This window comes from Parus major, chromosome 5, assembly GCF_001522545.3.
Source record: "Parus major isolate Abel chromosome 5, Parus_major1.1, whole genome shotgun sequence".
Lineage (NCBI taxonomy): Eukaryota > Metazoa > Chordata > Aves > Passeriformes > Paridae > Parus > Parus major.
The window spans coordinates 46,989,645-47,108,025 of NC_031774.1; the positions used below are offsets into that span (position 1 = coordinate 46,989,645).

The following is a 118,381-nucleotide window of genomic DNA, read 5'->3' on the forward strand; positions in this document are numbered from 1 at the left end:
GCGCAGTGCCCGCTCGGCCGCGCTGCCGTGTCCCACAGGGCAGCCCCTGCTGAGGTGAGGACAGGCTGGAGTAGGCTGGCTCTCTGCTAATGAGTTTAGCTGGGTGAAGATGTATCTGAGACAGAAGCAGCTCTATTGCATCCACAGACACACAACCATCGTGGCATTAAACACCAGGGATGAATACTGGCCAGTTACTTCATAGACTAATGGAACAGTTTGGGTCAGAAGAGACCTTAAAGATCATCTTATTTCTTCCCACCCACCATGGGCAAGTACTCATCCCATTAGACCAGGTTGCTCAAAGCCGTGTCCAGTCTTGTCTTGGACCCTTCCAGGGATGCACCATTCCACAACTTCTCTGGGCAACCTGCACCTGTGCCTCACCACATAGGAAAGAATTTCTTCCTAATAGCTAACCTAAAATTTCTTGTAGGGCCCTTTAGGTACTGGTCTAGTAGAAGGTACAGTCCTCCATGTCAGGAGGGTAGGAACTAGATGATCTTTAAGGTCCCTTCCAACCCGAACAATTTTATGATCCTACATTTTCACCTAAAGGCAATCATACTTCACAACACAGAAAAGAAACAAACCAAAAAACCCTCCCTGAATAATTCATCCCCCCAATCCATCAATTTCATTTAGCCTGAATTATACTTTTAACTGTTTAAACAAGGCATCAGAGTTTTTAATGCTTTTTCCAATCCAATAGAATAGAGCATTTTATCAGATATCACATCTGTATGGCTTCAGAAGACACAAAAAAGCTTAAGGCTTACAGAACAGTCCTTTGAGGCTTCCAGAGGATCAGTACACTGAAATATGGAGCCTGCTGCCTCCTGGAGGAGAAAGCAAGTCTCTGTGACGTGGCCAGAGAAGCCATCAGTGAACACTGCCTGACACAGGCAGAAACAGAGTCACCTTCCAAGTAAAACTGCAAACAGTGCTGATGTTTTGATCTGAACCTAAAGAGCATGCCAAAGCTAATTCTTCAAGAAATCAGTAAGACTTCAGGAGACTCTCCTACTTGTGCTACTGCTGGTGGACCCATGTTGTAGATCTGAAACAAACTCATCTGTCCTGTGAAAACCTCTTCTTTCTCTTTTTCTGTCAATGCTTTGATCTGTCCCAAGTCCTGCTCCATTTTGGTTCTCTTTGCTGTGGGAGGCACAGGTGGGTGCTGGCCTAGGGCAGCAGCCACCAGCACAAACACAGCCATTGCCAGTGGGAGGATGATGAGAACAGCAGTCAGTGTTTCAAGGTATGACAGATGTCCAGGAGATAAAATGCGGGAGGTTCCAGTGATATAGATAGCTATTGCATTAGTGCTGGATTAACAGGAGAAAGGCCAAGCTTAATCCCTCTCTTAGTGTGCTCCTCCACACTTGGAAATAGCTAGGGAAGAGATTCTTTTCAGAGATGGGCTAGCAGACAGGTACAGAGCATTTTGCTTGAAAGGGAGACACTGAAGGAAAATACATCACCTGGAGTAGGAATTCCTTAGCTGCAGTCGCTTAAATTTAAACAACACTGTCCTATTACAATTTTTGTTTTAAATCATATTAACAAGAGATAACAGATGTTTTTGCTATGAGTACTAATCATCTTTCAGGACCTCTCCTTATATTCTCCATCAATACGGAGAATATTACATTGATATTGTTGCACTTGGCAACATTTGGGTTTAGTGCAATAACTGAACAAATAAATAATTATAAGGAAGGCTAAGAATATAAAAAGAGAAGGATTTCTATAGTGATAATTCCCAGGGAAGCAAGGCAGAAAGGTGTATGGTAACTACAGCAGTGGTGAGGGACTTTGACTTGCAAGATGCTGAAGCAAGAACTTAGAGGAGAGTAAGGCTCTTCTTCTCCTATTTGATTGCATTTCCCTCTTGCAAGGAGGAGGCAGGATTCCACAATGAGGATAATCATTGCTTGTTAAGTCTGGTTATCTTATCACTCTGGTTATCTGGTTAAGTTTTGTACATGGGACAAAAAACAGTATGTCCACAGAACACCTCTGTGTGAAACTAGCACAAGAGTTAATCACCGTACCAGCTTTACCTCTCACTGTATCCACTGCTGCAATGTGCTATGCACTTTATAATTCAACACCAAAGGGGATTTGTTTACTTTATTCCATGCTGGGTATGGAAAAATGTACTGTCAGATTTGCCAGGATGGATAAAACCAGTGGATAAAGCAGAGAGACCTGTTCACTACTCATAGCAGCAGCCTGTTGAATTTGATGGTTTCCTTCAAAACTTGAGAAAAGATTTGAAGAATCGTGGAATTTTTCTGCAAAGGACACACAGACACAATGCCTGATATTCACCTGTCACCAGATATTAACAGAGGAAGATACTCTCTATCTCCTAGACACCATGTAGACTGCTGAACAAATAGGGGTTTAAAGTGACAAATGGTTTGGCACCTGAACAGCTTCTGAATTAAGGGGTGTGAACAACCTTTTGATCAATGCTTGTTAAGCACACAGGAACCTGGTCTGCAGCTGGTGTGTCTGGCTGTATTAATAGTACTGGATCAGTAACTAATGAGAGCTGTCAGGAATTAGCAAGCACCACTTAAAAAGCTGTCACTCAAATCTAGTTCCCTCCACACACTAAGGTATTTAATAAATTTTTCTAAATAAGTCTTTACTTTTCTCATTAACTCATCCGAAAAGTTATGCTAATAGCTTAAAAATAAAGCAGAGAAGAACATGAAGTTCTAGTAATTGCAAGGTCACAGGAATTTTTTTCTCAAACTGCTTCCTCCTAAGTCCTCTGCTTTGGCTGTTGTGTAGGGCAAGGCACATTCACCAGCCCTGTGTGTACCTGTGCCCTGTCCATTGGTCCTCTGCTGGGGAAATAGTGCCGTGTATACAAGTGCCTGACTTGCTTTTCAGAGCATATGAAATAGTCATAAATATAAGTACACCAAGGAGTAGAAATGTTAATTTATTGCATTGATTGCCCAGCAGTGAAATCAATGTCTGGATGTTTGCTCTTGCACCCTAACTCAGCTCTCGGAGGCCATAATTCATCATGAACTGAATTCTGGTTTCACCATCTGTGTAAGGAACGGTTTAATTAAAATACAGGAATAACAAAAACAGCTTCCAGTTATATACAATAGATAAACCTTTCCCTGTCTAGGCTTTCAGTTTGTTATTTGGTTTGGTTGTTTTGTTTTTAGACAACAAGGCATTGCAGTAAAATGTGAATGTCATATAATGGAAACTGCAAAGATTTTCTTTATTCAGAGGAGGAAGTTTTCCCTGGTTATGGGTTCTGTGTACAGAGAAGGGCTTTTGTGTACAGAAATGGTGGTACCTTTTTTTAACTAAACAGTTCCTATCAATTTACTCCGTTTATTTTTGTGCTCACAATGATAATATTTTAAAAAGAGGAAAACAACATTAAATTTCAACTTCATAGACCTTTCCTAGGGTTTTTATACCCCAAATATCAAGTCTTCATTCATGTTTTTTTGTTGTTTGGTTTGGGTTTTTTTTGGCCAATAAATCAATGTAATTTTTCTTGTCTTTGTATGGAAAATAGGAAGAAAAAAAGGTAAGACAATATCAGGAATCCTGTTTCAAGGCTTAAAGAAAGCTGCATTTCTTTTGGCTCAGATTTAGTTGAGATAGAACATTGACATTTTCTTGTTACTTTTTAAATCTGTGATGGCAACACTTTTTTCAGTTCACTTTCATTTACCATTTGGTAAACATATACTTAATTTTTTTTTAATGAATGAAACAAACAACTCCTGGGGGAATGAAGATAGTCATAATACTTTTTCTTATATAAAAATATGTAGTTTAATTAGCTAAAAAGTCACACTGTGTGCATGTATATACACATATATAGTTGAATGATGTACTAGAAAATAGACTTTTGAAAACTTCTATTATGAAAGGGATGTTATTTCCAATCATGTTCATACATGCATATATGTGCAATAATAAACCTTTTTCCCAGCTGGAACTTAGGAGATTTTGAGAACCTAGGAAAAGAAAGAAAACTAGCAAGAATTCTCCCAATATTTTTAACTTGCCAACAAAACCACACTGACATTATCTCAGAACTTAGACAGTGGAAATGGCCTCACTTGGGCCAGCTTAGAAGTTACTTGACAAGAAAGAGCAGTGACTGCACTTTATACCTTATTCATGTGTTACAGAAGACATTTAACTGTTCTTTCTGAATAGATTCATTTAGCATTAATTGCTTAGCACTAGTAACTAAAGCACTTGTAGCTCTAGGCTGCAAGGGCTGACCAAGAGCAAATTTTTTGGGAAAACAAGTGCTGCTAACACAGAACTAGCAGAATCCAGCAGGTGTGAGTGAAATTAAGGACAGGAGGAAGGATACAATTCCAAGAGAACAATTCCAAGGTCAGAGGAAGGCCAGCCCAGCAAGAGTGAAAAATAATAAGAAATCAAGAGACCACTGACCAGAATTGACTGGATTGAGTGGTGGGTGGTACAGGTACCCTCCTGCCCCAGGAGTTCACTGGCTCTCGTACTATATTCTTCAGTTTGTTTTGAGATGGTTTGAAAGATATTGTTTGACGTTTTAGGCACAGTAGCCTACTGCAGACCCTGGATATTGGGGGAGAAGCTACAAAGGCAGAGAGAGGGGGGCCTATACAAGGGGGTCCAGAGAGAGAAAAGGATTTCCACGGTATATAAAGGGCTTCTGCTCCTGCGCTGGAATCGCTGAATTATTATTCCGAATCCTTAGAACTGTGTGAGGGCTCCTCCAGAGCGTGGCCACACCGCCGCCCCGTGGCGCAGCGCCGAGCGGAGCCGGGAGAGGGGCGGGGGGAAAGGTGGAAACGCAGCCTCGGGAGCGGCGGCTGGCACGGACAGCAGCAGAGCATCACCCCCGGCTCAGCCCTCAACCCTGAATGGCCCGCATGAAGTAAAGCTGGCGTCCAAGCAACATGCTACGCAAGCATTGTCCCCACAAACGGCACAGCACTATGATTTAAAAGAATTTAATTCTCTTAAATGAGAATAATATTATTTTCAAGAGATGCAGTTTTGAATCCAGCAACTTTCCTGCCTGCTCCATATGATGATGAGCCCAGTCATGATTGTGCTAAGGCTGTGTTTCACTCCAACTGCACACGGGAAGATCTGCTGGATCAACCTCTAGAGAACTCAAATCTAACCCTTATCACTGACAGATCTTTATGCTACATGAATGAAAAATTATAAGTAGCCTATGCAGTGGTGAAAAAGCCAGAGGTACTTGAAGCAGAACTTCTACAAGCCTTGATGAATTAACTGTGTTGGCAAGAGCAGCCTGGTGGGGAGATCAGCAGTGTTTATGCTTATTCTAAGTAAATTTTTGGAATGTGACATGCAATGGGTATGCTATGGGAAGAGTGAAGGGTCTTTACCTCAGCAATAAAGTATATTTCGAATGGAACTGAAATCTGAAGGCTGTTCAGCCTCCAAGAGAAATTACTGTAGTGTGTTGTCCAGCCCAAATCAAAGGGTCCAGCACAAGCAGTACCAATAATGATCTGGCAGATAGAGCAACTAAAACTGCTGTCCAACAACCTGTAAGGAGTGTGCCACCATAGTAACTCCCTCTGCTGACGGTTGACTAGAGATCAGTAATCCAGCCCAAATATATGCAGAGGTTACTCAGGAAGAATGGGGTCAATGGGAAAGTTGGGAGACTGTGAAAGATGAAACTGGAATTTGGACTATCAGGAGATAACCTGCTCTACCAAGGAAGTATTTAAGTATTTCATGAGCTTGGTTAAGTAAGTGGTTTCATGATAAAATACATGGAGAGTAGCAATTGTTAACCAGATTGAATATATGTGGGCAGTCCCCAGAATATATATATATATATATATATATATATAATAAAAGTATTGTGATTTCTTGTCCCACATGTTGAAAGTTTTTCAACATAAAACACAAACAAGAGGTTGAAGTATGATCATATTAGTTTTTCCCCATTTTCAAAGGCATGCTGACATGCCTCTTATGAGCACTGGTAATCATGGATCAGCTCTCAGAATGGATAGAAGCTTTTCCCACCAGGAAAATTATTACTGTTGGAGTGATTAAAACATCCTTACCAGATATGGAATGCCTGAAAATATAGAACCTGCTAGAAGATTTCACTTTCCAGCAGGAATACTAAACAACATCTGTAAAATTTTAGGAACACTGTGACAACTACACATTATCATTCACTGTCCTCAGAAGAGGGAAAAGAATATTCGAGTAAGACTCTCAAAAACGAATTTGTAGTCCGGTAGCTTTGAAAAGGCCTTTAGGGATTGGCTATTAGAAATACTTCATGCCACCAGCAGAAATAGTGTTTGGCAGGCATTTAGCTGTATCTGCCACCTCTGTCCCTGCTATGACCAGCCTCTTAGATGGAGAAGAATGAATTACCAAATCTATACCAGAGACACAAAAACATCTACAAGAAAAAAAGGCACAAGACAGAGGGTTTCAACCACTTTTATTATTGAGATATTATTGCATATTGCCCATATGTATTTTGTAGTTCTCCTTTTCCAAACCAGGTTTTGTGTTTATGTTCTGTAAGTGCAGCTCTCACCTACAGAAATTTGGCAATTTATACCATCTAAAGGTGGTTGCTTTGGAAACTGGCTACAATTTCTTCCAGTTCCACAGCAAGAGCTGCTGAACTCCAAGGCAAAGAAGCACAGCAGCTATTACTCACTTGCTTCCCCAGGCCAATAAACTTGCCACAGGAGTGACAGATAATTTTCCTCTTTCTTACTCACTCTGGGAGGCCAACCCCAGGAGGAGCTTACGACTGAGTTGAGAAAACACTGAAGCCTTGTGATACCTTTCACAAAAAGAAGCTGAAATAGAAAATCTCTCAGAGGCCAGAGCAGTATCTAGACAACATCTTCCTGAGTGTCAGAAGGGGGCTATAGAGGGGATCTATAGAGGGTTACAGAACCAGGAAAATTTTCCTAAAGAGAGCCCTTGTGTCTTGTATCTCCCTTCTACTTCCCTAACCTACGACCACTGACAATATCCTGCTTTTCTGCGATGACTGCTGGATATTACAGATTGTGGCTTGTTATATTATCAGTCATTCATTTCATGGTCTTTGAGCTCCTTTCTTCACCAAGCCATTCATCAAAAAGTCTGGAATAGCTCAGGCACCCAAAAAACTCATCCTGCTAGCACAGGACAAAGCAGTAGGCGTTTCAACACACAGGAAAGTACAGTGTTTCTTACCATATTTTCCTGCTTATATCAGGCTGTGTGAGGTGAGGCTGTCAAAAAGTGTCCGTTTCCTATCTCCTCTCCCCTCAGGAACCTGATGCAGACTAATTGCAGTAAGTGTGTGGTACCCAGCCCTCTCTCAGGAAGGTGTGAATTACCTCCCCTGTGCCACATGGCCAGCCCTTTGCCTGGGCTGCTGGCATATGGCAAGGCACCACTCCAGCTTCTGCACTGCTAATTTGCTGTTTTATTAACATACAGGGGATGAAAGAAAAGGCATGGGGAATGTCAGGAAACTCTCTTGTCTAATACGTGAGATCCTGTCCAAACTATCTCCTCAGCATATGCCTTAAACTGCAGGGACTCTTCCTTTTCTTTATAGAGATGACAGAGCAGGAACTCTGTGGCAGGGATGAGGTCAACTGGCCTCATGCATTCAGAAAATAAAAATGAAGGTTCAGAAGCTATAGTTCCACTTTTCTGTTAGGTACTGGTTAGTACTGGTTGCTCTGTATCAGCTTGTACCCTACCACCACTCTGCTGAAGTCATGCTTTTATTAAACTACTTGGAAGTTGCTTTGACAGCTTAAATAGACTTAATAAGTCCTTTAATTATGGGTATTTTAGCAGACATAAGCTGCCAGATTACTGGTTTGAGGCCTCAGTATAACTGCTGTGCCAGCAGAGCATTAGAGAAAACATTAGATTTGATACTACGTATTTGATAAACACTAAGATTACAATGCCCATATGGATTTGAAGTAAAATTCTTCGTGTCTAATTTGCACTAGTAATACACATGCAAATCAGAGACAGAGAAAACATTCTGCTTTACTGTCCTCTTTCTGCAGTAACTTCATTCACATAGGAGTGAGGCAGCTAAATGCTAATCTTTCTTTGTTATCGGTTTAATAATTTTTTTAAATTACCTGAAGAAAATATAAGGTTTTTCCTCTAGCTAGAAAACTCAGGGTATCCTGGTAAGATAATGATGAGGCAGAACAGGCAGTCACAAGAGAGCTTTCAGAGCTCTAGACAAGTATTCTTTTTAAGACATTGAGATATTTTTAGGGTCCAAGCTCTGCTTTAGTTCCTGTGGGGGTGCAGCATCAGTAGATTTAAGCATTGAGAGTTCATGCAGAGCACATGTGACTGCAGAAGAAAACCAGCCCCAGAGCATGTCCCACAGACAAACATGAACTATTAAGCATGAGAACAGGCTCTCCAGGGAGTGATGGAGTCACCATCCCTGGAGTGTTCAGAAAACAAGAGGATGTGGCTGTTTGCTATATGGGCACAGTGATGTTAGGTTTTGTGATTCTGTGAAGACAGCAAGGAGGGCACAAGTGCCATACTCCATCCTGGGGAGACTTGGCAAGACAGTAGGCTGGGAATGTGTTCTGGAGTGTAAGAGCTGGGTTCTTAAACACAGGGAAACAAAAGCAGCTGAAAAGCTTCATAGCAATGATAGAAATGAAATAACAATACTCTCACTGTCCCCCAGTTCAGTTCTCCTCATGGTCTCATGGAATTAGAAACTGCCAAAACTCACGCAGATTCAGACAGGGAGATGTTGAATTCTGTTGTCAGGATCCTGCCTTGATTTTGTTAATGAAATGGAAACAGAAATGCATCATAAAATGCAGAAAAGGCCTACCTGGTCTTCAAACCCTTCAGGATGCAATACCAATATATGTTTCCTTTTTGTAATGTAAGAGTCTGATTAAATTGGCACAGGAGAGAAATGAGGGCATGCTTACCTTTGTTCAGTTCCTTTTTTCAGCTTTCTTTACAAGGAACTGTCATAAAATTGTTTTTATTTTTCTGATGTCACATTAACTCCAAAAATGTGTCTCCTCACATGAGAGAGGAAGACAACCTTACCATCTCTTCTCTCCAAAACTTTCCCCTCTGCTCCCAAGGGCATGAGACAAACAGTGCATTGCAAGGAAAGTCTCATACATAATTGACAAGCTCTGTATGCTTATGATTACATTGTCACAGCTCTCCTTCAGTAATGCATGAAAACAAGAGAAAAGAGATAGAAGGCTTCAATTATTTACACAGATGAAAGAATAAGGAGTTTGTTATTCTCACATAACTAGCAAGTGGTTAGAGGGGGCACTCAACTCCAGACAAATTTCCCTGAGTAGCTGAGTAAATTGGTGCTTCTTGTCATGGCAGTGACACAGTTCATTCCATACTGTTTGAGACACAGAAATGAGACCTCATCCAGAGCCAGCAGGTGAAGGTTACATATCCTCCCACCAACACAGATTCCCGTCTTATCTTTTGGGTGCTTTTCCCCTCTCCTTGTCTGCTAAGTGTAAACAGCATCAGCTGTAAGGGATTAAGAAATCTCAAGTAATTGAAAACAGACACAGGCTTTTGAGTTTATGGCAGATATAATTTAACAAAAATTCAAAATATATTTTTCTGACATATTTTTAAAAACAGTTTTAAAAAATATTTTCCCAGATCGGGTTAAAGTTATTTAAAAGCATAATCATCAAGGAGCAATCTTCAAAAGTGACATTTCAAAACACGACCTCTTCCATTACAGCAAAGATCATGGTTCTAACATGTTTTTCAAATACCAGCTTAACTTCAAAAATTAATCAAGAAAACACTGAGTAGAAACACTTATTCCTCAGAAATCTACATTTGACTGACATACAAGGTCAGTCCTGGCCCATTGCCACCTTAACTTTTTTTTGCACATTCAAAAGGTATTAACACAGGACTAGAATTAAACTTGGTGGAGAACAGAGCAGAGAACTATTATCAGAGGAGAATGAAAACTGGGACATTTCCATAACCAGAACTGTGGACTTACTGGTAACATTATCTGTATTTTCTGCCTTTCACACTGAGCTGGAGGCAGTAAAAGCCAAACCTCCCACTACCACCAGCTCAGACTGTACTCGCACTGTATATAGCTGACCTTCCCCTGTCCTTCAAAGACATTAAAATTCAAATCAAGTTTTATCAGTAGAGTATGCCCACAGTGAATTCCTCCCAGTAACTCTTACCCATCTCACAAAATGGAGTAATTACCAGAACTATGTGAAAACTAATTAACTTCTATTAATATAGAGATTTAAGAAAAAAAATAAGAAGATTAAAACCAAGATCCAAGACAAGATTCAATTGTAACTAACCAGATGTTAATTGTGCCCTTTAAATCACCATTTTGTTTTGTGTCTGCACAACCAATATACAGGCAACATCTTTGTACAGTCTGTCTTCTAGCTGGGCTCCTCCATAAGCACTGAGAGCCTTGATGAGGATAGTCCTTGCTTTTGTCACACTCAATGATCTGGCTGTTATCTGATTTATTTTATTGATTTCTTCTTCTTGGCTTGCTTCTTTTTGGACATGGCACCTAGAGCTGAAATACCCACTGATGTCTGAGGCAAGAGTAGTTTTCCGGACTGTGTTGGGTACTTGGTTTTCATAAGGACTTTAAACAGTGGCTGGGACAACATATGTTTCAGTTGTTTTTTCATCCCCTTTAGCATCTTTTGCTTCTGGCTTTCTTCTTGCTCACTAGCTTTTCTTCCTTGGGGCAGAATCAAAGAAACAGAATGTTACAACCTGAAAAAAACTTGCATTGCGAGCCTTTCTAGTGATAGGGGCAGATATTGACCCAAGCTTTCTCTCTCCAACAAGGTCACTCAACTAACTGCCAGTCACCTGTGACATTTTCAAATCACCCAGGCTGTTCACAAGGTAATGAGATTGAGAAGAGTCCTGACTACTGAGTAACCATAGTTAAGGCCTGAACTGAGGAGAAAAATGAACTGAAGGTTGCTGTAAGGTAAAATTGAAAGCACATTACTAAATCTTTTGTAACTGTGTAAGAGGCACTTCACTTACAGCAGGAATGATTGGGAGTTTAATTGGACTCCAAGAAGCTACACAAGAATTAAATAATAAGTACACTTTAAAGCATAAACCTGGCAAGTTTCTGAGTTGCAATTACAAAATGTTTCACTTGAGAGTCACAACTTACTTGGATTGGATGTGCTGTTTGGAAACTCATTCCAAAGCACAGCATACTCAGATTATGTCAAAACAAGACAGCAGAGTGCTAATTATCTGAAAGCACTCCTGAACAATTTAGACAGAGATGGTTAGTGTTTGCTTGCAAAGTGGTTGAGAACCAGCTAGTCCAGGCTGAATAAAGATATTACTCTAAACATCTTTGAAAATTAAGGCATTGACATATTTAGCAGCTAACAGGTTAGAGCCAGACTAATCTGAACTGACCTCTGCAGCTATTCAGCCTGCCTTCAAAGAACTTCAGCTCCCAAAATATGAACACAATGGGGCATTTTACAGTGCACCTAAGCTTTGCAAAACTTCATGGCATTGAACTAATAGCCATTTGCAGTTGTACAGTCCTAGACATTCTCTCAGCTACAGCTTGCAAAATATTTAATTTTAAAAATGTAATAAATTATTTACTTCTAACAAGCCACCAAAAATCTCATCAACTTCAATATATGTATTGGCCATTTAGCCCACACAGCTCAACCTACTTAAGGCTCACATAATATCTGGTGTTCCCTAGCACTTCCTGGGTGTTCCCACACAGAGCTGTCAGGCTCCTGTCCTGATGCCTGACTACAAGAGAGTGGGAGAGAGAAGCAGAAGTGTGGAAACAGCCTTCTCTGTGACAAGAGGGGACAAGGCTCAATCAGGACATACTGGGCTGCTTAGACTACTCTGAAATGCTTGCCAGAAGCTCAACAGTTCTTGTCCTACATGTAGACTTGTCTGTGACTTGCCAGAACTGTCACACTCACTCCCTCAGCTCCAGCACTCTCTGCTGCACGATCATCCTGAAAACACCACTAACACCACGCATCAGCAGCACTCCTTTCCTTCCCCTCCACCCCTGCCCTGCAGCTGTTGAAGCTTCTCTGCCACAGTGAAGAGTCTTCTGGCCACCAGCACTATGGGCCCTACTGAGCACACCCATGAAAATACATTTTCTACTTGCCCATCAACATGTCATCATCAAGATCAATCTCAAGAGCCTCTGCAGCTTGCTGGAGCCAGGAGTTGTGTTGCTTTTCCCGACTGTTGAAAAATTCTGCCTTCTCAATCTGCCTTGCCAAATTCATCCGTTCCTGCAGTGAAAGTACATTCAGACATTATGATCAGGTTTAAATGTGGGGTACTTTAGCAGGGTGTTTGAAAGCATGCACTACAATGCAACTGGGGTGCAGAGACTTCTGTTCCCTACCCATGTCCCAGGAGATGCCCCACCTAATAAACACATCATCATTCACTAGCAGTCTCCTTCCTTAGATCCATGATAGAATCTGGCTATTAAACATATCTGAACGTTAACATTCTATGAATGAATCACTATAAACACTTGAGAGACATCATACCAATCATTTCCAAGTTACATACTTATATAGTACAGCTTGATCTCAGTTATTAATCTCAGCAGTAAGGAGCAGCCACTACTTTCATTTTACTCTGAAGAAAGTAAACTCCTGCAGGCCATATGGAAGGAACTGATAATATTTTCAGGAATGCACCTGGTTCTTGTTTAGGCACAGGACAGAATGTCCTGTCCTTCTGCCCAGCAGCACACAGGTGGAACAAACATGTCCAGCAAACAACCTGACCTGCAGGCTTCCAGCTGGGACAAACAAATAACTAATTCACTGTGGAAAGGAAATCTGCATTTACAGTAAATGCGAACCAACCAGAAGCAAATTCTGCTCTTTGGAATATGCCTGCGGTTGCATAAAACAAAGCCGTGCAGGAATCTGAATAGTCAGGTGCTACACAGTAACAGCAGCAGCCAGACTGCCAGGGCAATTACTAGAGAGAGATACAAGTAGTAACACTTGCAGTGGACTACTAAATCAGTCACTTCTTAGATCATTGCCAGAAATTTAAAGTAAGCTTTTCCATCTCTGTAAAATTTAAGTCCTATTTAAGTCTATCCTGGTTCAACAGTTCTATTCCTCTCAAGTGTGAAAGCCCTTCAGACTTTTCCTGAACTTGAATGAAGGCATGCAAAAGGAGGGAAGAAGTGTGCCAATGGGACAGACATAAAGAACCAGCAGTACTATTAGTTCCAACTACAATGACTTTGTGATTAAACCCAGGCCAAACTGTAAATAAGACCTGACTGTTGCAAGGGCTTATGAGGCTCGAGTCCTGCAACAACAATTACAAAGATCTCTTCTGGGGAGAGGAGCACTATTACAGATAGGTGAGATCATAGTGACAAGAAAAATAAAGTGTAAAAACGGTATTTATTTGCCCATTAATTGATGGAGAATGATAAAAGCCATGAACAACTCCTCAAGAAAAGGAAGCTCTGAAGCAACACCGTTCAAAACAAGAGTTTTCTTTCAGTTAACTAGAAACATTCAGTGAGTGGAAGGGGTCAGTGGGGGAGATAGGGATGGAAGTCAGATTCTCTTCATTACCAAGAAAAAAATCAATCAGTGAAAGCATTTATTTGATTTTCTTTCCTCTTTCAGAAAGCTTCATCTCCTGAAAGAAATACCCTATTTGCAGCAAGCCTGGGTTTTGAAACTTGCTGTCATTATTCCCAAGGTGAGGATACTGCTGTTGCCACTGGGATAGACCCTCATTGGGCTCAGTCCAATGCAATTAGGTAACCCAGAATCAGAATACCGTGAGGAAGACACCTGCTGCATTATCTAACTGCTTGCACTCTTCCTTGTTCTCAGTGACTGTGCAATATTCATACATTTCTACCCCATCTGGAGTCCTTCAAAATCTAGTATTTAAATATTCCCATTTGTATATGAATGACCATCCAAACTGTTAAGAGAATGCTGAGACATGAAATAGTCTCTTATTCAAGCAATCTGCAGTGTCTAGACACTTTGTGGTGTCTACAGTGTTTTGTAAATTCTAACCATTGTCTATCTTGTGAGTCAGTGAATGGCTGAATCCTCTTTAAAAAGGGTAATAACCTAGAAAAGGGAAACACACTCAGTTTGATAGGGTTCAGTGGCAGCTGTGGCCTCACAGAACAGGAACTTTTAGAAAAGTGGACAACTCACAACTTCAGATGTGAAGAGGCAGGTGAAGACCACTGAATATCCCTGGACCTGCTACTGTTCTCTAGTCTGTAAGAGACTTTAGATGGAAGAGGCTTTAAACAATGTACTTAGCAGAGCCATTCCAGCTCCACAGCCACAAAACATATTCACCTCTCTATACTGTTTATGGAAAAACATAAGTGATGTTTATGTTTGAACACCTTTCTTGGGTCAGTTATTGAGGAGATATCAAAGATATTGCTTAAAAAAATATAAAGTGTAATTAACTTAATTTTCAAATCCAGATCCTCAAGTGTAAATTTCATCTGAAACCTGGAAAGAACATAACAGGCCGTATCATATCAGTAATATAAATAAACAAGCAACTACCCAGGCTGCAAAAAACCTGTTATTTCTTTACCTTAATAGAAGTCATGCACTTGGCATCAACTGGGAAAAATGGCAGCTCTTCACTCTTCTCCAATGTTTTATAGATTTTCCGAAAATTGATCAAGTCTTCAGGACCAATCAGCAACAGGCTGAGGCCTTCATTGGCCGCTCGGGCTGTTCGGCCACTTCTGTGCACGTAGAGCTCAGAAGTACGAGGGACCTGCAAGAATTCAGAGAAGCATGCAGCTGGCCATGGACAGCTGCCAGCAGCCTGGCATGCTGTGGATAAGATGCTGCAGAAGAACATTGAGTTTTACACAGACAGCACATTGCATGAAAATGGATGAAAGTATGTAAAAGATGATGTCCTGACACCCTTTGTGTTCTCTGATCCAGAATTTTTACTTGCATCTTCTTTTGTGAACCTATCCTAACTTCTGACCCTCTGTCACTTCATTTGCAAAGCAGGAAAATATTTTATGTGTCCTCAGAGAAGAGTTATAAGGCCGAGTAACTGGATATCAATGGTAAGCAAAATGCAAGGAGGATCATAACTATATTATATCATTTCTTATACATAATCACACATTCAAAAAGTGCTACCTATTGCAGTTAGTCACTGCAGAAATGAGATCTTTAAGTATAAAGCACTAAGGACAGTTAAATTATTTAATCTCAATACTTGGGACCATGCAATATATGGGACAAAGAATTACAGTTTTACAGCGTTCAGGATCAGTAAAAACTTACATCAAACCAAAATAGTAAAAGGAAAAACATTAAAAATGCTTAACCTGGTAGTGGATGACATGCTGGACATTAGGAATATCAAGACCACGAGCTGCAACATCTGTTGTCAGGAGGACACAGCTGAGAAATTGACAAAATTTAACGATCATGAAATTGATGAAGAAATAATTTGCCAAGTAACATAAAATACAGCAACCTAGAATTCTACCATAGCAGTTTAACAAACAAATTTATACTGTATTATCTGTAGGACATATGCAGTTTGTTTGCCCTTACAGTTACCCAATTTACTTCAAGAACAGTCTTGAAATAATAATTCTTAAAGTAAAATTTAAAAATGCAAATGTTGCCTTCAGCAAGTCTATTCTGTTTTTAATAAATAAATGCACTACCTTGCTGGATCCTGTTTTCCTATGTTTTTCTTCTCTCAATTCACAAGAATTCTAGAAAAAAATGCTATTCAGTGAGGAAGGGGGGTTAAGTGTCCCTGCATTACACTTTTAAGTGCACTGTCCAGGTTTTAAATAATTTCTTTACTTTGCTATGACCACACCATTAACAACACAGTTGGTCCTCTGGCAGTACAGACATGTTATTAAAAGCTTTACCAGTTGAGAAAAATCACGTTATTAACATTAACATGTTATTTAAATAACATTTTTTGGAGATGAAGTATCTTCTACCAACTTGCATTCAAACTCTCAGTAAATTAAACCCTAGAAATAAAGGGGGAAGTTCTGTTCTAACAATTACTATTTCTCCTTATCCCTAGACAAGATCAACTACTCACAAAAGTCGTTCTTTTATATAAACAGTCTCTACAGAAACAAAAGTCTCCCTAGGATATGGAACAGTTTGTTTTAAAAACATCTTCCAGCACCTGAAATGACTTTGGAATGACAAATGGAAATTTATTACGATTTTATGGCATCTGACTGCATACTCTATTGCTACAAGGTTCAAAGCAGAAATAACAACAGAAAATTCTGCAGTTTCCAATCTGCAGAAGGCCATGAGAGATGGTCTCATAGATTTCTTTCCTGCCTTGAAAATCTGCAGTCTCTGAAAACACCTCACCTGACCTATGCAAATGCTATCAATACATTTGCCAAGGGATGCTGCAGCTCCATCACAGCAATTCAACCTCTGTTCTCCATGCCTGAATCTATTAAAGTTACAAACTCTCAGACAGCACTCAGCAGTTCACAGCAGGACTAAACTGTGAGGCTTCTGGACTATGGAAGTAATGACACTAAAAATCTCCTCCCAAAGGCCATGCCAAAGACAACCCAAAACAATGTTTCCTAAAATGGCAGGACAGGTCTCCCAGGGTAAGACCTGGATGCCCACTACTGCTGAAAGGCACAACTGCCCTTTCTTTTGCATTGCTCAAAGATACTTTGACCCCTGGGATACTGATCTATGTAACTAAACCTCCAAATGACTAATAAGTGGTTAGTTTTCTGATGGTTTTGGGAGATTGAATAACTTACAGAGGATCAAATGAGCTGCAGAGCCAGGACACGGACAGAGCTGTGCAGAACAGTCTAAAAACATGTCTGAAAACAGGCCAAGTGACAGCTCCTTCAGCTGCAACAAGCTCCAGGACCACAGGCTAGTTCAAGCTCCAGCGTACCTCAGGAGGTCCCTAAGCAGGATGAGCTGCAAGACTGGACTGGGTTGCTCAGGGCTTTTATCCAACTGAGCCTCAGAAAACTTGAGGACAAGCAGCCTGCTCACATGCTTGACTGTCCTCACAGAGAAAAAGCCCTTTCTCATATCCAGCCTGAACCTATTATTTCAACTTGTACCCATTATCCCTCATCCTCCCATCAAGCACCACTCTGAAAAGCCTGGCTCCATCTTCTGAATAACTCTCTTTTATGGTGTCAGAGGGTTGCCTTTAGCTCCCCACAAAATACTTTTCCCAGGTAATACAAACACCCAGCCCCTTCAGACTCTTCTCTTGCAGAGCCAGTGCTTTTTGAATATCTTGATAGCCTTCCACTGAACTTGCTCCAGTTCACCACTTTAACTGTGAAACCTCATCCTGAATCGTTAATATCTTGGGCTTATGAACAGGGGACTCACATGCTCAGCTAACTTCCCTGACCTGCTCCTACTCTAACAGATTTGTTTCCTCTCCCCATGACCCTTTGTGGAATTCCTTTTTTTCTCTGCTAGGAAGTTGAAAATAAACTCACCTCTCTCGCTCAGCAAACCTTTCCAGGTTTTTCAGCCTTTGCTTTTGGTGCATATTGGCGTGCAAAGGAAGAGGATCACAATTTAAGATTGTGAGGAGAGAACTGAGGCGTTTTACACAGTCTATGCTGTTTGCAAAGACCATGGTTCTTCCTGGATACTGGAGAAGAAAGTAATAGAGGTAATAGTCCTTCTCATTTGTGTTACAGTGGATTTTGGTTTCTGTCAGAGTCTCAACAGTAGCCTCTTTCCTTGTTAAGTCTATTACTTTGGGTTTGCCCTTTATTCCCACTTTTTCCATTAACAATTCCAGTTTGGTCTTCTTGTCCATCTTTTTAGCATTCTTTTTTTGTAAAACTCTTGTGGGAATCTGATGGACTAAAGTCAAAGTGGCAGAAAAAACAAAAGTCTGTCGTCGAGGGTTATACTGTGAATCATTTAAGATTTCCAGCAACTGAGACAGCTCTAAGAAGTGACCTTTCTCAACCATTCGGTCTGCTTCATCAATCACAAGGCACCTGTCAAGTAGAAAACACACAGTGAAAATACACTTGTGCAGCTAAATACCAACCTGATACACTTAAGAACAACTTTTCTTGCAAAACACATAAAGGATGTTATGCATACAAAGCCAAAAGGAACACCAGGTATGCTGGGGCAGCTACAGTAGCCTTCTGCATTTCTTTTTGAAAAATCAGGTTTTTACTACTGCCTTTAACTGACATTTCCCTCCATCAAAATAACCAATGTGCATTTCAATGAAACACTGAAACAGAAATAGGTGATCTTGTGTAGTCTAAATTATTTAATCTGATAGTAAACCTAATCAGTATGCAGGACTGCCCAGTTCAGTATCCAGCAGTTATCTGAAAAGGCACCTTTACCTGAGCTGACGAAGATTTGAAAGATGTGGGTGTCTCTCTTTAACTAACTCCCACAGACGGCCTGGGGTTGCAATTACAATTTCTGGCTTTCGATTCAGTACACGTTCTTGCTTCTGTGCAGCCATGCCTCCTACTAGTATTGCAGTCTTAATGCCTAGAACGTAAAAATAACAGATTTTATTTCACTAATTTACCAGTGAATGTTTTTATATATATCTACATTTTGAAGCGTTTTCAAGAGTCTACATTGCAACTTTCAACAAACATTTTGGCCAGGAAACTTCAGGGGTTTTATGTAACACTGAGCATAAAGAAATGCACTCAATTTTAGAGAAAAATCCTCATTACAGTTAGATGCTAAGAATTAGTGGACCTGTCTTTCAACAGCATGAAGAATCACATCCATAGCTGTTAGTTTTGTTTACACATATTTCAGAGTCTTGTGTTTTCTCAATTATATTTGCATGAACAAACACATTCCTGTTGAGAATAACCAGAAGATCCTTTCAAGAATAAGACTGAGAAATACTTGTCTTGCTAAATAACTGCTCATTTTCTATAGAATAATCCTACCAAGTATGCTCCCATTCGATTAATGATTCTGGCACAGTAGCACAGACCTTAGCTACTAAGCTACACAGCTCTAAGTAGGCTGCAGAGGTACTAAAAGGAGTTTATCTTTGGAAGCAGACTCCACACATGGCTTATTTCACCCTACTTCTTCAAAGAATACACTGGTCCATGATAAACTCAATGCTACTGTGCAAGACCCTGCCAGTATCCAAGCTTCCTCTGACCTCTCTTCTGGACTACTTGGGAAACACCACTGCAGTGTTTTTTCCCAAAGCGAGTTCAAGGCAATAAAGTCCACATCAGATTATCTCCTCTCCTGTTGCAGCAACTGTATTATCACTTGGGCAGCGGATTTTTATATATAAATAGCACTGCTTCTATCAGAACTGTATGACATAAATTGATTATTTCAGCCTAGAAGTTAAAATAAGCCTTGTAATCAGACGCAGACTGATGAGCACAGCAGGACATACAAACACCAAAGAAAGATGGACTTAAAAGTAGTGTGTTGCACTACATATCCTCTTTAATATAAAACAATTTTATTGTTTTTGAATAAAAAGTGGAGAGAACTGGGAAAAATTTGCCGTCTTCAACAGCTTCATGTCCTCACTCATTCACTTAACAGATGTACTGATTTCTGGTTTGGAGGAGAGGAAGAGGAGGGGGAATTGCTTTTGTCAGGCATGTTACTCAGTAACACTTCTGTGGCTTGACTGCTGCAGGAGGTAAGTCAGACAATACAGCAATGCCATCTACCCTAACTATTTATGGCCAGAACTTCTTTTTTTATTATTAGATAGAGCAAAGTTATACATATACATTATATACAAAGTTGATATAATTGTTAAAAATGAAACTATTATACATAATCAAAATGTTGTATATAATGAAATTATTAATTAGATATAGCCTGTATTATCCAAAACTAGAACAAAGTTAGCTGTCACCAGGTATCTAGTACTGACTCTGTGTTGTGAGAACATGAATCAATACCTATTTGAAGGAAGACACATTTTAAAGCAAAACAGCTCACATTAACTACTTACTTCCACATGCATCTCACTGAAGAATTGACATGCATTTCTTACACATCAGTGGCTATAAGCTCTAACCCCTCAAAAGCTACACCAATTTCATGATTTTATGGAAGAAAGTGCGGCACACATTCTGACTCAACATGAATGCCAAGATCCAAAACCAGTCTAATCTGGCTGAGGAAAATGGCCTGTGGGATTTACATACCTGTAAACTTTGCAACTGCATCAATGTGGTGCTTTACTTGTACAGCTAATTCTCTTGTAGGAGTAAGCACCAGTCCTAAAAGAGGTCTGTTTTTGTGAGAGTCAACAGAATGTGTCTTGTTATCGGAATCAAATTCAATGTTTTCCAGCACCTCCACACAGCCTGTTGTGAAAGATTCATCATCTTCATCTCTGCTATCTTCAGCCTGCTGATGGGTTACTTTTTCTACTTCATCCTCATTTTCCCATCTTGTTTCATCATGATGCTGATGGGACTCTTTAGAAACACTGTCATTTCTAGTTGTCGAGTTATTTGATTTTTGCCACTGCAGCACAGAGTGAATCATTGGAATTGCAAATGCAAGCGTTTTGCCACTTCCTAAAAAAACAAACAAGAATAATAACACAGACTGACAACTCATTTATCTGAAAAGATGAGAAAAGCAACAGCCAATCACACACTCTTCTTAAAACACAGCATTGTAACAGATGCAAACTCATTATCTTTAGAAGACCAGAAACTTGCAGCAGTAGCATCTTTTCTCCTGCTCCCTTTATGCATCTCCTGTTCTCTGTTCCTGGGGAACAGGTATTTTTCCAATCTCTAGCAGGTCAGACATATTTATTTGTTCTAAAACTGTTTTTTAAAAGCTGCAGTTGCAGTCAAGATATTTTTTAATAACTGTATGCCCATAAGGAGAATACCATGCCCTAATTGAAAGTTCTAATCAACATTCTCCAAATAAAGGAATAGCAAATGAGGCCAAGGACAAACTGGAAAGCACTTGAAGGATTAGCTTCTATCTTCAGTTTATAGTCCTGTATTTACAACTTTCTAAGATACTGTATTTTTAAATACTCCACTGTCTAATTTCCTGATCTGGAAATCACTGGGTCACATTTTTATAATCAGAACACAGACACCTAATTTAAAAGAGAGAGTCCACTTTGGAGACACAGGGCTTGTCAAAAGCAAGTTCAATTGCAAAGGTTTACTGTACAAACTGCAAGTTGCATCTCTGCCACATATTCCCTTCTGAACTATCTGTCAGTAATAAAGACATTAGGAAAAGCCTGGTAGCACATCCACCCCAGTTAAGCTTTTCAGATGTAGCAGTTTGCTAATCATGAAAGCAGCATCCAGAGTACAAGACACTATTACACAATTCCTGTAATAGGCCACTGCTGGAAAGCAGTCCTCTGGAAATCTCAATTCCTGTCCATATCAAAAAGCTGTAAAGGTTTCCCAATTCAGCAACACAGAATTTTGGCTATTTAAGGGGAGAACCTTAATATGAGTTAATACAGATAAGCCCAGCGTCATCATCCTGACCAGTGCTGCTGCAAAGTCTCATATCCACTTATCCACCTTCCAGCATGGCTAGGAGGTATTTTATGATTTCAGTCTGCACTTGAAACAGGAAATGTTTATAACCTGTATTTAGAGCACTTATACAATAATGTTCTGGTAATACAGAATATCTGTTTTTAAGGTGAAGAACACTGCTGATCTTGAATTAAACATAATGCAGTTTGCTGGTGCAAATGTCAGTAATGCACCCAGACAGATTATGGCTCTGATAATCAGGACTATTCTGCAGGCACTAGATTCACCCACAAATTAAACCAATTATCACCTCACAGGACGTTATTTTTATAACATACAAACCATGTACCATAGACAGGCATGCAAAACCAGGAGGAAAGAATGTCTTGGTACTACAGCTCACACCAATTCATGCTTTTTTGAAAAGTTTCATATTGTATAATTTCACATAGATTTGGATCCTTAACCAGAAACTTCACTAGTTGTACAAAGTAATAAACAGGAAGGGTTAGACACAGAGCAAAAACAACAAGCCTTGACATTCCCTTAGTCTGATCTGCACAAGGATCTACTGCCATATCAAAATCTTGCCGGATTTCCCAATGTTACTACCAAAACAGATTAATAGTTCTTTAATTTCACAATTCCTCCTTGAGGCCCACTGCTAAGAGGTGCTGCAGGATGCAGAAAAAAGAATTGAGTTTCAGCCTCTCCCAACTGCAGCACCTCAAGTCAGGCAGTTGTTCACATCTTCCAAGTTTCTATAGAAGCATGATGACCGATGGACTCTCTGGAGTGAATCTGGATTTCACTCATGAAAGAAAAAATGAGGAAAACACATTCCTACTACCTCAGGCTTATACAAGATTATAAAGCAACAACACAGCCTGCCACCAACCACTCTTTCCATCCTGCAGCTAGAGAGGAATTTGCTTACCAGCACTGCCAAAATGGCACTTTTTTGCAGTACAAAAACACCACTTAAATTTTCAGTTCCATTTTTAAAAACACTCCCTGCGGGGCTTTTTAATCTCACTAAAGCTAATAGCATCAACACAGCTTCTAATTAAAATAAATATGCAAATGACTGCATATCTTATTAGTTACTATACCTTTTTGCTCAAGAACAGTAAATGACTTTACAGAGAAGCAGTGAGATAAAGCAACTGGAACAGATGAAAACAGTATAAAGAAAGCTTTTAAAGCAAGGCAGCTTCCAACGGTGCTTCCTGTCTCTAGGTGTTCAAGGGGAAAAACTGTTGCTAAAGACAAAACTTCAAAGGTACAAACCACAAAGTTTGAGGGAACATAATGTTCTGAGACTTCGTAGCATTAAATAAACAAAGAGCTATTACAAATGTCATAAAGGCTAGCAGTGCTCAATGAACCTCAATGCTCATGAATCTACCTCTCAAACCATAAACATAATAACTCACTTTAAGCACAAGCAGGAAGAAGGGTTGGTAACAACATAAAGGCAAAGCCAGGGGACAGAGCACAGGGTGGGCCTGTTTTGCTCTAGGATCTGGGTCATATTCACACTTAACACTGTGCTCAGTGTTCATTCACTGCTCCACACTAGTATGAATTATCTCCACAGGAACCTGATTCTCTGCTTTGCCTCATTTCTCATGCATTTGCCTCACAGGGTCTGCAAACAGACCCTGCTTGCTTCATTAATTCTGCCTTTTGCAGAGTATCACCTTACCATTCCCAAAACAGGAAGCAGTTTGAGAAACAGGAAAAGAGACATTGACACTTCAAAGCTTTGCACTCTTTTAAAGATGGGTCATTCCCATGTTTGTAAGTTACAAAGTTTTAAAATTTTACTAATATGCTGGATATACAAAAGACAAAAGCTCCTCTAATACATAAAAGCTGCTTCTTCTGCATATAAAGCTTGAAACCATGGGCTAAATTTTCAGAAGAGAAATGGGATGCTCCAAGCCTACACGATCAGATGAACAGATTTGTACCTGTTTCTGCAGCACCAAGAACGTCCATATTATCCCGAATGGCAGAAGGCAAAGCTAAGGCTTGAATAGGAGTTGGAGCACTAAACCCCAGGTAGCTCAAGGCCTGCAACACTGGCTCAGGTACAAACAGGTCTTTCCATGCAGACACATCAGCTTTTTGATCATTTGTGGCAGATAAAACTTCTGTTGTCCAGTTTTTGACTTTTTTAGAAGTAACTACTGATGGAAGGTCTTCCTCTGCTTGAGAAGCCTTGTTTTTAGGTACCTTCTTTTTTTTCTTCTTTGGAGTGTCTTTTCTGCTTGATATGCTCACAGTCACATGTCCATGGTCTTCAGAATTAACGTCTTCAATCATTTCATTACACTTTATCACTTTATCAGCCAGCACATCATTTTCTGCTGTATTAGAAGTATTGCCTTTATCTGTTTGGCTTCTCAAATCTTTTTTTTTCTTTTTCTTTTTTGGAGGGACAGCAGATTCTTCCACCTCTTCATTGCCTTCTTCAGAAGCACTCCCAGCCTTTCTCTTCTTCTCTTTCACTTTCCCCACGCTGGAAGAACTTACTAGCTTGTAGTCTGTGAGCTCCTCCAAGCACACTATATCTCGAAACTCCTCCTCAGCAAATAGATTGGGGTCGATCTGCACGCTTTTCCATTCTCCTACTACTTCAATGCCTTTTCGTTTCAATTTAAAGGAAGAGTTAAATCTCCCTCCTTTTTTGGCCTTCATTTTTTACCTAAAAAGGAAACCGAGGAAATAAAAAAGAAGGCCTTCAAATCCAAGTAATGGAGACTACCTTGATATTCAAGCAAACGGGGAATTAATGGAATAATTATTTTACTTCTTTTTTAAATACATCAATAACATAACTTAAATTTAACTTCGAACATACATATATACATATATAGCTAAAAATAACTTCATAAGCTAAAATATGACTAAACACAACAGGCAGGCCAGGCCTACTGCGTCCTCCTGGAACACGTGCGGAGATAAAAGCAGAATCGCTGGATAAATCCCCGCAGGCCGCGCAGTGCTCCCACCCGGGAACCACCCGCCAGAGCCGCGGCAGAGCCCAGCACGGCCTCCGCTGCCACGCGCGGGAGCTCCGGCCACTGCTTCCCCCGCCCTGCCCAGCGCTTACCGCACTCGGGAGCCCCGGGCCGGAGAGGGCCGGAGAGGGGCGGAGTGAGGCGAGTGAGGCGAAGGGGACCGGAGGGAACCGGAGAGGGCCGGAGAGGGCCGGAGGGGAAGCGAGCGGGGCCTGCCCGGGCCCGGCCTGACGTTACCGCCGCTGCCCCCCGCGTGCGCTCCTGGGCGCCGCCATGCCGCGTGACGTCACCCGCCGCGAGACGTCACTGCGCGGCGCCGGGCGGGATGGGAGCTCGCGCGCAGTGTCCCGTGAGGAGTGCGGGCGAGGCCTCTGCAATGGCAGCCCCAAATGAACACCTAGGGCTGCGCATCGCCGGCAGGGCGCATTCAGGAACAAAAATCTGTTAGTCACGCTTGCTTGTGTGTTCGTGTGGGCCTTTTTGTTACGGGTAAAGTTAGGCATTTAGGAGAGAAGTTGCAAATAGCTACAGAAAAGGAGCAAACACCACCGAGGTCACAGCAAGGTTCTTTTTGACTCGTGTGTGATCCATGCTTTTCGCAGCCGTATCCTGCCGTAGGAAGAGGGCGTCATAAATTATAATGGAAGATTTTTTTTTCTTCTGAAAAAATCGGCTGATGTTCAGAAGAGCGTCTTGCTATGAGACGGGGAGAGTGAGTTAAAAACCAGGAGCTTTGTAGGTGATAGAAACTAGGACAGTCGGTTCAAGTCCGGTTGTACAATTAACTACAATCAAGTACAATTGCAACAACAGTTGCAATTATTTCTTCCTTTTGGTATTTACAAGTATTTCCTGGTTCTGTGAGAAGATGGGAAAACAGAAGGTTGTTTTCTCTACTTTTTTTTTTATGTTTTAAGGGCAAGTGCATAAATAAGCATATTAAAGGTTTTCAATGACAGTTTCAGTTCCAGGTAATCATCTTTTATTACTTACCAATGCACAGTATGAGGAGTTTCTTCCAATGCATATTCCACAAGCAAGGCTAAAGAGCATCTGATGTTCTGTACGAGATGAGTTTAAATCACTGACAGTCAAGAAGTGAGTTCACGGAGCAAGTTTTTCCTTGAACACTACAGCCATCAACCCTTATTTACATAGTACTGAGCTGGAGGCAGCAGTGGCCGGCAGGACTGTCTCACTGATAGGAGCTGGGACTGGATCCTAATGCCAGCCTTAATGAAGGGTCTCAGCAGTTTCCTGCGTTCCATCATTGAAAGTACCTTTCCTTATGGGTTGTTTAGAGTCAAATTCGTAAGCGACAAAAGAGCTTGTTTACAATTTTTCCATTTTCTCTCTACTTATTTACTGCATGTTAGCAAAAGTAAATTCGCAGAAGCAGAAGAAACATTATTCTGAAATTCTGGTGTGGTTGACTTAACACTGATGCTGAATAAAAATAATGAAAAAAACTTGGACAGAAGAGTTCTTAGCTGTTACTCCTAGGTGTAATTATATGTCCTTTCATAGTTGTAGAGTTTCCAGCTTTGTCCTGAAAGAAAGATTTAATATGGAAATGCCTTGCCAAATTATGTAGAATTACACTTTTTAATGTAATTGTGGACATGTTTTTACAGCAGATAGAGTATTCTGATTTTTTCAGTAAGAATTCATGTGAGGGGTCAGCTGACTTTTCTTCTTGATCAGTATTGAGCTCTATATTCTAGACTGAGGGACTGAATTATAGGCCCTAAATCTCAATTTGAAAGAAGGGACGTGCCTGTTTGTAACAAGCAATGAGCTTCAGAACAGCCTACAAAGACATGGTAACTTTCTCACTGCCACGCTGTGAACTGGTTGTACAAGAGGCCTTCAGTTATTTGAGTTGCTTTGAAATGGGATAACCAAGGGAACTAAACATTTGCTTAGTATTAAAGCAACAATAATCTTTCTAAGCCTTTGTAACGTTAATCCTTCTGAGCCTTTATGACCTGAAAGTGGTGCAGCTTTGATATGTTGTGACAAGGCTTTGTCAATGAGAAGTTCACCTTCATGTCCTAACAGAGCATCAGCTGTTAAACTCCTGGTAAATACAATTTCATTATCAACAGTGCCAAGTGAGCTCTTAGTAAAAATATCAATGACAAATGAAACAGGTCTGCTTTACCCCCCTAGGCTTCTTTAGATCAACAGTTACGTAAATACCAGGAAATTGTGAATTGTGTATTAATAAGTTAATGAATTATGTCATTTGCTTTCATAACTCATGTCAGTACATGCATATTTTGGTACTTTATGAATAGTTTTCAAGCTATTTAAGCCAGTATGTCTGAGACCCCAAGAAAACTTCAAGTGTTTGATATTCTCATGACAGAACTTTATTGGTAAGAGATCCTGTTCTTCCCAGCTGTAAATCTACATTCCTGCAGATCAGGTGTTGTGGTGTGGTCCCACTGTGCAGTATTACATAATGGATATTATGTATTTTCTCAATATTTTGATTTTTTTTTTAAATATGGAAGATTTCTCCTAAGGAAAGTTAAGCCAGAGATTGTTTTGACCAATGCCTTTAATTTTTGGGATTCATGTAGCTGAATTCAGAACCAGTAACAGTTGAGTGTGCATGTCAGCAACTGATGTAGGCTTTCACTTAGTAACCAAATTCTTTGGTTTCTCTCTTCTTGATTTTTAGTGTTTTTTGTTTGTTTTTTTTTTTTATCTCTTGCAGGTATGTGCTTAATTACTGATTTTGATAGCTATTTTTGCTAGCAAAAGAATGTCACCGTACTGTGATTTATATTAATACTTACAGTGCACTGTGCACCTGAAAAACATGCAGCTGCTGGCCAGTGGGAGACCTGATGCCTCCTGTGCTTTGCAGACTGTAAAATTCGCTCTTCTCTCTTTTCTGGCATGCAGCCAGATGAGGCTTGTTGTCCTGCTCCTGAAGTGGCAAGGTGAAGCCTTGGTTCTTGGGCTTAAGGCCTTTATTGACATTTTCAGAAGTTCTGGAATGCCATTCTAGGGCTGACAAGATCATATCACCAAGATCATAGCACCATGGAAATAATAACTATTGTTAAACCTCCTTTGGAAATTTATACCCTTTTGCCTGTGCTGCCTTTTTTTTTTTTTACTTTTTCTCTGTTTGTTCTTCCAGCTTCACAAATGCATTTCTTACCTCTGTGAAGCCTTTTGTCAGACATCATGCTCCTCTTTCAGCAAATTTGTTCAAAATGTGTAAAACCAGAACAAGATAATCTGTAAGCATGAGATTTAAGGGTATTGGCACATTTAACTCTAGTTACAGTAGCAAGGACTTCAAGTACAGGTTTATCAAGGTGAAGATTTTTCTGTGTGATTGAAGAATAGCAAAGACAACTCCATTTAGTATGAGAAAAACATTTTAAATGGTTGCAAATACAGTCAGATGCAGTAGATACTTCAGAATGTATTTTCAAGGGAAGAATACAAAAGGAAACTTCCTGAAGATAACAGGAAATTAAATAAAAGTCAATATTGGTGAACCAAGGAGAAATGGGAAATCAAGTCCTGTCCCTTAAGAGGGTAACTGGTTTTCTGGGCAGAAAAATAAAGATGCATGTAATCTATCTGGACAACCTCAAAGTATTTTTCATAGGAGAAAAAGGAATAGGACAGAACTTCAAGGGGAAAGAAGTTGGCTAAAGAGGAAGGGAAATGCATGTGTCTTCTGGGGGAACACATTGGTGTGTATATTAATAGATTAACCTTTCAGCTATTTGGGGTTTACTTGAGTTTCTTAAAGTCTTGTGGACTAATCTTATTTAATGAATAATTGCAATACAATATTAAATTTGCTGATGACACAGTTTTTAATACAGAGGGGAATTATGATATCAAGGCCGATTGAAAGGACCTTGAGGACCAGAATAATTGGATGAATTGTACTATACAAAGTACAGCACTATTCAGCTAAAGCTAATACTGAGAATGTATACCATTAAGATTGGACTTAATTAATTTTAGGTCACTGTGGATGACAATAGTAATTGATCACAAGATTAAGTGTAAGCTGCCAGTGTAGTATATTTGGTATGCTAACTCCTGTACAGATATTCATTCTTTGCAAGAGGCATTATTTCCCAGATATTTTTATTTTCAGTACTATATTCTGATCACTTTAATTCAAGAGAGGTGAAATCAAATTGCAGGAGATGCCAAGGGAAGTGTTGGGGTGGTCAGGAGAATGAACAGCCTGTTATAGGAGTTAAAACTAACTTCTGAGCATAGCTTGTTTAATCCAGGATTAGAGCAGATATGACTGCAGTCTTTAAATACCAGGAAAGGAAGAATAAAGTAAAGGACACTAGAACAAGAAGAAATTTGGTAAACTCGCCAACAGTAATATTAGGTAGGAAATCTTAAGTTTCTATGGCAACTAATGAGTAAAGAATACTTGAAGGCAAAAAGTTGTTAGTTTTAATATAATATTTGACATGAGTATGACAGACAATGCTCATGGTTGTCATAGCAAGGAACTGGACTTGTCAGCTTCCTGTTAAGAATATAGCAGAGCCAGTTTTTACAATAGAAAATCATCCATTTAAACTTTGTAACACAGTTGTGTATCAGGTCCTGCTGCCAGGTAAGAAAATCATAGAAATAGCTGGATGATTTAAAGAAAAACAACACTTTATGTTTTCTCTCTTGTTATTCTGTCTTTTTACATGTGCTTTTAACTACTTTTGGACAGAGGGCAGCAGATTAGACACTGTAGGAGAACATTTCTGTTCTTAGAGAAAGGGTGAACATAATGACTGTGATCTTACAGATTTTATACGTTACATAAAAATTAATTTATTTTCTGCGTTCTCATAAAATAATCAATTTGATTTGTTAGATCTTATTGGAGGGAACCAAGTTACAGAAAAGAGGCTGGGAGATCAGGCTACAGATGAAAGCACATTGAACATAATCCAGTGCTTTTCTCTTTGTAACCCATTTATACATTAAATATATATATTATACAGCTGTTACAATGAGATGACCAAAATGGCAAAAGAACAATCAAAATTTTTCTGCAAATGACAATAGTGAGATGGAGCAACAGTTTCTAAGCAACAAACTGGAAAATATGCTAAATAATATCTTTTTCCTGCTGAGGTTTGTGTGTGCTACATTCCAACCATTGTTCTGAGGTAGATTCATATTTTTGAGCATGTTTCTTTTATATTAATCTTGTTACAGGTTTGCCTTGACATGGAGATTTTCTGCAGAACCACTGTTCAAGGCTACATTTTGACTTGGAGTACAAATGGAATAAAAACAATCTTGTTTTGTGAGGTTAAGGGATTAGATTGAACATCAAAATTGCATTTTTTAAGAGTCTGGTGGACTGTAAAAAACAATTCCAGTCAGAGGTCGCTCATTTGGAAATGGTGAGCGACAGCTGCTGCAGCTTTGGCTGTCTTTCAGTGGTGGGGAACAGACAAAATTCTGGATTGAATTTCTGCACAGTTCAGGTGCTGAGTCCTGAGCAGAACAGTAATTACACAGTACATAACCTACACTGTGTACGTTATGAAATGGTATTTATTTTTCTTTGGACTGTTAAGTTAGGGAAAATGGGAAATGAAGAATGATTTTGGGTTTTTGGTTGTTTTTTTTTCCCCCAACATAATTAAAAAATACTTCACTGATTTTTTCCTTCTTTTTTTTGGTTTGGCTATTGCATATCAAATTCTGGCTCTTAATCAGGAGCACACACATTTTGCCTGAAAGCATTTCTTGGCACATCTTTCTGTATTCCCCAAATCCCAAACCAGTTCCTTCCTTCAGCTAATTCAGGCATTGCAATACATTCTGAGACCTCACAAGTTTTCACTTTCTCTGCAAATAGCTTAATTTACAGGTAGATGCTTTTGGCATGTGTAACAGGTCCAGTAAGAAACACAACTTTTTCAGAGCAGTTTCCAGAAGGCAGACACCTAACTGCTAGGTGGCAAAGGAGAACTGTGCATCTGTCCAACCTGACAAATCACCCCAGAATGTTTAGCTAGAGTCAGAGAACCTGAAGAATCCTTCAGGTACAAAGTCCTTCCATCTACATTGTGGTTTTTTTTCTTCTGTGTTCACCTGCATTGAATTTAGAGCTCATTGCTTCAGACGGCATGAATAACACTCTCTTCTTCTGCTAGGTATGGGTGCCACTTTCCTGGGTGCTCTGCAGCTGTCTTCATCGAGGAAGGATTATTTGAAATCAGCCTGGTACTGTCTTTTCAAGGTTACACAGCTCCTGTTTTCAAATGAAGGTTCCAATTCACTCTGGATTTCACTAAAGCAGCACGAAATAGCTCTTGATTCTAATACAATAGCTATAACAAGGTTAGAACGAAGCTGAGAGTAGAGCTTTATTTGAGAGAAGAGAGGAGTGGAAAAGGGAGGAGCTGAAAGCAGCAGCAGTGGAAGGCAAGTCATATGTGACTTTAATCACAGATGAGAATGAGAGACCACTTGCCTGCAGGTTTATTATCAGAGGGGATTCATTTTTTTATATGTGGTTTTAGAACAAAATATGCAAGCTTTATTTTTTCTGTCAAATGTATAGGTCAAAATGAGATATATCTAATCTAATTCCTTCTGTAATCTTTATTCTAGTCCAGAAATATATTTATTGAAAAAAAAAATACTTTTTTTATTCTGCTTTTCACATTTCCAGGATATTTGTAGATCTCTTTGACATATCTATGAATTTTAAAGTTAATGAGAATCATATCTGCTCAGTTTCCTGGACTGAGTTAGGACAGTTTTTTAAAGGCAATAAGAAAGATGTTTTTCTAAATGTTTACACATTTATAAAAACTCTCTTCCTTAGTGGCTTACAAAATTTAGGTAAAATATAGCATGAGAAATCAACCTAATTGCATATTTAAACTCCATATTTTTCAGTCTTTAAAACTGAATTCTGAAATTCCTTGTTTGAAAACAGCATTGAGTTCCTATTCAAGGCATGCAAAAGAAAATACCTTTGATCTCAGAATATCTCTAAGATTTGTGAGAACTTCTTGCAAGGTGAAATAACCACAGCTTGGCTGCGAAAGCACTTGCAAAAGGATTTTCCTAACTAACTGTGTTTGGGATTGAGTATATTTTCCTTATACTTACCATTAGCAGAAATCTGCATGTCAGGATTCTAAATTTGAGGAGGGAGCATTGTCTAAAACTTTTTTTATTTTCTCCTGTAGAGCTAGTTCCTTACCTACTCTGAGAGAACTTAGGTTCAGTAACAGCTATTTATTATATTTGCTGTCTAATGATGCTCAAAAAAATTTTGCAAAGGAGATGTTCAAAAAAGTGTTTCTCATTTTAATTCGTCATCATGCCTTGAAAATTCCAAATGGTTTTAGTTTTCTATTACATAACACTTTAATTATTGGATTAGATTTTCCTGCTAATAATTCCGTTTTACGTTTGAAATTAATGGAGATGTTCTAATTTTTTAATGTTTTACTGGTTTATCTGAGCACAGGATTTGGCCTAACTGGAAGACAGAGAAGTAACACACAGGGGACCATGTTTATTTTTTGCTAGATGAAAGCTGAGGTACTTGCCAGTCATATAAAAAAAATTAATAAAATTCTGGGCAATATACTATATAGTATCATGTAATCTTTAGGATTTCTGGAATTACTTTTAATCTTTTATGAACAAAACTTACTTGGTCACATGGGCATCTCACAAGGATAAAAAAACATTGCACCCCCTCAGATAAGCCCTCGTGAAATATTTTCAGGTTTTTTGATTCCTGGTCTGAGTGTGATGTGTTCATATAACCATTGCAAAGGCCACTGTCCAGAAGTCCAATGAATAACGTTTATCAGTAAATGCTGGATCTAGCTTTGTGTGATGATTTTTGTCCTGTATGTATTTTGTATCACTAACCCACCCCAAAAGGACCTCTCTTACTTTTTAAAGATTATCTGTGCTTATTTGTACACGAATCACGTAGTTAGCATACTTTTGAAAAAAACTCTCTCCCTTCAACCCCAAGTCAATCCACATTTGTAATGGTAAGGTCAAGGCATCCAAGGCCTAACTGCATGTATCAGGACAACTATCCGTGTGGAAATCTGTGCTGCTGCTGTACGAGTGATGTGTAACCTGGGTTTACAATGTAAAAGGTGAAGAATTTATGAAGAATAAGAATTTATCAAGAATGTTAAGTGACGACTTCGTCAGAGTTGCACAATTTACTGCCAAAGAACTAATTTATTTTTTAAAAAACATTAATATAAAGGCGTTCATTGGGGGGAGCACCCTGCTTTGGACTTTTCATTAAAAACAGCACTTGTTATCAGTTTCTCCGGTGTAATTGTGCTTTGACGCAGCTGTGAGACGGGCGACACTGGTGCGGGGTCCCAGCGCCGCTGGCACGCCTTGCCCCACCGGGGCGCGGAGGTGCCGCAGCTGTGCGAGGGAAGCTCCCGGAGCGCCGCAGGCCGGGGCAGCCCCCGCGCGGGGCCGGCCGCTGAGGGGGCCGCGCCTTCCGTGCCGCCGCTGCCCTGCCCCGCGGAGGCCGCGGCAGCGCCGCGTTGCCGCGGAAACCGGCTCGGCTGTCTGGGGCTGCCCCGGCCGGGGGCTGTGGCGCTCACCCGGGGAGGGAGCCGAGGGGCTGCGCCGCGGGACGGGGGCGGGGAGCGTCACTGCACCGCAGCGACCGTCCCTCCTCCCGGGGCGGGCGGGGAGGCGGCACCCGGGCGCCGCGGCCGGGCTGCTCCGCTCCGTGCCTTGTCCTCCGTGCCCCGCCGGCGAGGAGCGAGCCCGCAGCCCAGGGCTCCGCCTTGCCCCTCAGCCGCCCGGGGACACCCCGGTCCCCACGCCCTCGCTGCGAACAGGACTGGCCGGCGAACGAGGGCAAACTTGGCTAGAAACTCCCGCCCGCCGAGGCACCGGCGGCTGCAGCGGGCTCTCGGGGCTGCGGGCGCCGGCCCCGCCGCCTGGCCGGCCGGGCGGAGCGGAGAAAGTTTGCCGGCAGGAGGCTGGGCGGGGGCGGCGGCCGGCGGGCGCTGCCGCAGTGTGTGCGCCGAGCCGCCGCTGCTGCCGGCCGCGGGAGCGCCCCGGGGCTTCGGTCCTGCCGCCCTCGCTGCGATGTGAGGCTCGGGGACAGCGTCGGCTGCCGAAGGCTTTAGTTGTTACATGCGCCCAATAATCTTCTCCAAAATGGATTTTAGTCATAGCAGTCTTTTTGGATACATAGAAGACCTGCAGGAACTAACTATTATAGAGAGGCCAGTACGCAGGAGCCTGAAGGTATATACCTCGAAAAAGAACGCTGCTTTAAAATCCATTTTAAATTGTATCTGTTTTAATTATGCACAAATAAGTGAATAGATAGTTTTTCTGGTTGTTTTTTTTTGGTGGGGTTTTTTTTAGTTCGTTTTTTTTTTGGTTTTTTTTTTTTTTTTACAGCATCAGGATACAAAACGCCAGTCATTCTATAATAAACAATCTCGAATTCTATAGAGCAGGGATTTCATGTTTTCAGCCTGAGAATATTAAGATGGGAACAAATAAACTAACTTGGGTGTTCAGATTAATTTATATGCTACTTGTTTAATAGTGATAGTGTCTGACTTCAAACTGTACTTCTCTGACATTCCATCTTTTCCTAGTGAAAGATTTATTTGATTAAATTTGAAATGTTGGCTAGAGGTTTCATGAATAAATTCAAATTACTCGTGAAGCCAGCCCTGTAGGGAGAAAGGGATTGTTTTATTATTTAAACAGTGAAATAGTAAGGCATTGTAAACTCATAATCTCTATTTCACACTTGACAGACACCAGAAGAAATAGAAAGATTGACAGTTGATGAAGAACTCAGTGATATTGAAAGGGCTCTTTTTCTACTCAGGTATTTCCTAAAATGTTGCTGTGTAACATTGCTGACCATTGTGTTTACATGCAGCTTTTTTAGTGTTTTACTCTTCACTCCTTTAATTTTCTGTCTATTAGTTCTTTTACCTTCAACTATGTTAAGCATATAGGCAAGATAGGTACTGTAATTTTTAAAAACTCACCCTATAATGGGATTTCTGTGTACATGTATAAGAATTTCTGAGCTTTTAATACACTCCTCACCAGCACAGAGTTGTACTTAATCATCTGTTCCCCTACAGCTGATTTTGCAAGATTCACTGAATGTTAATGTTATTAACACAAATAATTCAGGGAGTTCATACTCTAAGCAAATATTCACTCATGGGCAGGTAACACAGGCTGGTATCAGAGCTGTTCTAACATCCTGTGTATGCTTGGACTTTCAGAAGAGAAAACTTCAGAGATTAGTTCTGTAGTCCTTAGAAATTACTGTAGAAGATACTGTGTTAATACTTCCCTCTGTTCTGGTTTTCTTCGTTTTACTTCCTTCTTCTTGTTGAAAGAAGATTTATTTGCAGCTACTTGAATAACTTAAATTTGGTAATTTAAAATAATGGATCTTTCAACTACTGTGTAAGTCATCTTTGAGAGTACAAATGTTCTGGGGGATTTTGAGTTGAATATGCAATTTTAAACAATACCTAGTAATTGGAGAACCAGCTGCAGCTCCCTCTCAGTTTGCTTATTCTGCTATTTTAAGTGCTTTTCTAGTCTATGCCTGTGCTCAGTATTTAGAATAGATTTCTTGGTGATATAATTTTCTCTTTTCGGGGTTCATGGCATTATTTTTAAGTTACCATTTTTGTCCACAGATACTGCTTTTGATACTGACTTCTGTTTATGGTTTGGATATTTTTTTCTGTGCTGAAATTTATTAAATAGAGGATTTAAAAACTTGCTTTGCTCTTAGTTGTTGTAATCAAAGCAGTCTGTTGACTGTAGGGAAATTCAGAGGAAACAGTGTGCATGTGGTACTTATCACTGAAAGAATGTGTATCCATTCTGGGTTTTATTCACAACAACCAGCATAGGTGATTTTTATTTTTTTTTTTCTTTTCCAGTGTGGTACCAAATTTCTTTGCTCTATTTCCAGTTAGAGATCACGTTTCCAGCATATATGCCCTTACCAGATGATTGCCTTTTTAAGTGGCAAAAGGTTCCACTTCATATCTTTCATCTTAATTGCTTTTCAACTTGGCCTTGACCTTCTGCTGACATCTTTATCTGATTTTCTCAAGCAGCTGTTCTGGAGACAGAACATTCTTTTTCTTTTAATGACACTTTCATTTTTTCCTCTGCGTTGTTCTCATTGCTGAAAGATATATTCAACTCTGCTTGATAGGCTTTTTATAAGGTGGTCTCACTGTGCAGGTATGTTAATACAATAATCCAGTGGAAGCTTTTGCTGTTGTATAGCATATTGCTGTCCTTGTACTGAGTGGAGTAAAAGCAGAGTTGAAAAGCTGCCTGTAACCCAGTAGCACTTTTTATGTAATGTACAAGAATATGCACTTTTGGCTTGTCAGGAATATTTCATCTATTTTAATACAATATCCCTGCCTGTTGCTGTTTGATGGTAATGACAGTCCAGTCTTTCCATGCCTCATTTTCTCACAGATGTATTGTTCACTGTCCTTCAGGTTGTTCCTTATTTGGGACCCTTCTTGATCTTATCCAAAAAGCCACTGCCTTTTCTGAAAATCTGTCTATAGAGACAGCATTGCTAAGATTGAAACAAATTGTTAATGGCACCTTTGTTGTATCCCATTTGGAAAGGACAGTGTTACCTCCACATACAATGAAAATATACAAAAACAATAATGGAATGCAAATCTCTCCCCTTAAATATCTACAGATAACATCAAAATACTACTTTTGTCACAATGTCTTTTGTACCGTAATTTGCTTGTTGCACTCTAATCTGCAAGTTGAAGCTTTTACATGTACTGAGGTATTTCAGTGTTGCTTGTACAGTGTAATGGAGTTGATTAATACTGACTGAAACCTTCGTGTGCTACAGCAAAGCTAATGTTTACTAATGATTTTCCGGGAAAGTTCAGAGAGTCTTCACATTTTAAAGACTTTCATTCTGAACAAAAAAGCTCACCCATTTTTTTCTCTTATCGCATCCTTTTCTTCTAAAACCTCCCCCAACTTCTCCTCCCCACCCTTGAACTTGGATTTGCTTATATGCAGAGTTGTCGTATGTTTACTTGATACTTGTTTTTAGAAGATTTTTGCTCCTGAAGTCTTTTACTATAGTAGTCTGAAAATGGGTACATTGAAATCCAAGTTGGAGAGGATAGATTTTCTTTTTTTTCCCCTTGTGACTGGCTCTTGCTTACTGTATATATGAGAAGGTATTAATTTCCCAATTCTCAGAGTTTCATCAGCTACTCTCCTTTTACTTCTGTTCTTTGCTTCTGATTTGTCACTAGTACTGCAGAGTTTGTGGCATGGTCTTCTACTTCTTGATATTGCACAGTGAATTGTTTTTGCTCATCTGGTATGTATTTGTAACCATCTAATGATTATTTTGTATTTCCACACTGTCTTGTCTGTGTCTAGTCATGATGTATGGTCACAGATTTTGTAAATTTCTGTTCACTGTGTTCTCTTAAGTATGGTGTAATTATATACCTGCAAATGTTTTTAGCACATGGTAAGTACATTGGTACATTGAACTTGTGTGAGATCTCAGTTCCATTGGGATAATTTCATTGTAATTGTTTTTTTGTTGCTACTTACCATAATTTGGTTTCACATTCTTAAGTGATAATTGTAATTTTGGTAATCCTGAAAAGTTAATCTCTCTTATTATTTCTAGTGAATGTCTTTCTTTCAGTCCCCCCTTTTCTGCTAGTACTATTTTTCAGATAACTATGTAATGAGGTAGATTGATAAGAAGATCTAGCTAAAGCTGATAATTTCTAATCACACTGATTTTCAGATAAATCAGGTCTTTGATTTGCTACATCATGTGGATATCTAAACAGTTCTGCAAGCAAAAGGAGAGGATATAGCAGCTCTTCTGGTGGCTAGGGTTACTTTAATATGACTTGAGCATAAGTGAGCTTCTGCTTTAAATCACTGATGCCCAGAATACTTGGCTTTAATTAGGTAACACTCTGCAATTAGAATGAGCAAGTTCTTATTTAATAAGAACGCGGTAACACAGTGGATTGTAATTTATTTTAATCTCATTTAACCTTGATTCTGGTAGAGGAGCTGGGCTTCCTTAGACCAGAGGCATTTATGAACTTCTTGAAACCAAATGGGTTTAGGGACTTAGGGAGGGAGAGGCATTTGAGTATCTCAGATCCATGTTTTAGAGCTTCAGCTTGTGTGTTTGGTGGTTTCTGGAGCCTCTAACAGGAGTCATTGAATAGTTGTATTCTGTCTGTGCTTTGCATAATGCTGGCCTAACAGAAGAACAAGGACAGCAAAATAGCTGTGTGTCTCAACCAAGTCATTGTCAAGATTGATGGTTTATCATAAAACTATCAGCAGATCAGAGGAGCTGCCAGAACACACTGAAGCAACTGAATAATTTGCATTCCATCTCAGCACAACCTGACCTCTACTAGGACAGTGGCAATAAGCAACCTCAGGGACACTAATTTTTATTTTTATTTTTGCTGTGAACTTTTGCCTGTAATCTTAGTTTCTATGTTTTCTGATGCTTGATTCATGTTATTACTTACATTAATTTTTCTTACTGTAGCTCACTCTTATGGTATACAGCCCAAAGTAGGTATTCTTTGCCTGATGAGAATATGGTTCTGGATGCTTACTGACATGTGCACTGCAGGGTAGTTTTTTTCCTGAGGACTTTTCTGATAGATTTCCCTAGGGCTTTTACATTGTTGTGTGTACTTTGTATGATTTTGTATTCAGCTTTTTTTTTTATTTTATTTTTTTATTTTTTTATTTGTGCCTGCTTAGTGTTAAAGCTTCCAGACCTTGACATTTGTGTCTTACTCAAAATAACAGGGAAATAATGAGTTATCAAGTGGAAGATTGAATCATTCACCCTCTTGGGAACAAAACCTTTGTTTTTGGAAAGATCCTATCTATCAGTGTAGAAAACTACACAATCCCTTTCTAAAACATTTAACACAGTTTTTGAAGACACAATAGACACAATGCTCTGTCTAGATTGGAAAGAATTCAGTGCCTCTAAACTTACAATAACTTGAAAAGACCACAGCAACAAGAAAAGTGGTATTTCATTGTACAAGCTGTCCTTGATGAGCTAGTGCATTCTCAAATTCCAAACATCTTTTAATACATTATATGTTGTTGATTGTGAATGCCAAGACCTCTACTACTTAAAAGTTTGTGGGTTTTTTTTTTTTGTCTAGTTTTTAGTGTTGGTGTTAATTTTGGAAAATTTAATTTTTCTGTAGGTGCAGGCAAATCACTTAATTTGATTTTAAATGAAAGCTTTCATTTACATGTAAATGAAGTTTACATTTAGGAGTTGATTTTTTGCATTGTATCAAATTTTTTTTTGGTGTTACATAATCATGAAAACTGGCCACTCTATTCCAATTAAACAGTTTATGATCCTAATGCATACATGGTATACTGAACAGTCCGGCTGTAATGCTCAGCATATTGGAAAATAGTCCTTCCATCTGTCCTGCCAAGCTGTTAATATCAACGTAAAAGGTATTTCTTCATTTTCCCCGTCTTTTAATTTTCAAATTGCAACTTAAGTTTTATAAGTTTCATTCTGATTCACTTAGTTGGACGGATTAACTATTTGTTTGACCTTGAATGTGTTATGCAAATAAACTAATGAGCATAAAATTGATTCTTTCACCTTAAAGTAAAAGGTGTGCCTGTAGACTCCAAAAGTGTTGCTAAGTCACATACTTTTATTTAAATTTAGATTTGTGTAAATACTTCTGTTAATCATATTTGTTGAGTTGAAAGTGCAGCTGAGGAACCAGCTGTGAATATACAGAGCAGAGTTAATATAGTGCATTGAGAAACATTAAAAAAAAAAGAGAGAAAAATCTACATTTCAGTTTTCTTTCTCAGCCTACAGTGCAGGAAGATGGCAGTGCCAGTCCTCTCCCTATTCTAGTGTTTGTGCTATGTTTGCCCTTTTGCCTGCATAGTACATTGGGGACTTTACCTGAGGCAAACCCTGAAAATGATGGTTAATTTTAAAACTGATAGACTATGTGGTCCAGGACTTTGTATACATTAAAAAAGACCTATGCCAGCACAAAGGAATTGAATAGCAGAATGGGAACAATGCTTGGGAGGGGGTGAAATGTCTGAGACTTTGGCTGGTTTATGGTGTTGTTGAAGTTACAGCTTCCTGGTGTCTTGTTTCACAGACAAGCTAAGCTGAAAAAAGCTTTCCTGATATCAGAGAGGAGCTCTCCTCTCTGGTTTCATTATGTGACTGCATGTTACTGATAAATTTTGTGTATCAGTACTGATGTTACTGCAGCCACACAATCTCAGATTAGCATGCTAATTCTAACAAATTTTTTAGATGCTTGCTTCCAACGAAGTGTGAAACAAAATGCAGCTGCTGATAGCTGGTAGATGACTCTTCTGTCAATAGCAAACCAGATTTAGTTCTTGTTTTAGTTCTTTGTCTAATTTTGAATGTATACTTTGAATCTGTGAAGTAAATTACTGGTTGAAATGACCAGAGAATAGAAAGTATCAGCTGTTGTTTATATAACATAGCTTTTGACATAAATGGTCTTAAAAGAATCATTAAAGATGGAAAAGACCTCTAAGGTTATTGAGTCCAACCTCTGGATAAACACCACCATGTCAAATAAACTGTAAAAAAACCACTAAGTGCCATGCCCAGTCTTCCAGGGATGGAGAATCCACCACTGCTCTGGGCAGCCTTAACTACCCCTTCAGTGAAGAAATTCTTCCTGATCTTCAACTTGAACCTTCCCTGACACAGCTTGAAGTAATTTCCTCTCGTCCTGTCACTTATTGCCTAAGAGCAGAGGCTGATCCCCACTTGGCTCCCAACCCCGTTCAGGGGCTATGGAGAGTAATGAAGTCACCCCTATGCCTCCTCTTCTCCAGGCTAAACACCCCCAGCTCTCTCAGCTGTTTCTCACAAGACTTGTGCTCCAGACCCTTCCCCAGCTCTGTTGCCCTCAATGCTCCAGCCCCTCAGTGTCTTTCTTGTCTTGAGGGGCCCAGAACTGAACACAGGATTTGAGGTGTGGCCTCACCAGTGCTGGGTACAGGGGGACAATCCCTGCCCTGCTCCTGCTGGCCACACTACTGCTGGCACAGGCCAGGATGCCATTGGCCTTCCTGGCCACAGCTGGGCACAGCTGGCTCATGTTCAGCTGCTGTCAAATGGCACCCCCAGGTCCTTTTCCATCACACAGCTTCCCAGCCACTCTGCCCTGTGGGATTGCTGTGACTCCAGAGCAGAATCCGACACTTGGACTTGTTGAACCCCTCATACCACTAGCCTCAGCCCATGGATCCAGTCTGTCCAGATCTCCCTGCAGACACTTCCTACCCTCCGGCACAGTGACATTCCCACCGAGCTTGGTGTCGTCTGCAAACTGACCTTGATTGCCTTGTACAGATAATCGATGAAGATAACAGGGCTGTCTCCAGTACTAAACTCTGAACACCACTAGTGACTGTCTGCCAAATGCATGGAGCACCATTCTGGACCACCCTTGTCTGCATCCAGCCTTCCAGCCAGTTTTTAACCCAGCCGAACAGAACCCAGAACAGTACACCCATCCAAGCGGTTAGCTGTCAACTTCTCCAGGAGAAAGATGTGAAAAACGGTGTCAAAGGCTTTGCTGAAGTCCACATAGCCTATAGCCACACCCTACACCACCCCTACATGGTTCACTTGGTCATAGAAGGGAGATCTGGTCAGCGTGAGATTTGGAAGTCTGCCTGAGCTGTGATGTGTGAGAGCAGGTAGCTCTTCCTTGTATGTTGTCTGATTCTTCTTTGGAGATGTCAAATATATTTGTGTTTCAGAGCATCTTTGCTCATGGCATAATAAAGAGAAACTAGGTGTTTGTAATTCAAAAAATATATTTTTGAATGTCAAGCACAGTTGAAAAATCTGTGGGTTTTCTTAACTTCTAAACATTGTTCTGTTGTCCTGGGAAAACCTTTATCATCCTCTCCTAGAAATGTTTGACATGGGAAATATTTAGCTAGATATTCCTATATTCCTTTCTTTCTGCATGATGGATCCCATACGTAAATAGCATGTTGCCCAGCAGGAGAATGAGTTTCTTTTGTTATTGTTTGGATGAGCACTGGCATTTAATAAATAAGTTTAACAGTTGCAGTTCATTTTAGATGTCACATAATTAATGTATAAATATAATAATTCTTTATTTCACCTTCCTTAGAAAGTTCCATGTGTTTATAAAAATATTTTCTGCACATAAGGAGCTTTTATTTGTATTGCTCAATATTACTAATTTAAATTTCATCATTTGCCTCATTTGGCAAGAGATGATAGTATTGGAGTAGTTTTTTTCAAGACCTGGAAATGCTTCCAATGGAAATTCTATGAAGATGTAGATGGGAAAATGTAGTGCTTTGTGTTAGAATACATCAAAAGTACAGACTCTTCAAAGAGTAGATTAAGCTGTCTATTATGGCTAGTCTGAATATGCTTTCACATGATGGTACCCTGTAAAATAATGACTGTTGTATGCCAGTGACCAAAACACAAATCTCTAGCCAGTTTTTATAGAATCATTGAATGGCTGGGGTCAGAAGGGATCAAAGGTCATCTAATTCCAACCCCCTGCCATGGGCAGAGACACCTTCAACTAGGCTACTTTGCTCAGGGCCCCATTCAACTTGGCTGTGGATGCTTCCATTGTTGGGAACTCTGGGCAACTTCTTCCAGTGCCTCTCCACCCTCACAGTAAATAATTTCTTCCTAAAACTCGATTTAAACTTACTCTCAGTTTGAAACCATTTCTGGTCGTCCTATTACTGCATGCCCTTGTAAAAAGTCTTTTTTCAACTTTCCTGTAGGGTTCCTTTAGGTATTGTAAGGCTTCTGTAAGAGGCTGCTCTCTTCTCCAGGCTGAACAACCCCAGCTCTCTCAACCTTTCCTCACAGGAGAGGTGCTCTATCCCTCTAGTTGTCTTTGTGACCCCTCCTCTGGTCTCCTTCAAACACACTGGTGTCCTTTCTCTGCTGAGGAACCCTGACCCAGCACTCCCAGTTGGGTCTCATGACAGCAAGGTGAAGGGACAGAGTCACATTGCCTTCCTGGCCATGCTGCTTTGGATGCACCCAGGATACAGCTGTCTTTCTGGGGTATTGCACAGTGCACATTGCCAGCTCACATCCAGCCTCTCCCTCACAAACACCCCCAAGTCCTTCCTAGCAGGGCTGCTCTGATCTGTTCATCCCCTGGCCTGTGTTGATACCAGGGGTTGCCCCAGCCCAGGTGCAGCACCTTGCACTTGTTCTTGTTAAACCTGATGTTCCAGCAATGCTCAGCTTGGTGTTGGTAGCAGATTTGCTAAGGCTGCACTCAATCCTTTTGTCTGTATCATTAATGAAGATACTATATCACACTGGTCCCAGTACAGACCTCTCAGGGACACCACTCACTACTGATATCCATCAAGACTCAGCCAATGACATCTGTCCTCTTAATGTGAACATCCAACCAATTTCTTATTTACTGAACATGTTTTTCTTGCAAATTCCTTCTGGTGTTTTGAGGACCACATTGTTGTAGGCATGGGGAGCCCTTCATGTGTCATGATATGATGTTTCCATGGCCCTTCACTCTGACTGGATTTTGCTAGCACAAAGAAGAAACAGAAGTTAGTACTGATTCAGCTACTCTTTCCATAAAAGCAGTTTAGTAGCATGCACCACCACCTGTCCCAAAAGTCAGGGTACTCTGAGACTCTTCAGAAGAGTGACTCAGTGCTGATATGCTGATACACCCGGTATTTTTGCATTCAGGGCTGTTTAAAAGCTTTTCTGTATCTCCACAAAGCACAGTAGATAGAACTCCATTATATATTGGTTCATATTGCTACACTGTAAACTTTATGTGAATGGAAGTTGTTTTACTGAGGTTACATTCTGACTATAATTTTGGGACTTCAGGAACTAGGACTGCAGTCTTGGGCCTGTATCTGTGCCTTAGCAGATACGCTATGACAGAAGAATTTGGAATGAGACAAGAAATAGCTTTGTTGAGATTTAAAATTAATCCTGCTCTCTAGGGTAAACTTGTATAATAGCTCATTTAGCTATTTTTAGAGTTGACTTTAGTAATATTAATGTTTTTGTACTTGTTCCACCAGCTGGTACTCTAAATGCCAGCACTGAGTTAACTGGATTTTGTCAAGCTTTGGAGCCCAGAGCTTTATGTCACAGGAAACAAAACCAGGGTCATTTAATCACTTATACAGATTTTTTTTTCACCGTGAAAACAGAATGGAAATATAGACAGTCCTTGAGACTAAGCATCTCAAAGAGGTCAACATTATTCATTGAGAAGTTCTCCAGCGTTAGTAGGAGCATCTTATTTAGTCTTTTAGGGATGACTTTTTTTGTAAAAGAGAAGTTCTATTTAGTTCTTGAGGACAAACAGAAAAGGAAATTGGAGTGAATCTATAGCAAAGGCTTACATTGACATAGTCTGGAAAAATCTATTTTTATTTATTTTATTTAGTAATACTAATACAATTAGTATTACTGCTAAAGAACCAACTGTTTTAATTATACACAATTATAGGACTCTGTACCTGAATAAGAAGGTCACTTTAGATATGAAAACTGAGGCCAGAAGTAGCATCTCTAGCCAAAGACAGTCATGTCCTCGGGCAAAGATTTTTAAAAAAAGACCAGTAATACAAAAGCACATCGCTGGGAATTTTTCATAACTGAGTCGTTCTTGAAATTCACCCTTTGAGTATTAATGTATTACTGGCATTCTTAATATCTTGATTCTCCTCTCCTTCCCTGCAATATATCTTTATCTTCCTAGATCAGGTCATGGATGTGTCTGCAGTCTGAGCAGTAAGAGTATCATTTGCAAACTTTGAAAACCAGGGCTCTCCTAACTCCCTAGGCCTAAGTCTGCTAAAACCAGTTTTACATGGCCATCACTTTCACTGCAGTTTGAAGTTGCTCCTCTCTCCATGAATAGCCCTGCTGTCTCATGGAGACTCTTTGACAAGATGGAATCCTTGCCTTTGAATGCTAATTCCCTATGGCCTATCCACTTTTGTAAATGGAAGGAAAATGTCTTTCTGGTTTAAGAGTGATAATTAAACAGAATGAAGAAAGGGACAAAGAATCACTTGAAAACTTCTGCTAGATCTCCTGGATACATCTGTCTGAGGCTTTTTTTGCTGCTGCCTGATACTTTCACATAAGCAGAAGGTAACAGATGTTTCACATCCATGTTATTATTTGAATGGACTCTTGATGATGCAGGTATTCTTACTTAAATTATTCTATTTAGCTTCTTTTACATTTATAAAAATGTTTCTGTACATTTTTCTTTGTAAGACATCACCCTATAAGGAGTTAATGTTGAGAAATAAAAATATCAGGCTCTGAATATGTCCCTGTATCTTGGTAGCGGTTGTTCCAGCAGCAGTTTTGTTTATTCCATGTTACGTGACTGTGGGTTCTGAGAATGTGTGCAACTGTCATGTACAGAGTAGCTGAGTCATTCCTTGTCAGTTGTATCAATTCAGAGCAGGACCAAGTATAATTGTGTGCTTTACTGAACTCATTAACTGTTGTTGGAAATGTCTTGCCCTTCTATCCCTTATATATTACCTTTCCTAACAGACTACACATAGGCAGTACTTAGTCATTGCATAATACCAAAACTGCAGTTGCTTTGTTTGCAGAAACATATTACAGTGTGTATTTAGCCTCAGTGTTTCTGTGTAATGCTTACTTTGACATTATTCCACTTGTTCTTGAATTTACTATAAGAAAGTCCGATTTAGGCAGTATATAAGCAGGGATAGATGAACTGGCATGAATGGAATTGCAGCATTTTAAGTATGTGTGAGTCCAAGTTTATATAGTAACAGAGGCTTGTTGTAAGACTTCAGATTTTTTTTTTTAAACTGACAATGTTTGTAAGATTATATAAATGAAGGTGACACACACTGCTAAATCAATATAATGTATAGTGGTGAAGAAAGGCTGCAGTCTTAAAGAGCATAGTCTTACATTCTTTCTAATTGAGAAAAAAGTAATTTATGCATTCTTCTTGTCCTTACCATTTTTAAAGAATCATCCAGTTGAAGAGAATACATCTGATTTGGAAACAGACCAATACAGTATTTTTTCCTAGGACATTTTTCTTGTAAGTTTTTAGAGTTAAATCTCCTATTTGATTGTGAGGAAAAAAAAAAACAAACACTCAGAATTTTTTTCTTTCCCCAGTCTATCTTAAATCAGAATTATATCATTTGTTTTTAGTTTTTTAAATGGTAAAGCAATGTAACTTTAAACAAAATTACATAAGTTTCCACAGGGTTTTATGTGACAGTTCAAGAGAAAACATATAAATAGGAAACCTTAGAGAACTTGGGGTTTCTTTTGTTTATCGAGGTAGCTTTGTGTCCAAATTGTCAATTATACCTCTAGTAAAAATTCCACATTTTTTGAAGTAAAACCAGGAAATTAATTTGGGTAGGTATCAATCAGCTTCTCCCTCTCCCCACCTCTGCTATTGTTGAACAACAAAGAATAACATTAAGCACTGCAGCCACAAATTTATGCTATGATTAAATAAAGTTTGTTCAAAGCTTCTTGTTAATTCCAAAGCATTTCTCTTTACCAGTTGGAATAGACCAGGAAAGTTGGATTCAAGGTGCTTTCAATTGTATTATCAAATGCATCAAAGCATTTGATAATACAATTGACATTAACAAGCTGCACAGCAGAAATGATGTTGCACTCAATAATACCATTGCATTTTGCTTGCAGTAGTTTATGCCTACAAAATGGGATGAATTACTGTTTATCTGTGCTGTATGAGAAGTGCAGCTGACCAGCTTGTGGTCAGATTTTCTAAAGTAGTATATACTGGGATTTTTTTCCCTCCTCCTCCGTGAAATTGCTTGGTAACTTCTGTTACCAAGAATGTATTGAGAAGGCTCAACTAGGGACAGAAAGAAAATGCTTTAAACATGGTAATTTTATTTTTGTTGTAAGTAGGGATAGATTGTATTATTTCTGGCAGAATAAACATTTGTAGAAGAGAAATGTGAAAGGCATCTGCTTTAATACACTTTTTTACATCTTAATATTGCTTACATTCTTGGGCAGGCTTGGAGATAAAAATCCTGTCTTTAAAGGGAAAAACAGAAAAGATGCCATTTTCACTGCTGAAATTGTAATTGAGCTTTTTGAGGGGGAGGATTTATGTCCATATTAAATAGCAAAACATGAGTCATTGCCTGATTGCCACTCACACCAAAATTATTCTGTTATAAACAGTTAATCTCTTTTATGTAATTTTATTTCAAAGCTCAGGATTAGAACATCTATTTCTCTGTCATTTTGGAACTAGAAGTTAGTTAGATTATAGTTATATAGATTATGTTAGATTCAGGGTAAGATTTAATTTTATTTTTGTTTTTTCCAACTGCAGCAATTGATAGCCACTAAATTAATGGAGAAAATAATGATAGCTACTTAAAATTAAACTGCTTCTTTACAACAGGTTTTAACCCAAGAGTATGTCTATTTCTTCTTGTTTTTTTCACCATGTAAAGCAAACTTAAGTGTATTTTGATGGTTACTTGTAAATTCTTTTGAACCCTGCATGCTTATTGTATTGCAAGAAAATACTTGCACCATGAGTTTGTAATAATTCATTAGAGGCATACTGGTATGTAAAAATCAACTCTTATTGCAGATAAATACATTTGTGATTTGGTCACTTAAACTGTCACACCTATTTGAGAATGATGTGTTAGAGGGTAGATAGATCAATAAAATTAATATTCAGATTTTTGTATCTTACATATTTAGGGAAAATTTGAGGGCATTAGGTGAAAACTTCTTCAGTGTCTCATCTTACTTTCTCATTAAATGAAGAAGTTGGTTTTCATCTTTTTAAATGAACAGTTAGAACATAGCAGCTTTTGGTTCTATTTGGTATAATGTCCCACACCTGTAAAACCGATGAGCTGAAAAAGATTCTAACTAGAGTTTAGTACTTGATAGATCATTTGAGATTTTCATGATTGAGTTTACTGCTTTTTGGTAAAGGATGTGAGTATTTTTCCCCAAATGTTATTCCTTCCCCTTTCTTACTTATGTTTTCTTTGCCCTCATTGCTGTGACCGAGAGTTTGCCTTAAGCTCATTGTTTTCAGGGGACTGCATGCTGAATACCAACTGAGGTGGTTTGTGTGATGTTTGTAAAGATCATGTTGGTCCAATGGATGTTGTATAGAACTTCAGAGTTCTTTATGCACTAGAATAACGTTGATAGCTTAAGCATGGTGGGCTGTGTTTATGGTAAATTCTGCCAGTCAATATCCATTTGCATGGATGTCTCTTCAGATAGCTAATAAAAGTATTGTTCATGCAAATAATATATTGTGTTAATATTACACCATAAGCTTAGACTAAAAATTTATTGTCCCAAACCTTTTAGTGATCAGTTAATAAAGTTATTTTTTAGAGGAGGGCAGGGGAATGGCATGCAAATATTATTATATCAGTGGATGTTTTTTAATGTAATTTTTCTTTTTCTGTGTTACATTTTCTTCCGTAGAATGATATCACTGTAGTAAATAGATAAGCCAGAAATTCTGGAGGTTAACAGTGGATATAGGCTGAGAAGGATCTATGCAGCTGAACATATTTGAAATACATTCAAAGGAAAGAGATATTCTTTTCTTCAGAGATGATTCTGGACTAATTTTAGTAAATGTGGGTGGAATTACTGGTAAATGCTTTTGTTTATTTTTTCCATTGCAGAACATTGAACTCTTTCTGGGATAACTGTACCACTAGAAATAAGTTAATATGACTATGTGAGGAAAAAAATTGTGTAATAAAATGTTATTTAAGATTATTGTAGTGAATTTGAAGATAGGGAGTGCTACTAGGACTACAGTTATCTAAACATAGTGGAGTAGTGTTGTGGATTAACCCCAGGCAGCTTCCAAGCTCCATCCAGCCACTCACTCATTGGAGGAGAATCAGAAGGGTAAAAGCTGGAAAACTTGTGGGCTGAGATAAAAACAATTTAATAGGGAAAGAAAAAGCCATGCACACAAGCAAAGCAAAGCAAATTCACTGCTTCCCACAGGCAGGCAGGTGTTCAGCCATCTCCAGGAGAGCATGGCCCTGTTGTGTGTAATGTGACTTGGAAAGTGAAACACCATTGCTCCAAATGTTCCCCCCTTCCTCCTTTTCCCCCACACTTTGTAAACTGAGCATGATTCCATGTGCTCTGGAATATCCCTTTGCTCAGTTTGGGTTTCCTGTCCTGTCTGTGTCTTCCCCCAGTCTACCATTCATCCCCAGTCTCCTCCCTAGCATGGAGCAGAAAAGGCTTTGACTCTGTGTAAGCCCTGTGTAAGTAACAAAAATATTTATTTAATATTAACCCTGTCTTCACCACAAATCCAAAACACAACCCTATACCAGACCCTGGAAAGAAAATTAACCCAACACAAACCAGCACAGATAGGCAGGAGGATTCTGATGGTGTGCTGATAATAATTTTATGAAGAATGCAGATGTAGATTATCTGTGTGTGTAATGCTCATTTTTATCTAGTGTTTGAAATTATTTTGTCATCTGGAAATTTGAAAGACTTGTGTCACCACTTCAATTTATTTATTGTGTTAATTGTATGACCTGGTTTGGTTGTCCATTCCAAGATGGAACAAATCTTATGTTTGTTTGAGAGTCATGACTCTAACTCTTGTATTTAATTAAATAGCTGAATTTTATCCTACTTTCCAAAGTGAACATAAAGCAAGTAAAACACTTTTTTGTTTGACAGAACATGAATCAGGAACAGCTTGAAATTGAAGCAGTTTTTAGTTATTTGTATATTTACCTCAGAAAGCTGCCTTTGAGCTGTGGTTGCTTTTGTTATGTGAGAAAGCAGCATGGGAGTCAGCTGTCTGACGTTGTATGCTGATGTGTGGAATTGCATCAGTGTGAGGTAGCTGTCCAATATACTTGAAAATATGAATATTACTGTGATGTATGCTCCTTGAATAATAAATAGGATGTGAACCAGCAAAGCTTTTCCACTTCCAACTTGTCTAAGACCTAGCTCTTATAAGGAGTAAGTTCACTGTTCTGTGTTAATTTTCTGATTATTTTTTTATTTTGAGTCATCAGGTCCTTTGAGTATAACAGCAGTAATTTGGAAGAAATTTAACATGAACTGTTGGAAGTTACTCAGAGCCCACAGTTAGAACATAACCTTAGCTTGTATTATTAGATCTGATGCCTATTTACTTAACAATATCTATATAAAATATATGTAAGATATCTAGTTATGATTTTCTTGCATATGAGGAAAATGCTGTGATCAAAAGCTTCAAATCCTCTCTTTATCCTTTTTTATTTTTACTTTGTTGTGGCTTTTCATTCAGTCACTCTGCTAATACTTTCATTCTGTTCTCAGCGTCATTTATAGTGTCTCTATAGGTCTTTTACATTTGCATTTTCTTTTGATCCAGTCTCTGTGATTTTGGTAAAAAGGGCTGGTCAACTCATGTACAAAATATGTTTTGTTTACCATTTGTCTGTCTTTTACTGTTAGTATGATTTTGTTATGGGGATTATAAGCCTATTCTAAGAAGTTTGAATTTTTTTGAAGATTTGTAAGAAGTTCTACTTGTACTTCTTTATTTGTACTTTACTTCTACTTGTACTTTAGTTCTTAAAAGGCTAGGGTTATTCAAGCTTTTATTAGTATTCTGGTCTTCAACTCTTGCATATACAGAAAGGTCTTTTTTACAAAGCCAAGCAGATATAGGCAGAAAGACCAGTAAACAGTTGCTTTCCTAACATTTAATGTGTTTTTCTTAATAGCATGCAGAGGAATTGCAAGTGGATTTAGCGTAGCATAATTTGTTTTTACATGATTGAAAAGACTCATAGCAAGGGTTGAGGTGAAGTGGCAGTTTCTGTTAGAGCTGTCAATAAATCTTGAAAAAAATAAACAATTTTTTTAGACCTGTGAGTCAGTTTAGAAAGGAGAGGTTGAAATGTACAGCTACAGCTTTCCTTGTTTTTTAGAAATTCTCATCAGCTTCTACAACTATTAGATTAGAGCTGCTATGAAAAAAAAAAAGTATGGAATTGATACAAGATGGAATATGCTATAGTCAGAAAGGCTGAGAAGACGTGCTAGAAATACATGTAGTAATAAAGTGGGAGTTTTGGTAGCTGTTGTTTATAGTGCTCCACATAGGCCAGACCCACAAACTGAAGAAGACTGTTAAGTAGATTTTAATACTTACTAAGTCATTTAAAGTTTTTCTCTCTGTGTGTTTGAAGTATACTGATAGAAAAAAATAAGACTGGAGAATGAAAAGACATCCTGTGTCTAAATTAGACTATAAGAAAAATTTAGGTCAATAGAAGTAATTTACCCTTCTAGAATTCAGTTAGCATCTGTGGTTTTGTTTGTTTTTTCTTTTCACTTTTAGTATAGAAAAATTACAGGACTTGTACTTATTCAGAAGACTTCTTATAGCACGTAATGCATGTTGTGAACATGACAAATCTTGTTGAATGTGAAAATTATAAATTCTGGGTCAGTGAATGAAGACTGGCAGAATGAAAGATAGTACCAGCTCCTAGTAAATTTTTGCTATATCACCTAGGAATGGGAAATGGCATTATCTCAATCTTGAAGTAAAAAGACTGGCTTTATTTTCACATTCAGACTCAAAATAAAAAATTCCAAAACGAATTCTACCCAGAACCCATACAAAATGCAATATGTGTTTTAAGCCCTCTAGGGAAGAAAAAACATCTGTCTTCTAGGAGACTGTAATGTTGATATTGGGATAATATTTGAGAGGAAAAATGTGTTCCTTTGAGGCACTTCTCACATTCTTGAAACTTTTCTTAAAATTCAAGGGAGAAAAGCTCAGTGTTTACTCATAAGAATTAATGTATAAACTCATAGAAACTGATGATATTAGGAAGAAATTATTGTGTCATCATAATGCATTTATTTTGGTTCAGAAACAGAAAGGGCTATCTGTATGAGTTAGACATTCTCCTTTCTCTCTTTGACAGATATTCAACAAGGAAACAGAAATAAGAGACTTCAGTTGACCAAAGCTATCCTGGTAAACAAAGTTGCTGTGAATATAGATCTACTATGCAGCTAAATCTCAAGTTTCAGTTCTCACTTTAATTACAGTAGAAGTTTCACTTGTAGTGGTACAAGTTCAGATTATACTAAAATCAGATTAGTTTCTTCTTAATGAATATATAGACCATGTAGATTTTATTCAGATATGCTCTGAAATGATCATGGCCACATATATCTTAAGTAGAGGATCAAAATGAGAAAGTGGTTTTGAAAACTAGATTTTACTTTAAAAGGACTACAATGTCAATTACAAGGAGATGCTCAGCCTATGATATTATTAGGACTTCTGATATCTTGAACATTGTTATTATTATGGAGTTAAATGTTCAGATTAATTTTATTCTTTCTTGTTTTCAGCAAAGTTATAGAAGCCTACAAACAAAGTTTCTTAAAGAACTTAAAGAAGTATCTCTAAGTATCTTCTCCTAATTTACTCTGGATTTATTGCAGGTTTACTCCCTTGTAATATATAGTTTCAAGTCTGTGCTAATAATTATATTGCTCACAACTCTGTGTTCAACTGAGGACCTTAGAGAAAGTTACTTTAAAAAAATGACAAATCTTTCCATGGGACAGAGTATATTTATAATGTATTTGCTACAATAAATGTCAAAGAGGTGTTCAGACACTCCTGTTACGTAATTGCTGTTTAAAGAAGTATAATTGAAATGTAAGCATACCTCACATGAAATAAAAGGAAAGTTACTGCTTTACACCAGTGTAAAGAAAGATTTGTACTTTTAAAGAAAATACTAGATTGTATTTTGTCCAAGGAATATTCCCTTCAGAATAAAATGAAAACTAGTCATAAAATGACACATCAATATGTGTTTTCAACATATTTTTGTAATTTCTAGATTTTTCCCCCTTTTTTTTGAAAAACCTAAAATTATTAAAAGAAAAAATTTAAACCCAAAAACCCCTCAAAAAAAATCAAAAATCTTATAAGTGTTAGTTTTTATTAGCAAGAGCTAGTACCTAGAAAGAGGTGTAAAAGGTTTAAGTCTGTGTCTACCTGTCTGCATAGGAAATATTGCTATATAAAAGTCTTCACAATAAATTAAAGGTGATTCTCAAAAGAAGTCTTGTGAGCCACACAGTTTTATGTTATTGAAAAAAATATTTATCTGAATTTCTAGTTTGCCTTGGCAGCAGTAGATTGTACAGGAAAACAAAAATCCTGGAGGGAGAATTGAAATTGGATAATTCTGAAAAGGCTAAATCCTGTCAGATACTGAGCTTTTATACAAATAGGGAATTAATTCTAGGATTTATGAATCCCAGTCACAGAATATTTTAGGTGGTTGGGGAGCCCTGGAAGTTATTTAGTACAGTGCCCTGCTTAAAGCAGAGCCAGCTTCCAAGCCTGATGCCATTTGATGTTAGATCACATTACTCAAGACATTGTCCAGATGAGTTATGAATGTGTCCAAAGATTCCCACAACCGTGGACACCCTTTTTCAAGTTTGAGTGTTTGTGAATTTCATTTTCCTAATACTCAGTTAGTTACTGAATACTTTAATTTTTTTTTTTAACTGTGGTATTCTAATCCCTCACTCATTGAGGTTGCTAAATTTTTACTTCTGTCTTCAAAAAATTCAGATTTGGACCAACACAGAACATGATATTTGCACTGAAAATAGTGTCACTTAAGGGGTGTTAACACTGTAATTCCCTGCAGGCATTCATCAGAACTTCTGTTTACACAGAGCACAGACTTCAGTGGTTAATTCCACAATGGCCATTTAACAAATCAGTTTTGCCAAACTGGTGCAGTTAGCCACAGAAAAGCCTCCACACAAATGGAGCTCCAGTTAGAGCTTGGGTAAACATTGTACCTCAGTCTTCCTTTCAGTACTGTATTCTGCTCCTGCTGTTGTGTTTTATAGGCTAGTGTGAATGAAGGAGAGAGAAATGTAAATCTGTCTTCTCTTTTTCAAAATCCTTTGTGGTAATACTGTCTTGCAGTACATCCTGTGACTAATTTTTCATGCTGCAGAAATTGTAGTCCTTCCATCCATTTCCAGATAGAAATGTTTCTAATTGAGTATGCAGGGACTTTAAAAATTTCCTTTGTTCTTATCTTGTAGAATCAGTTGTTAAAAATGCTTTAAAAATTAATGTAAGAAATTAGCTTCATGAAAATTTTGGAAACTGGCAACACATACCTTGAACATAATCGTAGTATAGTTGTGGGAAGAGACCTCTGGAGATCATCTAGTCCACCTCCCTGCTCAAAGTGGTGTCAGTTAGAGCAATATATTCAGATTCTTGTCCTGAACTCAGGATTTTGAGTCCTCTGGATGGAGACTGCACCATCTGTGTGGGCAACTCATTCCAATATTTGAATACTCTGATACAGAAGAATTTGTGGGTGTTTTAAGGTTTAAGTTGAATTTCCTGTGTATTGAATTTGTTCCCATTGTTTTGCATCCTATCACTGGGCACCACTGGGAAGAATCTTTCTCTGTCTTCTTTACTGTCTCACATCAGAGTTTATACATGTCAAATAAGGCCCCCAAGCTTTCTCTTCTGAAGATTAAAGATCCCTGTTGTCTAAGCTTCTGCACAAATTCTGCGATGAACTCACTGCTGCCTGTCTGTGAGATTCTTAATGTTGAATAGAGAACAGTCATGTGTCTTGAGCTCCTGGTGATGCTGTTGAGTGCAGCCCAGGATACTGTCAGCTACCCTTCCCACAAGAATGCATTGTTGGCTGTGGGTCAGTTTTGTGTCCTCTGGGACCTCCAGGTCCTTTCCTGCCAAGATGTTTCCCAGTTGGCTTGCCCCCAGCCTCTGCTGGTGCATGGGGCTGTTCTGCTGCAGCTACAGAACTCGCATTTCCTGCTGCTGGTCTTCCTAAGATCTCTGTTGGTTTGTTTCTCCAGCCTGTTGAGTGACCAGAGTATTCTGGTCTGTCAGCACCTGCTCCTGGTTTTGTGTCATCTGCATACTGAGACATGGCATTCTGATGGCACTCTGTCCCATCACCCAGGCCATTAATGAAAACTTTATTGCCCTCAGTAAGGTAAACCACCTGTGGCTGGCTTCCTTGCCACTAATCACAACCTTTTAGGCACAATAATTCACTCAGTTTTCAGTCCACATCACTTTCTATTTATCCAGCTTGCACTTCATCAATTTATCTGTGGAGATATGATGGCAGACAATGTCAACAGTCTTGCTAAAATAAGCTAAACAACTTTCATCATCTCAACCAGTCATCATGATGTCATGTTGGCTGGTCAGGATTGATTTCACCTTCACAAATCCCAGCTGACTGCTTTCAGGCACGTTTTTGTCCTTCATATGTTTGTAAATGGTTGCTAGGTGGATTTGCTTCTGTCTCAAGACATCACAAATATTATGTGGAGTTCATTTTATTATGGCAGAAGAAACAAGTAAAAGCAAATCCAGGGGCTAGAAGGAGAAGGCTTAGTGCTGTGCTTGTGCTTGGGAAGTGTTTGAAAAGTGCTTTGCAATGGGTCCTGCATTTAGACCAGGTCTGGGAGCCCTGGCCAGCAGCAAGCAGCTGCTGTCGCGGAGGAAGGAAATATTAGGAGTGCTGGGGCCCAAGAGCTTCCCTCCCTGCAGAAGGATTCCCAGCATTGCTAAGTCACTGGGATCTCCTGTAGGATGAACTCAGAAGATGAGTCCTGAAGTTTTATATTTAAATGGTATGTGGATTTTGCTAGCACAAAAGAGGCTGAGCTAAATTGCTTCTAAGTATAGGGCTCAGTTGTGTTCTTCTATAGTTAGCACTGTTAATAAAGGAATAGTGCCTTCATAACACTGAGCTTACTATGACTCTGAAGAAAAGATTTAGCATTTATTTTAATTTGTTTATTAGTACAAAAATGTGTACATCTGAGCATTTAGCAATAATTCGCTGTAATTCTGAAGTCTTCTGTATTTAAAGAAAATCTATGGTGCAGCTAATTTGGTAGAAATAGAAGAAAAATCTGCAGTTGGAAAATTACAGTGTGTAGGTGTTGAAATGCCTCCTGCTTCACATTCTTAATTGGCAGTAAGCCAGAAACTAAAAATTTCTGGTTTAAAGGGAAATGCTTCCCTTTTCTTTACATTTTGATGGATAAAAGTAGCATTTTGTTTGCATTTTTTTAGCACTTAGGGTTTCTTTCATCTTGATACAAAATGAATAAATTTTTAATTAAATAGCTTCTCCAAGTTACTTTGGCTTTTTGCATTACTACTGGATAACACAAAGATATGTATGCCTTGCCAAAGGAAAAGGATGTGTTGATGTTTAGTTTTAGTTTTAATTTTGGCATCCAGACCCTCTTGCTTTCTGATTCTATTCTGGGAGTTGATCCAGTTGAGTAATTTTTATTTTCACCTCATACTTTTTTTCATTGCTGCCTACCATTTCCTTCCCATCCTGCTTTTGTTTTGTTACCTTTTTCAATTGTGGGATACCATTGAGAGAGATAGAATGAGGAGAAAGGTACAAGATCTGTAATTTAACCAAGTTTTTATATCCATTTTTAATCATGTTTGTGAGCATATGACACAGTCAGACATATGTGCATATATGTCTGACTGCTTTCCCTACAAAACGAAATAATGGTAGATTTCTGTTAAAATATTGTATATTGTGTGTTGTTTTTATCTTGTACAAGTTTACATCTTGTGTGTATATCTTCTATTTGCCCACTTCCTATGGTTTATCCGTTGTGCTGCTGTAAGGCAAAAGATTCCATGAAACCAATGCCTTGATCATCTGGTTTGAAAAGATCTTTCAAAAGTTTCATATTTTTATGCAAAGCTACACTAAAAATTAAAGCATTCCATGTAGGAAATGATATATAATAGCTTGACAGGATGATATTTTAAAATGTGGTCTTCTACCACATATTATAAAAAAAAAAAAAATAATGCCTCTCTTTGCTTGCATGAAAATACTGAATAGTATAGGTTTATTTTTCTTGGGTTTGTTTTTTTAATGAAAGCCGTGAGCTTGTAATCATCATAGTGAGTAATGTATTGTATGTTTATGTTTTTGTAAGTTCTGGCCAGGATATCCAAGGAACAAGTGTGGTGGCAAATCTTCCAGTCCTTATGAGACAGAATCCTGCAGAAACACTTCGTCGGGTTTTACCAAAAATCAGGGTAAGTTTTGCGTATTGAGGTTTGGATGTATCTATTTCTGACAGTTTAAGTATTTTAACAAAGGAATAAAAAATCCCACTTTTATTGCAAGCTCAGTCTCTAGGAGGTGTATGTCCAGTAGGTCTTCCACATTAATCCACTGAATTTAAGAAGTATTACAGATATAGTTTTTAAAAAATTGTTACAACAGGGGGAAAAAGAAAGTAGAATTAATACTACTTAAATGTTCTTAAGATTTACCAGTGTTTTGACAGCTTTTTGAAAATTCTTTTTGAGGACTATCCAGGCATAATGGTTGATTCTGATGTTCTCAATCGCCTTTCATCCAAACATTAAGGTCTTGATGGTGCTGTCCAGAAGAGCATAGTTTTCTTTTAGCTGTCTGTGCAATTTCACATTCTGCCCTCCACATTTTTAATAAGTTGCTGCTAGTTGTGATAAATGCATGCTGACCATGTAATTTTATACAGTAATTTTATATAGAGATATGTTTTTATAAAAGATATTTGAGTTGTTTAACCTGGAGAAGAGAAGGCTCTGGGTACACCTTATTTTGACTTTTCAGTTCTTAAAAGGGGCTTATAAAAAGATAAGGACAAACTTCTCGGCAGTGCTTTTTCAGATATGACAAGGGGCAATGGGGTTAAACTAAAGAGGGACAGATTCAGACTAGATGTAAGGAGGAAGTTGTTTAACATGAGGATGGTAAAGCACTGGAACAGATTTCCCAGAGAAGTTATGGATGCTCTATCCCTGGAAATGTTCAAAGTCAGACTGGATGGGACTCTGAGCAACCTGGTCTAGTGGAAGGTGTCCCTGCTGTTTGCTGTGGGGGAGGACTAGCTGACTTTTAAGGGTCCCTTCCAACCCAAACCATTCTATGATTCTGTGATTGTGGAGAAGATACCTGTCTCTGTATTTCCACTCTGTCCCAGATAATGAGCCCTTGCCCACAAGAAATGTACAAGTTCATTTAAAGTGTGGTTTAAGGAGCAGCATTGGCCAAATAAGAACAAACTAAATCACAAATGCAAATGCAAAACTTAATAATGCTAAAGACCCCTAGGACCCCTGCAGAAGAAGAGGGTTGGAGAGGACCTTATCAATGTATACAAATACCTAACAAAGCAAAGACTGAGACAGGCTCTCTGCAGTGGTATCCGGTGACAGAACTGCAACTCTTGTTGGAGTGTGCACAAACAGAAACCCAGGAGGTTTCTTCTGAACATTAGGAATAATTTTTTCACTGTGAGGGTGACTGAGCAGTGGCACAAGTTGCTTAGAGATGTTATTGTCTTCCTCCTTGGAGGTATTGAAAAGCAGTCTGGGCATGTCTTAGCTGTAACATGCCCTGCTTGAGCAGGGGGATTGGAGAAAATGCCCTCCAGAAGACCCTTCCAGCCTCAAGCATTCTGTGAATATCAGACATCACCTCTCAACTTCATGTTATCTCCTGAAACATCTGTGATCTCAGGAGACTTCTGTTCCTTAAGAGGAGCTGTTCCTACTTTTGTGTGATTATTTGGATTCAGCAAATATCAAGTCAAGAAATAGCTCTCCTCAGGACTAAGGATTGGTGTAGACTGACAGATTGTTTAGAAAATGGTAAACTGCTTCTGGTTGCATTCTGTGCTGTAAGATACAGGCCAATAGGCATTTTGCTTAAATATGTGTAAGTGTAAAAGTACTTTGAGAAAAATGACTTGAAATTTCAAAGTAATTGGTAACCCTTCAACTTGCACCAAATATCTGCAGTTACAATGACATTATTCTGACATATGTAATGCAGTCTTTCTAAACCAATCTACTGGCTTCAGGAAAAGTTGGTTTGTTTTTTTATGCTTTACCATACATCAATCTATTTTTGCCTCTGGTTTTCTACTTTGAGAGCAGAATTCTTCCTGAAATTAAGGGGGAATAAGAAACAATGTGGATTTTATACCCTTATTTTTCAAGCTGTAGAGAAGTGCTGGTCTTGGCCTGTCTTCAATAAAAAGTCTAGTATGGGAAGACAGTTTTTGATTCTAGTTTTTAGGGGTTTTTTTAATATAGGGATGAAGAAGATATTTGAAAGTATGATCATTTGCATGAATAGGGCCTAGAGCCTGGAAATTTTTGTACAGTGGGATCTGGATCTCAGTGTGATCTTTGATCAGTCTGTACTTAGTTACTTTATAAAAGTATCTTCCTGTATATTAAAGACATTCAACTGAAAACAGTGTACGGAGAAAGAAGCATTAGGAATTGAAGACAGAAATATTTGAAATGAAGCAGAGAACTTTAATAATAAATAAAATCAATCTTTGAGCAAATTACTGAGAAAAGTAGTGTGGCTTTCATCTTACAGTGTCATTTAAACTCAAACTGGATGACTTCCTAGATGACAAATTAAATGAAACCTAAGTTAATGGGCTCCCGACAGGGGTATAAAAGTAAAATATAATGAAGTCAGTCTAAATCCAAGCATTCCTTTCAAGTTTAAATTTTATAAACTGAAACTTTGTGGAATGTATATGAATTAAGTTCCTTTCTGTGGGAATGCTCTTATAAAGACAGTTCTTCAATGGTGTTCTGTTATCTAATATTATTTATCTGTAGTAGAAGTGATGTTTTACCCATGTGCACTGCACTTTTAACTGCAAAACAGCATTTGACATCATAAACTTGACCTATTTTTTTTCTTAACCTTGTTTTTATTGAAGGAATCATCCTGACCATTAATTGGAAACTTTTATAGTCTGTAAAGGCATAATTGAACTCAGCTGTGATTAGAGTCTTGCAGATGTAATCTTCCATTGCAGGGAAATAAACTAATTTAAATTATTGCACTTGGTTCTACTTCTTTAGGTTGGGAATAATCATTTGTGAAATCAAATTGGCACATGAAAAATGAGTTATGTAGTAGTTTCAGAAGGCTGTTTGTTTGAAAGTATTGTCACCATACTATTGCATAAAGAAACCAGTGTACTTATTTAGCATACTTGCAGACACCCAAAGCAAAAGTAATGATTTTATTAGAGCTGAGGGTAAAGCAGATAAAGAAAGAAATAAATGCAAGGAATGTTCAGTCTGAATACCTTGCAAATTTATATTTCATTTGTGAAAATTTGATAAATCCAGTTACTTCTAGAAGTATAGAAATGGGTGGATGCATATTGCTTATCATTCTGTGAAATCTAATTAAATTAAAATTATACCAAAGACACTATAACATAAGTGTTTTAGGTCTGAGATTAATAAAATCAATACATCAATAAATGTGACATACATAAGTAATTATTGAATTACGTGTCGGTACTTCGGTTATGCTGTTTAAACAAACATACAGTATATAATTTAGATGTTAATGTAATGAGATTAGGAAGTTGTATTTTTTTAATTCTGCCATTAAAATGAAATTGCATCCTTGTATGTGTTCTTCTGCATAGAGAACTCCACTCTGGATTTCTGCATGCACCTCCTCATGAACCTTGGAAGTCATTGAAATGCAGATTTAGGGAAAGCTTAGACATTCTTACAAGCATTTCTCTTTGTCCACAAAATGGCTTTTTTCAAATAATATTAATTGTATTTTTCCTGTTTTCCATCTTTGGGCTCTGCAACTTAAAGTGATGGAGGGAGATTGCAGGTGTCTATCTGAATGACTAATAAGACATTTTTCCAAATGCTGTGATTGCAGCAAACTATGCTTATTCTTGTTCTTGTATATACATAAAGCTTTATTCAGTGTTGTCTGATTAGTTTTTCATACTTACTTATTTTCCTAATTTATCAGCCTCCTCTTGAAACCTTTTCTTTTCCATAGCTGATTTTATAGTTTAAGAAAAGTTGGGATGATTTTCATCCTTCCTTATACCTAACATCAATTTTAAGATCCATTCTCATTGTATCCTTGAGCTTCTGTAATCTCCATTATTTCTGTGTCTTTTAGTCCTAAATGAAAATTTCTATCATACCAATCCAATTACTTAAATGATTTGACTGTGTCTCTGCATGCAGCATTCTTTCAAGAGAATTCTGTTGTTGCAGGACAAAATGTGCATTTAAACTAGAGGTGAATTTTCTTTTTTCCAATTAATGGAATAAACCAGGCTTTCTAATTTTAAGTTTTGATGCCTGAGTTGAACTTGTATACATTAGAATAGTTAAGAACATGCTAATACCCTTAAATTCCATTAAATATGCTTGTCTGAATAAGACAGGGAGAGCTTTTTTAGTCTGGAGTGAAAATTTGTGGAGTATCCATGTATAGAAAAATACATTACTTTCTAAATAAATAAATTTATATTAAGTAAATTTAAGTTACTCAGCTTGGATTGTATGAAAATGGAAAGAGGAGACCCATACATTTCCAAATGCAGAACTGTGCAGTTCTGAGTGTAAACATCAGTGCAGGCAGGTGTGTAAGCAATCTAGAAATTTATATTTCAATGTCTCCCGAGGTCCATGAGGAGGCACATCCAGAGAATGTGTTCTCACACATGACTATCCAGAGTTATGTGGATCAGTGGAGGAGACTATTTGGGAACTTTGTTTGTTGGTAAGTAACCCTGTTTGTATTGCGTACAAAGTGAATATGTACGGAAAACGGAATTCATAGAATCACAGAATTATTTAGGTTGGAAAAGACCTTTAAGTTCATCAAGTTAAACTGTTAACTACGCATTGCTCCACGATTTTATGGTCTGTGTTGCTGTGTTAGCATCCAGTGTGTAGATAGTGCTCTTGGTTCTCTTGGTGATGTTTTTTTGAACAAGTGTAAGCCAGAATTCCTGAAAAGTATGAACAGGTATTCTGATCCAAAAATCTTCAAAATACAAAATTCGTATGTGTCCTTATTTTTTCTTGGATGTGGCTGTAAGAGCAATAGTGGAACAAGGACAAAGTTTGTGGAAAGAAGGGGGCTGGAGGTTCCATGGGTATTGAAGGCAAATGTTTTGTTGGAAAGCAGCATAGTGCTGTTTCTCTTTTTCATTTGCGGGAGCAAGGACACAGAGAATCCTTTTAGAAAGAAACATGGTTGTAAAGTGAGACAGGTCTTGAGAGATAAGTTATGGTTCTCCTTGAAGTAAGATAAGCTTATAATTGTACATTTGCATGTACAAATTGTTTGACATTTGTAGAATGAAAACTTCTTGGTTTTTACTAAGTCAATAATTTCTCAGATGTTCTCTACAAGCTATTTTCTCAGCAAAATTCCTCTGATATGCAATGCTTAGAGTCATAGAAATGTTAAATTTGGAAAAGCCCTAAGATTATCGAGTCCAATTGTTTACCCAGCACCACCATTTCCATCATGTCTCTGAGTTCCATATCCACATGCCTTTTGAACACTTCCAGGAAAGGTGGGTCCACCACGTCCCTGGCAGCCTGTTCCAATGCCTGACCACCTTTTCAGTGAGGAAAGCCACTCTGCACCCACTCTGTCCCCAGCCTGTAGCACTGCATGGGGTTTGTGTCCCCCAGGTGGAGCACCCAGAACTTGCCTTTGTTGAACCTCAGACCATTGGCCTTGGCCTTGATCTTAATTAAGATATTAAACAGGACTGGCCCCAGCACTGAGCCCTGGGGATCCCCACTAGAGACTGGCTGCCAGCTGGATGTAATTCCATTCACCAGCACTCGGGACCTGGCACTGCAGCCAGTTTGTAACCCAGTGAAGAGTCCAGTCCATAAGCAACCTTGCACTTAGGTGCAAAATTTTATTTTTTTTTTTTTAATCTTATTCAGGCTCTTTTTTATTTTCTATTAAAAGTCCAGCTTATTTTGTGATTTTTGGCGAGTGATCTGAGAAAACACTGTTCATATCACTTAAAAAAAGAAACACATATATAAAGTGCTAAGTAGAAAATATGGGCTTTAGACTCCTATTGAATTTGCCATCATTCTTAAAATGAGTGTAATGCATTAGTAGTAGAAAAATAAACTCATTTTATTTTCTCACAAAATAGAACGACACACTTATAAAAGTAAACAAATGGAATATTCACTTAGTTGATATTTACAATTACTAATACTTACAATGAATGCTGTGTCAAAGATTGCGTCTTGCAAGGTCTGTGCATAAATCTGAAATTTAAAATTTAAATTGGCCATTTCTAAATTAAAAAATAGTAATATTTCATTTCATTTCAACATATTAACTTTGTTTAAATTTGAATAGATGATTTTAAAAACAACCCAGTTAATTCTTGTGTGTCAGAGCTCAGAAGTACTAAATGTTTAGTTAGCTAAATAAATATTTTAGTGTATTTTGCTTTATTCTTAAGACTATATATATGTACTTTTCATTTGCATTCCATTCTAGTCAAGGGGTGAAATTTAAATTGCCTTCTGCTATTTTAGTATCTCTTACTGAATGAATGAATGAAATACTTCTTTTTAATTTGTGTGCATAAAGAGCAGAAGTGCAATTGTTGGCTTGTGTGTTTCTACCTCTCATTTTGCAAAGCAGGAAAATGCACGCATTGCCTTGATGAAACTTAAAGTCACAAAAAATATTATAAGTTTATAAAATATTATACTTTTTTTTTCTTAGAAGATTCATGGTATATTATGATGCATCAAGAAAATATAATGTCTCCAATAAATTGACATAAAAAAATATATTGCTACGAGAAAATAATTTTACAGCAAATTTTGTAGTTTACCCAGGTTGTTGCATATTAATTCTAAGCGAATGCAAAAATTTGGATGTTGTTTCAGTACATTTCTACCTCACTCTCTAAATTGTTATAATTTATAATTATACAGGAGGTTCTGCATGTTGCAGGAGTGGAAATGCAGTTAACAGCTGCTGTTTCTTTTTTGACTGTTCTGCAAGAGGAGTCGGTGTCCATTCATACGTACTCCCACTCCTTCCTACACATCATTCTCCAGAACCTGGAACACAGAGATGCAGGTCAGGGCTGTACAGCTACTCTGATGGCTGATGACCTCTACATGTTTTGTTTCCTTACTGGCCTCACAGTACAGTGTCAACAGTCAGTGAAATCACTGTGACTTTGTATCTAGACTTGCATGAATGAAAAGATTTTTGCATGATGACCACTTTCATATTAATATTTAAATGTAATTCTGATTGAAGCAATAAAAAAACCTTTCACTTTGCTTGAAGGATTAAATTCTAAAGTTGTTTCTGAGTCTGAGCTTCTCCTGAAGTACCAACATTTTGTGGCTGAGAAAATGGAGGGAGGATGGTTGAGATTTCTTCTGTGTTTATTTTTTTGTAATTTCTTTGACAGTAATTTTAGAATGCAAAGGAAAAAAAAAAGGGCTGTTGTGCAACCCAAAAGTTTCAGTGGGCATAAGAAAATAATATGCTTCTAAGTGAGGGGAGTTAGCTTTATAAAGCAATCAGACTAGTTATTAATTTTATATAGAAATTGGAAATGGAAAAAAAATGGGGGCAGACTTTGCTTCTTATCTATCCTGCTACTTACTTATCCTACTTCTTACTCTGAAGTCTTTAATGTTAATATAGTGGCTTTCAGGTACATAGCTCCTTGAAGACATGTGTAAAAAGAGCAAATTCTGTGTATGAATTTTTTTCTGAGCAAAAACTGGTGTATGTTTTGGTTTAGTTGTTGTATGTACAACATGAGACATCACATGTAACTCATTTCTTTTAAATAGGTGTCAGCAATGCATGGTTAGAAACTCTTCTTGCTGTAATAGAAGCTTTACCAAAAGAAACTGTCAGACATGAGGTAATTCTAATCTCTCATGCTAACAAAAAAAAAAATAAAAAATTAAGATTTTAAGATTGTATTTCCCTGCAAGTTTTATTCACCTCAGTCAGATTTGTGGCAATTTCACTGTACCTGTGAAGATGGTAATGGTTGTGGAACACACTCTAAGAGATGAATGCATGAAAAGATGAGACAGGAAGGTCACCCTAAACAAAGAAGTTTTCTTCAACAAATAAAGCCAGCACTTACTTATATTCCACTGCAACACTTCCACTGCACTTTGTATGCTCAGTAACATCTTTTCCTGCATCCTGTTTTGGTTTACAGGATAGTATCTCACTCTATGTCTTCATGAAGAAATGACATTTTGTTTACTATTGGACTAAAATTCCAATATCTGCTAAATGGAACTGAATGCTGGAGATCCATTCCTTAGTATTTCAGTAGTTTTTGGTATAGCAAAACTCTAAGGCACTTCAAACACTTAATTTTTTGCTGTGCAGCTCAAGAAAGAAAAAGAAAATCTGTCACCAAATTATAATTTAGTCAACTAATTTATTTTTAGTGTTGTAGTATATATATTTATATATATTTAGTATATAGTATACATATATAATTTTAAGTATTCATATTTTGTTAAGTTTAAAAGCTTTGCAGCAGATATACTGACTGTGTTTATAACAATATGGAGATTTAAATGACTGTTTGCATAGTATAAAAATTTTCATTAAAATAAGACTAGAATCCAAAACCATTTAAAAAAAATCAGCTTCTAAAGGGTAAAAAGTTAGGTTGGAAGAAACACAGAGAAATTATTCTAGTCACCTCCAAAATCTAATTGCAGGGTAATTTTAAAGATGTCATTTAAACAAAATCGACTATTAATGTGCATAGGCACCATTATTGTTAGTACTGATTAATTCAGTGTAAAGGTTAATGACATTTAGAATATGTTTTTCTAGATTTTTTCTTTAAGAGGAATACTTTATTTAATGCTCACAATTTTTCTCTTCTTTTTTCTTCTTTTTTTTCCCATGTAGATCCTGAATCCACTTGTTTCCAAAGCACAGCTTTCTCAAACACTTCAGTCCCGCTTAGTTAGTTGTAAAATCATGGGAAAAGTAGCTAACAAATTTGAAGCTCATATGTAAGTAGAGTGTCAATATATTTACATTCCACAGTGTAAACCAGTATTTCTTTGCTAGTGGACAAAAATGACAAGTAGACTTGTAGATAGATACAAGTAGACTTTATTGCAAAAATGAAATGCTTTTTTTCATGCTCATTTTCAATCACAAATCCCTTTCATTATTTAACTAGCATGTTCAGACTTTCTGATGTTCATCATTTCATAACTTGAATTTGTATGTTCTTTCACCAATTTGAATGGATAACATTTTCATGCCCTTCTTCCATATTGTTTTTCTTACGAGAAAATAACCTACACAGTGGATTTCTCTGCAAACTTACAGGCTCAAAACACAGCTTCATCTCCTTAGAATTTCTTGTCATAGAAAGAGGAATTCCATTCCTAACTTTTTATTATGTGACCAAATTTAGCATGTAGGTCTGGTTTTTTTCCTATCCCTACTGAAAATGTAGATATATCAGGAACTACTGCTGTTCCCTGATATTACCCAGCCCTTAGATTCGGTCTCTGTGAGTTGGGACAGAAGAGGGTGCAATGATGAAACTAAATTTGACTCACTCATCTGCCCTAAGCTCTTGGTGTGGTACATTCCTTGGTCAGTTTACCCTGGTTTATGGTGGTAGGACCACTCCAACAAATGTGTTTGCTCTCTGGGCAATCCAACAGCATGACTTGGAATTACAATAGAAATCCACTGTGGGCCACTAAATGCCCAGACAAGGAAGTCCACTCTACAAATGATTTTGATCTGCCCCAAAATATAAGAATTCAGCATAACAGGACAATATGACAAGACATTTAGGAATACATTTCTTTAGGTTATGGGGTTTTTTTCTTCAATAAAAAAGAAATAGAAGCACCCAAAAGGAAACTATCTAAATCTTCATTTGCTGTTTAGACTGTACTTGTTGACATTCAAAAGTAAATAGAAATGGTAGAATAGTATTGTTTGAGAATGTTACCAAACCTTTATATTCCAAATCTCTAGGTCTGTCAGGATAGCAGTTGCATTTATTTATTTGAAGTTACACTCTCATGGACATACGTGAATTTAGGGATTACTTGGAATCTTATGTGAAAATACAGTAGTGTTAATTAGTAGTCTTGATAATCAACACACATCTTTTGTGGTGTTTCTTCAACGATTCCTTGCTGTTCAGAGGCAGGAATCCCCTCATTTCAGTAAACAGGTCTTAGCAGCTTTTCTGCACAGCCACTACATTTTAAGAAGATAACTCAGAATTTTCTGAGACATCTTGTTCTTCTGGTAGAGACCTCTGAGTGCAGTTCAGAGGCCTGAAAAAGAGAGGCTTAGAATGTGGCAGAATGAATAAAATTCAGGATGCACTCTCATTCCCCTTTAAAAAGAGCTCCTGGTACAGGCCCAGAAGACAGATCTATCCTCAGGAGTAGGCAATATATAAGCATATCTTCACATTCTTCTACAGAATGGCACAGTTTTTCCTCATAAAATTTATATTATAATAAAAAAATTTATTTGATGTTACTCCCAGGTTATTTTATATTCTGTCCTTGTCATGGAACATTAGTTTTTCTACCCTCTGTTCCAGTGTTCCAAGTTTAAAAGTTTTTTATTTTTATTTTTTAATTTATTTTTATGTAGCCCCTAATTTAGTATATTCTAAAATGCCGAACTTCCAAGACTGTACAATTTTTTGAAACTTGAAGCTAAATTTTTCTGTAAGAAGTAAATTAATTTTCACTGGAATGAATGCAAGCTGGCTTGCAAATTTGCTTGTCATTGCCTGCATATTATTTATCTGAGTTTTGCAGTAACAAGAATTTTTATAGAGATATTTTATGAATACTTATGACAGAACCTTGGGAAGTGAAAGGAAACACAATGGCTGATTCTGTCAAGTTGTAATATGTGTTTTTACTGAAATAACATATTTCAAAATATCAAAATTTTTATTTTGTATCTGCCTTTGATTTACATGAATATTTGGTCTACTTGCCTGAAGACATTGCAATATTCAAGCTTTTAATCTGAAATTCTTTTTCTCCTTTCTTCCTAATTATGTCTTGGGTGATAACCTGCATATCAAAGGTGAAGAGTTACAGACATTTAATTGGGATTTGCATTTCCATTTATATAATCTTTTTATTCTTTCAGTGGCTGTTCAGAAGTTGTAGTGAAGATGTTTATTAAATGAGGACAGCATTCTACTACAGTAGCCTACCTACTATTTTTGTAGTTTATAAGAAATTATAGATGAAATATGAGCAAATTATAATGACAGTAAATATTCCTTTTCCTGTTTCTTTGGAGCACATATTTGCTCCAGATGTACAATATTCTTTTCTAATTGCTGATTATCAGAAAAATAATTTACTGTGTGTGATAAATTAGTAATATATGGGATAAACAAGTAATGTGTGAGTAAAGTTCAGTACAGCTCAATAGATTTAATATATTGTTGTTCTATATTTTCCTAAAAAAATGTTCATGTTTTTAGTATTAAAAGAGAGGTTCTTCCATTGGTAAAATCACTGTGCCAGGATGTGGAATATGAAGTTAGAACTTGCATGTGTCGACAACTGGAACATGTAGCTCGAGGAATAGGGTGAGTGGAATTTGCATGACTGATCTTAAATGCAAAATATTTCTCTAAAATGTTAACCTAAAAGCTCCCTTTAAAATTGCTGAATTCATGCATATTCAATAATGAATTTGAAATGTACAGATGTGTTCTTAGTACTTGGCTGTTGGAAGTTGTTTCTTTTTCACGTCAAGATTTTTCTTTCTCTTTTATAGTAAAAGAGAGTTATAATATATAGTAAAAGAGAGTAAAGGTTATTGCTGAACCATAAACCCAGCAGTTATTTTGTAAATAATCTATATCTGTAACTTCTTGAAATTATCTTGATTATCCATTGATGATGGATTACTATCAATAAATAATTTTATTATTTAAAAATTCTGACAAGTATTAGCAGTTTTAATAATTACTGTGCAGTTTTTTGAGAAAGGATGTTAAATGGCTTTTGTAAGCAAATTTCAGCTCAGTATCAGCTTTTATTTGAAGCTTGAAGGCCTTCAATATTCACACATAGGATTGAAAAAGTCTGGAACTTTAATAAAAGAAAATGTTAATTACACTCAGGATTGGTCTCAGAGTGAACAAATATTTTAAAATTCAGGGTCTCTCTACCTATCATTTTATCAGGGAGGAAAAACAGCAATAACTTCTTTTACAGAATTGAAAAATTATCAAGTAACATTCCTTACCCAGTGCTAGACAGCAGAGAGAGATTAGATCTTATACTAACAAGTTACCATACTGTAAATGAAGTTTTCTTAATTCTGTTTAATGTCTTTAAAATGAACTAAATTTCACTTACTCTACCTTGGATATGAAAGTTTAAAAAAATCATAGGTATTATGCAGTGGCAAATGACAGCATTATTGGGTATTTAGTCCACCTTAGAATTGTGGGTTTGATCGGGCTAAATATTTTGTTATAATTTAGCGGTCTGTCCTGTGTATTTTTCTTTGATTCTTTCCTCACCAACTTTTATTTTTAGCATTAATGTATTCGTATCGACTGTTCTCTCTCTGAAGTTTTTTACTCTAATCCCTTCTCAATGCTTTAGATGATTTAATCTCATGAGAAATGGTGGACATTGAACATTTTCAGTATGGAAGCTATTCCAGTGTATGCTGAAGATGACTAGGTAGTAGGTAAATTAAAAAATAAGAGATATGTACAAATTTTCAGGTAAATATCGAAGGTATAATGTGACAACAGTCCAAATGCATATTTTTACTAATGTTATTGTCATTAAATGATCTATAATTTTCTCATAATTTTATTTGAATGTTTAATCATTTACTTGGAGGAATGCTGTTAACACCTCTTGATTTGCTGGTACATATAATATCTCTGTAAGGTGCAAACAACTTTAATGCTGATTATAAGCATTTGAAAGGATTTTTGTTTATATTGACTTACAAAAGGGGCAGCTGTTACTGCTTTAGTCTGAGCAGAAGGGATATTTTGAGCATTTTTATTTCAGCATCCTGGAGTTATTTAGCACTATATTAGTAGGTCAGTCTGTACCAAAGCCAAAAAGGACAAGTAGAACCCTTTCTTTACTACTTTAAACCAAGGCCAAAAGCCAGTGTTTAGACTAGTTGGGAAATCACATTTTATCTGAGCAGTAGCTGTTCTCTGTAAAGAAGGCTTATCTTTGATGTATAAAATTTCCAGACACTTCAATCCAGCATGGCTTATACTTATTAAATTTTGGCTTTGGACCATCATATTGAGCATATTTTAGCATAAGTATTTTTTTAGTGATACAGTGAAATAGCAGGAGTCGTTTGATTTTTTTCAGACTTCATTTTCTCTAATTTATTTTGAGCTAATTTGAGTGCTTTTTTCAAGCAAATGATGAAGTTTTGCTTTTAAAATTTGCATGTTTCTTTGACAAAGAAGAAAAGTCCTGAGATTGACTGGAAGTTTTTATTTAACTTTACTTTTCTTAGGGCTTTGTCAGTTTTTTCTTCTTGACTACCCCAAAAAATACCTAAATGAGTATTTCAAGGAAGAATTCTGTTTTGCAGTGGCAGAATTGTTTCATTGTAAGTTTTCTTTTGACTGCTTGCTTCATGTTGCAGGACAGATCTAACAAAAACCGTGGTGCTTCCTGAGTTGGTGGAACTGGCCAGAGATGAGGGCAGCAGTGTACGCCTGGCAGCTTTTGAGACTTTAGTGAATCTCCTCGATATGTTTGATGCAGGTAGGAATTTAATTTAGGCATAGTAGCCCAATTCTTAGTACTCTAGTGCATCTTATAATTGTTTAAAATGCTTTTTGTTCTGACAGCATTACTCAGACATTTCAGATTTTGTTGTTTTGTCCTTTATATTTCCTTGTATTTCATGTCTTGCAGTGCTTTATATGCAGGAAGTTTTAAGGGAGGTGAGCAAGTTGTCCATGAAATCAATTATCATATTCCAAGTTTCTAGTATAATATGCTTAAACAGAATGAGTAAAACACCTGTATAAATTATGGGAATATTGTGGTTTTAGTATTTAATTAATTAAAGTAGTGCTATCAGTGCACAGAATACAAAGTGTTAGCTCAACAAAAATGTACTGTACAGGAACTTGGTGATGAATTACTATAATACATGGTTGTATTTAAGCCATATGGAGGAGTGGATAAAGAAAAGAAAAAAATAATACAGTTTTGGGGAGAATTGTGTAAATAGACTTTTTAGCAGTTAGTGTTTATATCAATAAGTATGTTAGTAGCTTAATTTTCTAATTCTTGAGCCTCTGTACTGATGCTATCAAGTTTGTGCCTCTCTTTGCACCTCTCAGTCTTCACTCCTCCTCCCCACTCCTTGCTGTAGCTGCTGCTTTGAGTTACTGTAAGAAGCTTAGAGAAAGCAATCAGGGGTTATTTGCAGGTCTTTAAGGAATGTTTCTAGAAATTAGGTTTGCATGGATTTTGTTTTCATGGCTGAACTAGAAAATGAACATTTTTGAAGGTAGATGAGCCAAAAAGTCATCCTAGTTTCTCTCCCACAATATCAAAATATTTCTTCAGCTGAACCTAACCTTGTTCAGCCACAATTATTTGCTGAATCTTGCTGTTCATCTACCAAAACCAAATCATGATCCCTTTAAAACTCAAACATTTTAATACAATGATTTTATTTAAATTAAGTCCAAAGATATAAATTTCTTCAAACATTTGCTCCTTTATTTTATAAGGACGCAGAGTATTTGGATTTGGCTTTAGTTTATAAATGATGTAATTTCTTTCCTGTGTCCTTAACTATTTTTTTTCTCTGTGAATTTATTGTATACCAAAAGATTTTGAAACACTTCTCAGTAGGTTTAAAAAATTACTTGCAGCATATCCTGATTTTACTATTTACTGTTGCAGTCATGTTCAGTCTTGATCTCCCTGTATTCCTACTATTGTAGAAAATCTTGTTGTAGGAGTTCTGCAGTATTCTTTCTCTCTGTATTCTTGGTGAGTGGAGAAGGTAGTGACTGTTTATTTATTCTCTGCTTCATCCTTTACTGGGGGATGCCTTTTCACTTACAACAAATAAACAAATGGACATAACAGGGAAGGTACTAAATTTAGTATCATTCTCTCTACCTCTTGTTTTGTACCTTCAGTGAGTGCCTGCCAGAAGTAATCCTGAGAATGTTAAATGAAATTTTTCTCAATTTATTACAGTTCAGTCTCTGTGCTCTTTTTAAAATGTTGACAAATGGCTAACTGTAAAAATGTCTTTTGTTTTTCAGATGATCGGAGTCAAACTGTTCTCCCATTAGTGAAATCATTCTGTGAAAAATCCTTCAAAGCAGATGAATCTATCATAGTTTCTTTATCTTTCCATTTAGGGAAACTGTGTAATGGATTATATGGTATGATTTAATTTCTTTTTACAAAGCTTAAAAATGAGGGAAGATTGGAGAATTTGAACCCCTTGGAAAATACCCAGATTTGAGTGTATCAAATGAAATGGTGGTTAGATTTTGGAAATTTCCTCTTAGGGTGACTATCTATGTATTACTTATTGTTGGTTTTCTTTTGTTTAGACAGTGTCAAAGATGGAAACATGGTGTTTTATCTTTATTGGTTTGACTGATTTATTTGGGTATTCTGGAGCCTGTGATTTGTATGATTGAATTTTTGAAGCTAGAAACCTTTCAAAACATTATGATGTTAACTTTGCTCATTTCTGTGCTTGATCTCCTTTTTAAGACACAGGGCAGAGTGTGGTCCATAAGGAGCTTGAGGGGAGAAAGGAGATCTAATGCCATGTGGATTCCCCTGTTGCAGCTGAGTCCAAATCGATACTCATAATTTTTATACCCATCATTTTTGCTTGAATTTTCACTTGATCACAGCACAATATTTCTTGATAATTCTGCCCACCATGTTACCTGTGGAGGAATGAAACAGAATCATGGCTTTACCTTATAATTTTTCCCATGACTTTTAAAACCTTTGGTCTTTCCTACAGCTCTTTAAAATGAGTCTTCATGATTATGTTAAAGACTATCAAAGTGACAATTGCTTCACTACAGATTACTTGAAATGGTTGTTCCACGGTGTTAAAATGTTATTTCCAGAAGCAGAGGGCTAGGACAGTCCATCCTGTGTTTATCATGTTTTTCCAGTCTTCTTTTCTCTAGTTGAATGACTAATTCCTGATCTTTCCATCTGACAAATTCTTATTTTTCTTGAAGTTTTATACCTTAGGACAGCTGAATCAAGTGAAAGGGTTGCTTCACATGTCTTGCCAGATATATTGCTGTTCACAGTTTTCAGTATGAAAAATTGCCTTTTAAAAAAAATCAAGCAGCTACTTAGTCTTTCTCTATCCTGCCCTTGTGCAGGTGATGCAGATCAGGCTAAGCATGGCACCTTACTGCTGTTTAATGGAATTATAGTCTAAAGTTTTAAGACCACATGTCCAGTTACTGAAGATCATTTTAAACTGTCTTCTGAAGAATAAGAAGTCTCTGTCCTTGTTTGATGCTTTCAGAAATCAGTGAAAATACTGAATAGTACCATTAGGATAGAACTTGCTTTCTACAGTTTCCTGTCTTGTCAGTAGTATATGGGTAATTTTCTCTTAGTTGTTTTTCCAAGCAGTTTTTGGAGCATTTTTGTAGTTTTTAATTATCATTTCTATTCCCTTGTTGTGAAAGTCATGACCTTTACTACCTCTTTTGTTTCACTGGTCCTGTTATCCCATACTAGAAGGAAATTGAATCAGTTTGACAAGTTTTCCTTTTGCCATGTTGGCTACTGCTATTATTTTTCGGGGAGTGGATGTGTGTCTGTGTTGGTATTAAATAGCAGATTTTTTTATTTCTTTTTTTGTTTCAATTTTTTTAAACATGTGAAAGCAACCTCCCTTACCTAATTATATGGCATGTCCTTTCCCTCTCCAGCTATTAACTGTCAGTACCACTTCAGCCTTTTTCTGTTCTCTTATTTGACTTATTTAAGATTTCAACAGCTAGGACTTAAGCATTGTGAATGCTGGAATGAAGCACATGTGACTGTACATTTTGAAAACCTTTTGTTTAAGATCCACTGACCTGTTGATTCTCTACTTAAATCTTGAATCTTTGTCAGAGTTATTAATTTTACTCAGCCTGATGATACTAGTGGAATTTGAAAAAGAAAGTAAAATTATTTAGCATTTCAGCCTTCTTCATACCAATCACTGATAGCTTTCCTCCCTTGCTGAAATAGAAATTTGAGCCTTTTCTTGATTATTCTCTTATTACTGATGTACTTGTAGTTTTTGATTCTTCTTAGAATCATTAGTTCATTAGAATCACTAGTTACATTCCAGTTTGTTCTGAGTACTTGTGTGTACTGATTATCTGCTAGATTCAGTGGGGGTGGGAGGGGGAGGAAGGATAAAATCAAGATATTTGATAGATTTTAAAATAAGATTTGCTTGGGTATATTATTAATGGCATTTGTAATGAGGAAAGTTTGTTGTTTTGTTTGGTTTTTTTTGTTTTTTTTTCTTTTTTTGAGGCATTTTTACTCCTGAACAGCACTTGCGGTTTTTGGAATTTTATAAGAAACTTTCCACACTGGGTTTACAGCAGGAAAATGGGCATAATGATAATCAACTACATCTGCAAACTCTGGAACAGGAAAAGAAGTATATTTCAGTGAGGAAGAACTGTGCTTACAATTTTCCAGTAAGTAACAGTAATTGAAAGTTTAATATTAATTTGTGTTGTGCATATAGTTCACTAAATAGGACTATGCAAGTGATAGAGGACTTATTCCCAAATTGTTCATTGTTAATTAGATTTTAGGTCTTTTCTGCAAAGTTTCATTTAGTGAGGTTGTCCAAAAGAGTTAGCAGGAAATACTATTCTTTGCAGACCCTCAGAAAATTATTGGCAAATTTTGACTGAAGAAATGTTGGTCTAAGAATTTACCAGTCTTATTCTCTCCTACACATTTTCTCCAAATGTTTAGCACAAAGGATTTGGGAAAAGGTCTTTGAAACAGAGTCTCCAGTTTAAAACCACTTGAATCTACAGTTTCACATTCACTGTGTGTCACTTCATTTTAGGGAGTTGGAGATTGAAACTGAATACTCAGGTTGATGTTTTACTCATCTTCCTGCCTAAGTACAGAAAGTCTTTTCAATTTTATGTGAGGTCTTTAAATACACCAGTCATATTTCTGTAAATCTACTTAATATTTTGAAATTTGCATTAGTATTCAATGAAAACAGGTTTGCACGAAGAGCCAGTAGACAACTATTTTTCCTTCTGCCTTTTAAAGGCAAGCACACTGTATGTAGATAGACATCTGTTGATTTATTTGAGCAAAACCAAGGTATGTACAAAGACAATCAGTGAAAGTCAGATTCCTGCTTTGCTGCTTGCTGAAGTGTTCTTTGTTTTTGAAGTATCCATTTTGCAGTTTTTGCTAGAATACAGAAACGTTAGCAATATTTATAAATCTGAAGTTTTTTATCTCATAGTTTCAGTCCTTATCTTCAGAAAAACAGCCTGCAGCATGTCTGGAAGATAAATAAATTTGGTTTAGTTCTCAACTCTGGATTTTGTCTGGTGCCTGTGTTTCAACAAGGCTAGCAAAACCTCCACACTTCCTTCTTAAAATAACAATCTGTTCTCTCTCAAGTTCATCTGATAATCTGTGGTAGTGTCATCCTTTAGCTGTGTTGTTAAAAAAGGACTTTATCCTTTCACAGGCCATGATTGTTTTTGTGGATCCAAAGAACTTCCATTTAGAACTTTATTCTATATTCTTCTGCCTTTGTCATGACCCCGAAGTTTCTGTCAGATATACCATGGCCATAAGCTTCTTTGAAGTAAGTCTTCTCAAACTCACCTGGATTTATTTTGTTTTGTTTTCTTCTTTAAGTTTACATTTGTGACTGCTCAACCAAAAATAAAAGATTTGAGAAAATGTATTGAAATATTTAGTTCATCAAGGGTGTTCAGTTCCTTCTAACCTCTGTGTACAGCCCATATACACACATCATTTTATTTAAGTTGTGTGACATCTGGCTACAAGAGATTACTGCCAGGTCAAATTGTAAGAAGCAAAAGGTGGAAGAAACTTTTGATGATCTAGTACCACAAACATAAACAAATGTTTATGTAACTATAATATTTGAAGTTTTTCAATAGTATTAGAAAACAGACAAATGGGAGAAAGGAAATTCTCCCTTTTCTGCCTGAAAACTCTTAGAACTGTAGTTTGCTGGTGTAAGTAAGGAATGTTTATGTGGAACAAATCTAAATGAAATGTTCAATTTAATATGAAACTTCTTGGAAATTTATGCAGATGTAAGAGCATATGTATTCTTATATTTCCATTCAGCTTATATAAATTCTACTCTGTTATTTTCAAAAATTTAAAAAATGTAGAAATGCATAGGTAATATTAACTATATGGAGTGAATACCAGAAATTAAAATACACTCTCCTGAATATAGAAATCAATATAGGGAAATCTTCAATGTTTTCATATTCTTTCACTGAGAATCTTTGTGTTTCAGTCTTTGAGTTCAGCTTTGATCCATTTTTTTGCTGGGAAATTGGTAAATTAAGCAGTTTTTTGAAAATATTTAAATTAATAGTAGAGGGGAAAATGGCTTTATTTCCACCACTGTAAGAAAGTTATATGGATTTCCATACATCTTGTTACCTATTAATGCCTTGTTTTAATGAATGATAGTCCAACCTAATTGTTGAAATTGTAAAATTGGCATCTAATTCTGCATAATACTTTGTTTTAGCTGTGTAACACTATTAAGGTACTACCTGAATATAAGGAAAGTATTTTAGCTCATTTAAAGAAACTGTAAAATTACACCTTGGCCTAAATATACATTTAGTTCTCATTGGTTTAATTTTAACAGCTTAACTAGGCAGCCATGTGACAGACAAAAATGAGTAATTTATGTCATTCCCTGCTTGCTGGATTGTTTTCCAAAAAATAAAAGTCCTTGAAGCCATTTCCTTAAAGCTTCATCTTGATTGGAAGTAAGCTCTTATTTTTGCTTGGCTTAAAAAAACATTAAAAAACATCATATAGATATTTATTGTGGCAAAAAAATCCCATTCCTCAAGTTTTTGTTATGTTTGCTATAAAACCTTTTTAATAGCATGGAGATGGACTGCTAGTGTTTTTTAAAAATTTACATGAGACTTATGAATTACATAAGGAAAAGAAGTAAGGAACCTTCAGGTGGAAGGTTGGGGAAACTTAAAATCCAGCACAGGCTAAGACAACTTTGCTTTTTATGTTCTGTAAATTATACAGCAGGCTGACTCTTAACTCTCCTAATTTACAACATTTGAATATTCCACAGTGAAATATCTACCCTTGCAGTGCAGCCTAAAACATTTTTGGTAAATGTGAAATAGAGTTAATTCTAAAAGCATGTTTCATAGGTAGATAATAGACCTGTTTCTTGACTCATGTTATTTATATAAGCATATTGTTAATGTGATCAGTGGGAAAGTACACAACTTTAGGAAGCTGATATTAAACACTTTTTTCTTCATGCTTGCTGAAAAGTAAGCGGTGTTGTGCCATAGAACTAAAGAATATTTCACCTTGCTATCTTCCTGTCATTTTTTAGGTTGCTAAGCTTTTAAATTCTGATGTGTATACAATACATAAAGAACTGGTTACGCTATTACAGGATGAGTCACTGGAGGTAATACGCTTTTATTGGAACTTTTCTGGCTTGTTACATCGAGGCAGATTATCTTCATGTTTAATAACTCTTCACTGACAATTAGTAGTAGAGTAACAATTTGAAATGATTAACAGCTTTTACTTCTATTGCACAGACTGTGCATAAAGATGCCAGCCTTCTGTGAATAAAAAGGAGGAAAGTAGGAAGGTGTTTGAATTTAGTAATACCACACTAAATTGATTAGCTTTTAAAAATACTAATTCTAAATAGTTTTAATTGCTGTATTATTTTTTACCATACAAACTCTAAAAAGCTTTCGGTTTGGTACTATGTTAAAACAATAGTTGATAGGATTCAAGGTCTTTTGCTTTGTTTTATTTTTATTGTCCAATTGAAGAGGACATAAAGAAGTTGTCTATGGTTTGAAGATCAAGATTTATGGAAAGAGTTTTAGTCCCAGGTAACTTGTATAGAACATGAATCATTGAAAATAACATGAAAAGTTATATTGGAGTTAACATAGTTATACTTTATTGGATGGAAAAAAGAGACATATTTATATTAGAGAAAAAAATCACCATTTCCTCTGATACTGGTTACTCCAGTAATAAGTTAGACTATTCCAGTTAGAAAACTTGTCTGATCACATATATAAAAACAGAGGCTGTAATAATTATATTACTTACTGCATTAAAATATCAGTCATCTATGCAACTAATCAATGCAACTAATCTCCATTCTTTTTCAACATGAGAGAGCAGTAACTTGAAAGGTGCCAGCAGGGATATGTTGGTGGGAGTTGAAAATGGAGTTCATTTACAGACCTCTTTCATGCAGCCTTTCTTTAAATAGGTATTAGATGCCCTAGTAGGTCACCTTCCTGAAATCCTTGAACTAATGACTAATGGAGGAGAAAACAATGGATCAGAAAGCAAGGTGGGTATTCTCATGGGGTTTTTAAAATTTTATTTCTAAATGAAGGTAGTAAGAAATTTCAGACAAAATTTGTAGGAAAAGGCTTTCATGATTAGTTTCTGCTTTGGAGAAATAGGAGGTTTCTGTTTGTTTTTTTTTTAATTTTGTTGATTTTATAAGCCTTAATATTAAAAAAAAATTGGAAATGTTAAGGTTAATATGAAAATGAACAGTTTATATGCATTCTTTTTCTAATTAACCACAGTTATGTGAAAACAAAATTTGGTTTCATGGTAAGAGAACAATAGCTAATACATGTTTTAAATCTTTTTCATACTGATGTGTGAATTGCTCATGGGTGTCATTTTCAGGCTTCTGCTAGAAGGAAATCTATTTCCAGGAGTAAAGACACTGAATTAAGAGATCTGTACTCAGCTCCCATCTTTTCTAATTTAATTGTATATTTTTCTGGATGATGATCTATTCCATGACTCCTCACCTCTAAGATGGAACAGAAAGGATGCTGGTTTTGAGCATATTTCCTAAATGTGTGGATAAATTGAGATTTTGCAGCAATATAAGAATTGAAGAAATTTATTTTCTTTTACAGACAGAACTTGACAATGTAATTTAAAAATCTGAATTTGTCAGATGTTTACAGCTGTAAATATATATAATATATAGCAAATGCAATGTCAGGTGTGGCAGTCTATTTCATTTTTCTTAGTGCTAAAGGGAATTTAGCTTGGCTACTATGAATTCTTTGCCTTCTACTGAGAAAAGGTGCATAATTCCTACTAAAATTAATTCCTACTAAAACTAATTAGCGGATTGAGAACAATAACTGCTCAGATAAGGAGGATAAAAGAGAAATGGGATTCATTTGGTTTGAAAAAGAGAATGCTGAGCAGAGTTGGCATAATGGTCTTAATATCTATAAAAGGTTGTTACAAAGAGAACGTTTAGTTTTCCTTTGTCAGGAGAAGGGATTGGAGATGAAAGTGTATTTAGGTAGTGAAATAGCTTTTGGATTAGTCTTCCCTTCTTATATTGTTGTGATTAGCTTTTTAAACATAGTCACAAGACACACAGCTTGAAAATATAAAATTATTGTTTATCCTTCTGCTTCTAGTTACTTTCTATTCCTGACTTGATTCCTGCATTAACAACAGCAGAACAGAGAGCAGCAACTTCTTTAAAATGGAGAACGCATGAGAAGTTACTACAAAAATATGCATGTCTCCCTCATATCATATCAAGTGATCAGATCTATTACCGTTTTATTCAAAGGATGTTGACAATCATTTTGACAAATGTGAGCTCACCTGTTGCTTTCTCATTTGTTTTTATTTGTAAATGCATGTTAGACCACTAGATATTTGCTATGTGTAGTACTTCCTGTGTTATAGAAATCTTAAAATACTATCCCTTTGATATGGTATATCAAGCTGTGGCATTTTTTCTATGAGAATTTTCACTGAATACTTGCCCCCGTTTGAGGAGCAAAATTTGGATTGACAGTTTTCCTCCTACCCAAGACTTCTTCCTTTCCTTGTGCTCATCATCAGTTTGTTTCTAGTTAAATCAAAACTTTTTCCTCTGAAATATACCTTTTTTTTCCTGATTCCATACATTACATTGTGTTTGTTCTTTATGGAAAACTGTGCATTTCTAAAATAAATTATCATTTAGAGCTATTAGTCTGAAATTTTACTGGGTTAATTCAAGAATAAAACTGTTGTAAGAGAAGATGATGTAAGTTTTATTTCTAACACTTGCAATACAGAAGATGCCTTGCAAACATGAAATATTTTACAGTGCTTATAAAATAGTTGAATCTAAAAGTTGGGCAGAAGGAATAAAGCAGGTATCTCATGAACTGGCCAAACTTCCTAATTCTCCCTTACAGTATGACATTTATTTCAAAATTTATAAAGTTAGTCTACTTTTTAGCTATTTTTTTTCTAATTCTATATATGTTTTTAGTCATACTCCTTCAGATATGTTCAATTGTTCCCTGTATTTCTTTCAAGAATGTCCTGCCAGTCCAAAAAGCAGCTGCTCGGACTCTCTGCGTTTATTTGCGCTACAATCGCAAACAGGAACAGAGACATGAGGTTATCCAGAAACTGATCGAACGTAAGATGATCTTTCCTCCATTACTGAGAAATGAAAGTTAGTTTTGACTGAAGATCTATTTACAGTTACATTTATTCAGTGTAATTTCCTTTCATCATCGGAGGGACTACGCTTGGAAGACATTCAGTTGCTCATATTATCACCAGCCAAATGTACTGCGCATACGTGAGGAATATATCTGCAGCTTATATAAAGGGATTGGGGAAGAGGCAATGCAGAAACTGATAATATAATATGCCAAGACCTCTCCAACCCTACTTCTTATAGCCAAAATTACTAAGTTCTGGATGCTGCAATATAAAAAGCAGAATTCCTTTGGAAGAAGTAAAATTCTGTAGAGGCTTCAGCATAAGTGCTGAATAAATCTCGGAAATTTATTTATTTATCAGTCACCTAAAGTTGACGATTTGGTGTATGCTATGTGTTTTAAGGATAGCTTGGAAGTTTTAACAATTCCCATTAACATTCCTTAATGTTTACACAATAATTTTGATACTCCTGTGGCATGATTTGAAAGGCATACAGGGCTTTGTTTAATACAGTAGCTAGTTCACTTTTTCTAGTGATCACTCACAGAATTAATTGAATTCAGAATCTTAGTTGTTTACTAAAAGAAAGAACTGAGGCTGAGAAATTTTTTGATGACTGTGATTGTCATCTTTAAGTTAAAGGTCAACCTGTGAAATGTTTTCTATTTGACATTGAAAACTTGACAGATAACATCTGAAAATTTTTATTTTTCAGAATTGGGTCAAGGAAAAAGTTACTGGAACAGACTTCGGTTTTTAGATACTTGTGAATTCATTATGGAACTGTTTTCAAAATCATTCTTCTGTAAATACTTCTTTTTACCTGTGCTTGAACTTACACATGACCCAGTGGCAAATGTCAGGTATGAAGAATATGTAACGGTGTACAGGAAAAAAAAAAGCTTTAAGTATTTTAAATATTTATATATATAAATACTTTATATATAAATATATATAAATAAAATGTATAAATACTTTAAATATTATATTAAGAAATACTGTTAGAAGTTTTACGTTTTGCTTAAATAGTGGGACTTGAGTAAAAACATAAAGAGCCTTCAGGATGACCAGTATTAAAGATGCAGGGGAGTATGGGAATGGTGCTATAAAATCCCAGAAGCAGGTCTGAGTGTTTGAGAGACTGATCAAAAGCACCATTGTTTGAGAGTGAAAGGAACAATGAGGCAGAGGAGAGCCAGCAATAGATGGGAAGAAAGTAATATAGTGTTTCATGGGTATAAAGAGAGAATGCAACTTCAATCTCCATTGATTCACATCCATTTCATTGTCACTGGATGTAAAGTGAAACACTCAAGCAATTATTTCAGTGGTCTGAACTAAACAATGTAGAACAGGTTTTATGTTATGGAAAAGGGTATCTACTTCATTGTTAAGGAAAATTAAAAAATAATACAGTAATATTATGGAATTTGATCTCTTATTCATTTTTATACAGTGTTTTTCCTGTTATTTTTGTAGTAACTGTTTTTTCTTTGTTTTCTAAACAGATAGGGACCAGGCAGTTATTACCAATAGGGAAGTTGATTTTTTTTTCACATATTTTGTGTGATTTATGCTTTTAATCTTGTTTCTGATGTGTGCCATTCATGTTGTCATCATTAACATATCTGAACTTCTAATATTAATGCTGCACAGGGATTTATGTAAGCATAATTTGCACATACATGTGCGCACTCAGTAAGCTTTGCCACATACTGTTTATTACGAAGTGAAACTGTTTAAATAGACACAGTGTTTAGTATAACTGCCACATTTCAACTCAGCAGGATCCTAAAAATTAAATCAGTTTGTATGATGAGGAACATTCATGTCTCATTAAATTAAGAGGATTATATTAAAACAATAAACTAAATTTGTATATAATCTGAAAGAGCTTATTCCTTTTAACAAATATTTTAATTAAAAGCTCTATTGATACAATATTAAAATTTAATGGAAACTTGAACTAACTTGCAATCCCTTAGCTGACATTAAAATTCATTTTGTCTTAATTCTTTTCTGGATTGTTTTTGTACAAAAGAAATGCACTGTCTCCAATGGAGTGAAGTTTACAGGCTAGACACTGTTAGCTGATGGTTTTAAAACAGACTTAGGGACATACTATTCTGGATTTCTACAGTGTGGTGTAACTCATGGTAATGGGAAATTGTGACTAATTTGTGATTAAAATATTTTGAAGATATAAAGATGGTGAGATTAATTAATATGAGAAAATTTTTACTGTTGTTATTAGAGTTACCATGTCTGGAAAAGGATTGTCTCTGATCCAATGCCAGTTGACTCTGAGAGAATATAACCATATATTGGTCTTGGTGTTTCTTTTAAATCTATTTCTGCAGATTAAAACTGGTCACTATTACATGCTCTTACAGTCTGATCAAATGAAGGAATTTTGATTTCCTCAGTTGCATGAAATATTTTTAATTTAATCTTCAGATTATTTTGTTGATAATGAAATAAAAAACAATGAACACATTTTTTATAAAAACAGTTTAGAAAAAATAGCTCAGAATCAAGGGAATGAACCACAAAATTGTTTAGGTTTGACAAGACTTTTAAGACCATCAAGTCCAACCATTAGCCTAAGACTGCTGAGTCAACCACTAAACCATGTCCCTGAGCACCACATCTATTAAATACCTCTAGGGATGGTGACTCCACCACTGCCCTGGGCAGCCTGTTCCAGTGCTTGACAAACATTTTGGTAAAGAACTTGCTCCAAATATCCAATCTAAGCCCCCTTGGAGCAACTTGAGACCATTTCCTCTTGTTCTGTTTCTTGTTATTCAGGGGAAGAGACCAAACCCAGCAATACACCCTTTCAGGTGGTTGTAGAGAACAATAGATTCCCCCTGAACCTCCTTTCCTCCAGGCTAAACAGCCCCAGTTCCCTCAGCTGCTCCTCATCAGAGCTGTGCTCCAGACCCTTCCCCAGCTCTGCTGCCCTTCTCTGGACACACTCCAGCCCCTCAGTGTCTTTCTTGTCTTGAGGGGCCCAGAACTGAACACAGGATTTGAGGTGTGGCCTCACCAGTGCTGGGTACAGGGGGACAATCCCTGCCCTGCTCCTGCTGGCCACACTACTGCTGGCACAGGCCAGGATGCCATTGGCCTTCCTGGCCACAGCTGGGCACAGCTGGCTCATGTTCAGCTGCTGTCAAATGGCACCCCCAGGTCCTTTTCCACCAGGCAGCTTCCCAGCCACTCTGTGCACTCTGTCCCCAGCGCTGTGGGGCTGTTGAGAGTGACCCAAGGGCAGAACTGGCACTTGGCCTTGTGGAACAGCTCAAGCAGGGGCAGCCTCCAGACATAAACAGGAGGATAAGGAAGGGCAAAAAAGGGCTTTCTTTTCTGTCTATCTGATAGACTTTCATCTTTGCAGTTGTATGGAATTGCAGTAACATGATTTTTGGTGAGACTTTGTACCAGATTTCCAGGGTATTTAGGTAACTGATAAACTTAGGTGTGCTGATCACTTGGAAAATCTGGAGGTCTCCTTACTTTTCTAGATTAAATAAACCAACCCAGACAACCAAAGATGTTTTTGGACTGTATTCATGATCTGTAGAGATTTTTTTGAAAACAGTATGTCTGGAAACAACACAGAAGCAACAAACACATATGAAAAATAAGACCACCTTAATTAATTATTTTGTGTCAAATGCTAGCATGCAATACATTGAGAATTAATAATATATATTAAGCATCTGCATCAAAAGATGAATATTTGGGTTGTTTGTTTGTTTGTTTTTTGTAGAATGAAGCTATGCTGTTTGTTGCCAAAAGTAAAATCTACTCTGAAGATTCCCACTGATAAACATTTACTTCAGCAGCTGGAATTATGTATAAGGAAACTTCTCTGTCAAGAGAAAGACAAAGATGTCCTGACTATTGTGAAAAGAGTAAGCATTTTCCTTTTTAAGCAGCATTTAATCTTGGGTTTATCACTGAAAGTTGAAATTACTGAAGTTATGCTTTCTGTTGATTTTCTCAATGTAAGAACAGGAGATAAAAAAATTCCATTGTCTGATATGTAATTTTGAACAATTAAAAGATGATGTAGTACAGTACATTCTGTGAAATTTAGGAGAGTTGATATCTCCTTGGTTGCTTATATTGCATTATTTTGTAGTGATTCAAATTCAGGATTTTGTCTCAATGACCATTTATGAAAACATGGCAAATGACTAGAGAAAGATTGAATGTTGATTCTAGTAAAAATCCTCAGGTCTGTGAGACAGAGGTATCTTGTTAGTCTATGTGTTTTACAATATACAGACAAAGCATTTTCAGGATTTTAAAATGTTGTAAATATGTTTTTAAAATGTGAATATTCAAAAAAGTACATCTTTAAGGAATGCCTATGCTTAGTCTCAAATTTAGAAACCATGAAGTGAAATAGCTCAAGTGGGTGGCTTCCTTACAGGGCCAGTCTGCAGGAGAGACTGGGTGAACACCTGTGTGGAACTTTAAGAGTTATACAGAGATTCCTGGGTTGCTTTTTTCAGTCCTGGTTCTTAAGACTGTGCTAAAGCTATTCTTGCTGTGGTGCTTCCTTGAGTGTATTTTGATTTCCATATGGATATTCTGTGAACCTTTCATTGTGAGTCTCAGCAGGGGTCTGAGAATTCTCTCTGGCACTTTTAAACTGCATTTGTACCACAAAAATAAAAGCACAGGATTAAAATATTTAATAAAAAAAGACAATTTTTTTCTTCAAAATGTGGCATGCTATTGAGTAATAATAACTAACATTTTAATCTTCTTTATAGACGGTGTTAGAATTGGACAGAATGGAGATCTCTGTAGATGCTGTAAGTGCTTACTAACTTTAATGCTTATCAACTACTCTTAGTTTCTATTTTCATGTAGTGATTTTTTATTTTTATTTATATTTTATTTTGAAGTTTCAGAAAAGGTTTTATGAAAATGATTTGTTGGATCAAAAAAAAGAGAGACAAGAACATCTCCTTTTGGAAATGGTATATTTTATCAGTGCACTGTCATTTTTAAATAGTTTGTACCTACATATTAAAGAGACAATAATTTTAAGTTAGGGGAAATGCATATTTTGGAGAGATGTGATAGGTTCATAATCTATGGGTGGTTTCATTTTACACTTTATAATAGGGTTAAGTCCTTCAAAGTAACATGTAATATTTTTTGTTTACTACCTACATTTTGGTGTATCAATTAGAAAAGCAAACTTGAGTTTCTTGAGAAACACCATGTATAACATGATAAACTGATTAATGAAACACCTCAGAATTCACAAACAGCTTCCCTAGGCAAAGAAATTATTCTCATAACTTCTTTTGTCCCAAGGAACCTGAAGAATGCTCTATGTTACAGGCTTTCCTATTAGCCAGGAAAAAGAGAAAAGCAAAAGGTGCAGTAGGCACTTCAGCACAGAGATTATATCTTCACCACATACTGCATCTCCACAAAGCCTAGATTGGACTGCTGCAGTCCCCCCATCATCTGCTGCCTCCCCTCCAGCCAGAGGTGGGAGAAGCTGAGCAGCTGATAGGATTCAGAAGATCCTAAAATTGTTAGCATGGTTCCTCTGACTTGTAGTAAATTAATTTCTTTGTTGTAAAGCCAGAAGAGGTTAAAGAGTGTTTCAGAAATGTCATTGTTTCCTTTGTTTGTGGTCCAGTTTGATGTCAACAGGTATTGCAGGTCAGTATGTGCAAATATAGCTGACCCACAGACTTCCTGCCACTTCCCACTGTCTCCAGGCAGAGGTTCAGCTTTGTTCTCAGGACCTGCATACACTCACTCCAAGTCTTGAACTTAGCTCTAGCAATCTTCAGGTAGATACAGTTAATGCTTTTGTGCTGAAAGGATTTGTGTGGGGCAAAATAGCCTCCAGTATGCTCTGTGTTACCCTGTATTATGTGATGACATCAAATTTTACCCTGTTTCTACAGCTGTACTTTAGAAAAGCACCTGAATTTTTATGGTATAGGCCACTGATATGTGCAACCCTTCTGTATCACAAAGGTCTCTTTAAGCATTGTCTGTGAGAGACATGGCTTTGGGGAATGTGAGATGGATAAAGTGAATTGTGACATGTTGCAGACCCAAACAGATGAAGATTAATTCAACCCACTTAAATGTATCTGACTGCTAAAGATTTTAATACTCAATATGTTAGTAAGTTTCCTTAAGTAGCTGAAGCTATTTTCCAGCAACCCTGACCTGAATTATTTACATCTTTCTTTTCTTGAGTAGTAATTAGAAATACATGAAAAAACATATTAGAAATTAGAAAAAATAGAGCAATTATGGTTCACTTAACAATCTTTATTATGAAAATGGTATAGAAAACAAGCTAATATTGTATAGTTTTCTAAAGTTGGAGTGATATCTATTCACAAGTAGAATATACTTTTAGGCTAGGTAGTATTACAAAATGGCAAATAAATTCCATGACCTGAACAATTTTACGTAGTTGATTTTGTTTTTCATAAAGATCTATCAACTGTAGATGTTAATTTTAGATCTTTATAAGGTTTGAATATATGTGACACACCTTAAAATTTAAGAAAAAAATTTTCATTGAATTGGATGAAATAAAAGTGCTGTCTGTTCTATTTTCAGTGTGTATGTGTTACAGAAAATTTTTACACTGCCAGCTGCCAATGTCTGTATCTTTTTTGAGTATAAAAGAACCCAAAAGCCAGGCATAATTTTAATTATAAGTTGCAGATGTGAACTTCAACTCTGCTTTCTTCAGACTGTGGTTTTTAAATGAGATACTGCTTTCTTTCTGTGCTACTTAATTGGTTGTCTGGATATTCATCAGGGATTTTACTGCTAGCCTGAGAGAGTAGAAATGGACTGTTATTTGGAAACACAATTTATTTACTTTAATTTGAGTAATGTCTAAGAAAATTATTTATTCTTTTAGGAACAATTAGAAAAAGAGAAACAGAAAAATGAAGGAAGGTCTGCAAATATTAATGATAAAATGTTTGAAAAGAAGCGTAAGTTTGCTTATTTGTTTACATACGTGTTTATGCATGCTTCACTCTTTTTCAAAGGTAGTAGAGGAAGGAGCAAGAAAGAGACACTATAAAATAATTAGAGATGTAGAAATTGGAAATAAATTTTTTTCTATATGTTTCTGAAGTTATTTATGAAAAAATGCTTCATATATAATATATAATAATATATATGTTTTATTTTGGCTTTATTAATAAAATACATTGCAGTTTTATTTCTCTGTTATTTTTCATTTTGGGCTATAGTGTAAGTACTGTGGTATTTCTGAAGTGCTGGTACTACTGATTTAGATATTATTACTCTTTGGTCCAGGATTGTGATATGTTATGTCCTCTCTTTTATATAAATTTAAGTTTTAAGAGGGAAGGGATTAAGAGGGACTGGACTTTTTTCTTTTTTCCTTTTCTATAGGTAGAGACAGTAAAACATCATCAGTGTTGGCAAAAAGTATCAATCTCTCTATTTCTGGAAGCTCTTCTGGTACATCAGCAGGTAAGAACAGTTCAAAAACTCACCTGGAATACTGATCTCACATCATCAGCTTAAACCCCAGGAAAGCTGCCCTTGACATCTGTGGACCCAAGTTTCACCTACTGCACTGAGGAAAAGATTCTTCTCCTAGAACTGAATGTATTTTCTATGGTTTTTAGTTTAGTTTTACTCGTTGTTATATAAATAATGACCTAAGGTTTATTTTTTTTTCAGTTTAATTATTTAAATCAGCTCATTCCTTCAATTACCATAGGTTAACAGAAAAATGTCTTTAAAAGTGTTCTTAATTATTGAGGAAATGCAATATTCATATTAAAAAAAATGTTCTTTATAATTTTAGGCAAAGAAGAAAAAAAATCCAAGCTGGTTCGAAGCCAATCTTTCAGTACTCAAGTACTGCATCCAAAATACAGCAACATAGACAAGTGTCCTAAGTATGTTTACAATCTTCATTGCTTACCTCATAGGCAAATGTGTGCTAATAGCTTTTATGAAATTAATGCTCATGAATCTCTGAAAGTAGTGATGTGCTCACTGAATTGTGACTTATATTTTCAGCTTTCTGTCTAATTGATTAACTGAGGGGAAAAAAAATCATATAAGGCATGCTGAAGCCTAGAAATGGTTATGAATTCCTTTTAAGTTAATATATGCCACCTTTTATCATACATTAAAAATAATTTTCAATGTGAATAGCTAAATCTAATTTTCTACATTTCTTAAAGAAATTTCAGCATAACTTTCTCATTAAATTCTTTCATATAAACTCAGAAATAGCCTCCAATACTATTAAACAGGATGATACAATTGAGAGGAACACTTTTGGAAATAACCAACTTAGATTTGTTGTGTTTGGGTTTTTTTTTAAAGTAAAAGTTCTGCTACAGGATATACATCTTCAATACCAGGAATGGGAAAGAGTTGTATGTTATCCTTTAGTGGTAAGTAGGTTATTTTAATGTATTTTACTTCAGGTTTTTTTGTGTGCATATTGAATATATGGACCCAATTAGACAGGCATACTCTAAGATGTCATTCTCCTAAAGAAAGTAAAATTAAAGATATCCAATAGGTTTGGGCATTAAGTGGTAGTCTAGTAAGTGTATTTTTCAGATTTGTTTTCCTCTACATGTTTGTTTTAAGTCATATTTAAAAATACTAAAAATAGGCTGAGTTTGTCATGTCTTGGTTGGAATTTCAGATACCATAAAAGGTTGGGTTTTCAGTTGTTCCCCACCTATTTTACATGAGGAAAATGAATATTGTATAAAACTTCTACTGAATTAAGAGAGAGAAACTACTGTTTGCAGTTGTGTTTGCTAAATTTTAAAGAGTTTGGATGATTAAAGATAAGATTGAGATAAATGGCTTCCAAGAGAAACCTATCTTTCTATTCACCAATAGGCACTAGGCAATTAAATTACATTAAATACCTAAATTTTAATTAGCTAAAGATTGGCCCAAGAAATCACACTCTTTACATCCATTAAATGTATTAATATTTTCTTTGAAAATGTGCATTCCAGTTATTTAGTGGGACTTTCTCATAAAAATACTTGAAGAAATGTTAAGTAGAAGCCATTCCATTAAAATTTTGGTTTACTCCTGTAGGAAACATGCTTCTATTGCCACAGGAAAACCAGCTCATTCTATTTACTTTCTGTGCACTGTTTTCAACCAAAAATCTTTGTCTAAGCTGCCTGTCTGTGTTTCAGATGATTCATTCCGGACTCATTGTGCTGGTAACAGTGGGAATGCTGCCTTCCCTTCTAGCTGTTCTCGCAACTTGTTTAACTCAGCCAACCAAAAGAACAACGGCAATAAGGAGGGTCAGTCCCGAAAGATGAGCCTGTAAGTTGTTGGCAAGGTGTTAAACTGAGCCCAGGGGTAACGTTTTCAAGGGGAACTCAAAAGAGCCATGTAAAATTAGGCCTGTATTTATCATACTTTTGCACACAGATTTTGAAATACTAAATTAGCAGGGTAGAAATGAGATGTATGCAATTATAAGTGTTTCTAAGATGGTGTTACCTTCTAATTAGTCTTTCACATTGTTTCTCCTGCACATATTTGCATTCAGATGGTACATAATTGAGAGGGTGGAATGGGACAAAGTGAAGGTTAGTGCCTTGCATATGTAATAACTACAGTCACAGTGATTTAGCTGCCTGTAGTTGGAGAAATAGAATGGAAGTATTTTTAGACTACTTAGTTTTTCATTTTCCTTTTTTTTGTGAACTTGTATATGTTTATCTATTATTATTATTTAGCATTTCTGTGATGAATCTTGAGACTTAGGATGAACTGGTACTGGTACTTGTTATTAATACTGCCTTCTTTGCCTTACCATAGCCATTTAAAAAAAAATAATTCAGTGCTAGGCATCACCCTCAGGCTGCTTTCCTTTAAAAATCAGCCTATGCTGTTCAGCATTTTGCAAGAACAAAATCAAAGACTCATTTTTTGCTCCTGTGCTAAAACTGTAAGTCATAGAAAATCACTGTGACATATACTTACCCAAATCTCTGTAGACCCTAGCAGCAAATTCCCTGCAGATTCCTTTTACACTATAACTAAATTACTGTCATTGGACTAGCTGTAATTTTGTGGGCTCACACTGAGACTTTTCTTTGCTAGCAGAGATTTGCATTTTTAGCCAAGGCAGAATGGCGAAAGGGAAGGAGCCAGCTACAGCAAGAAAGGGAGTCTGGGAAAGTAGACTTCAATGTAACAGAAACTACAATGGGAGGCTAAGATAGGAAAGAGGAAACATACTGGTTTGCCAGCTATAAAGAGGAAACAATAGTGATGGTCTGTTTTGGTGAATTAAACGTCTGTATGAACATGTTTTTCCACTTCTGTATTTACAGATTCCTTTAAAAAACAAACCAAAACATCTCCCCAGCTTTACTCAGGATTTTAAGTTAATAAAATTACTAAATTGTAAAATAAAGCACTCAAAAGTTTAACAAACAAAAGAAGAAATTCTCAGGACAGTATTTATTTAGCTCCTTGTGTACTTGATTTTTTTTCTGCTGGAATTCTACTATCTTCACTGTACAAGATAAACTATTTTCCAGAATGAACTCAAGCTTGCACAGTGACCTATAGTTTTTAAAACTGCTTTTATAACGTCGAGAAGGTTGGAAGGAAAGTTGTGAACGCAGATGGACTGTTTGTGTTGAGTAAGTGGTTTCACAGGAATAGTACTTTAAGGTGCCAAATCACTTTGCCCTCTGTCCCTGTCTTTGCCAGTGTCTAATGGCTTTTCTTAATACTACCCACAGTACTTCAGACTTTTTATAGGTGATCATTAGGGGGTCACTTATTTCAAAGTGCACCATTTCAAAGTCAGCAGTTAGATTAGTAGACATGCTGACATTTTCAGCTATCTATAAGGTAAATGGGGCATTTATCTTGAGAACATAAAATGTCATGGAGTGCTACATAGTTTCAAAAATTAGGTGTGCTCAAAACCTCATTTTCTTTCATCCTAATCACTCTATGCCTCTTTTCCTCGCTTTAAAACCAGAAAATTAGTTCAAATGTTGTAAATATTTTTAGCAATCTGTAGAAATTCCAATTATTTGCCATCCCATGAGGATTTGGGGAAAATGAATGGATTAATATTCCTAAAGCAGTGAGGTACAAAGATTAGCTAGATATATTTTTTAAATGACATAAAACGTTTCCAAATTTCAAAAGTTTTTCTGTCTTTCATTTAAACTAAAACTGATATCTTTTGTTTAAACACAGGAGGGATAGTAAAAGGCTCACACAGAGCAGTTTGCACTTTTGTCTTCAGGCAGGAGAATGGAATGTAAGAAACACAGCTTCAAGTCTCTATGTACCATTCCCAAATGAATACCTTAAGAGCAGAGTATTTGAAAGTAGGTATCTGATCAAACACAGTGATCTGGGTGCTTTGTCTGGTTCAGGAAGTCCCTGAACTGCATAGGGTCAGAAGCTAAAGACAGTATACCAGGGGAAGAAATACATTTTTGGGGAAAGAAGAGGAAGCTTAAGATGTCCTACATTTAGTTCTGAATAAGAGTTGTAGTGTTCTGTGTTCCTTTGGGAAAAGATGTCTCTCAAATAGGTCCAATGGCTGCTGTGCTGTGGATTCAATTTCTCTTCTGTAAACTGACCCAATACTTGACTATTTTCATGAGAAAATTAAGCAGCTCTATAAGGAGATATTAAGAGATACAGATACAGGAAGATTTGATGGTAAATGCATTCAATCACAGATATGCATTGTTTAGTACAGTTTAGTTGTACTTTTTATCTTTTACTCAGGAAGTCAGGCCTGGTGCTAAATATATGCACACTTAAATTTAAAGACACCAAACAAAACAACAAAAAATGCCAGTTTCAAGGAAGCATTATTTTCTAAGTTGAATGATGGAAAAACTGATATCCAAATACATAAGCAGCTAACAGAAATCACACTGAGAGAAAAATTTGACAATTGTACAGTGAGAGGTACAATTGAATAGATGCTCATCAATGAGAATAATCTTTGGTGGACTGACTAAAGGAGAAAACTCGCTAAGGTGAGAAAATAATAATTGGCTATTTTTTTAGACTGTATCATCATGCAGGTTTATGTATTTGCTGATTAAAATTTGCACTGACCATCTCAATTCTGGAAAGACCTAGCCTTTAGTTTGCTGACTCTGCAACTTGAGTAAGGTAACTTCTAATATGTTTCTTTTTTTAAGTAAATGTGTGAGCAATAACACAATAAGGAAAATATAATGGTTCTTAGATTGAAGTGATATATGTATGGACAAAATATTGTTTAATTGCTGAAGCCTAGTATTTTCCATAAAATTATTCTCCAGAATACTGGCAAATGTTCACTTTTGACAATATAGTGCAGCTTGCAGGGATGAATAATTTCTGATTTCATACATGGTAGTGCTCCAGGGTTTTTCAAAACTCAGAGTTACTTTGGTGGAGAACTGAAGTCTTTTCTTACCTATGAACTAATTCATACAGCTGTGCCAATTAAAGTTTTATCTCTTTTTGAAAATACCATAGATGCAAGAAAAGAAAAGTTAGTAAATCATGACGCAGTGCTCACAAGCAGGTGACAAGGAAGTATTGTTTTAGTGTAGCTGCCAGTTGCTGGGTCTTAGGTAATACTTAGGCCATAGAAAATGCCAGAATTATGCTCAAGCAGCACCCATATAACTTAATGAGGGAATCACAGAAGAGATGACTACCTGCTTTAAGTACCTGATGGAATAGGAAATAATCAGAAAGAGCACTGCTTGAGTGCTTTGTCCCACAAGAGCTCTTACTTAGTATGCAGAGAAGTTTTTCTGACTTCCTGTTGAAGAGTTGCCAGTTAGATCATGAATCATCCTGGTGCAGACATGGACATAAATCACGAACACCATGTTCTATCAAGCAGTCTGATCTTGTATCATTATGCTATGTAGCTTTATTATATTCTTTTGAATGTTTTCAGCTTTATGAGATTAAGTTAGATATGAGATGTTTTGCTTGAGTTTATGTTGCTGTAATATGACTGCAAATGTTCAGCATGCAATTTTTTAAAACTATTTAGAAACTTTATAGTTTCATCAATGAATATATTTTCTTTATAGATAGCAGTTAAGTGTTTTGCATCTTGCCTATAGACAGACAGATACTGGCTGATTTTATTTCACTTTGAATCAAAACTTTTTTCAAGGATGTGTGGTACAGGTTTTCCATCTTGTAAAAAGAGGGAGTAGATTTATTGTTCCATAAAAATTAATTTTCTAATTTATTATTAGAAATTTCTAATTTATTATTAGAAAGTTAATTTTTATGCAACAATAAATCTAAATAAATACCAGTATTTTATAAGATGTCCACAACTGACCTATAAGACATCCAGTTTGGTACATGAGCATGATGTACCAGTTATATTTATAAACAAGTATTTTAAAGTAATGTTGTTCATCCAGTCATGTAATTGCTTAGAAAGTTAAGCACAAGATGAAGTAGTTCTGCCACTACTACACTTTGAGTTGGCTACTTACAGCTTTTAATTATGTTTTCATCATGACATTTAAGATGCTGGAAGTTCTGAGTTCCAGCAGGACTTGCCATGTGTTTTGCATCCCATTTCTATGGTGAAGCTATCCTGACACTGATATATGATCATATAATATATGCAATTTTAAAATATTTGGCAGTTTTAAAACAGTGAAACAGAGCTATGTATTGTGTTATTTGTAAATGATACTGTAAAATATTGAAGCAAATCAGGATTTCCAATATTTCTAAAAGTTACGCCCCATTCTTTGAAGTATTTCTGACTGATACAAATAGTTGTGAATTGACACAGCTACAACTCTTTGAAACTGAAGCACAGTATATCTAAAGGTTAAAAAATTAAGGCATGAAAAATCCGGAAATTACCCAAATGACCTTGTGGTCAACAGAAATCTAGAGATCACAGTGTAGTGGGCCAGACTTTTGGTGCTTTTTGTAGCCATGAGTAGACTGCTTGTACCACCTTAACCATCTTGCTTAGATGGATCTGTACAAGAGCTTCTGTAGACAACTCAGTGGAGAACTTCACCCTTCTTGAGAAGAATGCCCTCAGAATATGTGTATTTGGCTTTTCCAATGGGTGTAATAGAGTGTCATAGCTTGTCATTTTTAAAGTACAGCAGTTAAGAGTTATGTTAAAATGTTATGCACAATAGCAGTTTAATATGTTATGTAATTTAATAATATAGTAACAACATATTATGTGTGTTTCTTCTTTTGTATGAAGCAAAAACAGAAAATCAAACTCCTAGATCATCTGACAGAAAAATGAGGGAACCAGAGAGTGGAGGAAACAACATTCTGATGGGATAAGGTGGGAGCAGCAGATGGGACTCTCTAGTGCCTGCACTGAATAAAATGCATCCTGCAATGATAAAGTTTAAAATAAATCTTTTAAATAAAATTCCAAGCTGTAAAATATGTTCTGATAAACAATGTAATGGTTGCAGAATTTTAACATTGTAGTGAAATGATATGAAATATAACTTCAGCTATGTGCTCTTAACTGCTGCAGCTAAGGAGAAGATTTTGTTTTCTTCAGTTATGCCTTTGTAGTTTGAAGTCTTGGATTTCGAATGCACATACCCATTATTGAATTGGCTTATTTACAACCTTAGCAACTCTTAGCTCCCATATTTTAAGAAAGAATTGTTATATGAAAAAGTAATCTCACATTTTTAAGAATCTGCAAACCTAATTTAAGACCAAAGTCCAGAACCTTTGATCAGTCTATAAAAAAGCAGACTTTTGAAGCATTGTGCTGTGAATTTGGAATTAATGTTTTTACAAGTAGTAAGTTCATAAAAATTCTGTGTAAGTTTCAAAGAAATCTAAAAGCAAATATCTCCAGATGTTGTAAAAAAAAGTTTTATTTCATAAGTTTTATTTTATAAATACTTGTTTTAATTTTGGTATTTCAAATTGTATTTTCACTTTAATAATTTCTAATAATGAATCTAGGTTTTAATCAGCTGCTATTGCAAGCTGTCATGGTTCAGTGATGTCATCTGCATTTGTTTGTATCAATGCTAGTATTTCTATCAAAATTTATGTGGAAAAACATGCAATCATATTTTGAAAAGTTCTATTTATGCCAATACTTGAGAGAGAGATTATGAAGCTATTGTCAGCTTCTCTTTCAAAATGGAGGCAGCATAAATATATTGATATCAGAAACATATGGTTTTTAAAATTTATTGGTGTATGATAAAGATGATCTGGTCTGTGTATGCATCTGTGTGTGTGGTTACCTTTTATAATGTAAAAACATGAATGATGATTTACTCGAAATAAAACCTAGGACAATGCTGTACATGCATGTTCTTGAAAAAAAAATTCTCAGGGCATCTTTTTAATTAAAATAAATAAAAGCACTTATCTATGAAGGGTATTTATTTAAAACAGAAATAATGCTGGATTGCTTGAAGTACAAAATGTTTCTTTGGATTAAGCACTGTCTGAATTCTTAAGCTTCCTACACCACAGTTGGGTTTAGCTGTATTCTCTGTCTTAAGTCGTAGGCATTGTTGAGGTTCTGTGGAAATACTTAATTTTTCAGTTTGTTCTGCAGCCTGGCAGAGGATCTTTTAAACCACGAATTTCTTTAAAAGCTTATTCAAGTTTCATGGTGTTTAACATTCAGTATTGATATTGGTGCACAGATGACGTGGGCTGGGTTGTTTTCTTGGTTCATTAATGCAAGCAGATAGTCCCAGTTCCCCAGGCACAGCTGACTCAAGTGCCAGCTCCAGCTGCTCCCCTGGGGGCCACAGGAAACTTGTCAGTCTGTCCTGACCTTTGACAGGGACCAAACTCAGAGCATGAGCAGCTGGCTGTACAACAGGACTCAAAACTGTGTTTGCCCTTTCAATGCCTTTACCAGAGTGTTGGGGGTTAGAGCAATGCAGAACAACCAGGAAGTTCAGAGATTTGAAGCTCTTTCTCCCCTTAATAAGCATGTAATGAGTTCTGTAAACAGTCTGTCTTTTGTTCCTTCTTGGCTTTCCCTGTCTGTCATTTTAAACTGATTAATTTATTTAATGCTGATAATGCGTGCTCTACCCAATAACCCAAAATTCCTTTGATGCAATCCTTAAATGCTCTAGATCAGTTTTTGAACTGGACACTTTCCTTGTAAAATTCCTCTGGTGTCTTGTGCATGATTTCATCAGTCCTTTGCCCTACAGACCTCCATCCAAGCAATCTTTTTCGGGGTCACTTACTTCTGGGTTAGTTCTGTTAAACAGCACCAATGCATTTGGACCATTCAGAGCACTGCTTATACCTGCTGGTCAGCTGTAGCTCTGGAAAAACAGCTGAAGGTCAACTGTGCAGTGGAATTTCTTGGTTTTCATACAGACCAGTGGCAGGAAGGAGTGATTCTCTTTCTGGGTACATTTGTAATGCAGTCCAGAGTAAGGTTAGATGCACCTTCATAGTCAGATAGCAGAGCCTGCCTCCTAAGTCCTTCTGTGAGTGGTTTACATCAGTGTCTGGGCTGCTGTGGGCAGACAACAAATGGTAACTGAGGTGATTTTTAGAGATTTACCAGCTTTGTCCTATAATGTATCTTTTGTATCTTCTCTAGCAGATGTATCTATGTGTGTTAACTGATAGACACCTGTGAAGTTCCTTGCCAAATGATTTTGAAAAGTCTTCTGCTCCTTTCTGGGCAATTATTTTGTGAAGGTTGTATGAGCAAGCAGAAGAACGCTGGGATCTGTTAGTTGCATAAACCTGGAAGCAGCTTTTTCATTGTTTCGTACTTTATACATAGGACTCTGCTAATTAAAATCTATTAAATGTTAAGACCTTGTCATTCTCTTGGAAGCACTGCTCTACTTGAATAAAGGAAATTGTGTTTAGATCATGGAAATGTTTTTCTGAAACATGTTGCCTTTTGGATTTTATAATCAACTCTGTGAATAGATTTATTCCACTTTAATGGAGGTATGTTTTTCCTCCCAAAATCTGCCTTAGTTCAGTTATAGAGTCCTGTTACATTGTTCACCCTGATGTCTAGATGGTATTACAGGTAGAAATCCTGGGTTTAGGAGAGGGCTAGCTTTGTGCTATGAAATAGTACAGGCCAGATTTTCCAAAATCAGAATACTTAAGTTATTTTTCAGAATGATTTTGTTTTTAATTCAAAGAATATTTTTAAGGCACATGATGTATTCTGAGAAAATGAGGTGATTTGATAGTCTGCATAAATGTTTTGAAAGAGGTCACACTCACAATGTAGACTTCATGATAGACATTTTCTACAGTAATAAAATAAAGCTCTCCAGCAAAAACTATGAATTCTCTTTTAGGGATAGATACTGCTTCTGGTTTTATAAATGGCAAAGTTCTGCTAACATAGAGGTCACTGGGCTCTTCAGTCTCTGCAATAGAAGATAACATTGATAGGAATATGCAGTGTTTGGAAATGAGTTTCCTGAATATTTTGGCATGTGAATGCCTGGGGCTTTTTATTCAGATTTATCACTAAAATACTGATTTTTGAAATTTCACTTCTGTGGTTGTTGGGTTTTCTTTTACCAAAGGTAGATATTACAACTCACGTTTTTGTTGCTTTGAGCCTCATGAAGTTAGCTTGTTATGTGACATTAATAAAATATTGTTAGGATGACCTAGTGCTAGCTGGGGAGACAAAACAGGTTTTCGCATTTTATGTTTCAGTGGTTTTTTATTCTAAAATAAATTTAAAAAAATAAAGCTTCTTATGTACCAAAAAATAGAAACTATCACCTTTATTCACATTTCTGTTGGATCAACCACCCTGCCAATGAACAGTAATGTTTTAAAAGTTTCTTCAAAAATCATGAAAAGGAAAGGTCGGTCCACTTTGATTACAGGAGGCACCGTGAATGCAGTTATTTCTGACCCAGTTGCTGCTGCAGCCTCAGTTCCTTCTTCATCCACTTCAATAAATGCCTTTTGGACAACCTGAAGTGCAAGGTAGAAATAAATATGTGACAGAAGTAAATACTAACATGAGGAATATTTTTGCAGGTGAAGACATTCAGTTGAAATAGGCATCTGTTAAGAATTAAAATGAGCAGCTCAGGGCAATCTACCTCTGTTAGACTGGGTTAGACAGACTGTGCTGTCTGCTTCAGCAGCAGAGGAGTCAGCACAGCCACTGTGCCCACAATGCTGGTGGTGTGGATGCTAGTTCAGGAGTCATTGCACTTTTCCACATTTCTGAGCACTTCGAGATTGGGGGTTTTGCATGAAGCAACCATTGCATTTGTGTAGAGTGCTCCTCTTTGCCACCTAACTGTGCAAAGGAGTTTCTCAATTGTAGGAAATGTGTTTTCACCAGTCACAAACACCGACTGGCTGGATATGTCATGCACAGCTGATTTTGTGAAAGCTTAGGGAAATGCACCAATCTTTGCCGTTTCCCCTGTATATTTCTAATTTCTACATTTGGTAGCACAGACTAAATATGTAGAGCTATGAAGTACAGTCCTGGATTGGTTTGAATATTTTCCTTTCCCACTGAAATTGCAGCCTGGAAGAATCTGATTTTTAATTTTTTCATCTTTTCCATTTTGTTCTTTCAGCCTGCTTGTACCTCTATGTGCTTCTGCTGTGTTAGTTTCTGTACTGGTGAACTGCCTGGTCATCTAGTGGATTTCCAGCTCCTAAACTCCTGATTGTAGGAATTACTTATGTGAAAACTGTTAAAAGACTTCAGCAGTATTAAGCTTTCTGCTGCATAGTCTTAAATAATATATTTGTCTTTCACAATTCACAGGGACAGGATGCTCCTCTGGCACTTTGTAGCTGATGCACATATTGCTTCTAATATCAGTTAGCAGCTCCTGTTAAAGTGTGATTTTTTCATAACACAATAGAGTTAACTGCTGAGAATCAGCATGAAAGTTACATGATCAAGAGGAAGGGAGGAAAGTGCTGCAGATTGCTGTTATATTTCTGTACAGTGAAATAGTTCATACCAAACTGAAAATCACTGCAATTTTATCCATTAAATATTTCTTCTTAGGATGTTACATCTTTCAGAAAGGTTGTTTTGTTAAGCCACTGCAATTTTGAAAACCTGTAGGTCAAGTATGAGTTTTTGAAACTGATATAGAATTGTTGATTATACCACCTTGTTAACTGGCTTATCACAAAGGCTTCTATAAGGATTTGGTGTAGGGAGACTTGTAAGGGCAGCACCAGAAGGTTTCTTTCTCATAGGGTACAAATACCCATTGGGAGGGTGCAAACAAGGTGGAGCCGGGCTTGTCAGTAGTGCCCAGTGACAGGACCAGAGGCAGTGGACACTGACTGAAACACAGAAGGAAAATGCTTTTCCATGTGGTGGTGACTGAGCACTGGCACATGTTGCCCAGAGATACTGTGGATTCTTCCTCTTTGGAGATACTCAAAAGCTGTCTGGACATGGACCTCAGCAACTTGCTGAGGTGACCCTACTTGAGCAGAGGAGTTGGGCCAGGTGATCTCCAGAGGTCCCTTCCAACCTTAACCATTCTGTGGTTCTGGGAAGCCTCTCCAGGAGTTACAGTCCTGGATTGTCAGTGCCATACAACCCTCCACAGCCACAAGCAGTTGCATGCTACAATTTCCTTACATAAGTTTATAAAGCTATGTTTTTAAATCCTGTGCCAGATTAATTTTATTTGGATGTTGTTTATAAATTCATCTTGTTTCAGAAATTTTTTACTTTGACTGTAATGGATGAACTTGTATTTAGAATTAATTGCTTTTCATCTTGTTCCATATACTCTATTCTTATGGGCACATATATCTCTGTGTGTTATGTCTTTCATCTTCTTTCTTTGACCATACCTTTTAATTTTCTATTATCAGCAAATTGGTTTTTTTTACAGACTAGCTGTTTCTTTTTCATAAAACATCTCTGGTCACATAGACCTATTCCTTCTTGATATCGATGTGATTGACAAGTCCTTTGTCTTCCATTCTCTTCTGCTTCTCATTCTGCCTCTGTTTTCTATCAATCTTCTGAAATTCATCTATGCTCTCCCTTAAACAGTGATAACAGAAGATATCTCTTCCTCTTTTTCATGGGGCTGTGTTCCTGTCTTCTTGGCTGTTTGCTGCCCTTGCCTTTACCTGTTTAAAGGCTCTTTAAAAGTTTCAGCATACAAAGTCAACATCATGTGTGGGTTGGAGTACAATTATATTGTGTCAATCCTTTGCTGTGAGATTGTTTTTTCTCCTCCATGGTATTCAGAAGGAAAAGCAGGAATGCTTTGACTTCTCTTCCTCACTGTTACCTTTTTGGGATTTTATTTAAACTTTCTAAGGCTCTTTATTATTTGAGAAGTACACAAGTCTTTGGACTGTATGAGGGGTTCTTTCCTTGAATTTCCTTCCTTGCCCTGGCTTTTGCCATTTGACTATCATTTACAGTGTTTTTATTGTTCACAGTTTTTGTGAAATTGTGCTCATTCCCTGCCAACCATATTCCTGTTGAGGCAGAGCTTTTCTCCTGTGATAGGTTAGCTTTGGAGGTGTTGAGCACCTGTGGGATGTCACTGCCCCTTACCTCTACACACTCATACTTGAAGTGGGATCCACCCTGATTAAGATGTGTAGGTTGCATATACCTGGCAGATGAGGTACTTTGCTATTAGTGTCTCTATAAATTTATGTGATCATCTTGGCTGGGCCAATTATATACTATTATAAACCAAAAAACAAATAATTTTAGTGGGCTTACCTGTGAAACTGCTACATATTCATGATCTGTCAGATGACTAAGATCTGCTGAACGTGTAAAGAGCTTTTTAATTCCAAGACCTTGAAGCAGTTTCTTCATTTTGTATTTTTGCTCTAGTTTAAACTTTGGAAATGAAATATCCACTTTTCTGATAAAAAGAAATAATAAATCAATGCATACTACTCAGGAATTAAACTTTACACAGAGAAAGAAGGGAAAAAAACTGAAGAGTCTCTGCTGGCATTTAGGTTGGCAGAAAATAATTCCTAACCTGTTGACTGCCAGTGATGCTAGAAATAATTTTCTTCTCTTTATTGATACTTCCACCAGTAGTACAGGGTCCTGACACTGTTAGCGTTCAGGAACACACATAATCACGAATGATTATATGAAGGTGTTTTATTTAAAGAGCTCTGGGTGTCAGGGGTACACATACCCAAATCTGACCCAATTTGGGTTTTAGAGTTGAACACATTTTATACTCTATCGTTATGCAACTTACATATTAATTATTAAACTTACATTGTTCTATTGTATGCATTGTTTTTACCCAAGCATGCATTTCTCGTGATCCTCCCTTAGCCCCCTAACATGGTTCCCCATGTTCTCTAAACAATAATTATATCTAATCACATCTAACAATTGTATCATTTATCATATACTGACTACACAGGTGCAGCTTGACCTGGTCTTTAGCAAGCCCAAGGCCTAACATTTCTCAGGGCCTACTTTTCCCAGGGCTTTCCAAAACTAACTTTCTTTCTAAGTCCCCGAATTTTCTAAGATTTTAAGGCCTTTTACTATCAACACCAGGGCAACACACTAATTTACTGACTGGTGGAAAGAATTGTCACTTCAGGAACTACATTTCACAGGAATCATTTGGGTTTACATTTTTATATTCAAATTTATCAATTCCTCTGAGTTTCCCCTGGTAAGAAATGTTTAACAAATGTCTAGATTTATTGTGGATTTTGCTCAGCTGTACTGAATTTAAGGAGAGAGACCTAAGGAAGAATATGGAAAGATTCATGCCTTCATGGAGACATTTTTAACTGAGATGAGCTGAAGTTTTGTCCCCTCGGAGTCAAAACTATCACATGCCACTTGGGCTGTGGATAGGCCAGTAAAGGACCTCTATTCTGTAGATACCTCTTGCCACAGAGATGCTACAATGGGGAAAGGCTTAGGAAGAACAGCTAATCTTTGCTGGGCTTTGCTGCTTTGCCACAGTAGACATAGAAGACAGGAGGGCATTAGGTGTCTGACATTAGGGTGTCAAAGCAATACCTGGTTTTCATGTTTCCAAGCCAGGATTCCACAAGCTCTGTAGTCAAATGGTCTTCAACTGAAATGTAGTCTCCCTCCTTTTCTGGGATAACAATCAGCATGTAGGCATTCCCTTTGTAAGGTATCTTTATCACAGTGCATCTTAAGTTGTCATCAAAAGTTGAATAAATTTTATCTGACTTGAACATCATGGGTACCTGTACACTTCTGTATTTGTTTATGTGGAAAGTCTCCATTTCAGTGAATTTGGAATTAAATGGGTAGACCCACTTGCCTGAGGAAAGAAGGAAAGAAATTGAATAATCATGTGTGTTTAGATTTGCTCAGAAAAATGTTCTAAATTTTTTTTAGAAACTATAGGATATTTTCTGTATCTAGTTGAAGTGGCTGTCAGTTGTATCTGAGATAAGTGGATGACAATTTCAGTATATTTTATGTTTATTGTATATAATTTTTTTTAAGAGAAAAAAAACAAAGTAATTCACAAAATAAAGTGCTTCATTTGCACAGAAAGAAGGGAAATATTTTTCTAAGGTTGGTTAGTTGCCACTCAAGTTCAGAATTTATGTTCTCCTTATTCTATAAATGCCTGGTAAACATCTGACCTTTCCTAACATGTAGCCTCCACTGAAATTCTCTACCTGCTGTTCAGTATCCTGTATTTAATTTAATTGTCCAATATTTTGGGTGGGGATTCACTGACTTCTCCATGGAGTGGTTTCTGCCCATCACTGGTATTTCTTGCCCTCTCCCTGTAAGGTAATATAATTGGGTAATTGGGTTTCTCTGGGGCAGATGATTCTTGATGGAAATAGAGAAATTATTTTTGTTTCAGTGATTTTGTGTACTCTTAAATCAGTCTATGATTTTATGCCCAGTATCCAGCATTTAAGACTATTGTGATTAAAACTTTTTCATTTTAATGGTTGAATGAAAATAAAACATTGTTTCTTGTCATAAAGAGGGAAAATTTGGAGATGGATTGAGATCATTTGATACAGGGCTTTTTGTTCTCTTTGACACTCTATTGTGTGGAAGACAGCATAGAAGAATTGTGGTTCCCTATCATGAAAAGTACTTTCCTATTAAATAAGCTTAATAGAAAAAAGTAAACTTAGGCACATAGAGAAAGTAGGGCATCTAAATTTAAACTCCCCCTAATGTAGCTTAAATTAGAGTCTTGATTCTAATAAAGAATTATTCTGCAAAATAAAAACAGTAATTACCTTTAAAGACAATGTAGTCCACAAACACTAGTTTATTATGGTGGTCCAGCTCTTCAAAAAGCCCTGGGATTTTGCCTTTGGTCGTTTTGTTAATGTTTTGATTGATGAAAAGTTTTGCCTGTGTTAAGTTTTCAAAGTCCACTTTCAGGAATTCCATACCAAAGTACTGCTTGGACAAATTCAGGAAAGACTGCTTGAGTCCAAAGTCCTTTTGAATAAAAGAAAGAATACCTTGTACAAGGAGAAATTCTTCATTCATTGTGATGTTACCTATCAGTTGTTTAAACAGAGCTGGTAAATGTTGGTGATCCACTCTGTCCTTCACAGTATGGAGGTTTAGACCTTTTACAATTTGTCTGTGTGTTTCTCCTTTGGCTGCCATCATGCAGACACTCATGAGAGCTGACACAGAAAGGGGAGAGATGATTACATTGTTATCATGTGTCATTGCAATTCTTCTGTAGAGGTTAAATCCAAAATTTGAAGTCTTTTCAGTGAAGTTGCGAACAGTGAAGTCTTCAAAACCTTGGTCTTCAAAACCTTGGTCTTCAAAAGGCTTAGAGATATTTTTGTGATGATAATGCTCTTTGGAAATACTGATGTTATTTCTTCCCAAGAAATTACTCTCTTTTTCCTCCTTAGGAAACTTAGGTTTGATATCAGCCTTGATGAATTCAAAACATATTTCACTCAAAAGAAGTATGTAGATTCCTGTTTTCATGTTGACATCAAATAATGAGCTCTTTAGAGTTATTTTTTCCCCTAGAAAAAAAGAAAGACAACAAAATGATTTTTTATATTTCCTTCCATTCACAATGCAAAAGATGTAGTGAAGTGGTCTTTCTGCATCTTCAGGGTATATACTCTAAATCTGGCCACAAAATGTTCAGAGAAGACAAGTCAGATCTTAAGGGCACCTTAGGCAAACCTTAGCATCAGACATTGTGTAGATTTGCAAATGAAATGCACTTTGCAAGGATAAAGTGCAAATATGATTATCATCCATCTTTCCATTAAAGCAATATATGAATTCTCTCCCATACAGCAGTGCTGAATTGCACCTTATTGAAAAATTTTGAAAGGAAATCTTTGGAGATGCATTTTCCCATGTAAATTAAACAGGATGTTCAAGACCACCAAACTTGCACAGATTCCTTTTGTATAGCAGTGGGCAAAGGGATAAATGAGATTTAAAAATGGATTATATGGCCTGTCATTAAAGTAGTAAGTGATTCAACAGTCTAGAATCACATGGCAATTGTTAACTACTCCATTTAAATTAAGGATCTGTAACAGCAAATTACGGTCATTGTATAATTTGTGATTTGGCATATGGAAAAGCTGGTTTTATCCGATTTATCCAGAGTTCAGCTGAATTTCACAGTTGGCTGATTCAGGCTGTGGGAGTTAGTCCTTAAAAGGTATGTTGATGTGAGTACTGAGACATTTGGGTGCCAAGTCACGAGGTGCTTTTGGCAGTCAGGTGCTGTGCTATTTTCTTTTGAAATAATAGGTCACGTTCTGTACTTTCTGCAACACAGATGGGCTGTCATGACTTAATCGGGAGGCAGTGAATTTGGTGAATGTTATGCCTGCTCTTGAATGCATGGCAGACAGAGAACAGAGAAAAATATGCAGCAAATACGTTGTGAATATTTTTTTCTTTACTTCTCTATCCCATTAACCCTTGATTTATTTTTAATGAGATTCCCAGTGTCTGGATTTTCAGGACTGGAGTAGGGAAGGGGATGACTTGAATTCAGCTCCTGCCTTACGGGTCAAGTGGTGCACGTGACTTCTGGAGTGCTGGGGTGCTCACTGTCCCCTGGCAGGCTGAAGCAGTGCAGTTCAGAGCTATTGCAGTAACTGCTGAGCATTCCTGCTGCTAAAGTAGTGACCCACTTCTGTGGGAAGTACAAAGGCGCAGAGGTCCTGTTCCTGCCGCAATGCTGCACCTGCCCTGGCAGCAAAGAACGAGGTTCTTTCCTCTGGGAGTCATCCCTACTTTGAAAAAGCATCCTTGGACACTGCAGAGTCAGCTCTAGCAAAGAGGCAGGGATTGGAAAGTTTTGCTTTTGATCATATTGAATTACAGGGAAAGGATTTTCTGCAGCAGCAGCAGTCCCTCTCTAGAAGAGCATCAGGCCTAACTGCTTGCCGGGCATTGCAGAGTGCAAGCTCTTCCTCATCTTTTCTAGGCAGGGTGCAGTTCCTGCACAACATCTGGCAGTGTTGCATTTGACAACATTTGAATTTGTTGTGTCTCTCCCTGGGAGGTCTGGGACAGTACTTGGCTCAAGTGGCCACCAGCTTCCCCCAGGAGATGTGAAAGGTCTGACTGGGCAAAGTGCTGAGCTGCCTTCCAGAGGGCTCTGCCTTCCCAACACAGACAGGTTTTGGACAGAAAGGGCAGGACAAACACAAAAGTCCTTGTTTACAGGTTTATCCCAAACTACTCAAGAAAAAATTCCTGAATCCTCAGGCAAACACATACACAAATGCTACTGGTTTGGATGTAATGAACATGGGAATAAGAACCTTGTAGTTGCACTAAGTAATCACTGCAAATCTGAGATTGCAAACATTTAAACTTAACAATACAGCAGCTGTATCATTCATCTTTACTAGTTAGAAATAGAACATGTCCTCTAGAACTAGGAAAAACCATTCTGGGAACAATAAAGTAGAATTTATGTACATTATAGACTTGTATTTTAAGGCCTGAGTCAAGCTTATTGCTAATTTTAGACAACTCCCTTTATTTGCAGAGCAGACAGTTCATTAATAAATGTGTGTTAGAGCAAAGTGAGCATTATTTCCATTTTAAGAAATAGTTATTTCTAGTAATATCAATATGTCAAAGAAAGAAGCTTCTTTCTTTGTGCAAATGCCTCTTTCTTTTGAAGGCATTAGAGCAAGAGAAAAATCCATTAGAAGCTGATTAAGGTCTACAACCATTTAAAACATCACATCTAGAGAATCATTGATAAATAAAAAAATTGCATTATATATATATATATCTCAAATATAATATTTCCTTTACAATCTAAATGCTTCATATAAATCTTATCTTACCTATTAGATAGCTCTTCTGTTACTTTTCTCAATCAGTTATGTTTAAAAATGAGATGAAGATGTCTGTCTCATTTAGAAGTTTTTGAACAAATATTTGCTCTTCCAAAGACTGATAATCTGGTTTTGTCTGTTATAAATTAACTGCTTTATAAACACTGACTATGTATTTCCTATAAATGGCATAATAAGGGAGGGTTATATTCCAGTAAATATGTTCTGTCTTTCATGAGAAACAAGTGAACAATAAATTCTTTGCATTTATCCCTTCAGCACCCTATCAGGATGTGGCCCCTCATATACAATAGCCCATGAGAATTATTTTTCAGGCAGGCTCTGAGCTACTCTGTGGTGGACAATGTATCCAATCCTGTTTAAATTATCCCCTTACATGAAAGAATATGTCAGTATTCACGAAGGCAGGGGGAGCATGAATAAGGGAGGGAGGGAGAAGGTACAGAACATTTGTAGGGGTGTTACCAGCTCCCTTGCACTGCAATTTGGCCATGCTTTGAGAGAAGAGGCCAGGGCTCCACTCCCTCTTTGAAGAGCATGCCAGGTATTCAGTGATGGATCAGTCTGCCAACAACTGCCTGATAACCACTGAGGGGTGTTTCTCCCATAAAATACAAAGTAGGCTAAGCTGATATTCCTGCAAAAATTATACAGAGCTGTGGGAGGCATTAATAAATTTTTTGAATTTTCAGTTGGTCTTGCTTGAACAGATTCAAAGGGTGGCTTTGGGTCTTGAGCCTTATTAATTGGGCAAGGCACATTCTTTAAGACAGATAGTTCATTCAACAATTTCTATCACATGGAATGGTCTAAACTCCCCACTACTTTGATTGTTGGCCTAATTCCAGATAAGACATAAACATGGAATTCCCTGTCTTCCCCTCATGCTCCTAAATAATTTCAAAAACACTCCCAAATGAGATAGGACACTTAATTTCAATTTGTATTGTAAAAGAAAAATAATTTGGCTTTGAAATATGAGATATGGGTGCTAATCTCTAATTTTCCACTGAACTGAAAAAAAAAAAAAAAAAAAAAAGCAGTCTAAATGGGTGCATTGGACATTTTATTAAGACTAAAACCATTAGGGCATCCAGGACTCAATTTTAAAAAAGGCTTTTGTTTGTTGCTGATGAGTATTGCTTCTATAAGAGTGACTGCTTACAGAATGCAAGAGTTGATTAAGAAGGGATGAAGAGCTGAATGTAACCCCTCCATTGCCTAGCCAGATTTGTATCCTTGTTGCAGGGACATCATACTAGAGGGCAGTTGAGGGGTTTATGCTCTCAAGAAATCCAACAGAGGGGTTACAGGCCCTAGTTTCTTAAATTCTTGTTGGTTTAAATGAATTTAAATTCTTCCTTTTAGAAGCAATTCCAGTCATAATAGGCCCTCAGTGTAGGCGCTTTATTAAAGAATATGGGAAAATAAGATGGACTGAAAGCTCTGCTCTAAGATGAGGCAGTCTAGTCCCTAAACATGAAAAGCTCCACTGTGGATGCACCAGTGACTTCAGAACTTCTGTTCTCTGTCCATGTGACTGGACTTTTTTTTTTCTTCCTAGTCTATATGTATTTGTGGTTAATTCAGTTGGATTTGAAATTCAAATGTCTTCTCATCACATGGAAGAAATTTGCATCTGATATGGTTCAACAAAGCTGCATTACTGTGGTCTGCCTATGAATCTCTGTGTCTTCTGGAGAATGTGGTACTGTGGTTGTGGCCCAAAAGAAACTACAAGGAAAACCTGATGCACCAGAGCCTGGCTTTGTGCTCAGCAAAATCAGCAGTCCTTTGCAGTGACAGCAGCAAACAAGCCTCTTCCTCCTTGCACCAGGATGCCAACACATGTGGTCACTGCTGGACACTCAATATTGATGTTTAATAATCAAAATATTAAGATTGTTTATAGATGATACTGAAAAGAAGTTTTGAAGAAATCTTAAAGTCTTGGAATCTCTAGCTAAATCTTTGCTGGACCACAAAGGCCATATCAATCCTGTTTTACCCAGAGGAAAAAGGAGGCTGTTATGAGATGTATTGGCTGTGCACAGCGATTTGGGAGTTGTCTTCCTCTCTAGTTACTCACAAAGCCCTTGCTAGTTTTTCGTGCCAGGTAACACCTTGCTGAGCGTATCCACCATACACTATCAGGAGTAACGTATTCCTCCCACCTGCTCCTATTTATATTGTCAGCTGCCCTTTGGATTCAACAGAGCTTTCTGAGCAGCTAAACTCCACACAGCATATGGGTAACACTCTGCCAAGCTATACATGTTCACAGAGTGATTCACTGGGAGAGGGTTGCCAGTGTGTGACTCTGGCAGAAATGCACTCTTCCACAGTTTAGGACAAAACCACCTCTGAAACCAGAACAAGCAAGGACAATACAAGTGCACTGCTGCCCAGTCCCATCTCTGCTGGGAGCTTGTGCCAGTGCTGAGGCTGGGCAGCAGTTGAGCTAAAGACCGTCCGTTCTCTAACAGACAACTGTTATTGGATGCATATGCAACTCTGAAAAACTTGGCAGTGATGATGTAGTTCAGGTTCTCACCAATCTGTTTGACAAAGCCCTGTGACTCTTGAGTACCTGGGGGTAGATACTGCAGAGGCAGATTCATCTGCTTGTTCCAAATAGTCAGACAGTTTCTGTTCTAAGACAGAATTCTTCCTTTTGCAGTTCTCATGGGGCTGGCAACACCTCTATTCCAGCGGCTGCTTTTCCTCTTGATTTCCTCAGTCAGTTTTGGGAATCCTTCTGTGCCCATGAAGAAACCAGTCATCCTAATATTCAGGGTATGGGGGCTTAGGTTCCCTGTGCTGATTATGATTCCTCCCAGTTATGATCTAGCAGTTTGTAACTCGACCACAGCTGAGATTCAAAGTGGGCTATGAGATATGGTGGGCATGATTGCACTACTGAGGCCACACTACAGGTTACAGGACAGAGACTGTGGTTTAATTAATTGTATCTTTACCAGCTTCCCAGTGAGAGTGGCTACCCACTTGGTTTCTTGAGGGCAGACACCTGTATTTACAACTGTCTTGAGGGATCTAGGTGAAATCAGTCAGAAATACTGACCGTACCTGAGACCCATGAGAAAGTGAAAAGTGTCAATTCAGGAAAATATTCAGGCTGAATGTGATCTAGTCTTTTCCACATTTCTTAGACTAAACAAAATGGGAGTAGTGCAGGTGATGATTTGCAGGGATCTGTAGCTCTTCTGAAGTCTCACTGTGAAATTACTCATAACACATAAACTAAAATGCTCCAAGAGTTATAAAAGAAGCTCTTCGTACAGTCTCCTGAACATACCTAGTTTGTCAACAAGCTGATTCATCAAGGTGACTGCTGCTTCTCCCACTCCAAGAACTCACAATATAATTGAAATCATCAGGATGCAACTGTGGCTCCAGGCCTCCACTGTTTGTAAGCTTGACACATTTTGTACATCTGTGCCACTGTTCATGTGACAGGATTCCTGCAGGGAAAGCCTCTTTGGAAGGTACCTATTCCTGCATGTCTCCTGGAGTGGGGTGGGTGTACTACTGTACAAGGTGGACAAAGCAGTAAACCTGTAGCAGTTCATAAATAGGTCTGGAGTATTTCCATTGTACTTTCAACTTCACAGCCAAGTGCTATCTAACTGTCCTTGAACACACAAATTGAAGAATAATTCTCTGTTAATAATACATCTTGCTGTGGAATCTTTTATAGGAAATGCAAAAATGGTGAAACACTGTAACACTGTGTCCAGAGAAGTACTATCAATTTGCAGTAAGAGGTAAAACAGTCATCCATGCTGGATAATGGAAATAGCACAAACCCTGTTTTTTTTCCAGAGGATGGAGTAAATGACCTTCTAATGTTCCTAACCTTGTTTGCTGTGATTTTCTGACTTGCAGCAATGAAAAATTTTAATTCACAATTATTCATTTATCCTCCATTTTTACCTGCAAGCATTGAGGAGCTCTAGAAGGGGCTGGCTGGTGTTTGCTGAGTCCCCATGGAGCCAGCAGGTGTCATCACAACTTTTAGTTCTCAGATGGGAAGAAGGATAATTTTGTGTGTTTGGACAGCTGCCCTTCTCTGTGCCTTACTAAGTTTGTGTCATGAGACAGGACTTGAGCAGGCAGGAGACACAAACTCAAAAAAATGGCACTGGTAGATATTTCTGTTCTCCAGGGAGGGCATCTCCAGTTTCTCCAGTAGATGTGAAATGCAAGTGCATTTCTATTTTAAATTCCTGGAAAAAACTCAACTCAAAAGGCAGGAATTACAAAGTGTGTAAGAGATTGGTATGTCTGAGGGGAAAAAACCCTTTTCGTTGCATATTCAGAATGGCAGAATTTTTTTCAATCAATAACTTCTGATGACCTGAACTTGAAATATGATTTATTTGCCCACTATTTCTTATCCAAATTCTGTATTTATATGCACTGCACATGCATCTCCTTACTGCTGTGATAATCAATCAAGTTTCTGGGACTTGCAGTGTTTGACTGTCTGGCCTGAAGCAATTACCTGATGTAATGAAGAAATCTCTGCACTCTGGCCTCTGTAGCAGACATGCAAAAGGTGCCCTCTGACATTTGTGAAATGTGCTGAGGGTTACAAAGTGCCAAATGAGTGCAAGTTAGTGCTACCTGCACTGACCAGAGTGACTGGCAAAGAGCTCTGCATTGTGGGGTTGGGTACTTGTGTTTCTTAGGGGTTTTTTCCATTTGAACCAAAATATCAGTGCAGTAACCTGCTGCAGGCCTGGCACTGAGTGTGCTCTTCCTGTTGGAGGATGCATGGTTGGATATTCAAAACCAGCACTTCTTCCTCAAGAAACCTGGCTGTGGTCTCATGGAGTATTTAAGCAGGAATTAGTTTTCATACAGGACGTGGTGTGTTTGTTTCAGCTGCTCCAGCACTTTATAGTACCTGTTGTTCCATGAGACATGCCCGTGCCTCTCTGGTTCTACTCATTTTTGAGATTTTTAAAGCCAGTGTCTGTGTTGTCATCTATGCATCCATGTTTTGAAGACAGGATCTACAGTATCTGCATTTCCATTGTTTCTTTCTCTTAAGGGAAATTATTAAGACAGTGAAACAATTAAGTGGACAACAACCTCTGTCTATGAGCTGTTTAGGTGCTCAAATATGCATTTCTTTGTGTTTCATAAGAATATTGGATTTAATCTGTGGGCAGTGCCAGATGTGAGGTGTTAATTTTTCACTTCCTTGATTTAGGCGCTAATGTCACTTAGCAACCTTACTCATCTTTGAAATGGAACTTCTTAAGGATGCACATACATTGCTAGTGAGAATATAATTTGTACTGGAAAAAAATCTGGCAAATGGAACAAATGCATGAACTGCTTTCAGTCCTGATGGAAATCAGGTGCTAAGTTTAAAGCTCTTTTGAGAGGTTTCTATTAGACCACTACAGAACTGCTTGTCCCAGTTCCTGATATCTTCTGGTTAAAATGCCATCCAACCCATTTTCAGCTTGGGTTTTTTGAGATTTAGGTTATACTTTCTTTATCTCATTCTCTCTCTCTCTCTAGCCTTCTCTCAATTGCATTTTATATATTTTGAAAGCATTCTTTTTTTGCATCCACCGTGACAAAATGGTAAAGGTCTGAAAGATACCATATCCATGAAGCTGAATGACCTGAACCAGGCCAGACACTTTTACAGCCTGTACTGTGGGAGGAAGTGGTGAGCTCATCTTTGCCAGACATCAGATAATCCACACCAGAGAAGTTATGGAAACCAGGTTTCACTGAATCTGCAGGCCAGGTAACTTTTTGTATGTACCAAAACAGTGCAAATAAGTTTGCTTTCAGATTCAGATGTAAATTAATCCCATCAACATCAGAGGTAGATAAAATCTTAATATTCACTTCTGGGATAACAAAGAGTAGTGAGATATGTTCATCATTAACAGTTTTTATGTAAGTATCCATTCCTATAGGGTGATAGGAGAGCTGGAAGGAGGAGAGAAGAAAAGGACAACAATCAAGGTTGCAGAAAGCTGAGACTTTATTGAATGGAGCTCAGAAAAAATAACCTTGTAGGCACTCAAAACCTGCCCCAAGATTCCATCAATCCATGAAACATATCTGGCCATTCGAGGTCTGTTCCTTGGCTAGTAACAGCATGTTCCCACGTGCTTGGCATGGACAATGCAGTCTCTCAGTGAACTCTCTGGGTCACCTGGACTAGAAAGTTGTGTTCCCACAGGATGTGGACCACGGGTCAGCTCAAAGCACCTTCAGTGTCAGGACTGTGGTGGTGATTCAGCTGTAGGTTAACCTTGCTCTTCTGTGCTGCAGTCATAACTACAATATCAGCACTGTTCTCTGTGCCTTTTCTTGGAAAGACTCCTAGCCTCCTACAGTCAGGATTTGGTGCCAAACTGAAGCATTTAAAAGCCTATAATACACTGTATTATATATTCCTTTAAAGAGAGTGGTATCTCCAGTGTGGGAGCAGTCTTACTTCAGACACTTCCTGGGGCTGTGGCCAGATCAGAATAAGTGACTGAACACATCCAAGACATCCTTCTTACCTCCCAGAAGGCCTCATCTAGCATCTTTACTTGTTCCTTCTTAGGCATTTTTGATTGAAAGCACCTATTTTGCTCCCTATATAATGAAACAATTTTTGGATCCCACTGAAGTCGCTCTTATAGTAAATGATAGTAACCTTGGTCAGCATGTGATTATAGAATGAATGCAAGATTTCTGCATCATATAATTTGCTTTTGATGGAGGTATTCATTTTTCTTTTTGGCATTGTAATGAGCATGGGAGCATTTGCATTGACAGGAGGTTTAAATTACACACCACCACCCATTCCTCTTCAGTGAGCAGTGGTGTCTTCAAGTTCCAGTCACTGTCCTTCTAAAGGACAGCCAGTCCTGTGGTCAGACTTCTTGTCAGCCAACATCTCTGTTCAGCAGAAGATAAGCGTAGGGTGAATATGATATTTCAGCTACATTTTATTGAGCAAGTGGCTATATTTAACAAGACTTTGCTCTCTCTGACCAAAAAGCAAACAAGTGCTCTTGTGAACGCAGTGCAGTAATAGCAAAGAATTGAGGACTCTGTCAAGAGACTGTAAGAGAACAGACTTTTTAACATCATGGTTCATACACTTGCCACCCAAACCTGGATCTTTGGCTTTGCTGTAGTCATCTTACAGCTTAGGCACAATGTAGCCATTGCAGGCCCTGGAAGATCTAAGCTTGCACACAAAGGTGCTCCCATTCCAAAGAAGAATACAGTCATTGCACCTGCTTTGATGCTTGTGGTTGGTCAGACACAATGATAATCCACCCTGCCTGTACTCCATATAGGTTGGTGTGACAAACATCTTTGCTTTTAACCTGCTGCAGACATCCTGTCTCAACTCCTTAGGCCTGAGTATGAGTAATGTGGCTCATGTGTGACAATGTGCTCAGAGGCTCAGCCTCCTGCTGTTGTGTACCAGATCCAATTGCCCCTCCCAGGTAACGTGTAACGTGATGGGCTGCAGCACATCAGGAGCACAAATGAGAACACCAGAAATAGAGAACTGATGTTCTTCATGGTAAAAAGAAACATAAGATACAGGCAGTTCCAGCAGAAAGGGGAGGAAACTACCAGCGCTTTCCTGTGTGGATGTTTTTTTGTTATAGCAGTAAATTTTAACTGACATAGGGCTGAAGAAATTATGCAGTGGAACTGTGATGGGAAATTGTTACTATCCTAAATCCTTGTATGAACTTCTGTTCTAGTATGAGTGACTTCTTGGGTGAGCTTAAACTCTTAAACTCTTCAGCAGATGAGAAATAAAAAAGATTTATGTCAGAACAAAAGTTTCTGTAAAGAAAATTTTTAATCTAGAACTATATTACTTTAAACCAATCCTCTAGATCATAGCAGAACCTTGGGTTTGTGTGCATCTAGTGCATTTTGTGTGCAAAGATGGAATGATTCAGCACATCACTGAATATAATTCTGGGAAATTGATTTCACTCTTTCTGCCTTTTTGACCAAAATTCAACATGAGAAGCCTTGCAATACTCACAGCTTGCACTGTTAGCTAGCAGCCCAGGATCAGGTCTGTTGCCCCTCTGTGGCTGTGTGACTCCCATACTTCTCTGACTTACACAGCAGCTCTCACTCTTGGCGTGCCCAGACCTGCCGTGGTGTTGTGAGCTCTCTCTGAGAGCTGAGCCAGGGGGAGGCTCCCTGTAGGAGCAATTACACCAATACAGCTGTGCCTGTAGCAGAACAGCTCATGCTGCTCAGGGGAAGTGGCATAAACACTCTCTGTATGAGACAGTGGTATCATGACATAACTCCTTTACTCCACTGAGCAGGCTGCGGGTTTAACTGCTCTTGCTCATGCAAGGACCATTGTAGTAATTAATTCTGTACATGCTGCAGTTTCTGCTGGTAACAGCGTGTCTGGTTCAAGCAGATGTGATAGATTCAGCTGCTGAGGCCAGTCCACAGCATGACACTGAAAGCCTGCAAGCAAACAAGTTCTAACAGATGAGGTTGCAAAAGCAAAAGGCTGAAATTTTGTCCTAAGCACACATGAAATGCAAATGCCTCATTTTTTTATTTTTTTTTTCAGTTCTGCTGAAAAGAAAAATGAGCTGTGCAATGGAGTCTTCATCCAGAGTTTTATCTCCTAGTTTAAAATCAAGCAATAGGGAGACAGGGTGGAAGAACAATGCAAAGTCAGCATGCTCACTGCAAATCAAACATGAGCGTTATCTTAAATTTGCCCCGAGAGAGCAGAAAACAAAGGTATAAGCTAGCAAAGCATTTTCTCATAGAATCTCCTCTGTGCGCCGAGAGTGCCTTAGCCACCATCTCCTTTAGACTAATTTGGTTTAATTATACTAACAGTGGTTAACACTTTAATGTCCCCAAACCATACAATAAAGATCAGTGAACAAGTCTGTCTGTGTGTGGGTGCATCTGTAGGAAAGAGACAGGACACTGAGCCTGGGTGCCAGGACTTAAGCAAACAGATGCAGAGCTGGGAGCACCTGGGTTGTGTCTCTGTCCATTAGCCAGGGTTTGCTTAGGAATGGTGGCAAATTGCACCATCTGCTCACCCTCAGAGCAGATCTTGGGAAGGGATCTGAGAAGACAGCTGTGCTGGAGCACAGCCCACCTAGGGAGCCCTGCTGGCATGCCAAGCAGCCCCAGCACTGCTCAGTAGTGTGGGGAAACAGCCAGGAGGCAGCAGAGTCCTCAACCCCGTGGTTGCTTTTGTCATCTCAACAGTGATGCATTTGAGCCGGGGAGAAACCTGTATTTATAAAGTGCTGTCATCACAATCTCCCAGTAATCTCAAAAATATCCAGATTTTGTGCTATCTTGATGTGTGGTTTTGTTCACTTCCCCAACTGCATGAGGTGTGAGACTCACCTCAATGCATTTCAGGAGCCATGGAGATGTGCCCTATGTTGATAAACATGACCTGCACTGGTTACAATATGATACACATGGCAGGCAGAGCTAAGCTGAAACAAAATGTCCTGGCTGCTTTCAAGTGTCTCTTGATTCTGCAGTGATAAGGTGATCTCAGCTGTCATATCCTAAAAATGGTGGGGTTTGCTTGTGTCACGTTAAAGGGGACATTTGGAAATTGGTGTTTTTTCTGCCAGGGAGATCATGCCTACAAATATGGCAGCAAAATTCACTCCTGGCTTCAGACTTCCAGCTGCATGGAAATCTTTCCTTTCCCCTCATGCCCTTGCCTGTGCTACCCAAGGAAGGACCCAGGGACACCCGACAGATGACCCTGGGATCCTCTACCATGGTCAGTGGCTCTCTGCCTGGCAGTGAGGCTGAGAGCTACAACCCCAAGGCTCCTCTCACCCTAACTCCTGCTTATAATCAGCATCCCCCTCTGGGGATACGCCCATTTTCTCTGCCCAAGAGGCCTCAGCTAGAGCCCAGCACTGCCAGTTCTGGTGCCATGGGCAGAAGCAGAGCGAGATGATCTCCTGTGCTAACCAAAGAGGCTGAGCTTTTCTGCAGCCACCAGCTCAAACACACACTTGAACTTTGAATTTATATTTTACTAAAGCCCAGAATCATTAGGAAGTTTTTCTTCTGTGACCAAAGGACACAGACTTGACCAAGAAACATGCACACACAATCTGCCTGTTTGGGGAGACTGCTGAGTTAGACAGGTTTTCTTGGCTGATGCTGCTGGGCTCTGTGGGATGGCATCACCTTCACTGGCCAGCATGACAGGCTGAGCTCATTTCCACTGCAGAGCCACTCCAGTAGTGTGTCTTTTCCCCATGACTGCATAAGGGACTCAGGATATATTTTTAGGATATTGAAAATTAAATCCCCCAAGAACTTAAAATAAAATAAAATAAAATAAAATAAAATAAAATAAAATAAAATAAAATAAAATAAAATAAAATAAAATAAAATAAAATAAACCCCCCAAGAAGCTTTTGCTAAAGTTTTAAATGTTATACAATTATGAAGTCATGCTAGACTTTTACCTGTGGTCAAACATGTTAAATTGATTAAACAGTGAATTCCTGTTCTTTGAAGCCAGCTATTTCAACACAGTAGGTAGTCTGATAATCTCTCAGCTGCACCATTTACTAGGCAAATAGCTTCTCTGTGTAAATTAACATAGCCAACCCAGGGATACAAAATAATGGATAAAACTAGATCAAGCTGTAATATAAGTGCTTCAAATTATACCCAGATAGCCTAGGGAGCGATGACAAACAAAACTAGATTCTCATGCTTGTCTGCCACAATCAATAACCAGCACAACCACATTCACATGTGGCCTGCAGCACAGTGTCCTTAAAAATGCTGGCTGTTTTTGGTGCCCCAACACCACTGGATTTTTCAGCATCAGTTCTGGTCAGAGGCTGGGAACTCTGACACATGTGAATGAGCATACAGAGGTTTTGCCACAGCAACTTCTGTGTTGCTGTCATAGGACTGATAGTCATTTAGAGCTGTGAAGATTTGTTTTAAAATAGGTTTTTTCCATGTAACCATGAAGAAAGTAACCTACTAGAGTTTCAGCCGTGGTTGCATCTCTTCTCAGTGAGCTGCTCTCCTTTGTCAATGAGTAGAGGCATACTGATGCCTTCCACTAATCTGTAGCTGACTGGCTCAGCTCCTGAAGATAAAACAGAATAAATAACGATGACATCTTATTTCTCGCAGCTATCCAG

The 118,381-nt window shown here is 37.4% G+C and overlaps 3 protein-coding genes across 15 annotated transcripts; 1 reads left to right on the forward strand and 2 right to left on the reverse strand.

The window, feature by feature from the left end:
• Nucleotides 1-9,634: 9,634 nt before the first annotated feature.
• DDX24 (DEAD-box helicase 24) lies at nt 9,635-24,978 on the reverse strand. 2 transcript variants are annotated; one of them, XM_015632048.2, is made up of 9 exons: nt 24,789-24,978; nt 23,644-24,380; nt 20,342-20,719; nt 18,524-18,677; nt 17,642-18,157; nt 15,482-15,557; nt 14,719-14,907; nt 12,257-12,386; nt 9,635-10,810 (listed from the first exon to the last, which is right to left on the reverse strand). In XM_015632048.2, exons 2-9 carry the CDS (start codon nt 24,371-24,373, stop codon nt 10,584-10,586), a joined length of 2,400 nt encoding a protein of 799 aa, XP_015487534.1. In that variant the 5' UTR covers nt 24,374-24,380; nt 24,789-24,978; the 3' UTR covers nt 9,635-10,583. The 2 variants fall into 2 exon arrangements, 1 of the variants encoding a protein (XP_015487534.1); XR_001522369.1 differs by lacking the exon at nt 9,635-10,810 and adding an exon at nt 14,319-14,394 and having other exon boundaries at nt 12,297-12,386.
• An 8,439-nt stretch (nt 24,979-33,417) lies between these two features.
• PPP4R4 (protein phosphatase 4 regulatory subunit 4) lies at nt 33,418-97,713 on the forward strand. 12 transcript variants are annotated; one of them, XR_001521986.2, is made up of 28 exons: nt 33,738-33,984; nt 34,512-34,585; nt 57,011-57,113; nt 63,867-64,014; nt 64,749-64,822; nt 65,845-65,951; nt 68,435-68,542; nt 70,600-70,721; nt 72,251-72,373; nt 74,514-74,683; nt 75,715-75,834; nt 77,617-77,694; nt 78,529-78,612; nt 79,724-79,906; nt 80,625-80,730; nt 81,475-81,622; nt 84,538-84,682; nt 85,553-85,594; nt 85,688-85,762; nt 87,697-87,772; nt 88,203-88,283; nt 88,624-88,717; nt 89,154-89,224; nt 89,999-90,134; nt 91,364-91,468; nt 92,040-92,173; nt 92,871-92,978; nt 95,065-97,713. XR_001521986.2 is itself a non-coding variant. In XM_015629909.2 (25 exons), exons 1-25 carry the CDS (start codon nt 33,871-33,873, stop codon nt 91,161-91,163), a joined length of 2,592 nt encoding a protein of 863 aa, XP_015485395.1. In that variant the 5' UTR covers nt 33,738-33,870; the 3' UTR covers nt 91,164-91,357. The 12 variants fall into 12 exon arrangements, 4 of the variants coding, with proteins under 4 accessions (XP_015485397.1, XP_015485396.1, XP_015485395.1 ...); XR_001521985.2 differs by lacking the exon at nt 92,871-92,978; XR_001521988.2 differs by lacking the exons at nt 92,040-92,173; nt 92,871-92,978.
• Nucleotides 97,714-98,575: 862 nt separating this feature from the next.
• On the reverse strand, nt 98,576-107,249 carry SERPINA10 (serpin family A member 10). Its single transcript, XM_015629913.2, has 5 exons — nt 107,151-107,249; nt 104,076-104,837; nt 102,850-103,123; nt 101,560-101,707; nt 98,576-98,789 (listed from the first exon to the last, which is right to left on the reverse strand). Exons 2-5 carry the CDS (start codon nt 104,794-104,796, stop codon nt 98,598-98,600), a joined length of 1,335 nt encoding a protein of 444 aa, XP_015485399.1. The 5' UTR covers nt 104,797-104,837; nt 107,151-107,249; the 3' UTR covers nt 98,576-98,597.
• Nucleotides 107,250-118,381: the final 11,132 nt, after the last annotated feature.

What these genes read in the sequence shown, in the direction of transcription:
- DDX24 (XM_015632048.2), bottom strand. Translation starts at nt 24,373, where the DNA reads ATGAAGGCCAAAAAAGGAGGGAGATTTAACTCTTCCTTTAAATTGAAA. An exon ending in AGCATGTCATCCACTACCAG is followed by an intron (nt 14,908 to 15,481) that starts GTTAAGCATTTT and finishes GAATTCTTGCAG; the next exon opens with GTCCCTCGTACTTCTGAGCT. An exon ending in AGTGCATGACTTCTATTAAG is followed by an intron (nt 12,387 to 14,718) that starts GTAAAGAAATAA and finishes CTTTCACTGCAG; the next exon opens with GAACGGATGAATTTGGCAAG.
- PPP4R4 (XM_015629908.2), top strand. Translation starts at nt 33,871, where the DNA reads ATGCGCCCAATAATCTTCTCCAAAATGGATTTTAGTCATAGCAGTCTT. An exon ending in GGGTTTTACCAAAAATCAGG is followed by an intron (nt 57,114 to 63,866) that starts GTAAGTTTTGCG and finishes ATAATTATACAG; the next exon opens with GAGGTTCTGCATGTTGCAGG. An exon ending in ACAATGGATCAGAAAGCAAG is followed by an intron (nt 78,613 to 79,723) that starts GTGGGTATTCTC and finishes TTCTGCTTCTAG; the next exon opens with TTACTTTCTATTCCTGACTT.
- SERPINA10 (XM_015629913.2), bottom strand. Translation starts at nt 104,796, where the DNA reads ATGAAAACAGGAATCTACATACTTCTTTTGAGTGAAATATGTTTTGAA. An exon ending in GGACTACATTGTCTTTAAAG is followed by an intron (nt 103,124 to 104,075) that starts GTAATTACTGTT and finishes TTCTTTCCTCAG; the next exon opens with GCAAGTGGGTCTACCCATTT. An exon ending in CTTGGAAACATGAAAACCAG is followed by an intron (nt 101,708 to 102,849) that starts GTATTGCTTTGA and finishes TCTTTTTATCAG; the next exon opens with AAAAGTGGATATTTCATTTC.